This window comes from Petromyzon marinus, chromosome 5 (genome assembly GCF_048934315.1).
Source record: "Petromyzon marinus isolate PM22_M1 ecotype Great Lakes invasive population chromosome 5, UKy_Petmar_22M1.pri1.0, whole genome shotgun sequence".
Lineage (NCBI taxonomy): Eukaryota > Metazoa > Chordata > Hyperoartia > Petromyzontiformes > Petromyzontidae > Petromyzon > Petromyzon marinus.
In genome coordinates, this window is record NC_133671.1 from 44,660 (window position 1) to 157,966 (window position 113,307).

At 44.0% G+C, this 113,307-nt stretch overlaps 1 protein-coding gene and 1 long non-coding RNA gene across 2 annotated transcripts; one reads left to right on the forward strand and one right to left on the reverse strand.

Annotated features, from left to right (window-relative positions):
- Window positions 1–10,940: 10,940 nt before the first annotated feature.
- On the reverse strand, window positions 10,941–93,623 carry LOC116938908 (IgGFc-binding protein-like). Its single transcript, XM_076060629.1, has 60 exons — window positions 93,421–93,623; window positions 93,036–93,238; window positions 92,582–92,726; window positions 92,335–92,382; window positions 91,463–91,704; window positions 90,560–90,734; window positions 89,410–89,518; window positions 88,589–88,686; window positions 85,434–85,610; window positions 85,050–85,252; window positions 84,596–84,740; window positions 84,351–84,398; window positions 83,480–83,721; window positions 82,577–82,751; window positions 81,423–81,531; window positions 80,658–80,755; window positions 77,502–77,678; window positions 77,117–77,319; window positions 76,663–76,807; window positions 76,416–76,463; window positions 75,544–75,785; window positions 74,641–74,815; window positions 73,484–73,592; window positions 72,691–72,788; window positions 71,307–71,483; window positions 70,923–71,125; window positions 70,469–70,613; window positions 70,278–70,325; window positions 69,160–69,404; window positions 68,319–68,493; window positions 66,270–66,378; window positions 66,090–66,181; window positions 65,807–65,983; window positions 65,422–65,624; window positions 62,194–62,338; window positions 60,695–60,739; window positions 59,809–59,955; window positions 58,243–58,496; window positions 57,879–57,963; window positions 57,140–57,286; window positions 53,546–53,707; window positions 51,689–51,786; window positions 46,521–46,605; window positions 46,372–46,407; window positions 45,403–45,644; window positions 45,055–45,222; window positions 43,915–44,042; window positions 39,220–39,485; window positions 38,474–38,682; window positions 38,080–38,221; window positions 37,278–37,525; window positions 36,457–36,586; window positions 34,819–34,993; window positions 34,406–34,567; window positions 33,753–33,883; window positions 18,932–19,131; window positions 18,436–18,574; window positions 14,964–15,077; window positions 14,106–14,217; window positions 10,941–11,452 (listed from the first exon to the last, which is right to left on the reverse strand). The coding sequence occupies exons 1-60, from the start codon at window positions 93,521–93,523 to the stop codon at window positions 11,266–11,268; spliced, it is 9,048 nt and encodes a 3,015-aa protein (XP_075916744.1). The 5' UTR covers window positions 93,524–93,623; the 3' UTR covers window positions 10,941–11,265.
- On the forward strand, window positions 16,908–21,410 carry LOC142912457 (uncharacterized). The gene is made up of 3 exons (XR_012934072.1): window positions 16,908–17,751; window positions 18,492–18,552; window positions 21,081–21,410. It is a non-coding gene; the product is annotated as an uncharacterized LOC142912457 (long non-coding RNA).
- Window positions 93,624–113,307: the final 19,684 nt, after the last annotated feature.

Sequence of the window (113,307 nt, forward strand, 5' to 3'; positions counted from 1 at the left end):
GAGCGACCGTGAATGTGTTGAGGCGAGTACAGTGAGATTAGGGAAGAGACAGGTGTGTGTGGCCTAGAGTGAGATGAGAGGTGAGAGACAGGTGATTACGTGTGAAGGGGAGTAGAGTGACTGGGAGTTGACAGAGGCAGTATGGTATGTGGAGGGGAGTAGAGTACGGTGAGTGGGGAGAAACAGGTGAGTGTGTGGAGCAGAGTCGAGTTGGATGAAAGGGGGAGACAGGTGGGTGTATGAAGAGGAGTACAGTGGGATGAGAGGGGACAGAGGATCAGTGTGTGGAGGAGCATAGAGTGAGATGAGAGGGGAGCGACAGGTGAGTGTGTCGAGCGGAGTCGCTTGGGATGAGCGCGGAGAGAGGCAGGTGAGTTTGTTGAGGTCAATAGTGTGATGAGAAAGGAGAGGCAGTTGAGTGTGTGGAGGGGAGTAGAGTGAGATGAGAGGAGAGAGACAGGTGCATTTGTTGAGGGGAGTAGAGTGGGATGAGAGGGGATAGACAGGTGAGTGTGTCGAGCAGAGTAGAGTGAGATGAAACGGGAGTGGCAGGTGAGTGTGGCCGAGAGTGCGATGAGAGGGGTGAGATAGGTGAGTGTGTCGAGCAGAGTCGAGTGGGATGAGCGGCGAGAGTTGGTGAGTTTGTGGAGGGGAGTAGAATGTGATGAGAGGGGAGAGACAGGTGAGTGTTTGGAGCAGAGTAGAATGAGATGAAAGAGGAGAGTCAGGTGAGTGTGGCCTAGAGTGCGATGAGAGGAGAGAGACAGGTGAGTGTGTAGAGCGGAGTCGAGGGTGATGAACATGGATAGTTGGTGAGTTTGTGGAGGGGAGTAGAATGGGATGAGAGGGCAGAGGCAGGTGAGTGTGTGGAGGGAAGTGTGTGGAGGGGAGTACAGTGTGATGAGAGGGGACAGAGCAGCAGAGTGTGTTGAGGAGCGTAAAGTGAGATGAGAGGCGAGAGACAGGTGAGTGTGTGGAGAGGAGTCGAGTTGGATGAAAGGGAGAGACAGATGAGTGTGTGGAGAAGAGTGGAATGAGATGAAGGGGAGATGCAGGAGATTGTGTGGAGGGGAGTACAGTGGGATGAGAGGGGACAGGCAGTAGATTGTGTGGAGGGGAGTACAATGGGACGAGAGGGGACAGGCAGCACAGTATGTGGAGGGAAGTAGAGTGGGAATTCGAGGGGAGCGACCGTGAATGTGTTGAGGCGAGTACAGTGAGATTACGGAAGAGACAGGTGTGTGTGGCCTAGAGTGAGATGAGAGGTGAGAGACAGGTGATTGTGTGTGAAGGGGAGTAGAGTGACTGGGAGTTGACAGAGGCAGTATGGTATGTGGAGGGGAGTAGAGTACGGTGAGTGGGGAGAAACAGGTGAGTGTGTGGAGCAGAGTCGAGTTGGATGAAAGGGGGAGACAGGTGGGTGTATGAAGAGGAGTACAGTGGGATGAGAGGGGACAGAGGATCAGTGTGTGGAGGAGCATAGAGTGAGATGAGAGGGGAGCGACAGGTGAGTGTGTCGAGCGGAGTCGCTTGGGATGAGCGCGGAGAGAGGCAGGTGAGTTTGTTGAGGTCAATAGTGTGATGAGAAAGGAGAGGCAGTTGAGTGTGTGGAGGGGAGTAGAGTGAGATGAGAGGAGAGAGACAGGTGCATTTGTTGAGGGGAGTAGAGTGGGATGAGAGGGGATAGACAGGTGAGTGTGTCGAGCAGAGTAGAGTGAGATGAAACGGGAGTGGCAGGTGAGTGTGGCCGAGAGTGCGATGAGAGGGGTGAGATAGGTGAGTGTGTCGAGCAGAGTCGAGTGGGATGAGCGGCGAGAGTTGGTGAGTTTGTGGAGGGGAGTAGAATGTGATGAGAGGGGAGAGACAGGTGAGTGTTTGGAGCAGAGTAGAATGAGATGAAAGAGGAGAGTCAGGTGAGTGTGGCCTAGAGTGCGATGAGAGGAGAGAGACAGGTGAGTGTGTAGAGCGGAGTCGAGGGTGATGAACATGGATAGTTGGTGAGTTTGTGGAGGGGAGTAGAATGGGATGAGAGGGCAGAGGCAGGTGAGTGTGTGGAGGGAAGTGTGTGGAGGGGAGTACAGTGTGATGAGAGGGGACAGAGCAGCAGAGTGTGTTGAGGAGCGTAAAGTGAGATGAGAGGCGAGAGACAGGTGAGTGTGTGGAGAGGAGTCGAGTTGGATGAAAGGGAGAGACAGATGAGTGTGTGGAGAAGAGTGGAATGAGATGAAGGGGAGATGCAGGAGATTGTGTGGAGGGGAGTACAGTGGGATGAGAGGGGACAGGCAGTAGATTGTGTGGAGGGGAGTACAATGGGACGAGAGGGGACAGGCAGCACAGTATGTGGAGGGAAGTAGAGTGGGAATTCGAGGGGAGCGACCGTGAATGTGTTGAGGCGAGTACAGTGAGATTACGGAAGAGACAGGTGTGTGTGGCCTAGAGTGAGATGAGAGGTGAGAGACAGGTGATTGTGTGTGAAGGGGAGTAGAGTGACTGGGAGTTGACAGAGGCAGTATGGTATGTGGAGGGGAGTAGAGTACGGTGAGTGGGGAGAAACAGGTGAGTGTGTGGAGCAGAGTCGAGTTGGATGAAAGGGGGAGACAGGTGGGTGTATGAAGAGGAGTACAGTGGGATGAGAGGGGACAGAGGATCAGTGTGTGGAGGAGCATAGAGTGAGATGAGAGGGGAGCGACAGGTGAGTGTGTCGAGCGGAGTCGCTTGGGATGAGCGCGGAGAGAGGCAGGTGAGTTTGTTGAGGTCAATAGTGTGATGAGAAAGGAGAGGCAGTTGAGTGTGTGGAGGGGAGTAGAGTGAGATGAGAGGAGAGAGACAGGTGCATTTGTTGAGGGGAGTAGAGTGGGATGAGAGGGGATAGACAGGTGAGTGTGTCGAGCAGAGTAGAGTGAGATGAAACGGGAGTGGCAGGTGAGTGTGGCCGAGAGTGCGATGAGAGGGGTGAGATAGGTGAGTGTGTCGAGCAGAGTCGAGTGGGATGAGCGGCGAGAGTTGGTGAGTTTGTGGAGGGGAGTAGAATGTGATGAGAGGGGAGAGGCAGGAGACTGTGTGGAGGTGAATAGAGTGAGATGAGAGGAGAGGGACAGGTGAGTTTGTTGTGGGGAGTAGAGTGGGATGAGAGGGGAGAGACAGGTGAGTGTTTGGAGCAGAGTAGAATGAGATGAAAGAGGAGAGTCAGGTGAGTGTGGCCTAGAGTGCGATGAGAGGAGAGAGACAGGTGAGTGTGTAGAGCGGAGTCGAGGGTGATGAACATGGATAGTTGGTGAGTTTGTGGAGGGGAGTAGAATGGGATGAGAGGGCAGAGGCAGGTGAGTGTGTGGAGGGAAGTGTGTGGAGGGGAGTACAGTGTGATGAGAGGGGACAGAGCAGCAGAGTGTGTTGAGGAGCGTAAAGTGAGATGAGAGGCGAGAGACAGGTGAGTGTGTGGAGAGGAGTCGAGTTGGATGAAAGGGAGAGACAGATGAGTGTGTGGAGAAGAGTGGAATGAGATGAAGGGGAGATGCAGGAGATTGTGTGGAGGGGAGTACAGTGGGATGAGAGGGGACAGGCAGTAGATTGTGTGGAGGGGAGTACAATGGGACGAGAGGGGACAGGCAGCACAGTATGTGGAGGGAAGTAGAGTGGGATTCGATGGGAGCGACAGTGAGTGTGTTGAGGCGAGTACAGTGAGATTAGGGGAGAGACAGGTGTGTCTGGCCTCGAGTGAGATGAGAGGTGAGAGACAGGTGATTGTGTGTGAAGGGGAGTAGAGTGACTGGGAGTTGACAGAGGCAGTATGGTATGTGGAGGGGAGTAGAATACGGTGAGTGGGGAGAGACAGGGGAGTTTGTGGAGGGGAGTAGAGTGAGATGAGAGGGGGGAGAGAGGTGAGTGTGGCGTAGAGATGAGAGGGGAGAGACAGGCGAGTGTGTAGAGCGGAGTTGAGTTGGATGAAAGGGGGAGATAGGTGAGTGTGTGGTGTTGTATATGTGGGTTATGAATATTTTGAAGAAAATAAAAACAATTAAATAATTATCCGAAATTATGTTAATTGCTGTAATTCTGCGCATAAAATATGCTAATTCGAGATATAGTCGTATTATTTTATGCCAGATAGTGTGATTATGCTAATGCGAGCCGTTATGATAATTAGGCCCTGCCTCGTTGACAAGGGTCGGTTATCAATCGGGATAATGCAATTACTCGTATGCAGTTATGCAGGTGCTGTGAGCATGTCAGATTAAACTCGGCTTCGCTGTTTAACTTCGTATTATCGATCAGTGTGATGCAATTATTATCGCTTTAACATTTATAGTGTATGGATTAGTGTTTATATTTTAGGTCTCCAGTTTCATATCTCATCGCAGAATACAGTTCTTACGCATGAAATTTCGGAAAGAACACACGACCACTTCTGCGTTAATCAATTTTATTTCTAACTAAACTTTAACTCTAGAAGATGCAACTCTCGGCTTGGAATTACAACACAGTATCAACACAGTCTCAACAACGACTGCGTTGTTTCACTTTGACAACGACACATGTGATCATTCAACTGCGTAACGTGAGTTTCGTTGGTGAGAGTCGTTAAAAACATGCATACGCTATTCTAAACAAAAAAACCTTAACTTATAATATGCAAATTCGTATATTTTAAAATTGCCCACACCTTCCTGCATTCATTTATAGATCCATTAGCAACCTTCAAGGCAATTCTTATCACGTTATTAACAGGGCAATTAATTCTTATGCAGTGTAACACGAACGCATGCGGCAATTATGAACGAAAGGTACTTAAAGATCATACGACGATATTCATACGAAAAGACAATCAAAAACAGTTATTATTCTCAAAGGCACAAATATCAATCGATCCATCGGCAAGATTATATCATCACATAAATGGCTTGGAGTGAGGGCGTGCGATGGTGTGCGCGCTTTTCCCTGAGATCCTTATCTTCGGCCAACTTTTAATTAATTATGGACCAGATCGCCTGATAAGGAAACCGGTTGGACACGCTATTCCCCCCCCCCCCCCCCCTTGAGCGTAGTTCCGTGGCGAAGGTGTCAAGGATTAATTCGTATTGATGGATCTGTTGGTAATTTATGCAAATAGAAGTACAACCAAAACAAAAGCATTGAGGAGGAAAATTATTACTGTACTTATAAACGACGGATGGTTATCCTTGGTCTGTCGCGATGCTTTTACGGCCACTGATGGTTCATGTCTTGAGGAATAGGCTTTAGTTTAATGACTTGTGTGTGTTTTGAGTGATATGGATTGTGGGGAGTAGGCCAATGTTCGGAATTAATTCTTTGCATCAAGCAGACGCCTGGTTTGTCGTGTGGTGGGGGGGCAGTGCATCATACGTATAGTTAATCCTCCTTTCACAGTAGTTGATTCGACCCTCGCTGGTTGACGGAGTGGCACGGTGCTGTAGTCGCGGCGCTCGGTCGGTAGATGGCGATCACAGCTCGCCGCAGCTGTCGCGGCCGTGAGCCGCCGGCGCAATGGCCGACTGACGGCTCGCTCGTAGCGGCCGTGTTGAACGATCGGTAGATGGCGCTCGTCTGCTGGTCGCTGGCACGGTTGTCATTGACGTGATGGTCACTGGCGCTGGCGATGCACATTCGCTGCGAGGCTCCCTTTTGATGGTGCTGACTCGCACCGCGTAGCCTGTCGCTAAACAGCGGGTCTCGCCATTCTGGCAAGCGGGAAAGACTTCTTCTGCGTCAGTGATAGTTGATCTTCTGATGGTGGATCTTCTTCTGCAGGGATGAGTTGAGCGGGTCCGCAGGCTGATGCTGATTTCAACGCTGGAGCGCTCTATCTTTATGCCAAAATCTCTCCCCTTAGCTCCTCCTCCTTACGTGGGCGGAGCCCCCTTTGATCTAGCTGTGTGTCGTGGGGTTGGTGTGTGCGTATCTGTATGTGTGTGCATGTGTGTGTCATTTATGACAGTTCCGTTGTTGGCTTCCTCGAGCCATAAACCATCAAAGGACACAGATGCTTCAAAATCGTTTCAAAGGCGTCCCTCTGTCTGCGCTATACAATCTGAAGGGAGGGGCGAGATCCCCCCCCTGTAGGACATTTTCCGGCACACAAAGGAGTTTAAGGTTTTTAAAGTTAACATTTATCCCATCACGGTTTGGCATCGTACCACTCGCAGCTATGATTCTGTCTTTGATTCAAGGTATTTGGTTTTATTTCCACGAGAAGATGATGCTCTCTTGAGTGTATGCATATTCTGATCATGTGCTGCAGGAAGACAAAGGCGGCCGGGAGACTCTCTTTTTCCCTGGCCCCCGGTTTAACATCGCTCAAGTATCATGTGGTTTTATGTTCGACAAGGTTGTGATTCATCCCGTGATCCTGGCCTTTCCTCATTTTTTTATTTATTATTTTCGTCTTTCCGTGTGTCTGTTTATCATTATATCATTTTATTTCCGATATCGATATTAAGAGGTAGGTTTCTTGATCCTGGGAATTCGTATTCCTTGGTGTCTGCAAGGTTATATAAACGGAATATAGTTTACGGTGAATAGCGTTAACATTAATGTTATGTATGAAATTATATATTGTGATTTCTTTAACTTAAAACTTGTTCGCCTGCTTTTGCTGTTAATTACCTGTCTGCCCGCGGTAGCGGGGTGGGGTGGTGGGCCATTAAGTCCCGCACATCGGATGTGCAGATGGCCCTCGCGATAATGATTTCCTTGCTCTGGTGTGAAATTCCTTTCTCTCTCGCGCTATGGGAAGACAAAGACGGTCGGGAGTCTCTCTGGAATATTGTTTAAACTCGTTTAGTAAGTTTGCCCGTTCGCCTCATTCCTTCTTGATAACCCTTGATGTGACTGTATTTTCTGTCCCCAAGCTTTGTGATTTAACAGTAAAAGTATTAAAGGTGAAAATCATTTGATAACGAATTAATAATTGGGTAATGATTCACTGATGTAGATTATGGCCTGTTTTTTTTAAATTGGAGTGGGTGTGAGGATCGATAATGTTAGCTTATTCTTGTTGTGGAATTTTGAACTTTAACCGTCGTTTTAATAGCAAATAAGAGGGAAATTGTTTAACTCGCTCAGCGCCGTCATGTCTCGGCTTCCCAGATGGAGCCCTGGAATTTCTTGGAGTGTTTCCCCCCCTTCCGTCTCCTTTGATTGGGTTTATTACCTTTTATGATCCATCTCCTGGCGCCCTGTTGTGTGTGTGGGGAGGATGGCTCTTTGTAATGGCCTTTTCACGTCCTACATCTGTTTGCTGGGATGAGGTTGCTTGTTGGTTCGAGGGTGCTATTATTTATAAAAAAAACATATATCTATCGGCAAATATTATTAATATCAATTTTGAAAAAGGCTAATATCCAACAGTGGAGAGGAGTATAAGTGAAATGAGGGAAGAGACTGGTACATGTATAGTGATCTTATTGACGATGGAGACTGTTGACTTGAGACAACACGTATTTATTACAAATACTTCAACAGTAGCGACCCTGACACTTGAAGAGGTAACGGCCTCTTCACCCGTGCTATATAGAGGGAAGTGTTGCCCGAGTTAATGCCCCACGTTAACTCCCTACTTCCCTCGATTCTAGTCCTCCCTGCCGGAGGTTACCTTACCTGGCCCAGCGTCGGCGCAGGTCTCGACCACCAGCCACACGAGTCCGGCCCTTAGAAGGACATCGGCCCTCGCGGCTCTGGCGTCGCACCCTGGCTTGCTCTGCCCGGCCCTGAAAAGGGCAGCGAGTCAGAGGAGTTCCAGGGTCTGGCTAGTCGGTCTTCTCTTTTCACTGGCTCTTCATCTTTGCTTGATCGAACTGCCCTCTCTGCTCTCTGGGTCCCTCCTTTTATACAATTTCTCCCCCGAGGGGCGGGTTTCTGTGGGATCCACCGACCCCCCAGTCCCCTCCCCTCAGGAGGCTCCGGACCCACAATCACACACAACTGCCCACAACAGGTTTGTACCGCATCCCAGAGGGGTGGGGTCCTGTGGGATCCTACTGACCCCACAGCCCCCTCCCCTCAGGAAGCCTGGTCCGAGATGACACACTCACCGCACCGGTAAGTATTGTAAGTAGCCCGGCTTGGTGTGTTCGTACTCCAACATCACCACCACACATGTGGCCGAGAGTGAGATGAGAGTGGAGAGACAATTGAGTTTGTGGGGGGGGGGGGGGGGAGTAGATTTGAAAGAGTCGGGAGAGAGGCAGGATAGTGTGTGGAGGGTTTTAGAGTGAGGAGAGAGACAAGTGTGTTTTTTGAGTGGAGTAGAGTGGGAAGAGAGGGGAGAGACAGGTGAGTTTGTTTAGGGGAGTCGAGTGGAATTATAGGGGAGAGACAGGTTAGTGTGTGGAGCAGAGTAGAGTGAGATGAAAGGGGAGAGGCAGGTGAGTGTGGCCTAGAGAGAGATCAGGGAGGAGAGACTGGCGAGTGTGTAGAGTGGAGTCGGGTGGAATGAGCGGGGAGAGATGGGTGAGTTTGTGGAGGGGAGTAGTGGGATGAGAGGAGAGAGACAGGTGAGTTTGTTGAGGTAAGTAGTGTGATGAGAGGGGAGAGACAGGTGAGTGTGTGGAGAGGAGTAGAGTGGGATGTCATCCTGCGCGTCCAATCGAGTGCTTTTTACCGGCCGTTTTGAACGCTCTGGCCATTACGGGGGGCATCACGTCACGCCCCCCTCTCCCCCCCCCCCTTCCATTGTCCCTGTATCTGCGTTCCTCATCTCTGATTCACCGGTAATTCCCTAGGTTTCTCTGTCTTAAATCCTCCTCCTACAGTGAGGGAAAAAAGTATTTAATCCCCTGCTGATTTTGTACGTTTGCCCACTGACAAAGAAATTATCAGTCTATAAATTTAATGGTAGGTTTATTTGAACAGTGAGAGACAGAATAACAACAAAAACATCCAGAAAAACGTATGTCAAAAATGTTATGAATTGATTTGCATTTTAATGAGGGAAATAAGTATTTGATCCCTCTGCAAAACATGACTTAGTACTTGGTGGCAAAACCCTTGTTGGCAATCACAGAGGTCAGACATTTCTTGTAGTTGGCCACCAGGTTTGCACACATCTCAGGAGGGATTTTGTCCCACTCCTCTCTGCAGATCTTCTCCAAGTCATTAAGGTTTCGAGGCTAACGATTGGCAACTCGAACCTTCAGCTCCCTCCACAGATTTTCTATGGGATTAAGGTCTGGAGACTGGCTAGGCCACTCCAGGACCTTAATGTGCTTCTTCTTGAGCCACTCCTTTGTTGCCTTGGCCGTGTGTTTTGGGTCATTGTCATGCTGGAATACCCATCCACGACCCATTTTCAATGCCCTGGCTGAGGTAAGGAGGTTCTCACCCAAATCTGATGGTACATGGCCCCGTCCATCGTCCCTTTGATGCATTGAAGTTGTCCTGTCCCCTCAGCAGAAAAACACCCCCAAACCATGATGTTTCCACCTCTATGTTTGACGGTGAGGATGGTGTTCTTGGGGTCATAGGCAGCATTCCTCCTCCTCCAAACACGGCGAGTTGAGTTGATGCCAAATAGCTCCATTTTGGTCTCATCTGACCACAACACTTTCACCCAGTTGTCCTCTGAATCATTCAGATGTTCATTGGCAAACTTCAGACGGGCATATATATGTGCTTTCTTGAGCAGGGGGACCTTGCGGGCACTACAGGATTTCAGTCCTTCATGGCGTAGTGTGTTACCAATTGTTTTCTTGGTGACTATGGTCCCAGCTGCCTTGAGATCATTGACAAGATCCTCCCGTGTAGTTCTGGGCTTATTCCTCACCGTTCTCATGATCATTGCAACTCCACGAGGTGAGATCTTGCATGGAGCCCCAGTCCCAGGGAGATTGACAGTTCTTTTGTGTTTCTTCCATTTGCGAATAATCGCACCAACTGTTGTCACCTTTCTCACCAAGCTGCTTGGCAATGGTCTTGTAGCCCATTCCAGCCTTGTGTAGGACTATAATCTTGTCCCTGACATCCTTGGAGAGCTCTTTGGTCTTGGCCATGATGGAGAGTTTCGAATCTAATTGATTGCTTCTGTGGATAGGTGATTTTTATACAGGTAACAAGCTGAGATTAGGAGCACTTCCTTTAAGAGTGTGCTCCTAATCTCAGCTCGTTACCTGTATGAAAGACACCTGGGAGCCAGAAACCTTTCTGATTGAGAGGGGGTCAAATACTTATTTCCCTCATTAAAATGCAAATCAATTCATAACATTTTTGACATGCGTTTTTCTGGATGTTTTTGTTGTTATTCTGTCTCTCACTCTTCAAATAAACCTACCATAAAAATTATAGACTGATCATTTCTTCGTCAGTGGGCAAACGTACAAAATCAACAGGGGATCAAATACTTTTTTCCCTCACTGTATGCATTGTCCTTGAAACTGATTGGTCCACACCTCTGGTCTAAACACCGTTTGAGACGAGGCTCAAAAGAAAGCTGTCTCTGGTGTGGACTAATCAGTTTCAAGGACAATGCTGATATTACCAGAGTATGTTTTTTGCTTGCATTCTGACCACAAGCATTGTGGGTCATGCAGACATGATTCCTTGTAAAAGGTTTCAGTTTGGTGTTTTAACATCTTAATACCTGTTTTGTTGCCAGAAAAAGGGGAAAAACCTATTATAATATGTTGGTACTGGTAAAGGAGGTCCCATGATAGACAAGACCTGTTTAACACACAGGCGACAAATATTATCCATAAGAGGTTTTTTTTGGTTAGATCGCAGAAACATGTGTCATTAAACCCTACACGTAAACAAAACATGCCAATTAGTTGTTTCTTCAGCACACCGGTTGTGTTTTGGAGAGTAACTCACAACATTTACAAATTGATAGGGCATGGATCATCAACCACAAAATAAGAAAAATATAAGCTGTCTCAGTGTTCACAACTTTGATTGCAAAGTATCAATAAAAATATATACACACAGGCACATATAATATAGTTCGTTTATTACAATATATTGGTGCACGACTTGAGCCTCATAATTTGCTTTTCCATTGTTAGAGTGCATGAATACATTTGAATCGATTGTAATTACTGCAGATTTGTAATATTGTCATGGCAATGCGAATATACGCATTTACTACATGATTATAGACACAAGAGGAATCACTATCAATTACCAGTAACTTTTATCGGCAGGCTTCATCATTTTCTAAAGAATTTATGTCTTTCACAAAGCCTTGTCCAGCTTTACTGGACCAACATGGCTATCATAATGAGCCCACCTTATACGAAGTCATAAATACTGTACCTACTAGAAGGCACTAGACGTGATATCTGGCACCTTTAATATCCCTGTATCATTTGTTTTGATGTAAGCGGCCCACACATCACTGTTTACAACATCTTCATGAAGGTAATTGAAATTGGCAAGCCCCGTGTCATCCTCGGAAGAAGCACTTGATTTAGTGTCATATACTTCTTCGAGCTTCATGTTTTTCCTGCCAAAACAAAGGTGTCAGTGCTATTTCAGTAAAATACATTATAAGCAGATATATAAGTGTTTGTTCATTCATTTCTCAATCCGCTTGTCTTGGTGAGGGTCGTGGTGGCAGCATGTTGAGTAGGGCGGTCCAGACCTCCCTTTCCCTGGCAACAGACTTGAGCTCAACCTGGAGAATTCCCAGGCATTCCTAGACCAGCCGAGCAATATAGTACCCCCAGCGTATCCTGGGCCGGCCCCCGGGTCTTTGCCATGTGGGACGTGCCCGGTAGAGTTCCAGGGGAAATCTATCGGGGGGCACCTTACCAGGTGCCCTAACCACCTCAGCTGGCTCCTCTCAATCCGGAGGAGCAGCAGCTCAACTTTGAGGCTCTCCCAGATTACTGAGCTCCTCATCCTATAATGGAGAGTGAGCCTGGCAACCCTGCGGAAAAAAAACTAATTTTGGCCCCTTGTACCCGCGATCTCATCCTTTCGGTCATTACCCAAAGCTCATGACTATAGGTGATGGTGAGAATGGTAATCGAACTGTAAACCGAGAAGTTTGTTCGAGAACTCAGCTCCCGCTTCACTACCACAGAATGATACAGTGCCCGAAACACTGCGGACACTGCACCGATCCGCCAGACGATCTCCTGCTCCCACTTACCATTCGCAAAAAAGAGCCAGAGGTACTTAAACTCCTCCACTAAGGGCAGTGGTTTTCCCCTCATCTGGATGGAAACAATCCACTAACCATGACCTCAGATTTGGAGGTGCTGATTCTCATCCCAGCTGCTTCACATTAGGCATCAAAAAGTTTAAGTACATGCTCGAAATCACAGACTGAAAAAGCTAAGAGAACAATTTCATCTACAAAAGCAGTGATGCCACCTTGATAGCTCCGTACTGAATACTCTCCATACCTTGGCTGCACCGTGATATCCTGTCCATAAAAAATCACTAACAGAAGTGGAGACAAGATGCACCCTTGGTGGAGTCCAACACCCACAGTGGAGGACTTTGATTTAACACCAAGAGTATAGATACAGCTCTCACTCCAGGAATATAGGGACCGGATAGTGCACAAAAGTGGCACCAGAATATCATACTCCCGCAGCATCTCCCACAAGACATTGTGGGGAAAACGGTCATATCCTTTCTCCAAGTCTAAAAAGCAGAGGTAGACTGGAGAAGCATACTCTCATGACCCCTCAAATATCTGTAAGAGGGAACAATGATGGTCCATTGTTCCATGACCATGACGGAATTCACATTGTTCCTCCTGAATCTGAGGCTCGACCACCAGGCGGAGCCTCCTCTCCAGTACTCTGCCATAGGCTTTACCTCAGATGCTGAGGAATGTGACTCCTCTGTAATTGGAGCACACCCTCTGGTCCCCTTTTTAAAAAAAAATGTGAACCATGACCGCAGTTTGCCAATCCAGAGGTACTGCACCCACCTGTCATGCAACATTGAAGAGGCGTGTTAACCACGACACTCCAACACAGTCCAGCACTTTCAACAACTCTGGGCGAATCTCGTCCACCCCAGCAGCCTTGCCGCTACAGAGGTCCTCGACCACTGCAGCGACTTCAGCAGCCGTGATGGTTCCGAACACCCCAGCTGTTTCCAGGGCTGCCTTCCGAGAGGCGGGAATGTCCACCGGGTTGAGGAGCTTCTCAAAGCGTTCCTTCCACCTCTCGACGATCTCCTCAGTTGAGGTCAATGTTACACCACCCTTACTGTAAACAGCCTGGGCTACGTCCCGTCAACCTCGACTAAGACGTCAGATGGTTTGCCAGAACATATTTGATGCTGCCTGGTAATCCCTCTCTGGGGCTTCTCCAAACTCCTCCCACGCCCGGGCTTTCGCTTCAGTGACTGTTGCAGCTGCCGCCATCTTGGCAAACCAGCATCTCTCAATCGAGTCGGGAGACCTTTTTCCAAGCTTAGCTCAGAAAGCCTCCTTCAACTTAACAGCTTCCCTCAGCATCAGGTCCTAGGGTTGCCGCCGTGACAAGCACCAACTGCCTTCAGGCCACAGCTTTTCACAGCTGCATCCACAATCGATGTCCTCAACACCGTCCGCTCGGACTCAATGTCCACGATCTCCCTTGAAGGTGGAAGGTAAAATATTTCTGCACTGGGTCTTCCGCCAGATGTTCCCAGAAACCCCGCACTATTCGTTTGGGCCTTCCACGTCTATTTGGTCGGTGCCCTAAGTATCGGATCCAACTTACCACTAGGTGGTGATCAGTTTAAAGCTCTGCCCCTCCATTCACCCGAGTGTCCACAAATCAATCATTGACCTTCAGCCCAAGGTGCTTTGGTACCAAGTACACTTATGACCATTCTTGTGTTCGGACATGGTGTTTGTTATTGACATTCCGTGACTAGCGCAGAATTCCAATAACATCTCACCATTCGGGTACAGATCAGGGGAGCCATTTCTCCCAATCAGGCCTTTCCTTTTCTTCGGGTGCCCTGGACACAAGTCACCATCACACACCCCTTGTATATCCTTAAACCTCTCCAGTGCTTGCCCTATCTCTCACAGATCGTCTGGAGATTCGGCCATATTTAGACATTATAAATGAAATACTTGGTTACTAATGACGTCCCCAGAAATGAATGCAAGTACATTTTATTGTAATCAATAATTGACTCACCTCCCACGGCGGAACCTGACAATTACAATGGTCACGGAGATCAAAACGATTCCACCAACAGTGCAGACCACTATGATGATGATGGTGACAGTGTCGAGCGGTGGTGTATTCCCTTAAGTGCAAAAAAAAGGAGATTTATTGCAACCAGATGGCACAGCTTGATATTCGCATACAACTGTAATGTTAGCACACATAGCATAATATAACCAGTGCAGATCAAGTACAGCATCCAAAATGCAAACAGTGGCAGTTCTCAAGAGACGAATTGCACTTCCCTGAACCATTTCAGGGGGTGCAGACTATGGCATAATTACCATGCAGGAGAAAGGTCTAATGAATTAATTGCACTACATTCAAATCCCACACTTGATCAAAATTGAGAAACACGAAAATTATCTGCTATTGTATGTGATATAATTTAATTTAACTGCTTTTTGTGTTTAGTTTGTTGTCATTCTGCCCCACTTCCGATTAGTATTGGCTGGCTACGTACAGTGCGAAATAAGTCCAACATACATACGAGAGACATTTATTTCTCAATGGAGGCCTGATTAACCATAAATCACAACAAAGAGATAAGAGAAAAATGTCAAAATATAAAATTATTAAATTATAGTTAAACGACAAATGACTCAATATCACTCAACAGCAAGACAAGCTTTGCCTTACATACCTACATATCATGATACATCTTTCTAACCAATGATTTAATATAATCGATAATCCAAGTGTTTGTGCCTGTAGTACATATTTTTTTAACATCTCAAGTGTGAAAAACCTTCCATGCATGGTATTGTCACATATACAGATACTGCAGCAGGAGAATGTTATAAATGTTGGCTTATTCTATGCACGTACCTGGATGTTCACAAACGATCCCACTGTGTGTGGGTGGACAGTGGCACTCAAAATCTCGACCATTTTCTGTGCAGGTTCCTCCATTCAGACATGGGCTTGAATCACAAGCGTCCACTGCAACACAGCCGATGGGTTGTTCGCAGTTATCAATGGTTTCTTGAAACTGAAACTGTTTCATTCTGTACGATTGCATTTGCTTCCTTAAGTTTAAAACATCATTCAGATACGTACAGAGCACGTGGTCTATGTGAAAAAACTATCACAGCATTTTCTGAAGAAGGGCATTGCGGTCTCCTTATCTTAGTTCACTCGGTCACAATTGCTCACTTGATGGTGACCTAAGAAAATAAAACTAACAATTTTCCTCCTTTCAGAATGCCACGAATATGAGCATTAACAAGCATGATATTGTTGGTTTTAGTAGCTAGGCAATTAGTGGGATCTCTGTTGATTTTGGTATAGCTGCCATCATTAAGAAGGTCCTGAATTTTGTTGTTGTATGTGGTTTTATCCATGATGACAGTGGCATTGCCCTTGTCGGCTGAGAGGATGACAGTCATCTCTGTTTTTTAATTAGAGAGTTCAAAACGCTCGTCCTTGCTGATGTTGCTAAGAACCAAATAGTGTGGATTCCTGCAGTCACGAAAGCTTCAAATCAAGATTCAATCGAGTGTCCTTTTGGCACGAATATTCTGTGACTGCTGACAGTTGTACAGTGGTACCTCGGAGATCGAATGCCCCAGAACTCGAACAATTCGGTGATTGAACAAAATTGTCGACCACTTTTTGCCCCGGACATCGAACAAAAATTCGGGGGTCGAACAACTGGAAAAACCTGTTTGGACCGAGGCGCGTAGCCAGGGCGACCGAGACAAAGGCGAATGACCCAGTTTACGCGTACCTCTTGTCCTTTATCAATGTAAAGTCCCTGTCCCCCAATACGACTCCTCTCATCCAGCCCATGGACCAACAGGTAATTTCCAACTTTAAAAAACTCTACACAAAGCCATTTTTCAAAGGTGGCAAAATGGGCTGAGTTACACAATTTTGTAGAAAAACATCATCCAGATAACGCAGTAGCCAGCAGAGCAGGCGATTTTTATAATGTTAATGCATTGAGTAATTTCAGAAACATCTTAAACGGAGGCAGAAACAATCCTCTCTTGATCAATTTTTAGTGAAAAGGCCCTCAAGTGAATCACAGTAAGTGCTCGAAAAAACGCAAATAAAAGAAAGAACCCCAGAAGGGCAGTTACCCAACGTTTTTATGGAGGGGGACTCCCCTTCCAAGCAACACTGACACCTCCCCTCCTCACCACCTTCCACTCAAGCCATCCACTCTCCTTACTACAGGTAAAGTAAAGTTCAATGTTCATTTATTCTATTAATTATAACTGTTTCTTGTTTTTGTATGCTTTTATGTACTGTACTGTATTTTAATATTGTAAACTTTGTGTAAAAATGGCCCATAATAGAAGCATCCTGTGTGAGAAACCAATTAATGCTATTTCCATTCATTCTTATGGGGAAAATTGATTCGGTGTTGGAACAATTCGGTGTTCGAACACAGCTTTGGAACGAATTAAGTTCGATCTCCGAGGTACCACTGTATTTGGGTATATTTAATAATTATCTGATGTTATTTTAGTATTGTGCTGATCATTCGTCCTGTTTGCCCAACATAGCATTTGCCACAAGTGCAGTTAATACTGTACACACCCTTTCTGTTGATAGCTTCGGTAATACATCTTTTTACCAGATATTAATTTCTGTATTTTATGTACCGTGCCAAATCTGACTCGGATGTTTTGTTTTTACAAACATCTGGCTAGTTTATCAGTTACTCCCGCAATGTACGGTATTTTGATCGTTTTAATTACTTGGGCAGTTGCAATGCTCGTGTTATTTGATTTGGTTTTGGCATTCAATGCCCTGCTGATTTGTGCATCATTGTAACCGTTCATTGGCAGCGCTTCATTGACATGTTGAATGTCACTTCTCAGACTGTCACCATCTGGCACTATTAGCTCGATGGTCGCTAAAGCCTACATGTTAAACTGATCATTAACATTGCCATATGTAACATATATACATATTAGACTGATGTTGCAGCAATGACCCATCCTAGACAGAACAGAACTTATCGTTGGAGTATGCACTTTACACTGTGGGGCCCTGAAATGGCTTTATGGATATAAGCTGGCAAAGGAACAGTTTTGAATTGACATCAATATTTTTCTTGTCGCACAGAATGAGTAAAAACACTTTAAATTTTTATAAAATAGGTTTACCCTTGAATATCACGGATTTATCGTTCGCGGTTTCGACCTATCGCAAGAAAGCTTTTTGTACACCAATTAGGTATCGCGGGGTTAGTTTTGGCCTTTGGTGGGTATACTGTACATATCATGGTGCTGTGTGGCTGATACTGTGGGGCGGGGCAGGCGAGCTAAGAGAGGCAGTCGGTGGCACTCAACCTTTGCCATGTAAACATCTCGCGGACAAAGATCCCCCGTATAGCCTTAACACACTGTTGGGACAAGTGCTCTTAGTGAGTAGCACCTACGAAGGACGGCAGGAGGTGGGTGGCCAGAACCACGCCTGGTCACCTGTCTCCCCAGTGGCGATTTTTACACATCACATCAGGTACTCATTTGAGGCTGAGTCGACCTAAGGGAAGCCCAGGACCATTTCAGATAATCGTAGTGCAGCGTGCTAATCCTTGAACTACCGTTCCCCACTCCACGGTCAAACACACACGCACACCCGCTTTGGATCATCATCATCGGTAAGTTACAGTATGTATTGAGTATTTGTACTATTTATTGTCTAGGAATGTTTTCTGTACAGGCTTTTTACCTGTTTATTTCAATTACTTTATTTTATGACATACAGTTCAGTACTTATTTCAATTGTGATGTCTTATTTTCGGTTGCCATTTGCTTTACAGCATTATTTAGGTCAGGCTTGAGTATTGAATATTGCGGTTTCCCCTTTCGCGACACTTTCCAAGAACGTAAGCACCGCAATATTCAAGGGTCTCATATATTTATATCAAATGATCCAACAACAATGTCTAACTGCATTATGGGGAAAAAGGTATGCATCCATTGTTATTGTGAATCGGCTGTTTTATGGATGAAATCATCACTATCTACCTTAAGAACAACTGTAAATCAGTATACATTGAAATATAACTTAACGTTTAACTTAAACCAATTTCTCCACGGTTTTTTTTTACATTCTAAGGGTTTATTTGATACTAACCAAATAAGTGCTCAATAGTTTCGGGAAGTCTTCCTGAGAGTCGCACCTTTTTTCAGAATTTGAATGCGAGTGTTGCATTTGAGAATAAACTGGACTAGCCATATATAACCCACTCATCTTAAGAGGGGTAATTACATAAAAATATGCACATTTGCTTTCTACATGGAGTATGATGAGAGGTGAAACAGTGTCCTTCGAGACTCACGATTGAAACAACCAAAGGTGTAGTTGCTGATGGAGCAAACTTCTTCTACGTTGCAGCCCTTGTTTCTGCATAGGACTGTGTCCGTGTTCACACACTGGCACCGACTACTGCATTGGGGTGAGTAAAACTCCTTGCCCACCTTCACGGGAAATGGACACAGAGAATGGAAAAGACCATGCGTTTAATCAACCCACTTGCTATGGAAACCCTCTGAAAGAGTTTACCACAAATTGCAACGTGTACAGGTAGTCGGTGTGGTCTGTTTATCTCGTTCATAACTGCCACACGGTGCTGCCAACAAACAGGTGAAGGACATTTATATTTGCATGAGAATAATTGGTATTGGTTGCAATTCTAATATTGGAAACCATGTGACAACCCACAGAGTATATGACCTAAAATCAACATTATGTAATATATAGACAGAATTATGCATGTTACTACAGAACAGTGTAGTATGTTATTGTTTTGTGTGTCTTGTGTGTGTTGTTGCTACCTCATAGTAGGTGTCATCATGAAAACAGCCACAGTCCCTAAAGGGCACGCAGTGAAAGCCGCTCCACACAAACCCCAGCTCACACTGGCACCCCTCCATTCTGGGCAGGCCACACTCCTCAGGCGCAGCGAGATTCCCACAGGAGGCCGGACAAGCAGTCATGCTCTCAGTGTAGATGCTGTTCGGAGGACATGCCGCATCTGTGTGTTCATACACACATATACACAATGCAAACGAGTTATGAATGATATGCCTTTGCAAACATATCTTGCCGTGTATTTTAAGTGTGTGCCATGTGTTTATATCAGATCTCTTACATAAGGATATGGATGTAATGTAGTATATCTGTTTTATCTCTTCTAAGAAAATATGTATTAATGTGTAAAAGTACATCTAAGAAAGCTTTACTGAGTCTCCAGATTATGGATGTTTTAATAGTTCACTAAACGTGTGGGAGGACACCGGATGACCAGGAGAAAACCCATAAATAAGAGTGCATAACCCCAATAATGTATGCAAATAGATCAGCTCACATTTCCTACCTGGTAATACCATAGCACAGCAGGTTAGAAGAAACAGCAACTGACAAAGTCTGCAGGATTCACCATCCCTGGTGCCCAAAGTTTTAATTACAGGTGTAATGAGAGCGCCATCCCATGGATTATCAGGGGGGCATATATTAATTCTACAGCCCAGGCTTATCCATAGTAGGGTTTACATCTAGGGGAAAGGTGAGAGGCGGTTCCACCAGGGATGCCTCTGGAACGTTCGGGAACGTTTCAGGAAGGGCGTGGCCAGAGGCAGGGCTTAGTCCTGGGTGGGGGATATAAGCGGGACACAGAGCAACGCAAGGGGTCAGTGATTGAAGACTGACGAGGAGCCCCGCCGCTGCTGCCCCGCCATCTACATCGACCACGTGGCAGCTCGTCCTCCAGCCGCTAAGTCGCTCCCCGGCGCACCGTCAGCCAGAGGTGTGTCGGAGAGTGGGTGAGTGCCACGTGTCGTGGGACAGCGTAGCCACCCGAAGGGTGGAGTCCGTAAAGAAAAGAAAGAGACGGAGACTGTGGCTGTACCAAGCTTTATTGAATAAACCTACATAGTTACCGTGTCGGAGACCACTCATTACAGTGGTGTCAGTTAAGTGGACTTTTTCTGATCATGCTACTCAAGACACGATGTCTAAACATCAGAAGACGAAGAATCTGCCTGCAGTGTCCTCCGACGACGATCAGCTCCCACCAACCCCGGGGGCTGTGGCCCCAGTGATGGAGCCAACGAGGGGTGTTGATGTTGCACCTGCGGCAGACGGCGTGGCGGGAGTTTCCTACCATCGCCCGGACGACCTATGGCATAGGGTGGAGACGCAGTTGGGCATCCTGACAATGGCGCTCCTCCATCTCGTCGCTCTCGTCACGCTGATCGCCGCTGGAGGCAGTCCAGTGGCAGACCGTCCGGGGGTGGACGTGCAGAGGGCCGGTGACGGCGCCTTGGAGGGTCCCCCTTTGGTTGATACAGCCGCCATTCCGGGCGGGGTGGATACGGCCACCATTTCGCAGTTCCCGCCAAGCACGCATGTTACGGCCGCCATTCTGTCTACTGCCGCGGGGAGCGGTGCACCGGCCGTCAGTTCGTCGCTGCCGCGCGGGGATTCACCAAGCATCGCGACACCCGCTGCGAGAGAAGGCGGCGATCGCGGTCGACGCCTGCCCCACGTGCGTAAATTTGTGGCGGCTAATGGCGATTGGAGCGCTTTTTGTTGGCGCTTCGACGCTGCCTACAAGTCTCTTCGCTGGTCGGAGGAGGAGGCGCTCATTGCCTTACCCATCATGCTGGATGACGATGCGTTGGCTGTTTTCCATTCTATCTCCCCGGAGAAGAAGAAGACGCTCACACAAGCCTTTGCAGAGATGGCGGAGGTCTACGAGCCGCCCGACGACAGAATGAGAACATTTCAGCACCGTAGGCGGGGGGAGCTCGGAGTCGCCCCTCGCCTACAAAAGTGCCTTGATGGCCTTGGCGGTGGATGCCTACCCCGATGTGAAACGAGAGCAGTTGAATCCGCTGGTGATGGTACGTATGTTGGTGCTGGCCAGACCTGTCACCCCTGTGAAGGGTGATCTTCCGCAGCCTGTTTCTTTTCCATCCACAGCGCCCCTGAGGGTGACAGCGGGTCCGGAGGACGTCGCCATTCCCCCGTGTCCATCTGCGGGGGAGCCGGCCGGACCGCCCCCTGTTGGACCGCTACCTCCACCAGCCGATGTTCCTTTTTCGCCACTGGTGGATGGACCGGCCACGCGGACACACTTGAAATCGGCGCGATTTTCATAAGCCATTTTTCAGATTCGAGTTGCGTGTTCTTCCGCTGTGTTGTTGTTGCGTTGGGGGGGGGTCCAACCTTCCGTTATGATTCTCTTCTTCCTGTTGTGTTCGGTTCATGGGGCTGATGGCGCTCTGTTGTGTTGCCCTTCCTTAGCCAGGATGGCTACATTTTTCACACGGGGGGGGGGGGGGGGGGTGATGTAATGAGAGCGCCATCGCCTGGATTATCAGGGGGGCATACATTCATTCTACAGCCCAGGCTTATCCATTGTAGGGTTTACATTTAGGGGAAAGGTGAGAGGCGGGAACGTTCCAGGAAGGGCGTGGCCAGAGGCGGGGCTTAGTCCGGAGAGGGGGATATAAGCGGGACACAGAGCAACGCAAGGGGTCGGTGATTGAAGACTGAAGAGGAGCCCCGCCGCTGTTGCCCCGCCATGGCGGCTCGTCCTCCAGCCGCTCAGTCGCTCCCCGGTGCACCGTCAGCCAGTGGTGTGTCGGAGAGTGGGTGAGCGCCACGTACCGCGGGGCAGCGTAGCCACCCGAAGGGTGGAGTCCGTAAATAAAATAAAGAGATGGAGTCTGTGGCTGTACCAAGCTTTATTGAATAAACCTACAAAGTTACTTACCATGTCGGAGACCACTCGTTACACAGGTATGCCTCACAAATAAAATCTAGATTAATATACATCTAGATTTAAAATTAATTTCTTTAGAACTGCTTTTTTTGTGTTTAGTTTGTCCTTTCCATGCACCTCTGATTAGCACGGTTGGCGATGTACGGTGCGAAAGAAGTTCAACATACACATACATTTACTCAAAATGGATCATCGCTGTATCCAATAAACTGCTAATAGATGAATGGGGATAGGTCTGGTGAGAAATTAATTACTGTAAATGGAGTCAATCTGAACATATATTGTAATACAGCTTTCCCTCTCTCAAATACTTTTAATCACAAAACCCTTATAATCAATTATAAACTAAAACACCTATTTTGTTAAATATATCACATGGATAGTGCTCTGTGAATGCAGGCCATGGCTTGGTGCCCTGGAAAGTGAGGGACTGCCAATAACCCTGATATTCCTACTCTGGTAAGGCACTTACCAACACTTACTTCACCTGGAATGGTACCTTCTACAAACAGAATGAAGGTACCCCCATGGGTTCCCCTTTATCACCAGTGATAGCGAATGTTTTCATGGAGAAATTTGAAACAGATGCCATCCAGACATCCACCCTACGTCCTTGTGGAAGAGATATGTAGATGACACTTTCGTCATTTGGCCATATGGTCTGCCAGCATTGAACCAATTTCTCAACCACATTAATTCCATACACCCATCCATCAAATTCACCATGGAAGTGGAGAAGGATGTTAACCTACCTTTCCTGGATGTGTTGTTTGAGAAGAAACCTGATGGTTCGTTGAGACACTCTGTCTACAGGAAAGCCACTCACACAGATTCCTATCTGAAACCTGATACCCACCACCATCCAGCACAGAATAATACCCTCATAAAAACACACTACTCCATATGGCCCACTGCATTTCTGACCAACACCACCTAGCTAGTGAACTGGAACACATACGCCAGGCCCTCAAGAAGAATGGGTACTCGGACCATATTATTCGCAAAGCTGATGCTCCAATCATGGAGAAACAACCCCCTGAGACACCGATCAAAACCATCACGTTACCATACATAGCAGGCGTTACCAAAAATATTTCCAAAATCTTAAACACAAGATCCAGGTCTGATTCAGTACCGTACACAAAATCCGTGATCTAATCCCATCTGTGAAGGATGTCATTCCTGACATGCAATATCCTGGAGTTTACAAACTAAGTTGCACCTGTGGTGATTGTTATATTGGGGAAACGAAACGATATGTCTGAAGTTGGATCTGAAACACGGCAGAACTAACGCCTCCGCCGTGGCTGACCATTGCTATAACATTGTGGACTCTCATCATGTTGTCTTTTCCCGAGACCAAGGTACTCCGCAAACCCTCGGGCTACTATCAAAGGTTTGTTAATGAAGCCATCCAGATATATAAACATACACATAACTTTAACCGAGAATATGGATACGAATTGAGCAATCATTGTAAGGATCTTATTAACCAGGTAAAACAATAATTGTGTTATGTTGTTGCTTCCTTATCCGCATCTCCAGTTTCTTCAGCTTGCCAGCCCTGCTTGCTTCTCAGCCCCTCACCTCCCCCCCCCCCCCCCCCCCCCCCCGGGCAGTCTGCCGTCCCTTCCGTCTTCTTCCCCTTTGTTCTCTCTTCCCCCGTGCTCTAGCAGCTCACCACTCCTCCTGCCCCACGCACCCCCCCCCCTCTCCTCCCTGGCTCCTCCCCCCTCTTACCTATATATCCTCTTGTTAGAGAAGCTCTCTTGCCCACTTCAGCAATTGTTTCTTGCTGTGGTCGTCCCACCTGGTGACGGACGCTTGTGTTGCGCCCAGAACGTCATTTAATTTAATTTATTTTGTGTTATACCTACGTGACTTAACCAAAAAGAACCAAAGAGTAAAGAACTAAATGTTTCAATGTACACTTATTTACACTCAAACATATAAAATTTATTATTTTGACCCCCGAATTAATAAAATTTGATGTGCTGAATAAAAGTGGGTGGTTTGCATAAAGAAAATTAAAGATGTCGAAAGGAAGCCACCCACTTGTATTCAGCACATCACATTTTATTAATTCTAGGGTCAAAATAATTTATTTTTTACGTTTGAGTGCAAATAAAAGTGTGTGTATTGAAAAAACTTATGTATTACCTATATTTTACTGTGAAAATTATTGTAACTATTTTAACTGCTATTTATTTTACCAGGTAATGTCCACTCGAGCTATGTAGCTCTTTATCAGAAGCGACCTGGCCACAAATGATAGCCCAATAACGTGGCTTATCATGTGGTAATTTATAGCAGTTAAATACTCGACGCACATGTTTCTAAATGTGGAGCAAAAAAACCAGAGGACCTGGAAAAAAATCCACACGACCACATGCAAACTCCAAATATATATTGTGATGGTCAGCATCGAACCCACGGCCTCCTGTATACCAGGCGAGGTAGTTAACATCGCGCCACCACGAGATGTTAACTGTTAAGAACAGCATCACTATAATTCTCAACGCCTATGAACAAATCACCCGGACTTGGAATGTGCCCGATCTGGTCGGACCTCGAAAGCCAAGTAGATCTGAGCTTAGACAGTGCCTGGATGGGTGCCCACCATGGACAAACAGGTTGTCAGAGGGCTGCAGGGCATTGTTGTCCACCTTGACCGATCCACACTGACCAGCCAGGGTGAAGTATGGTCAAACGCCCTCCACAATCAGCAGGGCGTGGGGAGGCCCTCATCCAGCAGTGGTTTGACAAAAGGGCTCTATGCTCCTAGGGACATTGTGCGGCACTTATCTCCACCAGTGGTAGTTCCACATTCCCATGGTAGGGGGCAGCTTTAACAGCCACTGACGACTTCACACAAAATGGTACCTATTTTATGACTGTAGAGATGACAATGATGGCTTGCCTATGTCAACCCTTGACCCTAAAATAAATGAAAGCATGCGCATTGCTGTACAACAACAGTCTACTTAATGAAAGGTTGATAGCAAGCAGATCAAAGTCGTGAAATGGCATGTAGAAGAACATTTGTCGTATTTGATATCAATAAGTACTGAACTTTATGAAAGATAAGCACACAGACTGCGATGCTATAGCAATGTGCGTATATGTGGTGCCACAACAGTGAAGCCACTCCGCCGAAACCAGGGCCATCGCTGTGCTGCTGTGACCGAGAAGCCACCCGGCTCCCGTCACAGCGCTCTCCCCACCACCCCCAACATAAACACACACTCACGTAGGGCCTCGTGGGGAGGGGGCACCTGCCCTGAGTTTTTACCCGAGAGACCCCCTCGTGGGGGTGCTCCACGGTTTCTCAGGGCCAGGGAATTGGCAGCCTCCCCCCCCCCCCCCAGGCCAAATGGCACTGCGGCGCTATGGCTTAACTTAAAATTAAATGACCATGGTGAACTCACTGAGAACCGCAGTGAGGAAAACCCCAAGACACACACGGACCAGCAGGCAGGTGAGGAGCAGGGCCGCGTGGGTTAAACGTCTCTACCCGTGATGCACCACGGGATAGCGTCTCTACCCGTGATGCACCACGGATTAACGTCTCTACCCGTGATGCACCACGGATTAACGTCTCTACCCGTGATGCACCGCGGGTTAACGGCGATGATGCGGCACCGGCTCGCTTATTGAGTCGGTGCACTTGGTTAAACAATGGGGGGGCGGAGCATCGGAGAGGAGGGTAATCGGATTGGATAAGAGGCCAACGGGTCGGTGGCGTGCATGCTTTGAAGCCGAGCATAAAAAGGGACGATTTTGGAAAGCACGGGGTAGTTTTTGCTGGGGATCAACTGGAGACAGGGATCGAGGAGCCGTCATCTCACTGTTACTCACACGTCCGTGAGACGGGTCAGAGAACAGCCAGATTCCGTTTACAGCATCATCTTTCCGCGACCTCCAACACTGCGAGGTCAGACCATAAGTAGAAGGAAGAGAGGTAAGACTAAGGGGCGAAATTCTGAGAGAGAAAGAGAGAATAGAGAGCGGACAGGCCAATTAAGTATCAACAGTAGAGAGATAGGTTAGACCTGTCCTGCTGGTCTGCACTGACACGCACAGTTTAGTTTGTTTATTCGTGGGAAATAAATTGTCAGTAGAGTATAAACCGTGTCGTGTTGTCTCTATGAGTGGGAAGGGGAGTGCGTGGTGTGGTGAGCCTGCGCGCTGTGGTTTCTGTGTTTACGCACGGGTGTGTAATTTCACTCACGTGTGCGCGCTCGCCGCGGCACGTTAACCCGTGAGCCTGCGCGCAGGGGTATTTCTGTGTTTACGCACGGGTGTATAATTTCACCCACGTGTGCGCGCTTGCTGCGTACGTTAACCCGTGAGCCTGCGCGCAGGGGTGTTTCTGTGTTTACGCACGGGTGTGTAATTCCACCTACGTGTGGGCGCTCACCACATACGTTAACCCGTGAGCCTGCGCGCAGGGGTATTTCTGTGTTTATGCACGGGTGTATAATTTCACCCACGTGTGCGCGCTTGCCGCGTACGTTAACCCATGAGCCTGCACGCAGGGGTGTTTCTGTGTTTACGCACGGGTGTGTAATTTCACCCACGTGTGCGCGCTCGCCGCGGCATGTTAACCCGTGAGCCTGCGCAGCTCGCCGTGATTGTAAAGTGGTTAGTGCAGCTAGTTAAATCATGCCCCGAGGAGCAGCAGCGAAGGGGGGAGAGCAGGAGGACGGTGGGTCACGGGAAAACGGGGAGACGGGGGGCAGTCTCCCTAACAATTTGGTGTCAGACGTGGTACAAACCCCCACAGCCCCACGGGAGAGAGACGCGGTACTCCACACGAAAATAAGATATGTGTTTACAGGCACAGGGACCCCTTCGTGGAAAGCGTTTGCCCGCAACATCATAGGGGCTAAAGAGCTTAATGGTTGGACGGACGCGCAGGCGTTACGACAACTCACTATTAATCTAGATGGGCGGGCAGCTGATTTTGTGGAGGCACTACCTGCAAGCACCCAAACCCAGTTGGAAGAGTTGATGCACCAACTCGACCTGCGTTTTGGCACGCGTAATGTGAGACAGCCCAAGACGGCCATAGAGGCGCGCTGCCGCCAACCCGGCGAGGATTTTCGCGATTACGCTGAAGACGTGCGATCGCTAACACGGATCGCCCGCCCAAAGTTCGCAACAGAGGTGATTGACGAGCTGGCCGCCGACAAAATCCTCCGATATTTAGCCCACACCGCGTGGTGGCAGCCAAAAGTGGGTGGTACGAGCCTCCCCTTTAATACCCTCGTCGAGCGCACACTCGAGTGCGAGGAGCTGGCCAGTGAGCGCGCGCAGCTTCGAGGGCTGGGACGAGAGCGCGCCATCGCAAGCCTGTTCCCAGGGGAGGAGGAGGGGCATACCAGTACGATAAGGGGTCGGGCAAGGGAGCCTCCAGGACCCCGCGAGACAACCCCGGGATGGGTAGCAGGGCTACAAACTGGCATGGGGGATATAGCCGGCCAGGTGGCCCACGTACGCAAGGAAGCGAATACAAATATGAAAACCATCCAGTCCGAGATGGGGGAGCTACGCTCCACAGTATTGGGGCTGGCCGGGCGGGTGTCCCAGTTAGAGTCCGACCTTGGACAGCTGCGTACAGGAAGGGGGAGAAGGGATGGGCAGGGGACCTCCTATGGGACCGCCCCCCGGGCATGCTACCTGTGCGACCATCGAGGGCATCTCGTGAGAGACTGCCCTCAGATCGCCCGTGCTAGAAACGCGCCAGGGTTAAACGCCAACGCCCCCTAGAGAGTGGACCATCTAGGGGTGCAATCGACGTGGTCCCGACACAAAACGACGATAGTAATAATGGTCAGCGAGTGACCCCCACACAGATTCCGACCACAACACCCAAGGACATGGTGAGGACGGGCGACTGGCTACGGGAGCTGGTGGCGGGAATCACGGGGGCCACGTTGCTGGTAGAAGGACAGGTGAATGGGCAGCGCACCCGGATTCTACTGGACTCGGGGGCGGTGGCCTCACTCGTGAGCACCGCGCACTGCAGCATGCTCGGGGTGGACGTGGGCTGCCTGCAGGCCCCGGATCGCGCGCTGCACACAACGAGTGGAGCCGGGATGGGGCTGCTGGGAAGAATCTCCCTCGAGGTCCGCTTCGGACACCAGACGTGCACCCAGGAATTCTATGTCTCGAGTGTGTTGTGCCATGAGTGTTTTGCAGGTACGAACCTCCTGGAGAAACTAGGACTCAACGTGCAGCCCCGTCAGCGATGCGCCACGGTGGAAAGCAGCGGGGAGCGGATTCCGTTCCTGGGACAAGAGCCGAATCGCCCTCGCTTCACACCCGTGGCCGCTACCCTGGTGTCGGCTGTCACCATCGGCCCGCTCGCCGAGATGCTGGTACGTGGCAACCCCCTCCACCGACCCCACACACCGACCATCGGGCGAGGTAATGCTAACTCCTCACCCGGAGTTGGCGGCGCGGTACGGGGTTGTGGGATCCGCCACGCTGGTCAACGCAGATGGGGGCCGACTGTTTATGCGGGTATTTAACCCACACAGTCCCCCAGCAATGCTACGACGACGCACCCCGGTAGCCACCATACACCCCCTGCACGCGCGCTACTCTAACGACTCGGTGTTTGCACTCTGGGCTGAGGACCCTGGTCGCCCCAAGGACAACCAGGACCTGGCCTGGCGAGTTGGCTCGACTCCCCAAGCCAAGGTCGTCCCCTTGCGTGATGCGTTACATGTACCTTGGGCAGATTTAGGAGAGGCCGATCAGCTGCGCGGGTTATTGCAGGAGTACACCGCGTTGTTCAGTGAGCCCGATTCAGATGTGGGCCGGACAGACCTTGTGAAGCACCAAAATAACACCGGTGCAGCCCGACCCATCAAACTCCCCGCATACCGAGTGGGCGCACCTGAACGGGCCCAGATCAAAGAAGCAGTCGCGGATATGCTCCGTGATAACATAATCCAGCCCTCAGCGAGCGCCTGGTCTGCCCCAGTTGTACTAGTGACGAAAAAGGATGGATCGACCCGGTTTTGCGTCGATTATCGAAAGTTAAATGCAGTTACCCTCGGCGACACCTTCCCCATACCCCGCATCGATGACACCTTTGACAGCCTCGCAGGGGCGCAGTATTTTTTCACCCTCGATCTGGCGTTCGGGTACTGGCAGGTGGAGATGGCGGAGGAGGATCGGCCAAAAACCGCATTTACCACCCCGATGGGACTGTTTCAGTTTCGAGTGCTGCCGTTCGGACTCACTAACGCGCCCGCGACGTTCCAGCGGTTGATGGAGTTGGTGATGCGGGGCTTGCAGTGGGAACAGTGCCTAATTTACCTGGACGACGTGATAGTGTTCAGTAGGTCTCTGTCTGAGCACTGGTCCAGGCTACGGGAGGTATTCCATTGACTGCGAGCAGCCCATCTCAAGCTCAAACTGCGTAAGTGTTACATTGCACAGCGCGAGGTGGGGTACCTCGGACACCGAGTCAGCGAGGCAGGGGTGCGGACCGATCCGGAGAAGGTACGCGTCGTAGTGGATTGGCCACGGCCAAGGAACCTGACGGAGATCAGATCATTCTTGGGGCTCGCCACCTATTATCGTCGATTTGTAAAGGGATTCAGCGAGATTGCACGCCCCCTCACCCAACTCACATCCCCTAAGAACCCCTATCAGTGGACGGAGGCCTGCCAGATGGCCTTCACCACCCTCAAAGACCACCTCACCCACACCCCCACCCTGGCTTTCCCCGATTTCACCACTGATTTTATTTTGGACACCGACGCCTGCAGCAGTGGGCTGGGCGCGATGCTGTCACAGGTGCAGGGTGGGACGGAGCGGGTCATCGCATACGCCAGTCGGACCCTGAGTGGGGAAGAGCTGAACTATTGCGTGACCCGTCAAGAACTGTATGCCGTGATATTTGCGTGTAAACAGTTCCGACCGTATTTGTACGGGTACGCACCGACCATTATGCCCTGCAGTTCCTCCTTACGTTCAAGGAACCGCGGGGGCAGATGGCCCGATGGTTGGCGCAATTGCAGGAGTATAACCTGCAAATTGAGTACCAAGCGGGGCGGACGCACGCAAACGCGGACGCCTTATCGTGGCGGCCCGCAGTGTGCGCCGAGACAAGGACGGAGGAAGCCTGCCCGTGCTTCACGGGGGTATGTTGCTGGCAGGTGGCGGGCCCCCAGGAGTGTGCTGAGACTAACCCTCCTCTGATGAGAGAAAGTGCAGTATGTACCACAGAGACCCCGGCAGGAGGAGCCAGGGGCCCGATGGACCAACCGGCGGTCATGGAGCCCACACCCCAGGGCCCGACGGGCCGCTCAACCCCGCCCGATCGGATCCAAGAGGACGTCGGCTGTGCGTTCCCAGGCCTCGACGATGAGCAGCTGAGACAGACCAAGCAGCGGGATCCGGACCTGGCGGCGGTGGAGGCAGCCCTGCGGGAGAAAAAGGTCACCCTACCGGGGCCCTGGAGCGGTTTGTATGCCTGGTTGTGTGTAGAGAACGGAGTGGTGAGGGAACAAACCGAAGCTGGGCAGCCGGGGTGCATCTGTGTCCCCGCCCAGGTGTGGCCCCAGCTGCTATGGCTGGTGCATGACCACCCGCTCGGGGGCCATGATGGGGAACGACGCACTCGGGAGACTCTGCGTCGCCAGTATCTCCGGCCAAAATTGGCGCAAGATGTGGCCGCCTGGGTGCAGGGCTGCCGGGCCTGTCAGCAGTGTGGGCAGAAACCGGCGCAGTACCAGGTACCCCTGAGGCCGTTCCGCATCAGTCGGACGAACCAGCTGGTGGGGATCGACCTACAGGGACCATTCCCACAATTCCACCGAGGCAACCGGTACATCCTCGTGGCAGTGGAGTATTTCATGCGCTACCCCGTGGCGGTGGCCATCCCAGATAAAACGGCCCTGGTGGTCGCCCAGGCATTCGTGGAACACTACGTGCTTAAACATGGTATCCCCGAACGAGTCATTACTGACCAGGGTAGTAAGTTCGAGGCGGAGCTATTCCAGGCGCTGTGCCGCGAGTTCGGAATCCAGAAGGACCGAACCACGGCATACCACCCCAAGGCGAATGGTATGGTGGAGCGAATGAACCAGACTCTAGCCGGGAAGCTCAAACGCATGGCGGCCGCAAATCAACAGGACTGGGACGAACACCTCCCCTATGCCCTGTTCGCCTATGCCACCACGGTATACACATCTACGGGACAGACCCCGTTCCTAATGATGTTTGGTCGTAAGTCTCGCCTCCCCGCAGATCTGTTGTTCGGCGTTCCCCCACCCCAACGGGAGGAGGGGAGCCGCCCCGTGGAACATCTTTATGGAGACTCTGCGAGGAGCCCGGAGCCGAGCCTACCCACAAGGAGAGGCCGCACACCAGCGGCAAGAGCAGAGCACCCGACCCCGTATGGAGCCCCCCTTCTACTCGGCGGGCTCGAAAGTGTGGCTGCACACTCCTCGCGTCGGGGCCGGGCAGGTCGGAAAATTGACCACCTACCGGAGGGGACCCTGGACCGTGGGACGACAGATCTCTCCCTGGACGGTGCTGATTCAGGGAGGGGAGAAGGGCCGGGAGATGGTGGTCAACGTCCGCCGACTAAAACCATGGAGAGCAGCTCCAGCGGGGGGGGACCGCACCATTCAAGTACCTCGAAATCCCGGGGTCCCCACGCCCCCCATACTCGGGGGCCTCGCACGTTATATGGGCCCCACAGGGCCCCGGGCCCGAGGGGCCCCGACCCGGGCTCGGGGGGATGGGGATGACGGCCCTTAAACCCTACCACCTCTGAGTTTGTTCCCCAGCCCGCAGGTGCCAAGGACCGAGGAGAACCATTGGAGTGGAGGAGGAGACCACCGCCGGAGCTCCGGGAGACGGAGCCATCACCCCCGAGGCCGGCCACAAGGACTGGACAACTCCCGCGGACCCCGCGACGCTACCTCGTGGGAGCAAACCAGGCGACATGCTCCAGTCAACCCGGAATGGGGACTGGCATCTCGGGGGGCTATGTGGTGCCACAACAGTGAAGCCACTCCGCCAAAACCGGGGCCGTCGTTGTGCTGCTGCGACCGAGAAGCCACCCGGCTCCCGTCACAGCGCTCTCCCCGCCACCCCCCACATAAACACACACACACTCACGTAGGGCCTCATAGGGAGGGGGCACCTGCCCTGGGTTTTTACCTGAGAGACCCCCTCGTGGGGGTGCTCCACAGTTTCTCAGGGCCAGGGAATTGGCAGGCCCCCCGCCCAGGCCAAATGGCACTGCGGCGCCGTGGCTTAACTTAAAATTAAATGACCACGGCGAACTCACTGAGAACCGCAGTGAGGAAATGCCCAAGACACACACGGACCAGCAGACAGGTGAGGTGCGGGGCAGCGCGGGTTAAATGTCTCTACCCGTGATGCACCGCGGGTTAGCGACTCTACTCGTGATGCACCGCGGGCTAACGGCGATGATGCGGCACCGGCTCGCCTATTGAGTCGGTGCACTTGGTTAAACAATGGGGGGGCGGGGCGTCGGAGGGGGGGGGGGGTAATCGGATTGGATAAGAGGCCAACGGGTCGGCGGCGCGCATGCTTTGAAGCCGAGCATAAAAAGGGACGATTTTGGAAAGCACGGGGTCGTTTTTGCTGGGGATCAACTGGAGACAGGGATCGAGGAGCCGTCATCTCACTGTTACTCGCACGTCCGTGAGATGGGTCAGAGAACAGCCAGATTCCGTTTACAGCATTATCTTTCCACGACCTCCAACACTGCGAGGTCGGACCGTAAGTACAAGGAAGAGAGGTAAGACAAAGGGGCGAAATTCTGAGAGAGAAAGAGAGAATAGAGAGCGGACAGGGCAATTAAGTATCAGAGATAGATTAGACCTGCCCTGCTGGTCCGCACTGCTACGCGCAGTTTAGTTTGTTTATTCGTGGGGAATAAATCGTCAGTAGAGTATAAACCGTGTCATGATGTCTCTGTGAGTGCGAAGGGGAGTGCGTGGTGTGGTGAGCCTGCGCGCTGTGGTTTCTGTGTTTATGCACGGGTGTGTAATTTCACCCACAGGTGCGCGCTCGCCACGGCACGTTAACCCGTGAGCCTGCGCACAGGGGTGTTTATGTGTTTACGCACGGGTGTGTAATTTCACCCACGTGTGCGCGCTCACCGCGGCACGTTAACCAGTGAGCCTGCGCAGCTCTCCGTGATTGTAAAGTGGTTAGTGCAGCTAGTTAAATCATGCCCCGAGGAGCAGCAGCGAAGGGGGGAGAGCAGGAGGACGGTGGGTCACGGGAGAACGGGGAGCCGGGGGGCAGTCTCCCTAACAACAGTGCACGGCATTTCATTTGAAAACATGATCATGGTTTTCACCTGCTCGCTCAACTGGAGTATAACCATGTTGCACTCAACGCGTCGGAAGGGGCATGATAGCAAATCATAATCCTATTTATTACAAGTATAATTATGTTATTATTTTAACAATAGCAACAGTAGTCAAAATTATTGCAATTGTTAGTCTCGAGCTAAGGAAGAGGGAAACACACCAGCCGCTCTGATTGAACCAGACGTTTTTCCTCGTAGCTGGGCACGACCATTTGAGATTACAAAAAGGGAGGAAGAATGTATGAATATTAATTAATAAAATGAAGTAAAAAAAAACACGAAAAGGCCTAGGATCGGCAGGACTTTGTTTTTTAACGAAATCTTGAATTGTCACGCGAGATGAGTCTACGTAGAAAATTTTAGCTCGTTAGGCTTCGTAGATCCAAAGATATTATTTGAAAGAATATTAACAGACAACACGGCAAGTTCAATAAAAGTGTGTAAAAATCTAAAAAAGAACACAGGGGTGAATAGCAGTGTTTAACATTACCGCAGCCTGAAAAGTTCCTCCAGTTGCTTGGAGTGATGCCCTTCCGCTGACAAGCTGCAGTGTAAACCGCCACGCTGTTGCACAGTGTCTCCTTGTCTCCAAAGTTTGCGCACATGTCGTACAAGCAGTTCCTAAGGACGTGCAGTATTAGCTATGGGCAGGCTAATGACATGATCAGCATATTTACAAATATCCTGCTTAGCATCACTCAATCATCAAAGCAGATACTTTGTATCTAGAGTAATTGGCTGCTCAATTTTCGTATATGCACATTTTAAACGTTTGTTTAATTTTCAATTCATATTCACAATATTATCCAGAAACCTCAGTCACAAGACTGTTTTTAGGATAGTTATTCAATGAGAAGCAAACCCAATTCTATTGTTTTGCTTATGAAAGGAAATGTGAGTTCCCGGTTAAAACCAATGCACATGAGAGCATGGCAAGGAAATATTTAGGCAGGTGAGTACACGAACAAAAGTGATGCACTGCCATCTCCTGGCCAACTCAGAATTCAGTGGGTTTAGGAATTTTAAAGATCTATGTGATCCATAAATCCTTGCCAACAAAACTGTTTTGCAGGTGTGCACCATCATGCAAAATGGGCAGCACATGTGTGTGGGTGGTTTTGCAGGCCGTCTTGTTAGACTCACTCGTAGTATGAATCAGGAGAAACTGTCTCTTGGCATGGTTGGAAGGGACCAGCCATATCTTTGATCATCCCACAGGAACTAATGCCTTGCAGTTCGATCAGCTGTGTCCCACTGCAGGTTGGGTCATTTAATGAGTCTTCAGAGATGGAGAATTTATATTGGCTTAAAGTAAAAAAATACACAAGTTAAGACATACAATGCATGCATATTGTGCAGCTTTTGTATGTTATACATATGTATTATGTATGTGGACGTCTTTTTTCCCTTATATAGTGTATATATGAGTAACATTGGTTAGTTTGCATGTGTGTACAAGTACAGTTTATGAAATATGATCATGACGCAACGTTGCAAACCCACGAGACCGACACCGCTTTTGTCCAACCACCGTGCCGCGGGTGCTTGTTGTTTACCTCACAGCAGGCGCCAGGTTCTCACTAGCACCATTCATTGCCCAGCTCTCGCCAAACACCTTTATGGAAGGAATTTGCTGTCCATTACGTCCAAAATATTCATCGTTGGGGTCGCCGTTGTAATTCCCACACAATCCACTAACCTCATTCATGTAAGAGCTGGATATAATCACATCTATAATGCATCGTGTCAAACAAAAACACAACACAGGATTTAGCAGTTCCATATAAATGTTTGTATGTTGTACAAAAGGTTAAAATAAATCTTAGAAAGTATTCATACATTATTTATATCTGGCTATTCTCTGTAAGGGGAAACTCATTTAGCTGTTGACACGATACAGAAAAAAAACCTTACGTTATTATCCATTTGAAGAATTAGGAAAATACATGTTACATTATAAACTGATATTAGGCTTCATAGAGTTTTACCTGTTTGTATTAATTAACACGTGGAAATCATACAAAACAATATTCAACATATTGAGGTCATCAAACCTCCAGAGTACACAAAATGTGTATCATTTTGTGGGAATTCAAAGGGATTTGCATCGGAAAAAACCCTGCCACTATAATATGTATTTTCTACCAATGATTCAGGTTAATTGAAGGAGAAGCATACATCCCTCATGCTGGTTTGGATTGAGAGGCAATTCTACCAATTTCTATGATAATCGAAAGGTCAGCTCCATGTAAACTGACTCCGTTGTGAGTGTGCAGGCTACAGTGCTACCAAAACAGACAAGATGGGAGCCAATTTGGCAAGGAGTGTTGCATGAAATTCATTTTATGATGATTGCTTGTGTTGCAGTCGAAACGTCGTGAGAATTTTATTGTTTAATATGTTTATTATTTTATTTTTTCCCTTCTGTGACTTTACCGAAAGAACCAAGAATATTAGCCATCTTAATTTATCAAGGTAGTTTTGTCCAACTTTCTTAGGATTACGGCAAATGTTTGTGTAAATATATGTTATAAATCATGACCAATGAAGAGCACTTAATCGTACAATCTTAAATGACTAGTGCTGTCTGTGTCAAATATGCCAGATCCAGGATGCAAAAGAGAGTCCAAATCCCAACCATGGTAAAATCTGGCTCATTATCTCTAAATTACGGTTAATGAGCTTAAGTTGGAGTCAGTTGTGATTGTCTGAGGATAGACTGTCCTCTCCCAAACAAAAATAAATACTTTACAAGTGGCTCAGAACTACCAAATTGTGACCAATGGCTATAAAGATACAAGCGTAGTTTAAATACTTATGCGATCCGGGGGTAGAAATACCCACGGTATCCCAGGTTACTGTTAAAGATACGTCACAAACTAAAGGAAAGAGAAGGCGGGGCGTGAGAGAGAGTGAACGTCCAGCAGGGGAGTGTTCATGTCACCGGATGAGGTGGAGAGATCGGGGTGCTTCCTGGTGGGATTTGGAGTGGAGTGGTCGCACGCAGCATGAGGCTCGTGTGGATAATAAAGAGTGTGTCATCTCCAACCTTCGTCTGGTGGACTCATTACACAAGCACTACCCAATGCAAGTTTGAGCATGGGGCAACTTGAAGTGTTTTACTTAACTTGGATATTCCATGAAACTAACATATGATTTGCAAAGCTTGCTGTCATTAGGACCACAGCACTAACCTGCATGCTCCCTGCGGTCGTAGATGACAGTGAGACCAAAGTCGGTTTGCAGGATGATTCTGTGAGAGGACTGCTGAATGGACAGACCCTCACGGGGGAACATAGGAGGCCTCATCCTCACCCCGTCAAACTGCAAAACAGACACAGCCGCACTCGTTATGCAACTGGAGACTACATTACGGCTGGTTCCATGTGCCCAATTGCCAGTTTCTGGCGGTTGGTCATCGCCATACTGGTGCGGATGTCGGTATATTGTCATGCACGATTCCATTCGCCCATTTAGTGGTAGTCTATCTCCATTTAGTACAACGATGAGCCAGTGGTTATACAGCTGTAACTGAGTCCATTAAGATATAATTGCGGTTAGCAGTCAATCACAATGTATATGGACTGCTGCATAGTTTAAATTTGTATACTCAGTATCGTACATGCAATACACTCTAGAGTTACATTTATACAGCTCTCTCATCTATATCTGTCTCTCTTTCATCTCACTAATCTTTATCAATGTATGTCACGGCATGCTCAGCAGGGCATTCTAAGAGCCGTTCGAGGCCAGATGTGGTCCACAAGCCACCAATTGAAGAGCATTACTCTCGGGGATCAACTTAGGCCATTACCCCTCATGGGTCCATAAAAAATAAGGACCACATCATAGGAAGTGAAGTTATTGTTACATAGGGCAACTGACATTTGACATAGGAATGTGTAATTTCCACCACTGGCTCAGGGCCAACAGAGTTGAGCAATGCTCAGCACTTGTTCAAGCCGGAAACCCTTCTCATTACAGCATTTACCTTGCGTGTTTACATAACTCTCACCTCAAAATCATCCCTGCTGGTAAAACGTATTTCGTGTCCAAACACATTCACGTGAACCTCATCCAAATATGAGACGTCGCTTAAACCATGACGATTGGCGTTTTTCCCACGCACATTTATGGGGATGAGGTTGGGGTTATCGCCACTGGTCTGTACCAAAACGTAAGTGTTATTGCCCATGAAGTTGTAAGGCAATCCATCAAAGGTCTGATAGTGTGGATCTCCAGAGATGGTGCAAGTACTGAAACCTAAAAAGTGCATAACAAGTGAAAAAGCCTCATGAGCAGTCCTTGACAATGAAAGAAACACACCAGCACACTGACTCGTCTACATGCAGCGCTTTACATGCAGCGGACCTCTTATCCGGAGAGTTTGTGCCAATTTATCAGCAGAAACCAGCAGCAAATTAATGCAGTTATTGTTAACTTCAGTATCATTTTCATCATGACAGTATATGGTCTGGTAAAGTTGTATTGGCGGAGCACTCAACTCAAAATCCAAGTTGAAATTTTGAGGCTTGGTTACGTTTATTGTTGCTCCAGGATTCATAAAAAAAAACTATACCACATTGTGGGCAGGAAATGAATGTGCAATGTCCACATCTGTCACATAACCATATAAGCAGAAAATGTGGTCTGTCTTTTTCCATCAAATATAAATGGTTGAGCAAATTTTAGTTGCACAATTTTCTTCTTAGCATCTCCAATTTTGTATTAAACACTTTCTTTAAAGTGGTGTTTAATACGATTGAACTTTCTTTAAACATCTAAAATTTATACTGCAAGACATGTAACGAGCTTACCGACGGGCTGACATTTGTACTGCCCATTCTGCAAAGCACAGCTCTCCTCAGCCATGCAGCTATGCAAAGTGCAGTTCATCTCCTCAGGGCCCATACACCTGCACTGAGTACTACAGTTGTCTGTCAGCCAGGATTCTCCGAGCTGTGGAAATACAATGCTAAAATGATCTGAAACCGTAGGATACAATCAATAAGCATGCTCAACTGAAATGTCAATTAATAAAACAGGACTGAGTAGAGTCATACAAGTTGTTTAATTTAATATAGGATTTTTATTTATTTTAGGTTTTGTTGCTGGGCAAATGCACAGTGGTGATGACACCGCACGCATATGCGCATCCCAAAGGGTGGAGCCGGATTCGTGCTGGTTCAGAGGGCAAGCGGAGCTACCCACCGTGTGGTAGATTTTTCCATTGTCCCAGCAGCCGCAATCCTGCTGTGGTACACAGAGTCTGTCGCTGAGCACAAAGCCGCTGTCACAGACGCAGCCCTCTGTGCACGTCTCTGTGCTCCGACAGTCATCCTCTGTGCTTGCGTGCAGGCAGGTGTTTGGGCAAAGCGAGGCACAATCCGTGTAGTGGGAGTTTGCCAGGCAGGACAGCGCTAATGGACATTAACAACAACAACGATCAACGGTTAGACTGGAATACTTTCTGCACTGAATACCAGGCCCAATTAATGTGTATGTGTTTTTGCCGATTGCTGGAGAAAAATGAGCAAATCAGTGAAAAGTTGTGACAATGTGAGCAGTTTGTTTCGCCAAATAACTGCAGAATGTGCTCCTCTGCCAACATATAAATTCAGCCCAAGATGTAAACGACAAGATTAAACAAGCAGTTGATAATAAAACAACAATTTGTAGTTTACACAGTAATAGCAAAGTTTACCATAATAAATCACAACAGTTATTGTGTTTAGGTGCTATCTCTACTTGTAATATGCTTTCAATCCCTTCAGCACCATTAATAATAAATTTAATGCGCGTTTTATAACCTGTACGCAGGTGCAATTTTGTGTGTCTACGTGAAATATATATTGGTAAGTACTCTGTATGTCTATCATTGATATAATAGTTACAACACTGTAAACTGGCCACACGCACGATCCCGGGTGAGGTGTATATTTTCCATATAGACTCACGACAGAAGGTCTCATTACGCCACTGAATATTCACTCCCTCAACACGGCAGGCTTCCGCATATGCCTGTAAGCTGTCGCACAGGATGCTCGCCATGCCGCTGTATTGACCCATGTCGAATGTGCAAGTCGTGACGTAGTCCTGGGGGTTGATGACATGATGACAACTTGCAAAAGGACCAGTGGGTGAAGTGAGGACTTGGCATCTCTTGTTAAAGGATTTCTCATGCCTCCAAGTGAACTGTACAGGCTCCACGCCCAGCTTGCAGCTGAAATGAGAGAACTCAACGGTTGAGGCTTGCACCGAGACTCATCGCTTCGGTGGACACATTCAGCTCTTGCTTGAACTTTAAATTCCCAGTGTACAGTGAAACCTCATTTGAACATGCTTTCTTTGTTGTTTTGACACATCTAACATTTTATTGCTAAAATTCCAGTTTACACAACTGTGGTCAACGTTCCCTGATTGAATGTTTTCCAACATACTATTTAACATTCAGTTTAGACGGCCCCCTGAAAAACATTTCGTGAAGATGTCATTGTACAGTAATAAAATACTATATTTCAAAGACTGAGCATCTGACAATTTTATGAGAAAAATATCTGTGATAATAAGTAATGTCTTAAAATGGGGAGTTAAATAATATATAATGCATATAATGTACATATAAATACCCATCTCCCAAAATCAGATTTTTCTCGTGGTACTACGTTATAGTAAATCATTGCTTAAAAATTAATTATAAAAAGGTTCGTGATTATGCATAATGTATGAACACCGACAGATTAATGGCAGATATTATGACACCTGCCAGCGTTAGTCAACGCGTTTCCATCGAGTTGTGTATGTGGGAAGTCCTCGACTTACAAACGAGTTCCATTTCAAAGACCTGTTCGTAAGTAGAACGGTTCGTAAGTCAAAACACAACAATGTTACGGTTCAACAAAAAAGGGAAGCGTCATTAAACTCATAAATAAGAAGAAATATTGTACATCTTCTTTGGTTCTTTTGGTAAAGTCACGTAGAATGAGAATAAAATAATAAATTGATAAAATAAAATAACACAATAATATTCTCACGACGTTTCGGCCACAACACAAGCGGCCTTCATCAGGTGAAGGGACGAGACTGTCTGGAGGACAGCGCTGACTTTACCGAAAGAACCAAAGAAGATGAATCCTTGCAGTCACGAAAGCTTTAAATCGAAATATTGTACATTTTCATACTGCAATAAATATTATATTTTAGATAAAACATAAAGTAAAGTAACATAAAGAAAAAACAATTCCGTTCTATTTTCACTTACCTTGACTCCCAATGCTGGCTTGCTTGTGAGAAGGGGAAAAATGAGTCACGACAATCGCAGACACGCACACGGTTGCTCGCACACACACACACAGCACACACACAAAAACGACAACTATCCCCCAAGTAGCCTTCACAGGCTGTTGGGGCAAGTGCTGTTCGCGAGCAGCGCCTATGAAGGCTGGGTGGTTAGCACCACGCCCAGCACCTTTGACTCCCCAGTGGCGATGTTTACACACCGCACCAAGTACTCATTTGAGGCTGAGTCGACCTAGGGGAGACCCAGGACTCATTCAGGTAATCGTTATTGGTGTTGGTCGAGAGCGGGAATTAAACTCGGGTCGCCAGGTTGGTAGCACAGCACGCTAACCATTGTGCTACTGCTCCCCACAAACACACATACAGGTGCACGCGTGCACACACGCTCACTTTCACACACACTCAGTTTAAAACACACGTGTGTTTGCACGCACACACATGCACACTCAGTCCCAGCACGAGGCGGACTCATTGCATTTCGCGGAGGATCATTCAGCTGAACAAATCGTTGCCGCAGTTCAGTTTGAAAGTGCAAGTTCGCGTTGTAAGTCGATGTAAAAAAATGGAATCATGGAAGCTGGTTCGTAAGTGCGAGTTTTCGTAAGTTGTTTGTTCGTAAGTCGAGGACTGGATATAATGTAACCAGAGGAAATACAACAATTAAAAGTGTCTTCCTGCACAATGTGCGCAACTGCATTTATAGCCCTGAAGCAATCGTATACACTCCACATGCCTAAAGATGGTGGCCAGTCTTGTAAAAGGACAACCAATGTTGATTTTCCACAAAATGGTATTCATTTTTTATCAACCCTTAGAGGAATGGTGTGGGATCGAACCACAACTGGGATTATAACTCACTGCCTTGCGAGTCAAGTTCTCTGACATGTTACCAGGCCTGATTACAATCATCATGTGTTTAGCTTCATGTGGCTAAAATATAATTTAAAACATTTACCTTAAGCATCTGTAGCTAAATACAAATTATAATTATCTCATCCAAAATATTAATTATGTGGCACATTAGGAATGGACCACTATTTAAATTATTTCCTCGTGCAGCAAGGGAGTAAAGTGTGGTTTTGTGAAAGTCCTGATGTGCTGTGCAGTACATCAATGCACCTGTGTACACCAGCATGTGATAACTGAGTTGGGCCTGTGGGTGGCTGGCAGGATTATCTATTATGCGGACTTGTACACCAGTCACGTGGTTAATGGCGACTCGGTTGAGGATTGCTGTGTGTGACACACGTGCTGTTGCATTTTACAGGTAAAGGGCCCAAAGGTTGTTTTTGATCGTTATATAAATGTTCTAGACTTGCTCTAGACTTCAAGCTTGGCTTTGAATTATTAGTTTGTGATATATTCAATAGGAGGGGTTTTAGCACTGTGCACTGTAAAGGATGATGTACTGTAGTTAATACTTGTAATTCTCTAACCCTGATACTGTTTATTCTATAACCATGCACCCAGAGTATGACTACTTGCAATGCTATTGAGAATATAACATATGTACAGTCGTAAGTTGTACAATGGTGACAAGTACAGTACGTATATTGTACACATACAGTGCAGGTAATGTGTGTTAATACCGATATAAGGATGGTATATATATAGACATACAGCTTAGGATTAAAGTAATATTCGAATAGTGACGTTCAAGAGTTATTGCCAAAGACAAAGATGGTTTATCAGTAGGATAATTGGGTTTAAGAGAAACTTATACTGGTAGGAACCTCTGGTTACACCAGCCCACAGGGGATTATTCTGTCCGTCCGTCGTGCATCCAAAAATGGGAGGGGTGGGGCTGGGTGGAGAGGGGAGGGTGGGGAGGGGATGGGTGGGGAGGGAGAGGCTGGGTGGGGAGGGGAGGGTGGGGAGGGGCTGGGTGGGGAGGGTGGGGAGGGGAGAGTGGGGAGGGGGAGGGTGAGGGTGGGGAGGGGCTGGATGGGGAGGGTGGGGAGGGGCTGGGTGGGGAGGGTGGGGCTGGGTGGGGGGGTGGCTGGTCACCCCGTGGTGCCCTGAAAAAACTCAACGTTTAACTAGTCCTCGGCAAGGTAAGGTAAAAACAACGAGCCTACCTTTACCCTACCTTTTACCTTACCACAATACAATCACTCTACCCTACCTTTTACCCTTCAGCAGGTAAGGTAAAAGGTTAAAAGCAACGAGCCTACCTTTACCCTACCTTTTACCATTACCCCATACAAATTACCCGATTACAGGGTAATTACTGGGGTACACATGAAAAAGGTTTATAACAGGTAAATGCTAGGTAGAGCGCTTTATTCACATAGCATACTCTCCATGATTCCAATTTTACATGCTTTCTTTTAACTCTGTTGTTGTCGTTGTTGTATCCTCAAATCTTGTAACTCAATTTTTACCCACTTCCCAATGTGGTATCGACTGCAAACTTGGTATACTTATGTCATACTGATGACAATACTATATTCTATCATTAAAAAATATATATTTTTAAACATTATTTTGTATATGTTATGTTTCAGCTTTGGTCTAATTGTCCACTGTCAACTGACGTTGGCTGTAATTGGCCATGGTCCCTTACGTTGTGGCACGCTTCGGGGCCACTTCCTGGAGTCATGGAGTTCTGCCATTACTAGTACATTTCATTAAAGGGTGTTTAAAAAAAAGAGTTTTGTTTAAAATATTACTTATTAAATGGAGGCCACGGACTGCGCCACGGAGCTTTTAGCGGTAAACAAGGCACCGTATTTACCGGGTAATACTTCATGCTACCTTTACTCTACCGGGTAATTCTTCCGAGCTACCTTTACCCTACCCTTTACCTTACCCCTTGGCATGTCGACACCTATACCCTTTTACCCGGTAAAAAGGGTAAAATACCTTACCTTGCCGAAGCCTACGTTTAACCTACTCACGCCGGCTTGTGCCCGCCCTCAGAGTCGGGCATATTTGCAGAATACACCATGCCGCCGTTGACCCTGGCCATTGACCGAGCAACCCAACGTTCCTACCAACTCCCTCCGCAGGAATGTGTTTGATTAACCGGATTTGGACACCAGTCACGTGGTTAATGGTGACTCGGTTGAGGATTGCTGTGTGTGGCACATGTGCTGTTGCATTTTACAGATTTACCACAATAAATGTGTTTGCCCTCGATTTGGAGCACCTGCCCACGTTTTTCATTTCGAGTGTGCAACAATTAGATTCATGATTCACTTACAATATGATTTTCTGGGGCAAACTGTAGACAACAATACTGTGCAAATTACGGGTTTACCTTCATAATTATATAAACATGCATTTCAAATTACAGTACAGTAGTGTACACGAATAGGCCATATGTATGTCCTGTACAAGCCTCCACTCACTCCTTATCATCGGTATCCTCCACGTTCCAGCTGTTCCCGAGCTCACTGTTATCGGATGCCAGCCAGCCGTTGGGCATCAATAAATCGTCAGTGTGGTTCAAGTTGTAGTTTCCACACAAACCGCACACCTGTTGTAGCAGCACAACACAACATTAACAAGAGCGTAGAAATACAAATTCGGAGACCGAGTTGTATACGGTAAATTTACATACAAATCTTGCCACCTTGATCATTAAAACTACCTCATGGCTAGCTTGAAATGCCTTATTTCTCCTCAATGCGATTTATAGGTTTTTTTTAAGTGGGGTGGGAAATTTGATCTGAGAATGTATTCTCTCACATTAATTGTATTGTTCTTCATTTGGTCCATCCCATTTGTTTAAATTAGCCTTAATTTAACATTGTCATATCATTTTAATTTATACATTTTTGGATCAGATTTCATGAGTCTAATTTATGTTAGAAAATATCCTCCAAAGAAGGGGACACGTGCCAATGACTGCGATCTACAACATTTAACCATATTGGTTGCGAAAGCATTCGTGTTAAATTTGAATTGCATTTGCATAAGTTGTAAAGCAAATATTTTTACATGTATAAAGTGTAATACAAATATATTTTAACATATGAATTATTAAGCATGCCTATTAAAAACAATTCAGCCTTCTCCATGTGCACTGTATGCATGTGCACGTGGCCGCTTCTTTTGAGGTATTGTAAATCTATCTACGGGGTATATCCTGTTATCCATACTTATCCGAGAACTTCACCTGACCAGAAATAATCCAGGAATGATCTCCTGTAAGCACGTCATTCTATCTATTCCCTGAGCTTTCGTACAGATAGGAGGAGCGACTCGGAAATGGCGGCACATTCTCCCTATTCACGTTTATCAATGCATTGCTGCTTACACGAGAGAAGTTAAACGCATGAATAAACACATATAGCAGGATCTACGCATAGCGGAACGTATTTTCATGTAAAGATTGACTGACTGCATTATAGACGCCTGCATACATTTAAGCGTGCAAATTAGCATACGATTTTGCATTTCCATCCACGTTTACAGCATGTGTAGGAAACATGTACAGAATGTTTACCACTTGTACGAAGGTCTGCTACAATGAAAACTGCAATTACCTTATTGGCATAAGCACTTGATAGAGTTATTGAGAGGTGATGCACACCATCAAATTTGATCACCAACCCAAAGTCTGTCACCACATGCACGTAGCTCCCAATAATGCTGAACTGCACTCCAGGAACCAAACTTTCGATCATTGGGGTCTTGACTTTCTTTCCATTGAGCTATAAAACAAAGATAAAATGTCAGTACAGATGCGTGTGAAATTAAGTAATTGCCAAAACATGCAGCACAAATTAAAAATCATGTTGAATATTTAAAATTATTCAAAGTCTTACATGGATAGGATAAAGCACATCTGCTGATGTGTGGTTCATGTGCGGTTCATGTGCAGTTGTGCATACCAGAATCACGTTCTTTTTCTTCAGGTGGATGCGGTCACTGCCAATGTCGACGTAAACGTGCTTGAGGTAGGAGGCATTCGGCTGCCCCCGCTCTTCGTTCTTAGCCAATATGGTAAAGGGTGTCACGTTGTCGGCATTGCAGACGCTCACCAGTTGGTAGGTGCATGTGCCCATGTAGGTTATAAGTGCAGAATCAAACGTGAAGTAGTGAGGATCTCCAGCCACGTGACACGTGGCACTCACTACAAATGGGAAGAAAATATTGTGGTTAAGCAGTTATAGTACTGCTGTGTACACGAAACTAGATTGCTCCTGGCCAACATTCGTTCTGAGAAATTATTATGAAATTACAATATGTTTGTGGAAATCAAATAATGCCTAATGGGATAGCGAGATCATTGGAATTTTCTAATAACCAGTATTTTCAGTAGGTTGTTAGAAAAGCATCCCATCTAGTGGCTATCATAAAATTGTCACTAAAATTTTACCTGATGGTAATCCCAAAATTTTAAATTCATTAATGAGAATATTTGGATGATTATTAATCTGTCATATAATCCAATTCATGGAATGCTTTAACAGCCATAAGATCATCAAATAGCATCCTATTCAAATGAACGGAGTTTGTTTTATGGCTGAAGGAGATGCACGAATCTACATTTCACATCCTAGGAATCTCTTCACAAGTAGGCTTTCGCGACCAATTTGATTCATAATTGAAATTTGGGTCAGATCACGTAACTTAAATGTCGTAAATATCAGTGAAACGCATTCCCAATTGTTAAATGTTCTGCGATTGCTCTCCAACACTGCCAGCACTGCTGAAGCAGTAATAAATTGGCGCGTTTATTTTCACAACAACTTTATTTATCGGCTGTTGTGAGGTGGAGGAGAGTGGATACAATTCCTCTTTGCTAAAATAAATGCATATATATGGCATGTACATTTTTTTAAGTGTTTTTTTTTTACCTCGAGGGGGAGGAGTTGGAGTTGTACTGCAGATATCTGCAATATTAAAATCATACGGCACAATGAGCACATGATGTACAACAAACAAAATAAAATATGCCATTCGATAACAAACTTACCATTCACCAATTACTCCCATGCAAATTTACCTCTGGGATCGCAGACTTTGACGCAGAAATTGTCCAGGGCAATATCACTCCCATCTGTATGTCCTCGAACTCCTTCCACTAAAAACTAAAACATCAATTAAAACAACACCAAAACTTGATTTACATCAACGTCCACATACATTCTCTTCAAAATTCATATTGCACAGCCTTTATGCTGTGCTTGTATCAAGTGCCAGACAATTGGCTTGATGTGCTCACAGTTGTCTGGCAAGAGTTTACTGTTCCTAAATACTCCGATTCGCATGGTTGGTATGTATGGTGTGAAAGAAGTTAAACATCTGATTTGAAGCTTTCGTAACTGCATGAATCCATACTCTTTGGTTCTTTCGGTAAAGTCACGTAGGTAGAAAAATAAGATGAAATAAAAAATAATATATCATGACGTTTCGATCGCAACACAAGCGGTCGTCCTCAGGCGGAAAAAAATAATCCAGCAGTAGAACTGCTGAACCAGCGAGAGAGCTGTTACAACAAGAGGTTATTTACGTGGCGATGGGCAAGCAAGTGGGGTCTGAGCTGGAAAGGGATTCCATCCCCAGACGCAAGCACGTCAGTTGTGTTAATGGGGGAGATTAAGGAGACAGATTAGCACGAAATGAGCTTCCGTCGCCGCATAAGAGTATAGCCCCTGCATATGCGCACAACAGCAGTGTTAATGGGAGATTAGCAATATGTTGATGGGAGAGATTAGGCATGGAGATTAGGGGGATTAGCAAGTTAAAGTCACGTCTATGTGTAACACAAGCTGTGGCGCTGCCAACTGCGCTGTGAGGCAAGCGCATCCACGCAAGAGAACACCGCAATGGTGGTCACGCCAGTGAGACACAAAGCCTATCACACAGCCAGAACCATCGATACAGCGAGGCTAAGGGCAATGCCACGGTCATCATGGATAAAACCACATACAACAACAAAATCCAGGACCTTCTTAATGATGCCAGTTATACTAAAATCAACAAAGATCCTACCAACCACCTGGCTACAAAAACCAACAATATCATCACTAGATTTGAAGCTTTCGTGACTGCAGGAATCCATACTCTTTGGTTATTTTAGTAAAGTCACGTAGGCATGGTCTCCTGCCTCAGCAGCAGACCATGCTTTCCCACCTGATGACGGACGCTTGTGTTGCGCCAGAAACGTCGTGATTTATTTTATTTTATACCTACGTGACTTTACCAAAAGAACAAAAGAGTATAATATCATCAATTATTCGACTTCTCTAATCGAAGCGACCATGCAGCTCTCTCTAAAACCTTCAGCTGCTAGACCACCCAAAAATCCATAAAGAAGGTACTCCACTCCATCCTATCGTTTCTACCATACACTCACCTACCTACAAACTGGCCCGATATTTGTCTGAGACCCTGCTTCCATTCACGGGCAAGACCACCTCAGCAGTACTTAATTCAGCTCACTTGGTTTCTCTAATCAAGGACATTTCACTGTCTCCAGATGATTTTCTGGTCAGCTTCGATGTAGTCTCTTTGTTCACCAAGGTACCTGTACCTGACATCATAGCAATCATTGAAGACTTGGTCCAACAGGGACTGAATCCTGATGTACCAACTTTGGTGATCCACTGCCTTACCAACACTTCCTTAATCTGAATGGTACATTCTACAGAATTTAAGGTATCCCTATGGGTTCTCCCTTACCACCAGTGGTAGCGAATGTTTTCATGGAGAAATGTGAAACAGATGCCATCCTGACATCCACCCTACATCCTTCCCTGTGGAAGAGATACGTAGATGACACTTTCGTCATCTGGCCCCATGGCCAGCCAGCAGTGAACCAGTTTTTCAACCACATAAATTCCATACACCCATCCATCAAATTCACCATGGAAGTGGAAAATGATGGCAAGCTACCATTCCTGGATGTTTTGATTGAGAAGAGGCCTGATGGCTCGTTGGGACATTCCGTCTACAGGAAAGCCACCCACACGGATTCCTATCTAAAGCCTGACTGCCACCACCATCTGGCCCAGAAGAACTCCCTCATCAAAACACTACACCATAGGCCCACTGCATCTCCGACCAGCGCCACCTAGTCAGTGAACTGGAGCACGTACACCAAGCCCTCAAGATTAATGGATACTCAGACCGCACAATCCGCAAAGCTGTAGCCCCAACCATGGGGAGACAACCATCTGAGGACCCAATCAAAACCATCACCTTGCCATACGTAAAAATCTTAAACACACACAAGATCCAGGTCCGATTCAATACAGTACACAAAATCCATGATTTGATCCCATCTGTGAAGGATGTCATTCCTGACATGCAATACCCTGGTGTCTGCAAACTCAGTTGTGTCTGCGGCAGCAGTTACATTGGGGAAACGAAACGACATGTCTTGGACCGTGTTCGCGAACATAAGGCAGATTTGAAACACAGCAGAACCAATACCTCTGCAGTGGCTGAGCATTGTTATAACGCAGTGGACTCGCACGATATTGTTTTTTTTCGAGACCAAAGTACTCTGCAAACCTTCGTGCTACCATCAAAGATTTGTCCATGAAGCCATCCAGATATATAAGCACAGAGACAATTTCAACTGAGAAGATGGGTATAAGCTGAGCAATCATTGGAAGGACGTTATTAACCAAGCAAAGTCGTAACTTGCTGTGGTGCTTCCATTATTCCCTGCCGTTTGGCTGTTATCTCCGACTCTCTGCGTTGCATTGCCCTGTTAGGTGCCTCGGCATGATCGGGCTGGAGTCGCACTAACATAGCCACCTCTGCTCCCTTAGCCTCGATGTATCGATGGTTCTGGTTGTGAGATCGGCTTTGTGTCTCACTGGCGCGACAACTGTTGCAGTGGTTCTCTTGCGTGGATGCGCTTGCCTCACAGCGCAGTTGGCAGCGCCGCAGCTTGTGTTACACATAGATAGGAATTTAACTTGCTAATCCCCATAATCTCCCTGCCTAATATCTCCCATCAACATAGTGCTAATCTCTTATTAACACTGCTGTTGTACCCATATGCGAGGGCAATACTCTTATGCGGCGAAGGAAGCTTATTTCATGGTAATCTCTCTCCCTAATCTCTCTCTCCCTAATCTCCCCCATTAACACAACTGACGAGCTTGCGTCCGGGGATGGAATTCCTTTCCAGCTGAGACCCCGCTTGCTTGCCCATCACCACATAAATAACCTCTTGTTGTAACAGCTCTCTCGCTGGTTCAGCAGTTCTACTGCTGGGTTATTTTTTCCGCCTGAGGACAACCACTTGTGTTGCAATCGAAACGTCTTGAAATATTATTTTTTGTTTTATTTTATTATATAATTTTTCTACCTACGTGACTTTACCGAAAGAACCCAAGAGTATGTACAAAAGTAGTTGGAACTTGTTATCACTGGCCTAGTGTGTTACTCAATAGGATAAACGAAACGATTTACCTGCTCATTTAAGCTTCTCAAACGTTCCACTGGAGATTTGTATGGTCTATGTTTCGGTGTATTTAAATGATGCGTTGTGTTCCTATGTGCTCGCTGCCTTCTGTGTCATACATTGGTATGCCAGTGAAACCATTGCAAACAAATGTTTTTAATTAACTTAACCATTCTATTTTGATTTAAAGCTTTCGTGACTGCAGTAATTCATATTCTTAGTTTTTTCGGTAAAGTCACGTTGAAGAGAAACAACAAAATAACAAAATATATATAAAACAATAAAAAATTCTCACGACGTTTCGACCATAACTCAAACGGTCATCATCAGGTGTGTCGGTTTGCATAAATTTATTTTGAAAACGGCATATTTATTTATTTATATATAAAATAAAATAACGTTTGCGTCACGCGCAACGATTGGCAGTTTGCCCAGGACTAGTCCATCTATTTTTTTGAAAAGAGGAGGGGGGAGACGAAATTTGTTTTTATGTATGTTTTATATATATTTTGTTATTTTGTTGTTTCTCTTCAACGTGACTTTACCGAAAAAACTAAGAATATTAACCATTCTATTTGAGTCATGCTAGATAGATCAAGATCATGGAACTCCTACAGATAGCAGAGCGTCGTATAAAATTATATCAAAGAACAGTTGCAGATTATATCATAACTACTTCTGGAATAATTTCAAAAGGTCACCCACACTTGATACTAGATCAAGTTAATTTTGTTTAACCGGTCAGGTGAAAACTCAAGAGACCAGCTTCGTTTCATTTTCAAGAGTGACCTGGTGGCACCTGCTCATGCTTTGTGACTCATCGGTTGTATAACCCTCAGCTGCTGCAGGCCAAACTAAGCTGTGGCTACGGCAGTAGTTACATTGGGGAAACTAAGCAACATGTCTCGGACTGTGTTCGTGAACATAAGGCAGATCTGAAACACGGTAGGACCAATACCTCAGCCGTGGCTGATCATTGATTCAACGCTGTGGGCACACACGAAATAGATTTTTCCAAGACGAAGGTACTCTGCAAGCCCACTGGTTAAATGTCTCACTAACAGTCACCGCTGCTCCTTTTCCTCGATGTGGTGTTGTCCCTCGTTTTTTTTTATGAGCTGGATGTCTCACTAGCACAGCCACCGTTGCGTTGGTTCGTTTACATTGACATGCTAATCTCTCACAATACAATGGCCACCTCCACAGCTGTGTCGTCGTCGTGGAGGTACATCACCGATCTTACATTTACATGCAAATTCCACCTCCAGCCCCGCCCACTTACCCTTGGACTGAGCCCATCTCAAGCCTATATAACTTCGTGTTTCAGCAGCTCTTCCGCTGTATTTTCTCTTGCCTCGGCAGCTCTCTCGCTATATTTTTTCACCTGATTGTTTGTGTTGCGATCGAAACGTCATGATAATTTTATTATTTTTCTATCTTCGTGGCTTTACCAAAAAACCCAAAGAATATAAAATGTAAATTGATATGGCAGTTATTGTTAACCAAAGACTATTCGTTCGATACACTTGATAACCTAGTTTAGTCACCGGCGTAGCCCTGATTCAAGCTCATAATCTCAACATTGATGGTTCAGTGCTCTAACACAAGCATTTTGAGTCAACTAAGATACAGAGCCACTTGGTATCCCACTGGGTCAGTTAGCAGAAATATAGTTTGAAGTTAAAAGAGAACCCTGTAGCCATGTGATGGTTATAAAACCTTCAGTAAATAATTTGATTGCATGTTCTTGCCTGCACTTCTCCAGTCTCAGAGTACATGATTTCAGCTAGAATCCATGCTTTCCCTTGGTTTCCTTGTAGAGACCAAACAGCAGGCCATGTGAGACCTCCTGTAAGAATTGGAATAAAACAAATTACAGATTACATTTTACGACATTTTATTCAATTTCAAAACGTTATCCCAGAAATTCTCATTGTAGGACTCCATGTAATGATATTCATCATCACCATTTATTGATTTGTTTTTTAAATAATTATAATGATGTGTAAAGCGAATGACACAAGTGTATCACGCTTATAGGACATCCATTCCTGCATGATCCAACAACCCGACCTCCAAGTCACCCAGCTTATTGATCAGGAACGTGGGTGTAAGGCCCAAGAGTGCAAGTATGGTAAAAAAAATAATGCTTTAGGCTTCTACCAAAAATGTGGCATAATGACTTTGCATTATTCTTTAACATTATTATTAACGTTCAATATTAATGTATTACCAACGACAAAAATACGTAATTTTTGTAATGGTTACTGATCTAAATCATTAACTGCAAATCTTGAGATTAAATATTGTAAATTTAGCATAATATTTTAAAACAATGGCAGCGTTTGAAAATGAAACCACCACCTGCATTACAATAATATAGCAAATATAATAACCAGTTCATCAGTGTACATTTCCTAGGACATGCTGACTGTAATTTGAGACTGTAACATAATCACTGTTCTCTCTAGTTCTTTCGGTAAAGTCAAAGAACCAGAGAGTATGGATTCCTGCAGTCATGAAAGCTTCAAATCAAGATTATAATCACTGTTGTTCGTGACAACCATCAAGATGAAGCATCCAGCTCTCCGCATCTTCACTGAAGGGCAATGGACTTGAGGGCTGAAACTATCATTACGATAAGGTATCAAATATTTCGCTGCAGGAAACTTTAATCAATCTTTATTTTATGTGGCAATATTGCCCTAAAGTAAGAATCAGTGCGTATCACAACAGAACGGTACCAGGGGCATACTACAACAGCAGTGAGAAAATAACTCCGTCACGCCCTAAGCAGCTAATACTGACTGAGCGGACAAAATTTCAACCACGCGCAAAATAAAGTGCAGCCGTGTGCAATGAATAGCATAAGAAAGGTAAGGAGTAAATACACATAATTGAAATAAATAATAAAGAGACAGTTTTTATTATTTTTTTTAGATTTTATGGGTGAGCAAGTTCGCCCACCGCAACTTACAACAAATCAGGACACAACGGGGCGTTTTATCACTTGTGTAGTGTCGCACAAGTCAGAGACTAGGTAGGTGCAGGAGGCACCTTCGTTATTATCACTCTCAACTTGACAGGTTCACCCGCAGCTTCCCGATGTCGTATAGCCCTAACCACGTTACACTGATGGCGTCGACCGGGACAGCCAACTATCTGGCCGCCCAATAATAGAGTGAAGGCGGCACCGACGAAGGCGGCAAAGACGATAGCGATGACGAGACGAGTCCAATCCCAGAACCGACAGCCTGGAGCTCTCGCTCTCCGCTGCTTATTTCCTACTCAACGAGGCCTGGCTCCACCCTCACCGCACCTTCCTTCTCGAACCCACTAGCGGGTTCCAGGGGCTTCTCGATGAGGTCTCTAGTGACCCCTGCCCCAGTTCTTCCGCCCTGCCGGCACATCCGTGTATATACTCAACGGCGTGTGCGCTAACTGTCCACCGCAGTTGCTGCCGCTGGACAGCAGTTGGCGCTGTGTCACTACACTTGGAGTAAAGGAAGAACTTGAATAACAAATATACAATCTGAGGATTGTACTTCACGTCAAATTTTGTCACGTAGCTAGTCCAATTAAGTTTACAAACAAGAAATTCAGCTTACCTTTTTTAACGTAAACATTGATTGCCATGTCAGCTGCTGTCCCAAACATGTAGTAGTGAAAGTGCAGCACCAAGCAGCCAGGGGAGGTGAGCAGCGGACTCTCCAGTAGCAGTCTGTCCCCAGGACTGGTGTAATACGAGTCCAGCAGGAGGTAATTCCCAACTACACAACCCACAAAGTGGAAATACACTGATAAACAAGGATGCACTTGCACACACAAAAGACGGAATCGCCTCTTATTGGCGACTCCCATTGCCTTTGGCTGGAATCTGACCACAAAACACCCCTTAAGTGTCGCAATTTCAAAGATAACAAAATAGTCGCGTCGCAAATGCCCCCTCTCTGTGTTAATCTGTGCCTTAGCGTTCCACCAATTTCCTACTGTGGATTGGTGGAAATTATGGTTTGATTGATCATGGTGATGAAGGTGGTGATGATAATGATGGTGATGGATTGAACATGGTTATACAGCACAAGATAGATCATGTTTTATAAGTTGGGCTAGTGGTTACCATAATTGTGAAGTTATGAGAACTTTATTCCATAAATGTAATTTTATTTCAACAGATTGCATCTGACTAGTTATACAAATAAAGCATTTTGATGAGTAACTTATATAAATTTTGATTTAAAGCTTTCGTGACTGCAGTAATTCATATTCTTAGTTTTTTCGGTAAAGTCACGTTGAAAAGAAACAACAAAATAATAAAATATATATAAAACAATAAAAAATTCTCACGACGTTTCCCTTCAACGTGACTTTACCGAAAAAACTAAGATTATAACTTATATAAGTCCCGATTTATATTGACTCAATTTCTGCCCCTTTTGGCAATGTTTAATTATCTGTGCCAGAGAATCGATCAATTGTGTTGTAAATATGGAATTTCCACAGATGAGGATGATCACCACCCAGTGTTCTGTGTGTGGAGATCCTATGACTGCCATGGACATTATTCACAGCACATCATGGGCCAAGGTTGCTGGCACTGTAGTACAGTGCACTAACCACTATACATCACCCTCAGTGTTGAATAAAATGCACACATGCACACAGGCTTGGATACTGGGGGTGGCAAAGGGTAGTGATAAGAAACAGGTGGGGCAGAAAAAAATAGTTGGGATGGGTAGCTCTTAGGGAGGCAGAACACCCATTGTTGTAAGTTGTAAATTTGAATCTTGACTTAAAGCGTTCGTGACTGCAGGAATTCATATTCTTGGGTCTTTCGGTAAAGTCACATAGATAGGTTCAAAGAAAATAACAATAAAAAAAACTACGACGTTTCAATTGTAACACAAGTAATCGTCATCAGGAGAAAAAAGAGTGGGAAAGCTGCTGAGGCAGGCTGTTTTTAAAGGTTTTAAATGGGTGCAGCCCAAGGGTCATAAACAAAGTGGGCGGCACTAGTGATGTTAAAGTGAGAAATTTGCATGTAAATGTAAGGTCGGAGAGCTACATCCACGACGATGCGAAGGTGGCCATTGTATTGTGAGAGATTAACATGTCAATGTAAGATCGCAGAGCCACCGCCACATCGAGGACACGAGCGACCGTGGCTGTGTTAGTGTGATACATTTCACCTGTTAATGTAAAACCAGACAGTCGAAAATAATTACTAACATCGGAAGGTAGGATCGAAACATCACAGCCAGTTATGCCTTAAACTGGTTAATCACGTCCTTCCAATGATTGCTCAGTTTGTACCCATCTCGGTTGAAATTGTGTCTGAGTCTATATATATGGATGGCTTCATGAACGAATCTTTGTTGATAGCCAGTGGGCTTGCAAAGTACCTTCGTCTTAGAGAAATCAATTTCGTATGAGCCCACCGCATTAAAACAATGATCAGCCACGAGGTATTGGTCCTGCCGTGTTTCAGATCTGCCTATGTTCACGAACACGGTCCGAGACATGTTGCTTAGTTTTCCCAATGTAACTACTGCCACAGACACAGCCCCATCCTCGGCCCCCTCTTATTCTCTCTTTATGTCAATGACTTGGGCACTCAACTGGATCATTCCAGGGTAAATCTTTTTGCAGATGACACGATACTGATTACTGCTGGCCGCTCTCCAGATGACGTGATTGCTAAGCTCCAGGGTGATTTCAACAAACTACAACATCAGCTAGTTTCTCTTAAACTAGTCCTGAATACCTCCAAAACCAAGGTGCTATGCTTCTCTCCGGGACTAAAGCAGGAAGTTATTTTTCCCCAATTATATTCCTTGAATAATTATCAAATAGAGCAAGGCAAGATCTATAAGTATCTTGGGGTCATCCTGGATTCAAAACTTAGTTTTGAAGATCACATTGATTATATTGGTAAAAAGACAAAAATAAAAATTGGTTTTCTGTATCGACACAAGCACTGCTTCCCCCCAATGTTCCGTTTGGAATTGATAAAAGCTACCATACTGCCTCTACTTGACTACTGTGACATCGTGTATAAATCAGCCCCAAGTACTGTACTGAAGAAGCTTGATTCCATCTATCACTCGGCCTTAAGATTTGCATTGAACTGCCCATATAGGACTCACCACTGTGATCTCTACATTGGGTCAAACTTAACATCTCTTAATGTTCGACGGCTTGTGCACCAGATCTTATTTATTCACGATGTACTTACAAAAAATTCCGCAGACTACCTACTGGATCTCCTCTCTGTTTCAAAGAACAAATTTGACCTCAGGTCTTCGCTCATTTACCAGCTTCACATTCCCTATTGCCGTACAAAAACTGGAGGAAGAGCTTTTGCTATTGATGCCCCCAGGGTCTGGAATGCTATTGCCAATAAACTGCAACTTGAATCACTACCTATGAGATCTTCACTCAAAACTGCTCTAGAGGAGTTGTACAACCCTAGCTGCCACTGCTATTCAGTGGCCTAAATTATGGCCCTAGATTTTGGTGTTATAATTTATTTATGTAGTTTATTGTTAAAAATTCGGTCACAGTCCCTATGATCACTGTTACATTGCATTTATGGCTTTTATTTTGGTGATTTCGAAAAGTTTTTTTTTTGTTTTGGCCATGTTTTTGTTTATTGTAGTACGGAGTTAGACTGATGGCCTTAATCTGAGTTGTCTTGTGGTTGTTGTTGTTTTTGACTTGCATCCCACTGGGATTTTTGCACACAGCGTTGGTGGACGGTGCTATTTCAGGAATATTTTGATATTTTTTTCCTGTATTGTCTGTTTGCACAGTCACAAAATCACTTTAAGATGTTTTCTTGTTCATGTTTTTTGTTTGTTGCGGTTGCACCCGATTCAAGAGCCGAATGGCTCACAGGGCTATACCAAATAAATGAACTATGAACTAGTTTGTAGACGCCGGGGTATTGCATGTCAGGGAAAACATCCTTCACAGATGGGATCAGATCACGAATTTTATGTACTGTGTTAAATCCAACCTGGATCTTGTGTTTGCTCATGATTTTGGAAATATTTTTACGTATGGCAAGGTAATGGTTTTGATTGGGTCCTCAGATGGTTCTTTCCCAACTGTTGGGGTGATAGCTTTACAGATTGTGTGGTCTGATTATCCATTCATCTTAGAGCTTCGTGTAAATTGTAAATTTGACGAAAGGTACAAACAGCCAGGTCGAGTGAAGTCGTCATCGGGCCCCGTGCCCTCTGCATCTGTCTGTCCAAGCCACAGCTCCCAGTCTCCATCATCCTCTTCGCTGTTGCGCCATTGACACAGACCCTCGTCCTTGTCAAAATCACACCCGCTCACACACACTGTTGCGTTTGGAAAATGGGGAAAATGGAAAGTTGGTCATTACAATCACTAAAAATGCATTGTCTACGTTTATTTTAGTAATTAAGATTCTGGAATTGTGCAAATCCTTCAATAAAACTCAGCAATAGCACAGGTGTAAAAACACACACTTTACCGTTATCATGAACAGTAACCTTCCCAGCAGAGGAAATACAATTGGGCTTGTGTAAATGGAAATGTTGCGCAAACAATATTTTATTTTTAAAAATGCATGCATATCTATTTAATTTTAAATGTCAGTGAGCAAATCACAGTTGACAAGGTCCCAATCGTGAGTTAAATTATTGGTTAATATCACCTCAACCCCATCATCATCACACTATCCGCCTCGTCATCCTACTAGAGCCAGTGAAATGAGCCCCACCTGGTTAGGCTGACATACTTTTGCAGGGAAATCAACAGTGGTTGTCCAATGGATATAATGACCATTACCATAGGAAAGTGGAATTTACACTACTAAATCCAGGACCATTAATGGATTTCAGAACCGCCCAATACATGAGAACACTGGCTACTGTATGGATGTAGTGAATGCTGATATTGTGTGCTCACCTGCACATTTTCCTGCTATTACCATGATGTCATCCAGGGCTATGTCACTTGATTTTGTGAATCCGCTAACTCCCTCTATGATGATCTAGAGACGACATCAATTCACAATTTCAATATGTGCAATTCACCCTCATACAGTGTTCATGAATAACACACAACAAGTACAACGTTAATATTACTAGATTACTAAAGGCCAGTTACTAAAGTTAGTCATGACTATTTAGTACTTTTGTCATTCGTCATTGACATTTGCCTTTTTTCCGCACCTCCGATTAGCACGAGTGGCTATGCAAGGTGCGAAAGAAGTTCAACACACATATGCACATACAAAAATGTAATCAATATTATGTGAGAGTGCACCGACCTGACTGCTGGCCGTGGCTTGGATGGTAATGGATCCCTGCAACCAGGCGCTGCTCTGCTGCCCCACGACGTTCCAAACGTCCGTCTCTATGTCGTCGTCCAGGACGTACACGTTTAGCGTCATCAGGTTGTCGCCATACATGTGGTACCAGAAGCTCAGGCAGATATTTTGGTGGGAGTTAATGCTGGGGCTCTGAAGTCGCACTGCTCCTCTAGAGACGAGGGTTATTGAGTCCATGTAGATGTAGGAGGTCGCTGAAAAAGAGGCATTCCATTACTGTTCAAGACCTTGATCTTTTATGGATTTTTTTCAGTTGTATTTTCAGTTTCTATTTTTTTTTTGGCATGGATAACATCACAGGCCAGTCCCTACTATGTGAGCTGTTTTAGTCTGTGTGCCACAGCAGAAATATATACCACCTATGGTGAATTATGTGATAAGAAAACTTACTAATTTGAATAGGTATTGTAATAGGTTTTTACCCATTTATCTGGCACCAAAACTGACACCTTTATACAAAGGATCATATTTCGTGAGAATTTTATTGTGTTATTTTATTTTATTAATTTATTATTTTATTCTCATTCTATGTGACTTTACCGAAAGAACCAAAGAAGACAAGGGATCATGTTTGCAATAACCACAACACAAACAGTCAAAATGCAAACACAAAGAGACAACTCTGATAATGATATGCACTGTCCTTGAAATTGATTGGTCCACACCCGAGACGGCTTTTCTTAGAACCTAGTCTCCACTGGTGTGGGCCAATCAATTTCAAGGACAGTGCATATCATTATCAGAGTTGTCTCTTTTTGTTTGCATTTTGACTGCTTGTTTTGTGGTTATTGCAAACATGATCCCTTGTATAAAGGTGTCAGTTTTGGTGCCAGATAAAAGGGTAAAAACCTATTACTATATCTTGCTACTGGCAAAGGAGGTCTCATAATGTTGAATAGGTATTGGCAACAGCTTAATTATATTACATTGGGACGTGAAAAAATTCCCAACATGGAGACAGCTCTGCTCAAAAATACTACAAATTAACATTGCCACCTTAAATACTGTGACTGATACTAAGCATACGTGGCTTTGCATATCGAGGTGGTGGCGGTCAAAACTATTCACCTGCCTTTGTCTTCCCAGTAATTATCACGAAGCAATAATTGTAGCCTGAATTTATGTGGCAAAGACCCAGGCTTACTAGGTATATATCAATATAGTGCCCTGCACTAACCATCATATCACCTCTTCCCACCCACAGCACATCAGTAGGTGGTGTGGCAAGGACCATGCTTGGCCACCATCTCCCCATTGCTGGTTTTACACACTGCACCACCAGGTACTCATTTGAGGCTGAGTTGACCTAGGGGAGGCCCAGGACCATTTCAGATATTTGTCAATGATGGCCATTAGCAGGGGTTGAACTCGGGTTAACATCTTCGCAGTGCAGTGTTGTAACCACTACACTACTGCTGTCCACAACACACACACACACGAGAAGCTCGTAGCACAATGAATTAAACACAACGAGCAGTTGGACCAACAAAAGTGTGCTTCACTCACAGCCTGTGGTGTGATCACCGCTTGGTCCAGTAAAAGGGTTTGGAGTTTCTCCTGAGTGGCTGATCCAGTCCGCAGCATCGGCACTGAGTTGCACCCAGCTGCACAACGGGGATTCCTCATCGTCAAAGTCACAGCTGAGATGCGGTTCTATCAAGAGAGCAGAAACGAATATAAAACACATCAAAGAAGGTTCAGTTATGAAGAAAAGCAATGTATTTAATATTTTTTTCTCATAAATATACAGCGTCAACAGAATAGTGCAGCCATTCATCAATCAACTTTTGGATGAAGGACTCCCCACACAGTGTGGGTCATTTTGTTTGACCTTCACCACACTCTTGAGAGTGGTTTGGTTAACAGGATGTGGGTAATGAGCACCAGGACTGGTTCATATGCAATTGATGTTAGCCATGGCTCTGGTATAATATACATGTATTAATATTTGGCTTAAAAACTGAGTGAATAAGCTAAACAAATTATTACTTTTTATCTTTGACTCAGTCTTATGGCGGTGACACTCAGCGGTGACACATGGCTGAAATTTTGCATTTTTTTTCGAGCAGTTGAATCACTTAAACATTACATGAGACCCAACCTGCAGGGCGAAGAGAGCTTTTGGAAGTCGGTGCATGAAGTAGGTTGCTTTAAAAACAAGGCCCGACATCCCAAGCAGAACCCTTCTGAAAAGCCTTGAGAAAAAGTAAGGCTTTCCCTCGTTGGTTATTAAGGATGCTGCTATTCTAAACTTTCCAGGGAATTATCCTTTTGTTTGGGCTGTTTTTTTCTTACACAAACATGTAAAAAATACTTGGAGCTAAATCAGAACACAATAGACAATACCATAGATAAAATTATACAAACGAAACGTCCAATGTTTAATGTGTACCTGGTTTTGGAGCTGGTATGCATGTGCTTGGGGAACTTGACGTTTCTGAAATACACAATATCGATTTTCATGTATATATATATTCTAAAATGTCCATAATAGAGGTTTTTTTGGGTTAGATCTCGTAAATATATAAATGTGTTCTTAAACCCGCCACCACCCGACACAAGTGACAAATTGGCATGTTCTGTTTACGTGACAACCCTTACTAGTTGGCTGTGTCGGGTGGTGGCGAAAGCTTACGTGTTAAACATGCAAAAATGTATTTGTTAGAGAATACCTTGACAAAGCATTTCAGCCATTTTCTTTCTCAATTTTGTTAAAACTAATTTCGCACAAAAATGTATTTATGCTGAAAATAAATTTGCCCGAAGCCATTCATGTTTGTTCAACTTATGTAAGAGAAATTGCACAGACTAACAATAAAATTGTGCTAATCATGACCACATTTTATTGACCTTAAAGCATAACATTGTAGGGGACTGTACAAGAGAAGGCTCTAGAAGGCTGAGTAGAGATGATTGAAAACAGGTTGAGGTGGTTGAAAACAGGTGACCAGAAGGCACTGTCACACCTGTTATAATTAAGTGGGGGGGGGGGGCACACTGTCCAATAGGGGCAGGGCCAAGCAGTATATAAAAGGGGGTGCGAGGGCCGCGGTCGAGGCGCTTGCTCGAGGACTAATCGACGACCAGAGGTGGGCGACATCGGGGCCGACTGTTCGAGATTGACATAGTGGAAACCATCGGGGTTCACTGTTCAAGGCTCAACATAGTGGAAACTGCCAGGACTGAAGAGCCATAGCCATAATCAGTGTAGCAATCGTTATGCTCAAACTCTATATACTTTCGGAGAAATAAAGCTCAACTCCCCTGAAAATGAATGTCTCCAAGGAGCTTCTTTACAAAATTAAACCTTGCATGTTATCATCAATACAGATCTAGAACTGGCTCTTTCCCAAATCTAGAATTGGCTAACTCTTCTCCGTTCAAAATATGATTTACTCCAAAGTTTGTCATGAAAGTAAAAAGATAGAAAAATGTATATTGAAGAAAGTACAATCATATAGAGTTCATTTATATGAGTGTTTAGGCAGGACGTTAATTTTTAAGTATAATAAGTTATATTAGAAGCAATTTCAACAAGCAATATTAAATTGTGGTTTTCTACTCCCCTAGAGTGGGGCTGTGCTATCCTCTTGTTCAAAGCCTTGAGCCAATGGTATAAATTCCACATTCCTTTGGCAGGGATAAGTGTATAGTACAGTTAATGATTGTAAACAAAGAAACTCCTCTGTGATTGAGTGGGATTTAAGGGTTTTGACTTCGTAGTAAAAGTCCAAGACTCACCATTTGTCAAGATTATCTGCCTTTCGCCAAAAAATTCGACATAATTCAATTAAAAAAACACTGATAGGAAGTTGGCAAAATATAAAAGTTTTTTCAATGCTAATATCAGAAAATATATAAATTGAGCATGAAAGACATTGGAAGGCTCACCAATATCATGACAGCCCAGAGTGCCATTCTGCACATTACAGATCTCATTAGCTCCACATTGCCAGGGATCACAGACCACATCTCCCACACTGACACAGGAGCAATGCAGACTGCAGTTCTGTGTTCCAAACCAGTGATCCCCAAGCTGTAAAATAACAAAACAAATGCATGTCATCTTTATCCTCATCAACCATGATTATCATACATATACTGCTGGATTGATCATGAGATTTTATCATTATTTGAAGCAAATCTCTTAAGTTGATTAAAGCAATCAGCAACCGCATCAGAACATCAACAGGCTCTCGCACACATCTCCTTCATGAATGGAAAATTAAAGACACAAGCCACAAGGTGAATGTGGCCATGCAACCCAAACCATAGACTGCACAGTAAACCACTGTAGTCTGCGCTCCTTAAACGGAGGAGGAACGGCAAAACCACACAAATTCTGTCCTGAAGCCCTCTTGTGGTCAACAGACCGTGACATTGGCATTCAGCTCTGGAGCATATTACCAAGCATAAGAATAGAATAGTCCTTTGTATGTATGTTGAACTTATTTCGCACCATATATAGCCACTCGTACTAATCAGAAAAGGAAGGACACAAACTAAAAACAAAAAAAAAACATTTTAAATATATTAGTTTTCAATCTAGATGATTTAAAAGTGCATAACTCCATTGGCTTGCTAAGATTGGAAGGAAAAACGCTCCAAATGGCCGTAGACGCACATCTGAATGCGCGCGATGGCTTGCCAAAAGCTGCTGCGAAGATGACCACGTTATGGTTTATGCTCCTTGAGATCAGTAAGGTATTTTTATTCATCTGTGGCAAGCACTTAGTGTGGATAATGAGTATGACCTTATAATGTATTAGTTCGGCAACTGGATGCCAATGTATCTCAGTGGACGGACATGGTTGGATCTTGCAGTACCCGTCATGACACGTGCCAAAGAATGTTGTACACGCTGCAGCTTGGAAATGCTTTTGGCAGACATCCCATAGAGTAGTGAGTTGCAATAATCGAGCCTTGTAGATACTATACTACATGCCACCGTGCTGGCTATGTCACCACTCAATAGTGGTCGATGGTGTCTGAGCCCTGATATGGAAATTGCAGGACCTGATTATATTTTGCACGTGGTGATCAAACGACATCTTCTAGTCCAGTATGGTGCTGAGGCTCTTTATATTCGTAGAAAACTGAATCACGGAGTTTGTAACCACCACATACAATCCTCCCACAATTTTTTTCGCCTGAGCCTGAATGCCAACTCACAGAACCTCCAGTTTTTCTGGATGAAGCAGCATTTTGTTTCGTGCAAATCACACGTGCAATGCTCATGTGGATTCTTTGACTTCACTCCGGAGTACCATTGTGTACATTGATGGAACTTAATGTCATGAGTTGAGATGAGATTGGGGATCGGAGAGACATATGTTGAAAATAGGAAGGGCCCGAATACGGACTCCTGTGGTACATCAACTAGGCATGGCATATGCGAGGACTGTTCGTCACCCAGCTTTACAAACTGTGATCAACCACGTATGTTTGACTCAATCCACCCGAGTGCCATGCCAAATACACATTAACCACCCGATGAATATCTCATGGTCGATGGTGTCGAAGGCAGCTAAGAGGCCAACCAACGCTGTGGCACACCAGTCATCCATGATCTTGTAGAGGTCATCAGTGATCTTGATTAGAGCTGTGTCAATGCTATGGAACTTCCGGTACGCCTCCTGCAAGGGTTGAATCTGCCCCTAGCAGCAATGTACGGAAGTGCCCGCTTCAAAGGCACTAATTTGAAACCATACTCAGGTTTGAGATCGGGCGATAGTTTGCGGGGTCAATATGGCTCAAGCCAACTTTTTTCAGGAGCGGTTTTACCTATGCCAATCAGAACTGGTCTGGGAAACAGCTCACGCTCAAACAAAGAATTGCCAGGTGTACAATGAGTGACGCAACCACGTCCGAGCATAATTTGAGAATCGACATTGTGGATGTAGCCGAGCGGCAATGTATTATTTGGCAGCCGTTCGATGAGCATCGACACCTCTGCCATTCACTTTGGTGCCAGGGTCTTGAGTTCTGCATTAGTTCCAGATTAATGAAACTCAAATGGCAGACTGGGAGAATACATTGCCTTCAGTTAAAAATGTCCGTCTTGATCGTCACTATTTTATTGCCGAAGAACGCCACAAGTACTGTGCACACACCGGGTTGATTGGATGATGGGTTGTTGAAGTACAGCAGATGCTTCAAGACGCGTCACACAGCATGGGGGTTGCGAACTCAATAATGAGCCAACTCATTATTGATTCTCGCAGACCATTCTATGCTCTGCGAGTCAATGAGTGGGTTGGCAGATCTGGAGGTGGCTCTGTAATAAGTCGGCCAGTCTTTATAGCCAGTTGTGCAAATATATAACACATAGGCTTTCACGACCAATATTATCTGTAATAAATGGCTTTTTGAGGGTTACATTATGTGAATATAGATCTGTCGTTAAACCCACCACCACCGCACACAACCAATTAATAAGGTTTGTCATGTAAACAAAACGTGCCAATTAGTTACTAATGAGGAACACCGGTGTGTTGGAGAGTAACCCACAGCATTTACAATTTGAGAATGACGTTTTGCTGGCGATCACAACCAGCTTCATGAGGCTATTAGCTGATTGTAATCACCAGCGAAACATCGTATTTTTGTAAATTTTAACACTATTCAATATGGAGGAAGTGGAGAACATGCACATGCTTGTATTCTGTGATGCTTTCCAGCACGTGTTTGTCCTTGGAAGCATTTAATGAGCATTGGTAATGGAAGCGCTCACATCTTGAGTGCAGGAAATGGTACATGTGGATTTAACACGACCAATATCATCCATAATAGAGGTTTTTTGTGTTAGATCGCGATCTAACCCAAAAAACCTCTATTATGGAGTACATGTGGAGCTTGGACAGCTTGGATAGTGGCCCGGATGGTGAAGGGGAGGGAGGGATGGCATTTACTCATGTTTCACCTATTAAACATTTATGGTTATTGAGATAACCAAAAATATCCAGCTGTCAGGCTCTCAAACAATTTAAAAGAAAAAAAATCGATGACACCCATTCAACAGGTATCCTAAAGTAATCAAAGGTTGTTCTGCAACTGAAAAATTACAGTATGAAAGGACAAAGTGGGAAAGTAAAAAAAATAAAGATGGGATTAACCCACCGGGTGATAGAGGTCGTTGCGGTCCAGGCAGCCACACTGATCTTGAGGGACACACTTGTCTCCTGAGAAGACAAAACCCTCATCACAGACACAGCCCTCCCCACAGGGCTGCTGACAGGCACCTGGGAGGGTCACATTGCTGCACGTGGCTGGGCACGGTGGGGCACAGCTCTCATAGTGGCTGTCTGCAGGGCATTCGAGCGCTGTCAACACAAATGATAAACATACTCAGAGATAAATTACGATGGGGATGCACAACTGCAAGCAGCTATACAAATGAACAAACCACACAGATGTACATTGTGCTTCCACAGCATAGAAACAAGGCCCTGTCTCATGCAATGCGATGTGTTACGAATTAAAGCTCAGAGCGGTTTGCACTCACGACAAAAGGTGGCGTTCCTCCACATGATGACGATGCCATTTTCCGCGCACTCATCAGCATAGGCCTGAAGGGAGCCACAAAGGGTGCCCTTGTCCCCATATGTCCAGCACTGGTCAAGCACGCAGCTGGTGAACAGCTCCTCTGGATTGACCACTGCATGGCACTCTGTGAACAATCCTGTTCACAAGGGAAACACATTTTGCGACTCAATTGTCCTCTTCATTGATTATGAAGCAAATTTTCAATAACTATTGCTGCAATATATAGAACTTATCACACTGACCATTCACATCTGTGATGATTCCACAGAATGCCCCTGTTTCAAACTCTGCTTGCTCATCTTCATCACAGGGAGGTGGAGGTGGAGCGTCACAGCTACAAATAGACAAAGGTACAAGTCCATAACCACAAACCAGAGGCAAGACTTAAGGTGATGGTAAACGATAGAGAGGTGGCCACTCACTAGGCGGAGCTGTTGTCTGTTTTCCAACTGTTTCCCAGCTCAGTTGGTGAAGAAGCTTGCGTCCCATCGGGCATCAGATATTCATCAGTACGGTCACCATTAAAGTTTCCTGTTAAAACACAGATGAAACTGTTCACATGTATTTTTTTGTGCCAGTTAAAAGGGTAAAACCTATTCTTATATCTTGTTTCTGGCAAAGGAGGTCTCATAATGTTAATGCTCACCCCGAGCCCTCAATACTCTGATAGTGCGCTGTTTTTGAGTTGTACGCCTTTTGGCGTCTTCTGGTCCAACACCAATGGAGACTAGGCTCTAAGAAAAGCTGTCTCGGGTGTGGACCAATCAAATTCAAGGACAGTGCATATTATTATCAGAGTTGTCTTTTTTGTTTGCATTTTGACTGCTTGTGTTGTGGTTATTGCAAACATGATGCCTTGAATAAAGGTGTCAGTTTTTTGTGCCAGTTAAAAGGGTATAACCTATTCTTGTATCTTGTTTCTGGCAAAGGAGGTCTGATAATGTTAATGCTCACCCCGAGCCCTCAATACTCTGATAGTGCGCTGTTTTTGAGTTGTACGCCTTTTGGCGTCTTCTGGTCCAACACCAATGGAAACTAGGCTCTAAGAAAAGCTGTCTCGGGTGTGGACCAATCAAATTCAAGGACAGTACATATTATCAGAGTTGTCTTTTTTGTTTGCATTTTGACTGCTTGTGTTGTGGTTATTGCAAACATGATGCCTTGAATAAAGGTGTCAGTTTTTTGTGCCAGTTAAAAGGGTAAAACCTATTCTTATATCTTGTTTCTGGCAAAGGAGGTCTGATAATGTTAATGCTCACCCCGAGCCCTCAATACTCTGATAGTGCGCTGTTTTTGAGTTGTACGCCTTTTGGCGTCTTCTGGTCCAACACCAATGGAGACTAGGCTCTAAGAAAAGCTGTCTCGGGTGTGGACGAATCAAATTCAAGGACAGTGCATATTATCAGAGTTGTCTTTTTTGTTTGCATTTTGACTGCTTGTGTTGTGGTTATTGCAAACATGATGCCTTGAATAAAGGTATCATTTTTTTGTGCCAGTTAAAAGGGTAAAAACTATTCTCATGTTCACATGTATTGCCTCAAAACTGGATTCAAGTCAACAATACAGAAATGATTGTGAAATGAACTTATAACTAAAACCATTTCCAGAGCCATGTGTAATGTATGTACAGTATGTATGTACGCTAAACTTATTTTCCACTGTACATAGCCACCCGCGCTAATCGGAGGTGCGGTCAACTATGCATATGCCAAGCCAGGCCCTGATTTGATTAAACATTGCTAGCTAAATATATCAGTAATATTCAACAATGCCATTTTTCGATAAACTTTAAATGTTAAAATATTACATTCAATGCGTGCTGCCGAGTATTCTCGGTAGGTGGCTCCATCACGATTCAATGGAGGGGAGAGTGGGGAGCGTACCTCAATTAGCACAGGTTGGAAAGCAAAGTTGGCTTTCCCAGCTGAGGTGATTCATCTCCCTGAGATTAGGGTTTGTGCACAGATTGGTGCCTCGCAATCAGTGGCATGTGGCGCATGTCCACGGGGGTGAACTATCGTAGACCGTTAGCAGGGACATCCATACATTACACATTGCCGCATGTGAAGGGGTGTAATGGGGAATTTATAAATTAAATTGAAATGTTTCTATATATGTCTTACAATGTATGCAACCTCTTTTATTCTTAGAGTACTTAACCCCAAAGGACATTCCTCAGCATGGGTGGGAGAGTCAATATGAAGATGTGTGATGTAACGGGAAGCAATGTCTTCAGAAAAGTGAGTGTACGTTACGTTCAGATTGCAAATTAAGTGAACAATTTCATAACGTGAATGGTGTAATATTTCAATTATTAAAAAAAACCCTAAATATTGGCAGTTGACATAATTAATCCTGCATGGTGATTAGATGGCAATAACACAGCAGTGCTTTCTGAACAAAGAACGTAAATAGAGCAGTTAAAGCCTTGTCTAAGTGCTGCTATGGAACTCTCACAAACATGGTCTCACCACAGATGCCACAAAGCTCCTCTGCGTACTCTCTTGGCACAGTTACTTCCGCCCGATTGTCTCCATTGAATCGAACAATCAGATTAAAGTCAGTCATGAGCACGAGGTATGAGCCACTCAGAGAGACATGCAGCCCTGGCAACACCAGTGGGGGCGTCACCAGCTCCTCATTCAGCTGGAGATCAGCGCACAGGAGACACAGGCATCGCAAGTCATTCCACGGGGGTTCTACTCTTGGTTACCTCACGATCAATGGATAATGTTGCAAAGAAAATTAAGAGGTACCACATAATTGACTAATTTATCTACAAAATAAATTTTAACCTCTCATCTGCATTGCACTGGTGGAAAGTTGGACTTGATATGTACATTGCCTGGATATGTAGGGTTTTATCTTGTATTAATTGTAAGCTTCTTAATTATATTTGATATTGCTTATCAATGACCGTGCTTCCAACCAACTTAAGGATTCCAAAATGTAGAGTATGATGGTGATATTATCTAATCGAACAATAATAGAGTCCACTCTGAATGTGAATCACTGCTCACTGAACTCTTCTAAGGGGATAGAAATAAAACCAGCATAGTTTGAAGTCGGATGTAAACTTATATGCTTGTGAGGATTCTAGACAATGATAAGTTAAAACATTGATGCATTCATATGTATACCATATTAGAAAAACTCATGCAATCAGCACTGTTATGGAAACATATTTCCTCCTGCAATATACATCATTTTGGATACAATTGAATGGCTCAGACCAATGCAATCATCAAGAAAATTTGACAGACGTATAGCCACTTTCAAGTCTTCAATGCTTGTGTAAAGTTGAATTCTCACCAGAAGGGTACGACCCAAGGACAAGGTGATGTTTTGTCCATAGACTTCTGTGTGAACTTCTCTGACAAATGAGATGGAGCCCTGGTTGCGATACTCGTTGGTTGTTTCCACATTGAAGTAGGGCAGATGAGACGAACTGTTGCACAGCTTAGCTGTTGTGTAGGTGCACGTTCCCATGAATGCCAATGAGAGCCCATCAAATGTGACGTAGTGCGGATCTCCATGCACGATGCAGTTTCCAGGCACTGAAAGAGATTTTTAAACATTCACTTTAATGTCACTGTCATAGCCCACTTAATTATGATTTATTTCAATTAACTACAGTCAACGTTTTAGATTAAATTGCCACCATGATATATTTACCAAAAGTAGGTTCCGATAGTCCTTATGTGATGAAATTGATGAGATACATGGGCCGTATCAAAATAATACTCTGTTTGGTTACTTTAGTTTATATGAGCAGCTCAGATATATATTACAGTGTATGAAGAATGCAACAGTTGCTCCTATTGCAAGTCAATGCATTGTCACAATTCAGGATCTCAATTTGATGCAATAAATAATGCTTTTGTTACTATTGTGGTGAACGTGGTCCTTTGAGTGGTTGCAACGTGTGAATCAATTGCACCACGGGGTAGCCAAATGTTCTCTACAACAGGGATACTTCTGGTGATTGGTCAATTATCTTTATAAATTTTGACTTAAAACTTTCGTGACTGCAGAAATTCATATTCTTGGTTCTTTCGGTAAAGTCACGTGACTTTACCGAAAGAACCAAGAATATCTTCATAAACTGGAGATAGAGTCATTTTTTCATCGTTAATATAAAAAAAAACTTCTCCCCTCAAGTCATGATTACACTAAATGAAGTTAAAAACAGGCAAGATTTGTTTAAATTTCTCAAATCCGTGTTTAACCCATCAACTTGCAATCCTTGAAAAATGAGAATAAATGAGCTAATTGCCGGCATTTGGACCAGGAAACTCAGTTTTGAAGGCTCCATGCTTTGTCGAACACATTCACATTCTGAGCAATATATATTAGAGCAAAGTTCTGAAACATTTATTTTGTAAGTAAATATCCTGGCCAAGAGATATCGATGTGTAGTCCTTGATTACTTATGCTTGGAGGAGCAGTTGTTGTTGGCGGTGAAACTGTTGTGGTATCTGTGGTAAAAAATATACAAAAATAAATATATTGATGTATCATCAATGCGAGCGTAATTTTATACAATATTATATTTTTGTTACAATATTACTATCATTGTATGGGCTGAAAAGTCCATTAGGACAAGTAGGGAAAATCTTACCATCGCTGTGACAGCCCAGGCTTCCATTCTGCACACTGCAGATCTCGGAGACTCCACACTGCCAGGGCTCACAGACCACGCCTCCAGCATCGCCACAAGAGCAATGCAGACTGCAGTTCTGTGTTGCAAACCAGCTGTCCCCAAGCTGCGAAAACGAATGCACGATGAGAATCATGAAATATACATAACTGGAAAAGCTTATTGAAACATTATCTGATATATTTCAACATCATTGCAACATACATACATTGCATTTGTTCATTTTGTTTATTATTTTCACCATTTTACTCCAGCGTGAAACTTAATGCACTCCATCTTTACTTATATATTAGTCCTAAAAATGAAAATGTTTACTGGTACGTCATATACCAAAACAATACAAAGCTCAGCTTGCCTATGTGGATATTAATAAATGATCATTGTTGAATTCACATGATGTGAAGGGTTAACCCACCGGGTGATAGAGGTCGTTGTGGTCCATGCAGCCACACTGATCTTGAGCGACACACTTGTCTCCTGAGAAGACAAAACCCTCATCACAGACACAGCCCTCCCCACAGGGCTGCTGGCAGGCACCTGGGAGGGTCACATTTCTGCACGTGGCTGGGCACGGTGGGGCACAGCTCTCATAGTGGCTGTCTGCAGGGCATTCGAGCGCTGTCAACACAAAGATAAACATTTTCGGAGATAAATTACAATGGGGATGCACAACTGCAAGCAGCTATACAAATGAACAAACCACACAGATGTACATTGTGCTTCCACAGAATAAAAACAAGGCCTAGTCTCATGCAATGTGATGTGTTATGGATTAAAGCTCAGACAGGTTTGTACTCACGGCAGAAGGTGTCGTTCCTCCACATGATGATGACCCCATGCTGGGCACACTGGTCAGCGTAGGTCTGCATGGAGGCACAGAGGAACTGCTCGTTCCCATCCATCCAGCACTGGTCAAGAACGCAGGTGATGAAAAACTGCTCTGGATTGACCACTGCATGGCACTCTTGGAATGCTCCTGTTCACAAGCGACGTGAATATCATTTACAACACAGCGATATTTGCAACTATGTATGAATGTAGGTTAACCTGTCACATGGTATGTCGTCAACTGTGCTAATCGGAGGTGTGGGGAAAGGAAAACAAACTAAACAATACAATTTCTAAAGTAATGAGTTTTAAATTAAAATGTATAAGTACAGAGCTCCAGTGGCTTCCTAATATTGGAAGGAAGTGTGTTCCACACGGCTGTAGAAGTGCATCTGATAGCCCTTCATGCGGTGACCATCTTTGTTCGATGGTTAGCCAAAAGCTGGTGTGAGGATGAGTGGAGTTTGTGTGACTGTTTATGCTCCTGGATGAGATCAGCAGAGTATTGTGGTTCATTTGTAGCAAGCACTTTGTGTGCAGTGAGTGTGAACTTGTAATGTATTCGTTCAGCAACCGGAAGCCAAAGCAGTTCAGCGGGAAATAGATAGGCATGTTTTAATTCACTGGTCAGGTGGTGTTGGTCCGAAATGCAATGAGCCCTGTGGTATAACGTTTTGATGAGATAATTATTTTGCGTCGGGTGGTGGTGGGATCAGGTTTCAAGTAGCAATCTGTGTGGGTGGGTTTCCTGTAGACAGAATGTCCCAATGAGCCATCAGGTCTCCTCTCAAGCAGAACATCCAATAATGGCAGCTTGCCATCTTTCTCCACTTCCATGGTGAATTTGATGGCGGGGTGTCTGGAATTAATGTGGTCTAGGAAAAGGTTCAAAGCTGGGAGGCCATGTGGCCAAATTACGAAAGTGTCGTCTACATATCTCTTCCACAGAGAAGGTCTGAGGGTGGAAGTCTGGATGGCGTCTGATTCAAATTTCTCCATGAAACACTCCAGTGCTGTCCTCCAGACAGTCTCGTCCCTTCACCTGATGAAGGCCGCTTGTGTTGTGGCCGAAAAGTCGTGATTTTTTGTTATTTAATTTTCACCTACGTGACTTTACCCAATAGAACCAACGAGTATAGATAGGCATGGTCGGATTTTCCAGTACCCGTCACGACACTTGCCAAATAATGTTGAACATGCTGAAGCTTGCTAATGTTTTTGCTAGACATCCCATAGAGTAGAATTATCAACATAAACTAGAACTATCAACGTATATTTCTGTATTATATCTGAATTGAAACAAAGTTGTTTAAAGGGAAATTGTACATTCAGCAGTCATACATAACTGGACTTACCATTGACATCATGTATCTTTCCACAAAATTCCTCCGATTCAAACTTAGCCTGTTCTTCTGCATCACAGGGACCTGGAGGCTCAAAGTCAACGTCGCAGCTGCAAATAAAACAAAAAGCAAACTATTATTACCACATCAACATCATTCCAGTCATCACCCTTGCATTGTCTTAAGAAAAACCGGTCACTTACTGTAACCATTTTTAAATCGGAGACAAGGGACCCAAATATAATGTATGTGAATATCGATCCTCCCCACTTAGGCAGAACGAAGGGTGTTTTCTAGAACTTATCACAGGTCCACAAACTGCAATCCACGCAGCAGTATTTGCACCGCCTGTGCAGCACATTCTGCTGTGCCTGAGTCCACGGGAGAAATGGATAAAAGTCGGTGAGGCTATAGTGAAGTTAAGACACAATTCATGATCCACCAGTCCATGAACAGAGTCATGGCATTCGGAAACAGAAGCTAAGACTGAATAGTCAGCTTTGTCCATGGGCAGAAAATACACAATGACGTGTATTTGGCAGAAAATACACAATGACGTGTATTTGGCAGAAAATGCACAATGACGTGTATTTGGCAGATTCTTCGAATTCCATGTGTGCCGAGTGGATTGCGCAGCATAAATCTTGACTCATAAAATAGTTTTAAAAAGCGTAGAAAGCGGGAAATGGTGTGCAGCAATTTAACACCAGCGAAACTGTCTAAAAAAACAGAAAGCAAACAGAAAGTGCAGTTTTCATGAATAATATTTTACACGAAGATGCAAAATGGGCGAGTGATCACTCACTCAGCTGAGCTGTTATCTGATATCCAACTGTTTCCCAGCTTGGTTTCGGAAGCAGCCAATGACCCATTTGGCATGAGTAAGTCATCATCAATATCACCATTAAAGTTTCCTGTTCAAAAGACAACGACATTCACATGGTCCACCAAACGTGTGGCTTCACTCCCAGAATACTGCTCCTCATCAAAAAGGAGCATACGTTTATACAGAGCATACATTGGGAATTGTAAGATTACGTGACATTACAAAATGACAAAGAATACATCAAAAGATAACTTTGCCAGCCACAGCAAACATGAGTGGTGAGTGATTTATGAACCGGTCCTGGGCCCCATTGCAACGTGCAGTGTCCAGCATGAAGTATGGTCAAACAACCCCCACGACCAACGCAAATTAGAGAAGCCTTCATTCAGCAGTGGATTCAGAAGGGGCTGGACTATTTAAAATCATGGATTCTTGAAGCAAAATATTAATAATAACTTATTCAAATCCATCGTGAATGTCTTCATAATCGGTTTATCTTTACCAGTGCCGTGAATTTGTTATCTTTGGCAACTTCTTATCTTCTGCCTTATCTTATCATTCGTAAGAGTGCCTCTGTGAATGTTACGCTGCTTTTTTACGTTGTTTCGGATGAAATGTTAAGCAGCTTTAACTAAAAACACTTTAACAAATCGATGGTCTGCCCAAAATATAGTAGTGCTCCCACCTCAGGGATGATGCATCAAGTGAGCACTACAACTGCTTGGTGCAACTAAATCAAGCACTGTCCTCCCTATGGATGATGTAGCTCTGTCTGAGCACCTCGACTGTCTTCATCACATCTCTTTGCTGCCTCTTCTACAGAATTGCTGCTATGTGTCGTGTTCTTCTACAGTACTTTTATGTTTCGTGCTCTTTGGAAATGTCCAAATCACTGAACCTATCTTCTGAACTGTCTTACTCATTTCTCCACGTAGGATTTGTGTGTTTTTGCCAATTATTTTCATAAAGTGCTGCGTCTCATCCATCATATCACAAGCTGATGAACTCTAGGATTCACTACCAACCTTTCCATTCTCAATTAATTTCAATTTGAAAGGGAATGTTTAATCTTGTAACCGATGCTAACGCAAGTCAGGTTTCAATAATGCTCATGAACATTTTGATCATTGTCTCACCGCAGAGTCCACAGAGCTGCCCAGCGTACTCCATTGGTACAGACACCACAACTTGATAGTACCCATCGAAACGAACTGTGAGGCTGAAGTTGGTCATGAGCACAAGGTATGAGCCGCTCAGAGACACGTGCATCCCCGGTAACACCAGTGGGGGCGTCACCCGCTCCCCATCCAACTGTAGATCAAAGCACATGAGTGATTCAAGCGTTAAGGAAATCATTTCCCTTCATAATAATGCTTGTACATCCCAGTGGTCTCAATTAAAATTTAGATTTTATTATTGATTGGTTAATGGCTTTAATTACTGCTAATTGAGAAGTGAGCTTTACCCCAGTACCACATTGTTCAGCAGTTGTGTACAATTCATTCAGTAAGTGGCAGAATCATATGAAGCCTCCAATTGACACAAAGGCTCAAATTCATTTAACAGTGAAGGTTGGACTCAAGTAAAGAGGGCACATCTAAAAAGACACCTCTGCTGAGATGCTCAATTCACATTCGGGCCGCCACCTTAATATAAACCGGGTTCCCGAGCATCGGGAGATGATGGTCTCAGAATGTTTACAATTTGCCATTTCCAGCCTATGAGAGCATATTTGGAGTAACTGCCATTGTAGGCGGTAGGAATTACAAAGAGGAGAATGTTGCATTCTTTTCCTAGAAGCGAAGCACCAATGAGTTATTAAGTGAGAATGCAGAAATAACAGATTAAGTGGTGGTGGAACATACACTCGGCCTGGGTTGGTGCCTCCCATTAGCCTCTGCATGCGTCAACACAACATGAACGTGTTATTGCACCGCCTGTGACACTAGCTCAAACAAATAGGCTAATAATTTAATATTTAACTCACATATTACTTATCAATACTTTAAAACCTCAGCCCTTTTAGGTGTAATATTAACCAGTAGGATGTGATGTGTAGTCATGGTTATCCTGTGTCCGAATACGTCCACGTAAACATCTTGGAGCACAGATATGCTTGGGTTGAGGCGCTCGTTTTTAGTCTCCACGTTGAAGTGGGGCAGGGAGGAGGAGATGTTGCACAGCTTGGCTGTTGTGTAGATGCACGCGCCCATGAAGTCGTAATAGAGCCCATCAAACGTCGTGTAATGTGGGTCTCCCTGCACCACACATCTTGCAGCTACTGAAAAAGATTTGAGAATTTTCATTCACTTCACAGTGACCATCCACGCAGCCATTTAAATCGTGTTATTACTTTGTTTTGAGATCGTGTTTGTATTTTAGCATCTAATAAAATAAATGCTTGTTATTTTTATATTCACAAAGAGGGAACCTACCCATCCAAATCATCAAGCCATATTGAGATGAAATATCCTTATTTATATAGCCACGGGGTAGGCCAAGCTACTGTGCAACAAGGGTACTAGAGATCGAGTCATTTTTTTCTCCGTCAATATTAACAAATTCTCCCATCAAATTAGGACTACACCAAATGAAGTTAAAACAGGCAAGATTTGTTTCAATCACTCAAGTTCGTATTTGAACCATCAACATGCAATCCTTGAACAATGAGAATAAAGCAGTTAACTGCCAGGATTTGAACAAGGAAACTCAGTTTTGCAGGATATATGCTGTGTTAAATACATTTTCAATATAAGCAACCAATTTCCTTCTCATGCCATCATGAACATTTTATGTTTAGAATGTGTTCATCATCAAGGAAACGAAAATATATTACAGTACAAGTTCTTAAAAAAATGATTTGTAAGTAAATATCCTGGGCAAGAGATATCGATGTGCAGTCCATGATTACTTATGCTTGGAGGCGCAGTTGTTGTTGGTGGTGAAACTGTTGTGGTATCTGTGGTAAAAATATACGCAATTAAACATATTGATGTATCACAAAGAGAAGCATAATTTTAAGATTAACACAAAATACGCATACAATATTATATTTTTTGTAGCAATACCACTATCATTTTATGGGCTGAAAAGTCATTGCAAATGAGCGGTCTTGATTATTTCTTACATTGGGGTAGGATATGTTGGGAAAATCTTACCATAGCTGTGACAGCCCAGGCTTCCATTCTGCACACTGCAGATTTCGGAGCCTCCACACTGCCAGGGCTCACAGACCATGCCTCCAGCATCGCCACAAGAGCAATGCAGACTGCAGTTCTGTGTTGCAAACCAGCTGTCCCCAAGCTGCGAAAAACAATGCACGATGAGAATCATGAAATATACATAACAGGGAAAGCTTACTGAAACCTTATCTGATATATTTCAACATCATTGCAACATACATACATTGCATTTGTTCATTTTGTTCATCATTTTCACCATTTTACTCCAGCGTGAAACTTAATGCACTCCATCTTTACTTATACATTAGTCTTAAAAATGAAAATGCACACTTGTAGGTCATATACCAAAACAAAACATAGCTTAGCTTGCCTATGTGGATATTAATAAATGATCACCGTTTAATTCACATGATGTGAAGGGTTAACCCACCGGATGATAGAGGTCGTTGTCGTCCATGCAGCCACAATGATCTTGAGGGACACACTTGTCTCCTGAGAAGACAAAACGCTCATCACAGACACAGCCCTCCCCACAGGGCTGCTGGCAGGCACCTGGGAGGGTCACATTGCTGCACGTGGCTGGGCACGGTGGGGCACAGCTCTCATAGTGGCTGTCTGCAGGGCATTCGAGCGCTGTCAACACAAATGATAAACATACTCAGAGATAAATTACAATGGGGATGCACAACTGCAAGCAGCTATACAAATGAACAAACCACACAGATGTACATTGTGCTTCCACAGAATAAAAACAAGGCCCAGTCTCATGCAATGTGATGTGTTATGGATTAAAGCTCAGACAGGTTTGTACTCACGGCAGAAGGTGTCGTTCCTCCACATGATGATGACCCCATGCTGGGCACACTGGTCAGCGTAGGTCTGCATGGAGGCACAGAGGAACTGCTCGTTCCCATCCATCCAGCACTGGTCAAGAACGCAGGTGATGAAGAACTGCTCTGGATTAACCACTGCATGGCACTCTTGGAATGCTCCTGTTCACAAGCGACGTGAATATCATTTACAACACAGCGATATTTGCAACTATGTATGTATGTATGTTAACCTGTCACATGGTATGTCGTCAACTGTGCTAATCGGAGGTGCGGGGAAAGGACAACAAACTAAACAATACAATTTCTAAAGTAATGAGTTTTAAATTAAAATGTATAAGTACAGAGCTCCAGTGGCTTCCTAATATTGGAAGGAAGTGTGTTCCACACGGCTGTAGAAGTGCATCTGATAGCCCTTTATGCGGTGACCATCTTTGTTCGATGGTTAGCCAAAAGCTGGTGTGAGGATGAGTGGAGTTTGTGTGACTGTTTATGTTCCTGGATGAGATCAGCAGAGTATTGTGGTTCATTTGTAGCAAGCACTTTGTGTGCAGTGAGCGTGAACTTGTAATGTATTCGTTCAGCAACCGGAAGCCAATGCAGTTCAGCGAGAAATAGATAGGCATGTTTTAATTCACTGGTCAGGTGGTGTTGGTCCGAAATGCAATGAGCCCTGTGGTATAACGTTTTGATGAGATAATTCTTTTGCGTCGGGTGGTGGTGGGAATCAGGTTTCAAGTAGCAATCTGTGTGGGTGGGTTTCCTGTAGACAGAATGTCCCAATGAGCCATCAGGTCTCCTCTCAAGCAGAACATCCAAGAATGGCAGCTTGCCATCTTTCTCCACTTCCATGGTGAATTTGATGGCGGGGTGTCTGGAATTAATGTGGTCTAGGAAAAGGTTCAAAGCTGGGAGGCCATGTGGCCAAATTACGAAAGTGTCGTCTACATATCTCTTCCACAGGGAAGGTCTGAGGGTGGAAGTCTGGATGGCGTCCGATTCAAATTTCTCCATGAAAATATTGGCTATCACTGTTGACAAGGGGGAACCCATAGGGGTACCCTCATTTTGTTTGTAGAAGGTGCCATTCCAAAGTAAAGTAGTAAAGTAGGTATTGGTGAGGCAGTGTCTAACCAGCCTAACCAGTGCCTAACCAGCGCAGGTGTATCGGGGTCTAGTCCTACAAGCTCATTTAGTGTTAACACAAAATATGTCACCTGATTGGAACCACAAACAAAATGAGGGTACCCCCATGGGTTCCCCCTTGTCACCAGTGATAGCCAATATTTTCATGGAGAAATTTGAATCAGACGCCATCCAGACTTCCACCCTCAGACCTTCCCTGTGGAAGAGATATGTAGACGACACTTTCGTCATTTGGCCACATGGCCTCCCAGCTTTGAACCTTTTCCTAGACCACATTAATTCCAGACACCCCACCATCAAATTCACCATGGAAGTGGAGAAAGATGGCAAGCTGCCATTCTTGGATGTTCTGTTTGAGAGGAGACCTGATGGCTCATTGGGACATTCTGTCAACAGGAAACCCACCCACACAGATTCCTACTTGAAACCTGATTCCCACCACCACCCGACGCAAAATAATTATCTCATAAAAACGTTATACCACAGGGCTCATTGCATTTCGGACCAACACCACCTGACCAGTGAATTAAAACATGTACATCTGGCCCTCAAAAGGAATGGATACTCTGACCGTACCATCCGACAAGTTGTTTTTCCCTCCATACAGAAACAACCACTTGATACTCCGATCAAAACCATCACACTACCATATATAGCAGGCGTTACTAAAAAGATCTCCAAAATTCTAAACAAACACAAGATCCTGGTCCGGTTTAATACAGTACACAAAATCCGTGACCTGATCCCTTCCGTGAAGGATGTCATTCCTGACTTACAGTACCCCGGGGTTTACAAATTGATCTGCACTTGTGGTGACTGCTATTTCGGGGAGACGAAACGACATGTCTCTGACCGAATTCGCGAGCACAAATCAGATTTGAAACGCGGCAGAACGAATTCTTCTGCCGAAACTGATCACTGTTACAACGCTGTGGGTGATCACGATATAGTTTTCTCCGATACCAAGGTCCTCTGCAAACCCACGGGTTTTTATCAGAGATTTGTCCACGAGGCAATTCAGATTTACAAACACAGACACAATTTCAACCGAGAAGATGGTTTCAAATTAAGCAACCATTGGAAAGATATTCTAAATCGAACCAAACATTGAACTAATTTTCAATGATACAGTATATTTATTCAAGTAGTGGCATCTCAAACTCTCACGGTGGTGTAATGTCATTTTATGCTAATTACAAGCTTTCACAGTAGTACATTTTATGCTAATTCCTTTGTCAAGGCGTTATCTGTTTACCCCCTCACAGCTTAAAGGAGGCGACCTGCACTTGGCTTTCTTCACTCCAACGCTGTCCTCTGGACAGTTTGGTCCCTCCACCTGATGAAGGCCACTTGTGTTGTGGCCGAAACGTCGTGATTTTTTGTTGTTTTATTTTTTACCTACGTGACTTTACCGAATAGAACCAAAGAATATGGATACTTGCAGTCACAAAAGCTTCCAATCTAGAATAGATAGGCATGAATTCTAGATTTAAAGCTTTCGTGACTGCTAGGATCCATACTCTTTGTTTCTATTGGGTAAAGTCACGTAGGTGAAAATAAAATAACAAAAAATCACGACGTTTCAGCCACAACACAAGCGGCCTTCATCAGGTGAAGGGACGAGACTGTCTGGAGGACAACAACACTCCAGCGCTGTCCTCCAGGCAGTCTCGTCCCTTCACCTGATGAAGGCCGCTTGTGTTGTGGCCGAAAAGTCGTGATTTTTTGTTATTTAATTTTCACCTACGTGACTTTACCCAATAGAACCAAAGAGTATAGATAGGCATGGTCGGATTTTCCAGTACCCGTCACGACACTTGCCAAATAATGTTGAACATGCTGAAGCTTGCTAATGTTTTTGCTAGACATCCCATAGAGTAGAATTATCAACATAAACTAGAACTATCAACGTATATTTCTGTATTATATCTGAATTGAAACAAAGTTGTTTAAAGGGAAATTGTGCATTCAGCAGTCATACATAACTGGACTTACCATTGACATCATGTATCTTTCCACAAAATTCCTCCGATTCAAACTTAGCCTGTTCTTCCGCATCACAGGGACCTGGAGGCTCAAAGTCAACGTCGCAGCTGAAAATAAAACAAAAAGCAAACTATTATTACCGCATCAACATCATTCCAGTCATCACCCTTGCATTGTCTTAAGAAAAACCGGTCACTTACTGTAACCATTTTTAAATCGGAGACAAGGGACCCAAATATAATGTATTTGGATATCGATCCTCCCCACTTAGGCAGAACGAAGGGTGTTTTCTAGAACTTATCACAGGTCCACAAACTGCAATCCACGCAGCAGTATTTGCACCGCCTGTGCAGCACATTCTGCTGTGCCTGAGTCCACAGGAGAAATGGACAAAAGTCGGTGAGGCTATAGTGAAGTTAAGACGCAATTCATGATCCACCAGTCTATGAACAGAGTCATGGCATTCGGAAACAGAAGCTAAGACTGAATAGTCAGCTTTGTCCATGGGCAGAAAATACACAATGACGTGTATTTGGCAGAAAATACACAATGACGTGTATTTGGCAGATTCTTCGAATTCCATGTGTGCCGAGTGGATTGCGCGGCATAAATCTTGACTCATAAAATAGTTTTAAAAAGCGTAAAAAGCGGGAAATGGTGTGCAGCAATTTAACACCAGCGAAACTGTCTAAAAAAACAGAAAGCAAACAGAAAGTGCAGTTTTCGTGAACAATATTTTACACGAAGATGCAAAATGGGCGAGTGATCACTCACTCAGCTGAGCTGTTATCTGATATCCAACTGTTTCCCAGCTTGGTTTCGGAAGCAGCCAATGACCCATTTGGCATGAGTAAGTCATCATCAATATCACCATTAAAGTTTCCTGTTCAAAAGACAACGACATTCACATGGTCCACCAAACGTGTGGCTTCACTCCCATAATACTGCTCCTCATCAAAAAGGAGCATACGTTTATACAGAGCATACATTGGGAATTGTAAGATTACGTGACATTACAAAATGACAAAGAATACATCAAAAGATAACTTTGCCAGTCACAGCAAACATGAGTGGTGAGTGATTTATGAACCGGTCCTGGGCCCCATTGCAACGTGCAGTGTCCAGTATGAAGTGTGGTCAAACAACCCCCACGACCAACGCAAATTAGAGAAGCCTTCATTCAGCAGTGGATTCAGAAGGGGCTGGACTATTTAAAATCATGGATTCTTGAAGCAAAATATTAGTAATAACTTATTCAAATCCATCGTGAATGTCTTCATAATCGGTTTATCTTTACCATTGCCGTGAATTTGTTATCTTTGGCAACTTCTTATCTTCTGCCTTATCTTATCATTCGTAAGAGTGCCTCTGTGAATGTTACGCTGCTTTTTTACATTGTTTCGGATGAAATGTTAAGCAGCTTTAACTAAAAACACTTTAACAAATCGATGGTCTGCCCAAAATATAGTAGTGCTCCCACCTTAGGGACGATGCATCAAGTGAGCACTACAACTGCTTGGTGCAACTAAATCAAGCACTGTCCTCCCTATGGATGATGTAGCTCTGTCTGAGCACCTCGACTGTCTTCATCACATCTCTTTGCTGCCTCTTCTACAGTATTGCTATGTGTCGTGTTCTTCTACAGTACTTTTATGTTTCGTGCTCTTTGGAAATGTCCAAATCACTGAACCTATCTTCTGAACTGTCTTACTCATTTCTCCACGTAGGATTTGTGTGTTTTTGCCAATTATTTTCATAAAGTCCTGCGTCTCATCCGTCATATCACAAGCTGATGAACGCTAGGATTCACTACCAACCTTTCCATTCTCAATTAATTTCAATTTGAAAGGGAATGTTTAATCTTGTAACCGATGCTAACGCAAGTCAGGTTTCAATAATGCTCATGAACATTTTGATCATTGTCTCACCGCAGAGTCCACAGAGCTGCCCAGCGTACTCCATTGGTACAGACACCACAACTTGATAGTACCCATCGAAACGAACTGTGAGGCTGAAGTTGGTCATGAGCACAAGGTATGAGCCGCTCAGAGACACGTGCATCCCCGGTAGCAACAGTGGGGGCGTCACCCGCTCCCCATCCAACTGTAGATCAAAGCACATGAGTGATTCAAGCGTTAAGGAAATCATTTCCCTTCATAATAATGCTTGTACATCCCAGTGGTCTCAATTTAAATTTTGATTGTATTATTGATTGGTTAATGGCTTTAATTACTGCTAATTGAGAAGTGAGCTTTACCCCAGTACCACATTGTTCAGCAGTTGTGTACAATTCATTCAGTAAGTGGCAGAATCATATGAAGCCTCCAATTGACACAAAGGCTCAAATTCATTTAACAGTGAAGGTTGGACTCAAGTAAAGAGGGCACATCTAAAAAGACACCTCTGCTGAGATGCTCAATTCACATTCGGGCCGCCACCTTAATATAAACCGGGTTCCCGAGCATCGGGAGATGATGGTCTCAGAATGTTTACAATTTGCCATTTCCAGCCTATGAGAGCATATTTGGAGTAACTGCCATTGTAGGCGGTAGGAATTACAAAGAGGAGAATGTTGCATTCTTTTCCTAGAAGCGAAGCACCTATGAGTTATTAAGTGAGAATGCAGAAATAACAGATTAAGTGGTGGTGGAACATACACTCGGCCTGGGTTGGTGCCTCCCATTAGCCTCTGCATGCGTCAACACAACATGAATGTGTTATTGCACCGCCTGTGACACTAGCTCAAACAAATAGGCTAATTATTTAATATTTAACTCACATATTACTTATCAATACTTTAAAACCTTAGCCCTTTTAGGTGTAATATTAACCAGTAGGATGTGATGTGTAGTCATGGTTATCCTGTGTCCGAATACGTCCACGTAAACATCTTGGAGCACAGATATGCTTGGGTTGAAGCGCTCGTTTTTAGTCTCCACGTTGAAGTGGGGCAGGGAGGAGGAGATGTTGCACAGCTTGGCTGTTGTGTAGATGCACGCGCCCATGAAGTCGTAATAGAGCCCATCAAACGTCGTGTAATGTGGGTCTCCCTGCACCACACATCTTGCAGCTACTGAAAAAGATTTGAGAATTTTCATTCACTTCACAGTGACCATCCACGCAGCCATTTAAATCGTGTTATTACTTTGTTTTGAGATTGTGTTTGTATTTTAGCATCTAATAAAATAAATGCTTGTTATTTTTATATTCACAAAGAGGGAACCTACCCATCCAAATCATCAAGCCATATTGAGATGAAATATCCTTATTTATATAGCCACGGGGTAGGCCAAGCTACTGTGCAACAAGGGTACTATAGATGGAGTAAATTTTTTCTCCGTAAATATTAACAAATTCTCCCATCAAATTAGGACTACACCAAATGAACTTAAAACAGGCAAGATTTGTTTCAATCACTCAAGTTCGTATTGGAACCATCAACATGCAATCCTTGAACAATGAGAATAAAGCAGTTAACTGCCAGGATTTGAACAAGGAAACTCAGTTTTGCAGGATATATGCTGTGTTAAATACATTTTCAATATAAGCAACCAATTTCCTTCTCATGCCATCATGAACATTTTATGTTTAGAATGTGTTCATCATCAAGGAAACGAAAATATATTACAGTACAAGTTCTTAAAAAATGATTTGTAAGTAAATATCCTGGGCAAGAGATATCGATGTGCAGTCCATGATTACTTATGCTTGGAGGCGCAGTTGTTGTTGGTGGTGAAACTGTTGTGGTATCTGTGGTAAAAATATACGCAATTAAACATTGATGTATCACAAAGAGAAGCATAATTTTAAGATTAACACAAAATACACATACAATATTATATTTTTTGTAGCAATACCACTATCATTTTATGGGCTGAAAAGTCATTGCAAATGAGCGGTCTTGATTATTTCTTACATTGGGGTAGGATATGTAGGGAAAATCTTACCATAGCTGTGACAGCCCAGGCTTCCATTCTGCACACTGCAGATTTCGGAGACTCCACACTGCCAGGGCTCACAGACCATGCCTCCAGCATCGCCACAAGAGCAATGCAGACTGCAGTTCTGTGTTGCAAACCAGCTGTCCCCAAGCTGCGAAAAACAATGCACGATGAGAATCATGAAATATACATAACAGGGAAAGCTTACTGAAACCTTATCTGATATATTTCAACATCATTGCAACATACATACATTGAATTTGTTCATTTTGTTCATAATTTTCACCATTTTACTCCAGCGTGAAACTTAATGCATTCCATCTTTACTTATACATTAGTCTTAAAAATGAAAATGCACACTTGTAGGTCATATACCAAAACAAAACATAGCTTAGCTTGCCTATGTGGATATTAATAAATGATCACCGTTTAATTCACATGATGTGAAGGGTTAACCCACCGGATGATAGAGGTCGTTGTCATCCATGCAGCCACACTGATCTTGAGGGACACACTTGTCTCCTGAGAAGACAAAACCCTCATCACAGACACAGCCCTCCCCACAGGGCTGCTGGCAGGCACCTGGGAGGGTCACATTGCTGCACGTGGCTGGGCACGGTGGGGCACAGCTCTCATAGTGGCTGTCTGCAGGGCATTCGAGCGCTGTCAACACAAAGATAAACATTTTCGGAGATAAATTACAATGGGGATGCACAACTGCAAGCAGCTATACAAATGAACAAACCACACAGATGTACATTGTGCTTCCACAGAATAAAAACAAGGCCTAGTCTCATGCAATGTGATGTGTTATGGATTAAAGCTCAGACAGGTTTGTACTCACGGCAGAAGGTGTCGTTCCTCCACATGATGATGACCCCATGCTGGGCACACTGATCAGCGTAGGTCTGCATGGAGGCACAGAGGAACTGCTCGTTCCCATCCATCCAGCACTGGTCAAGAACGCAGGTGATGAAGAACTGCTCTGGATTAACCACTGCATGGCACTCTTGGAATGCTCCTGTTCACAAGCGACGTGAATATCATTTACAACACAGCGATATTTGCAACTATGTATGTATGTATGTTAACCTATCACATGGTATGTCGTCAACTGTGCTAATCGGACGTGCGGGGAAAGGACAACAAACTAAACAATACAATTTCTAAAGTAATGAGTTTTAAATTAAAATGTATAAGTACAGAGCTCCAGTGGCTTCCTAATATTGGAAGGAAGTGTGTTCCACACGGCTGTAGAAGTGCATCTGATAGCCCTTTATGCGGTGACCATCTTTGTTCGATGGTTAGCCAAAAGCTGGTGTGAGGATGAGTGGAGTTTGTGTGACTGTTTATGTTCCTGGATGAGATCAGCAGAGTATTGTGGTTCATTTGTAGCAAGCACTTTGTGTGCAGTGAGTGTGAACTTGTAATGTATTCGTTCAGCAACCGGAAGCCAATGCAGTTCAGCGAGAAATAGATAGGCATGTTTTAATTCACTGGTCAGGTGGTGTTGGTCCGAAATGCAATGAGCCCTGTGGTATAACGTTTTGATGAGATAATTCTTTTGCGTCGGGTGGTGGTGGGAATCAGGTTTCAAGTAGCAATCTGTGTGGGTGGGTTTCCTGTAGACAGATTGTCCCAATGAGCCATCAGGTCTCCTCTCAAGCAGAACATCCAAGAATGGCAGCTTGCCATCTTTCTCCACTTCCATGGTGAATTTGATGGCGGGGTGTCTGGAATTAATGTGGTCTAGGAAAAGGTTCAAAGCTGGGAGGCCATGTGGCCAAATTACGAAAGTGTCGTCTACATATCTCTTCCACAGGGAAGGTCTGAGGGTTGAAGTCTGGATGGCGTCCGATTCAAATTTCTCCATGAAAATATTGGCTATCACTGTTGACAAGGGGGAACCCATAGGGGTACCCTCATTTTGTTTGTAGAAGGTGCCATTCCAAAGTAAAGTAGTAATGTAGGTATTGGTGAGGCAGTGTCTAACCAGCCTAACCAGTGCCTAACCAGCGCAGGTGTATCAGGGTCTAGTCCTACAAGCTCATTTAATGTTAACACAAAATATGTCACCTGATTGGAACCACAAACAAAATGAGGGTACCCCCATGGGTTCCCCCTTGTCACCAGTGATAGCCAATATTTTCATGGAGAAATTTGAATCAGACGCCATCCAGACTTCCACCCTCAGACCTTCCCTGTGGAAGAGATATGTAGACGACACTTTCGTCATTTGGCCACATGGCCTCCCAGCTTTGAACCTTTTCCTAGACCACATTAATTCCAGACACCCCACCATCAAATTCACTATGGAAGTGGAGAAAGATGGCAAGCTGCCATTCTTGGATGTTCTGTTTGAGAGGAGACCTGATGGCTCATTGGGACATTCTGTCAACAGGAAACCCACCCACACAGATTCCTACTTGAAACCTGATTCCCACCACCACCGACGCAAAATAATTATCTCATCAAAACGTTATACCACAGGGCTCATTGCATTTCGGACCAACACCACCTGACCAGTGAATTAAAACATGTACATCTGGCCCTCAAAAGGAATGGATACTCTGACCGTACCATCCGACAAGCTGTTTTTCCCTCCATACAGAAACAACCACTTGATACTCCGATCAAAACCATCACACTACCATATATAGCAGGCGTTACTAAAAAGATCTCCAAAATTCTAAACAAACACAAGTTCCTGGTCCGGTTTAATACAGTACACAAAATCCGTGACCTGATCCCTTCCGTGAAGGATGTCATTCCTGACTTACAGTACCCCGGGGTTTACAAATTGATCTGCACTTGTGGTGACTGCTATTTCGGGGAGACGAAACGACATGTCTCTGACCGAATTCGCGAGCACAAATCAGATTTGAAACATGGCAGAACGAATTCTTCTGCCGAAACTGATCACTGTTACAACGCTGTGGGTGATCACGATATAGTTTTCTCCGATACCAAGGTCCTCTGCAAACCCACGGGTTTTTATCAGAGATTTGTCCACGAGGCAATTCAGATTTACAAACACAGACACAATTTCAACCGAGAAGATTGTTTCAAATTAAGCAACCATTGGAAAGATATTCTAAATCGAACCAAACATTGAACTAATTTTCAATGATACAGTATATTTATTCAAGTAGTGGCATCTCAAACTCTCACGGTGGTGTAATGTCATTTTATGCTAATTACAAGCTTTCACAGTAGTACATTTTATGCTAATTCCTTTGTCAAGGCGTTATCTGTTTACCCCCTCACAGCTTAAAGGAGGCGACCTGCACTTGGCTTTCTTCACTCCAACGCTGTCCTCTGGACAGTTTGGTCCCTCCACCTGATGAAGGCCACTTGTGTTGTGGCCGAAACGTCGTGATTTTTTGTTGTTTTATTTTTTACCTACGTGACTTTACCGAATAGAACCAAAGAATATGGATACTTGCAGTCACAAAAGCTTCCAATCTAGAATAGATAGGCATGAATTCTAGATTTAAAGCTTTCGTGACTGCTAGGATCCATACTCTTTGTTTCTATTGGGTAAAGTCACGTAGGTGAAAATAAAATAACAAAAAATCACGACGTTTCAGCCACAACACAAGCGGCCTTCATCAGGTGAAGGGACGAGACTGTCTGGAGGACAACAACACTCCAGCGCTGTCCTCCAGACAGTCTCGTCCCTTCACCTGATGAAGGCCGCTTGTGTTGTGGCCGAAAAGTCGTGATTTTTTGTTATTTAATTTTCACCTACGTGACTTTACCCAATAGAACCAAAGAGTATAGATAGGCATGGTCGGATTTTCCAGTACCCGTCACGACACTTGCCAAATAATGTTGAACATGCTGAAGCTTGCTAATGTTTTTGCTAGACATCCCATAGAGTAGAATTATCAACATAAACTAGAACTATCAACGTATATTTCTGTATTATATCTGCATTGAAACAAAGTTGTTTAAAGGGAAATTGTGCATTCAGCAGTCATACATAACTGGACTTACCATTGACATCATGTATCTTTCCACAAAATTCCTCCGATTCAAACTTAGCCTGTTCTTCCGCATCACAGGGACCTGGAGGCTCAAAGTCAACGTCGCAGCTGCAAATAAAACAAAAAGCAAACTATTATTACCGCATCAACATCATTCCAGTCATCACCCTTGCATTGTCTTAAGAAAAACCGGTCACTTACTGTAACCATTTTTAAATCGGAGACAAGGGACCCAAATATAATGTATGTGAATATCGATCCTCCCCACTTAGGCAGAACGAAGGGTGTTTTCTAGAACTTATCACAGGTCCACAAACTGCAATCCACGCAGCAGTATTTGCACCGCCTGTGCAGCACATTCTGCTGTGCCTGAGTCCACGGGAGAAATGGATAAAAGTCGGTGAGGCTATAGTGAAGTTAAGACACAATTCATGATCCACCAGTCCATGAACAGAGTCATGGCATTCAGAAACAGAAGCTAAGACTGAATAGTCAGCTTTGTCCATGGGCAGAAAATACACAATGACGTGTATTTGGCAGAAAATACACAATGACGTGTATTTGGCAGAAAATACACAATGACGTGTATTTGGCAGAAAATACACAATGACGTGTATTTGGCAGATTCTTCGAATTCCATGTGTGCCGAGTGGATTGCGCGGCATAAATCTTGACTCATAAAATAGTTTTAAAAAGCGTAAAAAGCGGGAAATGGTGTGCAGCAATTTAACACCAGCGAAACTTTCTAAAAAAACAGAAAGCAAACAGAAAGTGCAGTTTTCGTGAACAATATTTTACACGAAGATGCAAAATGGGCGAGTGATCACTCACTCAGCTGAGCTGTTATCTGATATCCAACTGTTTCCCAGCTTGGTTTCGGAAGCAGCCAATGACCCATTTGGCATCAGTAAGTCATCATCAATATCACCATTAAAGTTTCCTGTTCAAAAGACAACGACATTCACATGGTCCACCAAACGTGTGGCTTCACTCCCATAATACTGCTCCTCATCAAAAAGGAGCATACGTTTATACAGAGCATACATTGGGAATTGTAAGATTACGTGACATTACAAAATGACAAAGAATACATCAAAAGATAACTTTGCCAGCCACAGCAAACATGAGTGGTGAGTGATTTATGAACCGGTCCTGGGCCCCATTGCAACGTGCAGTGTCCAGCATGAAGTGTGGTCAAACAACCCCCACGACCAACGCAAATGAGAGACGCCTTCATTCAGCAGTGGATTCAGAAGGGGCTGGACTATTTAAAATCATGGATTCTTGAAGCAAAATATTAATAACTTATTCAAATCCATCGTGAATGTCTTCATAATCGGTTTATCTTTACCATTGCCGTGAATTTGTTATCTTTGGCAACTTCTTATCTTCTGCCTTATCTTATCATTCGTAAGAGTGCCTCTGTGAATGTTACGCTGCTTTTTTACGTTGTTTCGGATGAAATGTTAAGCAGCTTTAACTAAAAACACTTTAACAAATCGATGGTCTGCCCAAAATATAGTAGTGCTCCCACCTCAGGGATGATGCATCAAGTGAGCACTACAACTGCTTGGTGCAACTAAATCAAGCACTGTCCTCCCTATAGATGATGTAGCTCTGTCTGAGCACCTCGACTGTCTTCATCACATCTCTTTGCTGCCTCTTCTACAGTATTGCTATGTGTCGTGTTCTTCTACAGTACTTTTATGTTTCGTGCTCTTTGGAAATGTCCAAATCACTGAACCTATCTTCTGAACTGTCTTACTCATTTCTCCACGTAGGATTTGTGTGTTTTTGCCAATTATTTTCATAAAGTGCTGCGTCTCATCCGTCATATCACAAGCTGATGAACTCTAGGATTCACTACCAACCTTTCCATTCTCAATTAATTTCAATTTGAAAGGGAATGTTTAATCTTGTAACGATGCTAACGCAAGTCAGGTTTCAATAATGCTCATGAACATTTTGATCATTGTCTCACCGCAGAGTCCACAGAGCTGCCCAGCGTACTCCATTGGTACAGACACCACAACTTGATAGTACCCATCGAAACGAACTGTGAGGCTGAAGTTGGTCATGAGCACAAGGTATGAGCCGCTCAGAGACACGTGCATCCCCGGTAACACCAGTGGGGGCGTCACCCGCTCCCCATCCAACTGTAGATCAAAGCACATGAGTGATTCAAGCGTTAAGGAAATCATTTCCCTTCATAATAATGCTTGTACATCCCAGTGGTCTCAATTTAAATTTTGATTTTATTATTGATTGGTTAATGGCTTTAATTACTGCTAATTGAGAAGTGAGCTTTACCCCAGTACCACATTGTTCAGCAGTTGTGTACAATTCATTCAGTAAGTGGCAGAATCATATGAAGCCTCCAATTGACACAAAGGCTCAAATTCATTTAACAGTGAAGGTTGGACTCAAGTAAAGAGGGCACATCTAAAAAGACACCTCTGCTGAGATGCTCAATTCACATTCGGGCCGCCACCTTAATATAAACCGGGTTCCCGAGCATCGGGAGATGATGGTCTCAGAATGTTTACAATTTGCCATTTCCAGCCTATGAGAGCATATTTGGAGTAACTGCCATTGTAGGCGGTAGGAATTACAAAGAGGAGAATGTTGCATTCTTTTCCTAGAAGCGAAGCACCAATGAGTTATTAAGTGAGAATGCAGAAATAACAGATTAAGTGGTGGTGGAACATACACTCGGCCTGGGTTGGTGCCTCCCATTAGCCTCTGCATGCGTCAACACAACATGAATGTGTTATTGCACCGCCTGTGACACTAGCTCAAACAAATAGGCTAATAATTTAATATTTAACTCACATATTACTGATCAATACTTTAAAACCTCAGCCCTTTTAGGTGTAATATTAACCAGTAGGATGTGATGTGTAGTCATGGTTATCCTGTGTCCGAATACGTCCACGTAAACATCTTGGAGCACAGATATGCTTGGGTTGAAGCGCTCGTTTTTAGTCTCCACGTTGAAGTGGGGCAGGGAGGAGGAGATGTTGCACAGCTTGGCTGTTGTGTAGATGCACGCGCCCATGAAGTCGTAATAGAGCCCATCAAACGTCGTGTAATGTGGGTCTCCCTGCACCACACATCTTGCAGCTACTGAAAAAGATTTGAGAATTTTCATTCACTTCACAGTGACCGTCCATGCAGCCATTTAAATCGTGTTATTACTTTGTTTTGAGATTGTGTTTGTATTTTAGCATCTAATAAAATAAATGCTTGTTATTTTTATATTCACAAAGAGGGAACCTACCCATCCAAATCATCAAGCCATATTGAGATGAAATATCCTTATTTATATAGCCACGGGGTAGGCCAAGCTACTGTGCAACAAGGGTACTAGAGATCGAGTCATTTTTTTCTCCGTCAATATTAACAAATTCTCCCATCAAATTAGGACTACACCAAATGAAGTTAAAACAGGCAAGATTTGTTTCAATCACTCAAGTTCGTATTTGAACCATCAACATGCAATCCTTGAACAATGAGAATAAAGCAGTTAACTGCCAGGATTTGAACAAGGAAACTCAGTTTTGCAGGATATATGCTGTGTTAAATACATTTTCAATATAAGCAACCAATTTCCTTCTCATGCCATCATGAACATTTTATGTTTAGAATGTGTTCATCATCAAGGAAACGAAAATATATTACAGTACAAGTTCTTAAAAAAATGATTTGTAAGTAAATATCCTGGGCAAGAGATATCGATGTGCAGTCCATGATTACTTATGCTTGGAGGCGCAGTTGTTGTTGGTGGTGAAACTGTTGTGGTATCTGTGGTAAAAATATACGCAATTAAACATATTGATGTATCACAAAGAGAAGCATAATTTTAAGATTAACACAAAATACGCATACAATATTATATTTTTTGTAGCAATACCACTATCATTTTATGGGCTGAAAAGTCATTGCAAATGAGCGGTCTTGATTATTTCTTACATTGGGGTAGGATATGTAGGGAAAATCTTACCATAGCTGTGACAGCCCAGGCTTCCATTCTGCACACTGCAGATTTCGGAGACTCCACACTGCCAAGGCTCACAGACCATGCCTCCAGCATCGCCACAAGAGCAATGCAGACTGCAGTTCTGTGTTGCAAACCAGCTGTCCCCAAGCTGCGAAAAACAATGCACGATGAGAATCATGAAATATACATAACAGGGAAAGCTTACTGAAACCTTATCTGATATATTTCAACATCATTGCAACATACATACATTGCATTTGTTCATTTTGTTCATAATTTTCACCATTTTACTCCAGCGTGAAACTTAATGCACTCCATCTTTACTTATACATTAGTCTTAAAAATGAAAATGCACACTTGTAGGTCATATACCAAAACAAAACATAGCTTAGCTTGCCTATGTGGATATTAATAAATGATCACCGTTTAATTCACATGATGTGAAGGGTTAACCCACCGGATGATAGAGGTCGTTGTCGTCCATGCAGCCACACTGATCTTGAGGGACACACTTGTCTCCTGAGAAGACAAAACCCTCATCACAGACACAGCCCTCCCCACAGGGCTGCTGGCAGGCACCTGGGAGGGTCACATTGCTGCACGTGGCTGGGCACGGTGGGGCACAGCTCTCATAGTGGCTGTCTGCAGGGCATTCGAGCGCTGTCAACACAAATGATAAACATACTCAGAGATAAATTACAATGGGGATGCACAACTGCAAGCAGCTATACAAATGAACAAACCACACAGATGTACATTGTGCTTCCACAGAATAAAAACAAGGCCCAGTCTCATGCAATGTGATGTGTTATGGATTAAAGCTCAGACAGGTTTGTACTCACGGCAGAAGGTGTCGTTCCTCCACATGATGATGACCCCATGCTGGGCACACTGATCAGCGTAGGTCTGCATGGAGGCACAGAGGAACTGCTCGTTCCCATCCATCCAGCACTGGTCAAGAACGCAGGTGATGAAGAACTGCTCTGGATTAACCACTGCATGGCACTCTTGGAATGCTCCTGTTCACAAGCGACGTGAATATCATTTACAACACAGCGATATTTGCAACTATGTATGTATGTATGTTAACCTGTCACATGGTATGTCGTCAACTGTGCTAATCGGAGGTGCGGGGAAAGGACAACAAACTAAACAATACAATTTCTAAAGTAATGAGTTTTAAATTAAAATGTATAAGTACAGAGCTCCAGTGGCTTCCTAATATTGGAAGGAAGTGTGTTCCACACGGCTGTAGAAGTGCATCTGATAGCCCTTTATGCGGTGACCATCTTTGTTCGATGGTTAGCCAAAAGCTGGTGTGAGGATGAGTGGAGTTTGTGTGACTGTTTATGTTCCTGGATGAGATCAGCAGAGTATTGTGGTTCATTTGTAGCAAGCACTTTGTGTGCAGTGAGTGTGAACTTGTAATGTATTCGTTCAGCAACCGGAAGCCAATGCAGTTCAGCGAGAAATAGATAGGCATGTTTTAATTCACTGGTCAGGTGGTGTTGGTCCGAAATGCAATGAGCCCTGTGGTATAACGTTTTGATGAGATAATTCTTTTGCGTCGGGTGGTGGTGGGAATCAGGTTTCAAGTAGCAATCTGTGTGGGTGGGTTTCCTGTAGACAGATTGTCCCAATGAGCCATCAGGTCTCCTCTCAAGCAGAACATCCAAGAATGGCAGCTTGCCATCTTTCTCCACTTCCATGGTGAATTTGATGGCGGGGTGTCTGGAATTAATGTGGTCTAGGAAAAGGTTCAAAGCTGGGAGGCCATGTGGCCAAATTACGAAAGTGTCGTCTACATATCTCTTCCACAGGGAAGGTCTGAGGGTGGAAGTCTGGATGGCGTCCGATTCAAATTTCTCCATGAAATATTGGCTATCACTGTTGACAAGGGGGAACCCATAGGGGTACCCTCATTTTGTTTGTAGAAGGTGCCATTCCAAAGTAAAGTAGTAAAGTAGGTATTGGTGAGGCAGTGTCTAACCAGCCTAACCAGTGCCTAACCAGCGCAGGTGTATCGGGGTCTAGTCCTACAAGCTCATTTAATGTTAACACAAAATATGTCTTGATTTAAAGCTTTCGTGACTGCAGTAATTCATATTCTTAGTTTTTTCGGTAAAGTCACGTTGAAGAGAAACAACAAAATAACAAAATATATATAAAACAATAAAAAATTCTCACGACGTTTCGACCATAACTCAAACGGTCATCATCAGGTGTGTCGGTTTGCATAAATTTATTTTGAAAACGGCATATGTATTTATTTATATATAAAAAAATAACGTTTGCGTCACGCGCAACGATTGGCAGTTTGCCCAGGACTAGTCCATCTATTTTTTGAAGAGAGGAGGGGGGAGACGAAATTTGTTTTTATGTATGCTGTCTGAAAGCCACTGTAAGCGTGAACAATCAATCAAGAACTGAAATGATTTATCAAATCTTTCCAATGATTGCTAAGATAGAATCCATCTTCTCGGTTGAAATTGTCTCTGTGCTTGTATATGTGGATAGCCTCATGAACGAATCTCTCATGGAAGCCAGATGGCTTACAAAGAACCTCCGTCTTGGAAAAGTCAATGGCATGTGAGCCTACTGAATTAGAACAATGATCTGCTACGGCCGAGGTGTTGGTCCTACCGTGTTTAAGGTCTGCTTTATGTTCACGAATGCGGTCCGAGATATGGCGTTTGGTTTCTCCAATGTAACTACTACCACAGAGGCAACTTAGTTTGTAGACACCAGGGTATTGTATGTCCGGAATCACATCTTTTACAGACGGAACCAGATCACGGATTTTATGTAATGTGTTGAAACGGACCTGGATCTTGTGTTTATTCAAGATTTTGGAGATCTTTTTTGTGATCCCAGCAATGTAGGGTAAAGTGAAGGTTTTGAAAGGCTCCTCAAGAGGGTTCTTCTTCATGGTTTGAGTGATAGCTTTGCGGATTGTATAGTCGGAGTAACCATTAGCCCTAAGAGCTTGGTGTACGTGCTTGAGTTCACTGCTTATGTGTTCCTGGTCGGATATGCATTGGGCTCTATGATACAGAGTCTTGATGAGATAATTCTTCTGTGATGGATGGTGGTGGGAATCCGGTTTCAGATAAGCATCCGTATGGGTAGCTTTCCTGTAGACAGAGTGGCTCATTGAACCATCAGGTCTCTTTTTAATTAGGACATCCAAAAAAGGTATCTTGCCATCTATTTCGACTTCCATGGTAAATCTGATGGCTGGGTGTATGGAATTGATGTGGTCGAAGAATTGGTCTAGAGCAGGCCGGCCATGTGGCCAGATGACAAAAGTGTCATCCACGTACCTCTTCCATAAGGTTGGGCGCAGAGTGGCAGTCTGGATGGCGTCAGTCTCAAATTTCTCCATGAAAATGTTAGCTATAACTGGAGAAAGGGGGGAGCCCATTGGGGTGCCCTCAGTTTGTTTGTAGAAAGTTCCATTCCAAGTGAAGTATGTATTGGTTAAACAGTGTCTCACCAGGGGGGGTACCTCAGTGTTTAGTCCTTGATGAACCAAGTCTTCAATGATTGCAATGGTGTCAGGTACAGGAACCTTGGTGAATAAGGAAACTACATCAAAACTGACAAGCAGGTCGTCTGGGGACAGGGAAATACCCTTGATTGTTGATACCAGGTGAGTAGAATTTTGTACCGCAGAGGTGGTCTTTCCAGTGAAAGGACGCAGGATTTCAGACAAAAAACGAGCTAGTTTGTAGGTGGGGGAGCTGATAGTAGAGACTATGGGACGAAGAGGTGTATCAACTTTATGTATTTTTGGTAAGCCGTATAATCTTGGTGGCCTGGCAGCAGAAGGTTTCAACGAAAACTGTTTAGATTGATCAATTAACGCGGTTGAATCAGAAATTATTTTGTTGGTTTGTGTGACGAGGCTGTTGGTGGGATCTCTTTTTATTTTTGTATAACTACCATCGTCGAGTAATTCTTTAATTTTGTTGTTGTATTCTATTTTATCCATGATGACAGTAGCATTGCCTTTGCAGGCTGAGAGAACTACAATATCATTCCTCTTTTTTAATTTATATAATTCAAAACGCTCATCTTTGCTGAGGTTGCTAGCTGGCATCTTAGCGTTTTTGAGGGTTGCAGCGATTTCAGATCTTGCTACGTCTGCAGCGATGTGACCCAGGCCCCTGAGAGCAACGTCTACTTGGGCAATTATATCATTAACTGGTATGTGTTTAGGTGTGACTGCAAAGTTTAGACCTTTAGCTAAAACGGATTTCAGACCATCGGAAATAGAACTGTTACTGCGATTAATTACGACTTTATTAACGTCTAACTTTTTGGTGTGTGGGTCCGGTCTTTTGTTGAAGAGGAGGTTAAATTTGGAAATCAGGTTTTCCTTACATTTGGTCGACATAGTAGCAGCTGAAGAGGCAGTCATATTGTCTACATGTTCCCAATCCGATGTGGACATTATTGCCGTCAATGATAAGTGTGATTTGTAGAGTGTCTTGTCTAACTGATCTAGTTCTGTGCGTATAAGTCTGATTTTTTCTGAGATAAGAGCTAAGCTAGTTTTGAAAAGAATTCGTTTCGCATTAGAAGAAGTTACAGTAGCAGAGGTGAGTGTAAATGCGATTGGTATTACCCCAGAGTCGCGGCATCTCTTCAGGAAGGTGAGAGACTCGATAAGCTGAGCTTTCTTATCCCGGAGTTTATTGAAGGATCTTAAAGTTATGTGAAAACCCTCCCCGTAGAGGCGATTAAATTTTGATTTAAAGCTTTCGTGACTGCAGTAATTCATATTCTTAGTTTTTTCGGTAAAGTCACGTTGAAGAGAAACAACAAAATAACAAAATATATATAAAACAATAAAAAATTCTCACGACGTTTCGACCATAACTCAAACGGTCATCATCAGGTGTGTCGGTTTGCATAAATTTATTTTTAAAACGGCATATTTATTTATTTATTTATATGTATAAAAAATAACGTTTGCGTCACGCGCAATGATTGGCAGTTTGCCCAGGACTAGTCCATCTATTTTTTGAAAAGAGGAGGGGGGAGACGAAATTTGTTTTTATGTATGCTGTCTGAAAGCCACCGTAAGCGTGAACAATCAATCAAGAACTGAAATGATTTATCAAATCTTTCCAATGATTGCTAAGATAGAATCCATGTTCTCGGTTGAAATTGTCTCTGTGCTTGTATATGTGGATAGCCTCATGAACGAATCTCTCATGGAAGCCAGATGGCTTACAAAGAACCTCCGTCTTGGAAAAGTCAATGGCATGTGAGCCTACTGAATTAGAACAATGATCTGCTACGGCCGAGGTGTTGGTCCTACCGTGTTTAAGGTCTGCTTTATGTTCACGAATGCGGTCCGAGATATGGCGTTTGGTTTCTCCAATGTAACTACTACCACAGAGGCAACTTAGTTTGTAGACACCAGGGTATTGTATGTCCGGAATCACATCTTTTACAGACGGAACCAGATCACGGATTTTATGTAATGTGTTGAAACGGACCTGGATCTTGTGTTTATTCAAGATTTTGGAGATCTTTTTTGTGATCCCAGCAATGTAGGGTAAAGTGATGGTTTTGAAAGGCTCCTCAAGAGGGTTCTTCTTCATGGTTTGAGTGATAGCTTTGCGGATTGTATAGTCGGAGTAACCATTAGCCCTAAGAGCTTGGTGTACGTGCTTGAGTTCACTGCTTATGTGTTCCTGGTCGGATATGCATTGGGCTCTATGATACAGAGTCTTGATGAGATAATTCTTCTGTGATGGATGGTGGTGGGAATCCGGTTTCAGATAAGCATCCGTATGGGTAGCTTTCCTGTAGACAGAGTGGCTCATTGAACCATCAGGTCTCTTTTTAATTAGGACATCCAAAAAAGGTATCTTGCCATCTATTTCGACTTCCATGGTAAATCTGATGGCTGGGTGTATGGAATTGATGTGGTCGAAGAATTGGTCTAGAGCAGGCCGGCCATGTGGCCAGATGACAAAAGTGTCATCCACGTACCTCTTCCATAAGGTTGGGCGCAGAGTGGCAGTCTGGATGGCGTCAGTCTCAAATTTCTCCATGAAAATGAGTTATGGTCGAAACGTCGTGAGAATTTTTTATTGTTTTATATATATTTTGTTATTTTGTTGTTTCTCTTCAACGTGACTTTACCGAAAAAAACTAAGAATATGAATTACTGCAGTCACGAAAGCTTTAAATCAAAATTTAATCGCCTCTACGGGGAGGGTTTTCACATAACTTTAAGATCCTTCAATAAACTCCGGGATAAGAAAGCTCAGCTGATCGAGTCTCTCACCTTCCTGAAGAGATGCCGCGACTCTGGGGTAATACCAATCGCATTTACACTCACCTCTGCTACTGTAACTTCTTCTAATGCGAAACGAATTCTTTTCAAAACTAGCTTAGCTCTTATCTCAGAAAAAATCAGACTTATATGCACAGAACTAGATCAGTTAGACAAGACACTCTACAAATCACACTTATCATTGACGGCAATAATGTCCACATCGGATTGGGAACATGTAGACAATATGACTGCCTCTTCAGCTGCTACTATGTCGACCAAATGTAAGGAAAACCTGATTTCCAAATTTAACCTCCTCTTCAACAAAAGACCGGACCCACACACCAAAAAGTTAGACGTTAATAAAGTCGTAATTAATCGCAGTAACAGTTCTATTTCCGATGGTCTGAAATCCGTTTTAGCTAAAGGTCTAAACTTTGCAGTCACACCTAAACACATACCAGTTAATGATATAATTGCCCAAGTAGACGTTGCTCTCAGGGGCCTGGGTCACATCGCTGCAGACGTAGCAAGATCTGAAATCGCTGCAACCCTCAAAAACGCTAAGATGCCAGCTAGCAACCTCAGCAAAGATGAGCGTTTTGAATTATATAAATTAAAAAAGAGGAATGATATTGTAGTTCTCTCAGCCTGCAAAGGCAATGCTACTGTCATCATGGATAAAATAGAATACAACAACAAAATTAAAGAATTACTCGACGATGGTAGTTATACAAAAATAAAAAGAGATCCCACCAACAGCCTCGTCACACAAACCAACAAAATAATTTCTGATTCAACCGCGTTAATTGATCAATCTAAACAGTTTTCGTTGAAACCTTCTGCTGCCAGGCCACCAAGATTATACGGCTTACCAAAAATACATAAAGTTGATACACCTCTTCGTCCCATAGTCTCTACTATCAGCTCCCCCACCTACAAACTAGCTCGTTTTTTGTCTGAAATCCTGCGTCCTTTCACTGGAAAGACCACCTCTGCGGTACAAAATTCTACTCACCTGGTATCAACAATCAAGGGTATTTCCCTGTCCCCAGACGACCTGCTTGTCAGTTTTGATGTAGTTTCCTTATTCACCAAGGTTCCTGTACCTGACACCATTGCAATCATTGAAGACTTGGTTCATCAAGGACTAAACACTGAGGTACCCCCCCTGGTGAGACACTGTTTAACCAATACATACTTCACTTGGAATGGAACTTTCTACAAACAAACTGAGGGCACCCCAATGGGCTCCCCCCTTTCTCCAGTTATAGCTAACATTTTCATGGAGAAATTTGAGACTGACGCCATCCAGACTGCCACTCTGCGCCCAACCTTATGGAAGAGGTACGTGGATGACACTTTTGTCATCTGGCCACATGGCCGGCCTGCTCTAGACCAATTCTTCGACCACATCAATTCCATACACCCAGCCATCAGATTTACCATGGAAGTCGAAATAGATGGCAAGATACCTTTTTTGGATGTCCTAATTAAAAAGAGACCTGATGGTTCAATGAGCCACTCTGTCTACAGGAAAGCTACCCATACGGATGCTTATCTGAAACCGGATTCCCACCACCATCCATCACAGAAGAATTATCTCATCAAGACTCTGTATCATAGAGCCCAATGCATATCCGACCAGGAACACATAAGCAGTGAACTCAAGCACGTACACCAAGCTCTTAGGGCTAATGGTTACTCCGACTATACAATCCGCAAAGCTATCACTCAAACCATGAAGAAGAACCCTCTTGAGGAGCCTTTCAAAACCTTCACTTTACCCTACATTGCTGGGATCACAAAAAAGATCTCCAAAATCTTGAATAAACACAAGATCCAGGTCCGTTTCAACACATTACATAAAATCCGTGATCTGGTTCCGTCTGTAAAAGATGTGATTCCGGACATACAATACCCTGGTGTCTACAAACTAAGTTGCCTCTGTGGTAGTAGTTACATTGGAGAAACCAAACGCCATATCTCGGACCGCATTCGTGAACATAAAGCAGACCTTAAACACGGTAGGACCAACACCTCGGCCGTAGCAGATCATTGTTCTAATTCAGTAGGCTCACATGCCATTGACTTTTCCAAGACGGAGGTTCTTTGTAAGCCATCTGGCTTCCATGAGAGATTCGTTCATGAGGCTATCCACATATACAAGCACAGAGACAATTTCAACCGAGAAGATGGATTCTATCTTAGCAATCATTGGAAAGATTTGATAAATCATTTCAGTTCTTGATTGATTGTTCACGCTTACAGTGGCTTTCAGACAGCATACATAAAAACAAATTTCGTCTCCCCCCTCCTCTTTTCAAAAAATAGATGGACTAGTCCTGGGCAAACTGCCAATCGTTGCGCGTGACGCAAACGTTATTTTTTATACATATAAATAAATAAATAAATATGCCGTTTTCAAAATAAATTTATGCAAACCGACACACCTGATGATGACCGTTTGAGTTATGGTCGAAACGTCGTGAGAATTTTTTATTGTTTTATATATATTTTGTTATTTTGTTGTTTCTCTTCAACGTGACTTTACCGAAAAAACTAAGAATATGAATTACTGCAGTCACGAAAGCTTTAAATCAAAATTTAATCGCCTCTACGGGGAGGGTTTTCACATAACTTTAAGATCCTTCAATAAACTCCGGGATAAGAAAGCTCAGCTTATCGAGTCTCTCACCTTCCTGAAGAGATGCCGCGACTCTGGGGTAATACCAATCGCATTTACACTCACCTCTGCTACTGTAACTTCTTCTAATGCGAAACGAATTCTTTTAAAAACTAGCTTAGCTCTTATCTCAGAAAAAATCAGACTTATACGCACAGAACTAGATCAGTTAGACAAGACACTCTACAAATCACACTTATCATTGACGGCAATAATGTCCACATCGGATTGGGAACATGTAGACAATATGACTGCCTCTTCAGCTGCTACTATGTCGACCAAATGTAAGGAAAACCTGATTTCCAAATTTAACCTCCTCTTCAACAAAAGACCGGACCCACACACCAAAAAGTTAGACGTTAATAAAGTCGTAATTAATCGCAGTAACAGTTCTATTTCCGATGGTCTGAAATCCGTTTTAGCTAAAGGTCTAAACTTTGCAGTCACACCTAAACACATACCAGTTAATGATATAATTGCCCAAGTAGACGTTGCTCTCAGGGGCCTGGGTCACATCGCTGCAGACGTAGCAAGATCTGAAATCGCTGCAACCCTCAAAAACGCTAAGATGCCAGCTAGCAACCTCAGCAAAGATGAGCGTTTTGAATTATATAAATTAAAAAAGAGGAATGATATTGTAGTTCTCTCAGCCTGCAAAGGCAATGCTACTGTCATCATGGATAAAATAGAATACAACAACAAAATTAAAGAATTACTCGACGATGGTAGTTATACAAAAATAAAAAGAGATCCCACCAACAGCCTCGTCACACAAACCAACAAAATAATTTCTGATTCAACCGCGTTAATTGATCAATCTAAACAGTTTTCGTTGAAACCTTCTGCTGCCAGGCCACCAAGATTATACGGCTTACCAAAAATACATAAAGTTGATACACCTCTTCGTCCCATAGTCTCTACTATCAGCTCCCCCACCTACAAACTAGCTCGTTTTTTGTCTGAAATCCTGCGTCCTTTCACTGGAAAGACCACCTCTGCGGTACAAAATTCTACTCACCTGGTATCAACAATCAAGGGTATTTCCCTGTCCCCAGACGACCTGCTTGTCAGTTTTGATGTAGTTTCCTTATTCACCAAGGTTCCTGTACCTGACACCATTGCAATCATTGAAGACTTGGTTCATCAAGGACTAAACACTGAGGTACCCCCCCTGGTGAGACACTGTTTAACCAATACATACTTCACTTGGAATGGAACTTTCTACAAACAAACTGAGGGCACCCCAATGGGCTCCCCCCTTTCTCCAGTTATAGCTAACATTTTCATGGAGAAATTTGAGACTGACGCCATCCAGACTGCCACTCTGCGCCCAACCTTATGGAAGAGGTACGTGGATGACACTTTTGTCATCTGGCCACATGGCCGGCCTGCTCTAGACCAATTCTTCGACCACATCAATTCCATACACCCAGCCATCAAATTTACCATGGAAGTCGAAATAGATGGCAAGATACCTTTTTTGGATGTCCTAATTAAAAAGAGACCTGATGGTTCAATGAGCCACTCTGTCTACAGGAAAGCTACCCATACGGATGCTTATCTGAAACCGGATTCCCACCACCATCCATCACAGAAGAATTATCTCATCAAGACTCTGTATCATAGAGCCCAATGCATATCCGACCAGGAACACATAAGCAGTGAACTCAAGCACGTACACCAAGCTCTTAGGGCTAATGGTTACTCCGACTATACAATCCGCAAAGCTATCACTCAAACCATGAAGAAGAACCCTCTTGAGGAGCCTTTCAAAACCATCACTTTACCCTACATTGCTGGGATCACAAAAAAGATCTCCAAAATCTTGAATAAACACAAGATCCAGGTCCGTTTCAACACATTACATAAAATCCGTGATCTGGTTCCATCTGTAAAAGATGTGATTCCGGACATACAATACCCTGGTGTCTACAAACTAAGTTGCCTCTGTGGTAGTAGTTACATTGGAGAAACCAAACGCCATATCTCGGACCGCATTCGTGAACATAAAGCAGACCTTAAACACGGTAGGACCAACACCTCGGCCGTAGCAGATCATTGTTCTAATTCAGTAGGCTCACATGCCATTGACTTTTCCAAGACGGAGGTTCTTTGTAAGCCATCTGGCTTCCATGAGAGATTCGTTCATGAGGCTATCCACATATACAAGCACAGAGACAATTTCAACCGAGAACATGGATTCTATCTTAGCAATCATTGGAAAGATTTGATAAATCATTTCAGTTCTTGATTGATTGTTCACGCTTACAGTGGCTTTCAGACAGCATACATAAAAACAAATTTCGTCTCCCCCCTCCTCTTTTCAAAAAATAGATGGACTAGTCCTGGGCAAACTGCCAATCGTTGCGCGTGACGCAAACGTTATTTTTTATACATATAAATAAATAAATAAATATGCCGTTTTCAAAATAAATTTATGCAAACCGACACACCTGATGATGACCGTTTGAGTTATGGTCGAAACGTCGTGAGAATTTTTTATTGTTTTATATATATTTTGTTATTTTGTTGTTTCTCTTCAACGTGACTTTACCGAAAAAACTAAGAATATGAATTACTGCAGTCACGAAAGCTTTAAATCAAAATTTAATCGCCTCTACGGGGAGGGTTTTCACATAACTTTAAGATCCTTCAATAAACTCCGGGATAAGAAAGCTCAGCTGATCGAGTCTCTCACCTTCCTGAAGAGATGCCGCGACTCTGGGGTAATACCAATCGCATTTACACTCACCTCTGCTACTGTAACTTCTTCTAATGCGAAACGAATTCTTTTCAAAACTAGCTTAGCTCTTATCTCAGAAAAAATCAGACTTATATGCACAGAACTAGATCAGTTAGACAAGACACTCTACAAATCACACTTATCATTGACGGCAATAATGTCCACATCGGATTGGGAACATGTAGACAATATGACTGCCTCTTCAGCTGCTACTATGTCGACCAAATGTAAGGAAAACCTGATTTCCAAATTTAACCTCCTCTTCAACAAAAGACCGGACCCACACACCAAAAAGTTAGACGTTAATAAAGTCGTAATTAATCGCAGTAACAGTTCTATTTCCGATGGTCTGAAATCCGTTTTAGCTAAAGGTCTAAACTTTGCAGTCACACCTAAACACATACCAGTTAATGATATAATTGCCCAAGTAGACGTTGCTCTCAGGGGCCTGGGTCACATCGCTGCAGACGTAGCAAGATCTGAAATCGCTGCAACCCTCAAAAACGCTAAGATGCCAGCTAGCAACCTCAGCAAAGATGAGCGTTTTGAATTATATAAATTAAAAAAGAGGAATGATATTGTAGTTCTCTCAGCCTGCAAAGGCAATGCTACTGTCATCATGGATAAAATAGAATACAACAACAAAATTAAAGAATTACTCGACGATGGTAGTTATACAAAAATAAAAAGAGATCCCACCAACAGCCTCGTCACACAAACCAACAAAATAATTTCTGATTCAACCGCGTTAATTGATCAATCTAAACAGTTTTCGTTGAAACCTTCTGCTGCCAGGCCACCAAGATTATACGGCTTACCAAAAATACATAAAGTTGATACACCTCTTCGTCCCATAGTCTCTACTATCAGCTCCCCCACCTACAAACTAGCTCGTTTTTTGTCTGAAATCCTGCGTCCTTTCACTGGAAAGACCACCTCTGCGGTACAAAATTCTACTCACCTGGTATCAACAATCAAGGGTATTTCCCTGTCCCCAGACGACCTGCTTGTCAGTTTTGATGTAGTTTCCTTATTCACCAAGGTTCCTGTACCTGACACCATTGCAATCATTGAAGACTTGGTTCATCAAGGACTAAACACTGAGGTACCCCCCCTGGTGAGACACTGTTTAACCAATACATACTTCACTTGGAATGGAACTTTCTACAAACAAACTGAGGGCACCCCAATGGGCTCCCCCCTTTCTCCAGTTATAGCTAACATTTTCATGGAGAAATTTGAGACTGACGCCATCCAGACTGCCACTCTGCGCCCAACCTTATGGAAGAGGTACGTGGATGACACTTTTGTCATCTGGCCACATGGCCGGCCTGCTCTAGACCAATTCTTCGACCACATCAATTCCATACACCCAGCCATCAAATTTACCATGGAAGTCGAAATAGATGGCAAGATACCTTTTTTGGATGTCCTAATTAAAAAGAGACCTGATGGTTCAATGAGCCACTCTGTCTACAGGAAAGCTACCCATACGGATGCTTATCTGAAACCGGATTCCCACCACCATCCATCACAGAAGAATTATCTCATCAAGACTCTGTATCATAGAGCCCAATGCATATCCGACCAGGAACACATAAGCAGTGAACTCAAGCACGTACACCAAGCTCTTAGGGCTAATGGTTACTCCGACTATACAATCCGCAAAGCTATCACTCAAACCATGAAGAAGAACCCTCTTGAGGAGCCTTTCAAAACCATCACTTTACCCTACATTGCTGGGATCACAAAAAAGATCTCCAAAATCTTGAATAAACACAAGATCCAGGTCCGTTTCAACACATTACATAAAATCCGTGATCTGGTTCCGTCTGTAAAAGATGTGATTCCGGACATACAATACCCTGGTGTCTACAAACTAAGTTGCCTCTGTGGTAGTAGTTACATTGGAGAAACCAAACGCCATATCTCGGACCGCATTCGTGAACATAAAGCAGACCTTAAACACGGTAGGACCAACACCTCGGCCGTAGCAGATCATTGTTCTAATTCAGTAGGCTCACATGCCATTGACTTTTCCAAGACGGAGGTTCTTTGTAAGCCATCTGGCTTCCATGAGAGATTCGTTCATGAGGCTATCCACATATACAAGCACAGAGACAATTTCAACCGAGAACATGGATTCTATCTTAGCAATCATTGGAAAGATTTGATAAATCATTTCAGTTCTTGATTGATTGTTCACGCTTACAGTGGCTTTCAGACAGCATACATAAAAACAAATTTCGTCTCCCCCCTCCTCTTTTCAAAAAATAGATGGACTAGTCCTGGGCAAACTGCCAATCGTTGCGCGTGACGCAAACGTTATTTTTTATACATATAAATAAATAAATAAATATGCCGTTTTCAAAATAAATTTATGCAAACCGACACACCTGATGATGACCGTTTGAGTTATGGTCGAAACGTCGTGAGAATTTTTTATTGTTTTATATATATTTTGTTATTTTGTTGTTTCTCTTCAACGTGACTTTACCGAAAAAACTAAGAATATGAATTACTGCAGTCACGAAAGCTTTAAATCAAAATTTAATCGCCTCTACGGGGAGGGTTTTCACATAACTTTAAGATCCTTCAATAAACTCCGGGATAAGAAAGCTCAGCTGATCGAGTCTCTCACCTTCCTGAAGAGATGCCGCGACTCTGGGGTAATACCAATCGCATTTACACTCACCTCTGCTACTGTAACTTCTTCTAATGCGAAACGAATTCTTTTCAAAACTAGCTTAGCTCTTATCTCAGAAAAAATCAGACTTATATGCACAGAACTAGATCAGTTAGACAAGACACTCTACAAATCACACTTATCATTGACGGCAATAATGTCCACATCGGATTGGGAACATGTAGACAATATGACTGCCTCTTCAGCTGCTACTATGTCGACCAAATGTAAGGAAAACCTGATTTCCAAATTTAACCTCCTCTTCAACAAAAGACCGGACCCACACACCAAAAAGTTAGACGTTAATAAAGTCGTAATTAATCGCAGTAACAGTTCTATTTCCGATGGTCTGAAATCCGTTTTAGCTAAAGGTCTAAACTTTGCAGTCACACCTAAACACATACCAGTTAATGATATAATTGCCCAAGTAGACGTTGCTCTCAGGGGCCTGGGTCACATCGCTGCAGACGTAGCAAGATCTGAAATCGCTGCAACCCTCAAAAACGCTAAGATGCCAGCTAGCAACCTCAGCAAAGATGAGCGTTTTGAATTATATAAATTAAAAAAAGAGGAATGATATTGTAGTTCTCTCAGCTGACAAAGGCAATGCTACTGTCATCATGGATAAAATAGAATACAACAAAATTAAAGAATTACTCGACGATGGTAGTTATACAAAAATAAAAAGAGATCCCACCAACAGCCTCGTCACACAAACCAACAAAATAATTTCTGATTCAACCGCGTTAATTGATCAATCTAAACATTTTTCGTTGAAACCTTCTGCTGCCAGGCCACCAAGATTATACGGCTTACCAAAAATACATGAAGTTGATACACCTCTTCGTCCCATAGTCTCTACTATCAGCTCCCCCACCTACAAACTAGCTCGTTTTTTGTCTGAAATCCTGCGTCCTTTCACTGGAAAGACCACCTCTGCGGTACAAAATTCTACTCACCTGGTATCAACAATCAAGGGTATTTCCCTGTCCCCAGACGACCTGCTTGTCAGTTTTGACGTAGTTTCCTTATTCACCAAGGTTCCTGTACCTGACACCATTGCAATCATTGAAGACTTGGTTCATCAAGGACTAAACACTGAGGTACCCCCCCTGGTGAGACACTGTTTAACCAATACATACTTCACTTGGAATGGAACTTTCTACAAACAAACTGAGGGCACCCCAATGGACTCCCCCCTTTCTCCAGTTATAGCTAACATTTTCATGGAGAAATTTGAGACTGACGCCATCCAGACTGCCACTCTGCGCCCAACCTTATGGAAGAGGTACGTGGATGACACTTTTGTCATCTGGCCACATGGCCGGCCTGCTCTAGACCAATTCTTCGACCACATCAATTCCATACACCCAGCCATCAGATTTACCATGGAAGTCGAAATAGATGGCAAGATACCTTTTTTGGATGTCCTAATTAAAAAGAGACCTGATGGTTCAATGAGCCACTCTGTCTACAGGAAAGCTACCCATACGGATGCTTATCTGAAACCGGATTCCCACCACCATCCATCACAGAAGAATTCTCTCATCAAGACTCTGTATCATAGAGCCCAATGCATATCCGACCAGGAACACATAAGCAGTGAACTCAAGCACGTACACCAAGCTCTTAGGGCTAATGGTTACTCCGACTATACAATCCGCAAAGCTATCACTCAAACCATGAAGAAGAACCCTCTTGAGGAGCCTTTCAAAACCATCACTTTACCCTACATTGCTGGGATCACAAAAAAGATCTCCAAAATCTTGAATAAACACAAGATCCAGGTCCGTTTCAACACATTACATAAAATCCGTGATCTGGTTCCGTCTGTAAAAGATGTGATTCCGGACATACAATACCCTGGTGTCTACAAACTAAGTTGCCTCTGTGGTAGTAGTTACATTGGAGAAACCAAACGCCATATCTCGGACCGCATTCGTGAACATAAAGCAGACCTTAAACACGGTAGGACCAACACCTCGGCCGTAGCAGATCATTGTTCTAATTCAGTAGGCTCACATGCCATTGACTTTTCCAAGACGGAGGTTCTTTGTAAGCCATCTGGCTTCCATGAGAGATTCGTTCATGAGGCTATCCACATATACAAGCACAGAGACAATTTCAACCGAGAAGATGGATTCTATCTTAGCAATCATTGGAAAGATTTGATAAATCATTTCAGTTCTTGATTGATTGTTCACGCTTACAGTGGCTTTCAGACAGCATACATAAAAACAAATTTCGTCTCCCCCCTCCTCTTTTCAAAAAATAGATGGACTAGTCCTGGGCAAACTGCCAATCGTTGCGCGTGACGCAAACGTTATTTTTTTATATATAAATAAATAAATATGCCGTTTTCTAAATAAATTTATGCAAACCGACACACCTGATGATGACCGTTTGAGTTATGGTCGAAACGTCGTGAGAATTTTTTATTGTTTTATATATATTTTGTTATTTTGTTGTTTCTCTTCAACGTGACTTTACCGAAAAAACTAAGAATATGAATTACTGCAGTCACGAAAGCTTTAAATCAAAATTTAATCGCCTCTACGGGGAGGGTTTTCACATAACTTTAAGATCCTTCAATAAACTCCGGGATAAGAAAGCTCAGCTGATCGAGTCTCTCACCTTCCTGAAGAGATGCCGCGACTCTGGGGTAATACCAATCGCATTTACACTCACCTCTGCTACTGTAACTTCTTCTAATGCGAAACGAATTCTTTTCAAAACTAGCTTAGCTCTTATCTCAGAAAAAATCAGACTTATACGCACAGAACTAGATCAGTTAGACAAGACACTCTACAAATCACACTTATCATTGACGGCAATAATGTCCACATCGGATTGGGAACATGTAGACAATATGACTGCCTCTTCAGCTGCTACTATGTCGACCAAATGTAAGGAAAACCTGATTTCCAAATTTAACCTCCTCTTCAACAAAAGACCGGACCCACACACCAAAAAGTTAGACGTTAATAAAGTCGTAATTAATCGCAGTAACAGTTCTATTTCCGATGGTCTGAAATCCGTTTTAGCTAAAGGTCTAAACTTTGCAGTCACACCTAAACACATACCAGTTAATGATATAATTGCCCAAGTAGACGTTGCTCTCAGGGGCCTGGGTCACATCGCTGCAGACGTAGCAAGATCTGAAATCGCTGCAACCCTCAAAAACGCTAAGATGCCAGCTAGCAACCTCAGCAAAGATGAGCGTTTTGAATTATATAAATTAAAAAAAGAGGAATGATATTGTAGTTCTCTCAGCTGACAAAGGCAATGCTACTGTCATCATGGATAAAATAGAATACAACAAAATTAAAGAATTACTCGACGATGGTAGTTATACAAAAATAAAAAGAGATCCCACCAACAGCCTCGTCACACAAACCAACAAAATAATTTCTGATTCAACCGCGTTAATTGATCAATCTAAACATTTTTCGTTGAAACCTTCTGCTGCCAGGCCACCAAGATTATACGGCTTACCAAAAATACATGAAGTTGATACACCTCTTCGTCCCATAGTCTCTACTATCAGCTCCCCCACCTACAAACTAGCTCGTTTTTTGTCTGAAATCCTGCGTCCTTTCACTGGAAAGACCACCTCTGCGGTACAAAATTCTACTCACCTGGTATCAACAATCAAGGGTATTTCCCTGTCCCCAGACGACCTGCTTGTCAGTTTTGACGTAGTTTCCTTATTCACCAAGGTTCCTGTACCTGACACCATTGCAATCATTGAAGACTTGGTTCATCAAGGACTAAACACTGAGGTACCCCCCCTGGTGAGACACTGTTTAACCAATACATACTTCACTTGGAATGGAACTTTCTACAAACAAACTGAGGGCACCCCAATGGACTCCCCCCTTTCTCCAGTTATAGCTAACATTTTCATGGAGAAATTTGAGACTGACGCCATCCAGACTGCCACTCTGCGCCCAACCTTATGGAAGAGGTACGTGGATGACACTTTTGTCATCTGGCCACATGGCCGGCCTGCTCTAGACCAATTCTTCGACCACATCAATTCCATACACCCAGCCATCAGATTTACCATGGAAGTCGAAATAGATGGCAAGATACCTTTTTTGGATGTCCTAATTAAAAAGAGACCTGATGGTTCAATGAGCCACTCTGTCTACAGGAAAGCTACCCATACGGATGCTTATCTGAAACCGGATTCCCACCACCATCCATCACAGAAGAATTCTCTCATCAAGACTCTGTATCATAGAGCCCAATGCATATCCGACCAGGAACACATAAGCAGTGAACTCAAGCACGTACACCAAGCTCTTAGGGCTAATGGTTACTCCGACTATACAATCCGCAAAGCTATCACTCAAACCATGAAGAAGAACCCTCTTGAGGAGCCTTTCAAAACCATCACTTTACCCTACATTGCTGGGATCACAAAAAAGATCTCCAAAATCTTGAATAAACACAAGATCCAGGTCCGTTTCAACACATTACATAAAATCCGTGATCTGGTTCCGTCTGTAAAAGATGTGATTCCGGACATACAATACCCTGGTGTCTACAAACTAAGTTGCCTCTGTGGTAGTAGTTACATTGGAGAAACCAAACGCCATATCTCGGACCGCATTCGTGAACATAAAGCAGACCTTAAACACGGTAGGACCAACACCTCGGCCGTAGCAGATCATTGTTCTAATTCAGTAGGCTCACATGCCATTGACTTTTCCAAGACGGAGGTTCTTTGTAAGCCATCTGGCTTCCATGAGAGATTCGTTCATGAGGCTATCCACATATACAAGCACAGAGACAATTTCAACCGAGAAGATGGATTCTATCTTAGCAATCATTGGAAAGATTTGATAAATCATTTCAGTTCTTGATTGATTGTTCACGCTTACAGTGGCTTTCAGACAGCATACATAAAAACAAATTTCGTCTCCCCCCTCCTCTTTTCAAAAAATAGATGGACTAGTCCTGGGCAAACTGCCAATCGTTGCGCGTGACGCAAACGTTATTTTTTTATATATAAATAAATAAATATGCCGTTTTCAAAATAAATTTATGCAAACCGACACACCTGATGATGACCGTTTGAGTTATGGTCGAAACGTCGTGAGAATTTTTTATTGTTTTATATATATTTTGTTATTTTGTTGTTTCTCTTCAACGTGACTTTACCGAAAAAACTAAGAATACAAAATATGTCACCTGATTGGAACCACAAACAAAATGAGGGTACCCCCATGGGTTCCCCCTTGTCACCAGTGATAGCCAATATTTTCATGGAGAAATTTGAATCAGACGCCATCCAGACTTCCACCCTCAGACCTTCCCTGTGGAAGAGATATGTAGACGACACTTTCGTCATTTGGCCACATGGCCTCCCAGCTTTGAACCTTTTCCTAGACCACATTAATTCCAGACACCCCACCATCAAATTCACCATGGAAGTGGAGAAAGATGGCAAGCTGCCATTCTTGGATGTTCTGTTTGAGAGGAGACCTGATGGCTCATTGGGACATTCTGTCAACAGGAAACCCACCCACACAGATTCCTACTTGAAACCTGATTCCCACCACCACCCGACGCAAAATAATTATCTCATCAAAACGTTATACCACAGGGCTCATTGCATTTCGGACCAACACCACCTGACCAGTGAATTAAAACATGTACATCTGGCCCTCAAAAGGAATGGATACTCTGACCGTACCATCCGACAAGCTGTTTTTCCCTCCATACAGAAACAACCACTTGATACTCCGATCAAAACCATCACACTACCATATATAGCAGGCGTTACTAAAAAGATCTCCAAAATTCTAAACAAACACAAGATCCTGGTCCGGTTTAATACAGTACACAAAATCCGTGACCTGATCCCTTCCGTGAAGGATGTCATTCCTGACTTACAGTACCCCGGGGTTTACAAATTGATCTGCACTTGTGGTGACTGCTATTTCGGGGAGACGAAACGACATGTCTCTGACCGAATTCGCGAGCACAAATCAGATTTGAAACACGGCAGAACGAATTCTTCTGCCGTAACTGATCACTGTTACAACGCTGTGGGTGATCACGATATAGTTTTCTCCAATACCAAGGTCCTCTGCAAACCCACGGGTTTTTATCAGAGATTTGTCCACGAGGCAATTCAGATTTACAAACACAGACACAATTTCAACCGAGAAGATGGTTTCAAATTAAGCAACCATTGGAAAGATATTCTAAATCGAACCAAACATTGAACTAATTTTCAATGATACAGTATATTTATTCAAGTAGTGGCATCTCAAACTCTCACGGTGGTGTAATGTCATTTTATGCT

Coding starts and splice junctions, on each gene's coding strand:
- LOC116938908 (XM_076060629.1), bottom strand. CDS start 93,523: ATGGATGGGAACGAGCAGTTCCTCTGTGCCTCCATGCAGACCTACGCT. Junction 92,727..93,035: donor ACAACGACCTCTATCATCCG/GTGGGTTAACCC, acceptor TGTTTTTCGCAG/CTTGGGGACAGCTGGTTTGC. Junction 88,687..89,409: donor TCAGATAACAGCTCAGCTGA/GTGAGTGATCAC, acceptor TTTTATTTGCAG/CTGCGACGTTGACTTTGAGC.